The sequence below is a fragment of the Equus caballus genome, chromosome 1, assembly GCF_041296265.1.
Source record: "Equus caballus isolate H_3958 breed thoroughbred chromosome 1, TB-T2T, whole genome shotgun sequence".
NCBI lineage: Eukaryota > Metazoa > Chordata > Mammalia > Perissodactyla > Equidae > Equus > Equus caballus.
The window spans coordinates 51629188-51773366 of NC_091684.1; the positions used below are offsets into that span (position 1 = coordinate 51629188).

The 144179-nt window shown below is 38.0% G+C and overlaps 1 protein-coding gene and 1 long non-coding RNA gene across 2 annotated transcripts; both read right to left on the reverse strand.

Moving 5' to 3' along the window:
* Positions 1 to 26961: 26961 nt before the first annotated feature.
* On the reverse strand, positions 26962 to 45909 carry LOC102150395 (uncharacterized). Its single transcript, XR_001378918.3, has 4 exons — positions 45622 to 45909; positions 29297 to 29430; positions 28712 to 28845; positions 26962 to 27794 (listed from the first exon to the last, which is right to left on the reverse strand). It is a non-coding gene; the product is annotated as an uncharacterized lncRNA (long non-coding RNA).
* A 16068-nt stretch (positions 45910 to 61977) lies between these two features.
* TMEM26 (transmembrane protein 26) lies at positions 61978 to 101515 on the reverse strand. The gene is made up of 6 exons (XM_001503481.5): positions 100791 to 101515; positions 84965 to 85043; positions 80771 to 80881; positions 78547 to 78767; positions 69065 to 69141; positions 61978 to 66080 (listed from the first exon to the last, which is right to left on the reverse strand). The coding sequence occupies exons 1-6, from the start codon at positions 100979 to 100981 to the stop codon at positions 65656 to 65658; spliced, it is 1104 nt and encodes a 367-aa protein (XP_001503531.3). The 5' UTR covers positions 100982 to 101515; the 3' UTR covers positions 61978 to 65655.
* Positions 101516 to 144179: the final 42664 nt, after the last annotated feature.

Below are 144179 nucleotides of genomic sequence, written 5' to 3' on the forward strand. Positions count from 1 at the left end.
TAACAAAAGACGTGCAAGAATGTTCATAGCAGCATTATTTATAATTGCCCCAAACTGGAAGCAACCAAAGTGTCCGTCAACAGAATGGATAAAACAATTGTGTTATATTCATCCAGTGAAGTGCCCCACAGCTGTAAGAATGAACGAACAACTACAGTCAACCATATGGATGAATCTCATGGATTCTGGAATGACAGAAGCCATATTTAAAGAAGCACATTTTACAGGAGTCCATTTATATAAAATTCAAACAGGAGAAAAAGTCATCTATCATATTAGATGGAAGGATAATAGCTACCCCTGGGGACCAGATACTGATTGGAAGGAGGCATGGATTGTGCTTCTGGTGTAACTAGAACTAGAAATGTTTTGGTTTTTCATATGAGTGCTAGTTGTATGGGTGTGTTCACTTTGTAAAATGTATTGAGCTGTACTTATGATTTCTCCACTCTGCTATACAAAGTTTCCTTGCAAGATTTACTTTTCAAGGCAAAGTTTACTCTCAAAAATTTAAGGCATGACACCCTCAGGAAGAGAAGAATGAAGCTGGTGTATGATAGGGGAGAGATGTCCTATCACCCGAGTACTAGGCCCGAGCTGATCGCCCTGCAGCCAGTCTCCAGCTATGAATGCATGAATTCTTTCAAATGAGCCCAGGCTTGGGATAATTATCTTCGGGGCAGAGAGGTCTAGGCAACCTGTGTGTCACCCAGGCAAGGGAGAGAAGAACACAGAACCTTCCTCCCACTCATAAACATCACCCATAGAAGAACACAGCTCCAGTCATCCACATGTGAAAACATTTTCCAGATACTGAGCTCACAAAAATTCTGGTGGGTTCACTAAGTTTACTCCCACTCTACTGACATGGATGAGCATTGTGAAGCATGCCTAGCCACCCAGGCTATTTTCCTGGCCAAGGAAACACATGCATCTAGTCAATGCAATTTGAATTGAGTGTTTACTTTCAAAACTCCTCAATCTCCAAGCCTAATAAAAACTTTTCCAGCACGGGGAGGCAGCCTTCGATGCATTTTGTTGCTAGACTTGCTGCCTGATTTCTTTTCGGCGGTGCTGAGCATGTGGCCGTAGCCTAATTTGCATGGTTTATATGCAGACCTGAGTTTAATTTGGAATCACAAGACCCCAGGGTCCCTGATGCTAAATAACCTGGGACTTCCATCTGTAGCACAGCATATGTTTGTCTGATGTAGTAAAAGTGGGCAAGAAATCCAAATCTAATTATAAATGTACAGTCAGACTGTCAGGTAAATTACACTGCTTGCGAGTAAATTATGACCTCAGGACACAGTGTACTTGGGCATGCTGCGCCATCTTCCCAACAGCGCCCTCTGCCTGTAAGTGCCCACAGTGGGGCATTGCCAACTGAATGTCCATTTAAGGAGTTTTGGAGCCCCTGACAAGTATTCTCCTGCACCTACAAAGAATATTTTGTCTAAATTCTGTGAAATATAGACAGAGAAATGAATGAAGACAAAGTTTAAACACATTTAATATTCAATTGCATCTTATGATTATGAAGTGCCCTAGGGCAGGGTTTTTCAAATTGTAGGTTACAATTTATAAGTAGGTCACGACCAGCGCTTTTGAAAACTAAAACAGAAGAGATTAGAAAATTTTAGAGTGAATTGCGTGTGATGATTGTCAGTATTGTTTACTGAAACGTTTTTTTGTTTAATTTTGTGCTCATGTGTGTATGTATCATGTCAGGATGTATAATGTATTTCTTACTGGATGGCAGTTTTTAAAAGTTTGAAAAAACTGTTCAAAGGTACTTTGTAAACAGATGTAACGTTGTAATGATGGTAATGTTATCATTGCAGCAGTTTTATAGTTCTTTCATTTAACGAAAACAACTCTATGCCCGGTGAGTGCTAGGCACTGGAAATAGAGCAGTGAACAAGGCAGACAGGTGTCCCTGCCCATGGAACTTGCATTTAGAAAGCAGATGTGCCTTAAATATGAAGTGCATATTAATTAATTATGCAATTATAATGGTCACAAGTGACACTAAGGCAACAAATTCAGGGGTTATAAGAGTGAATATCAGGAGGATCAGACAGAGTTTTTGGGGGTGTCAGGAAACACTTTCTTTCTTTCTTTTTTTTTTTTTTGAGGAAGATTATCCCTGAGCTAACATCTGCTGCCAATCCTCCTCTTTTTGCTGAGGAAGACTGGCCCTGAGCTAACATCTGTACCCATCTTCCTCTACTTTATATGTGGGATGCCTGCCACAGCATGGCTTGCCAAGTGGTGCCATGTCTGCACCCGGGATCCGAACCGGTAAGCCCCGGGCCGCCAAAGCGAAATGTTCAAACTTAACTGCTGTGCCACCTGGCCAGCCCCTGGAAGCCCTTTCTTAAAGAAGTGATATTTGAGCTAAGATCTGAAGGGTGAGGCAGAATGAAGTAAGCTCACTATCAGAAACTTTAAATATTTTAACATAGTCCTCGATTTTAACAGATTCCCCATTGGTATTTCAAAGTATTTCATGCCTCACTTGGACTCCAGAAAAGCCCCTCTTGACACTGACAGTGCTTTCTGTTAATAATATGTTCTCAGAACTTCTCCTTCAGTCCCTCATTCTCCATCCAAACTGACCGATTCCTGCTTTGCACTGCTTATTGGTAGACATCGACCTACAAAGTCATCATGAGTGATGCACTTTCCAATGAGTATCTGGAAATAGTAGAGAAAATGTTCTGGAACTGATGTGAGGGAAGGCTTCTGAACCAGAGACTGTGTGTTGACCAGCTCTGCTCCAACTTGCTGATTCTCTGAGAGTCCTTCCTCTGTTCATGGGAGAGAGACACCATGTAATATCCTCTTTGCCTCACAGTAAACTGTCCTCCACCTATTCACATGATCCCTTTTCCAGCTTTGGTAATTGAATGAGAAAATTCACATAACAGATTTCTTCTTGGGGGATGCGGCATTTGTTTGGAGAAATGCCTTGAAACCACTGCTTCGGATGGTATTGGGGAGATGGCAGGATGTCAATCTGGGGGCCAAGTCACAGAACTACCTTCTGAAGAAGGTGGGCTCTTCTTAGAGAGCTAGTTCTCCTTTCTGAGGAATATTTGTGTAGAATCCTGATGGTAAGGACTGGGTCAGGGCTGAAGGGCTCTGCCCATTCGCTGGGAGAGATCCAGGAAGCTGCGTGCTGCATAGAAGGAAGATAAGACTCTTGGGGCATCTTTCTTAGCTTCTGGCCCTTGTGGATTTCCTTCACTCCTGAGCTCAGGTTTGTGTTTAAAGAGATGTTTGTATCTTATCCATTCTTTCCAAGTGCTGGACCAGGAGGATTTTTCATGATACCTACTTGGACATAAAGCCAGCAACACAAGTCCCTGGTATATTTAAATTGTGAGCAAAAGTCGCTCACTATACCATATATACAAATTAGATTTAGCAACAATAGGTTCTTCTTCCACCATCCAAAATGGAATTTCTAGGATAAGTGTTATAGTTGTAAATCTCAGCAGCACAGGTAATATTATTACTTTTCTAGAATATATGCAAAATATATTATTAAGGGTACCAGGAGATATCACCTTGGTGAACGAGATCAGTTCTCTAAACCAGTGATCTTCACATTTTAACTAGAGATTATGAACAGACTCTAATCTGCAATGATGTGGTCCTCTAGTCTTTTCCAGAAGAAATGGAAAACTAAAATGAAGGCAATTCTGGTAGAAAATAACCTTCCTGTTTTGCTCCCTCTCACTTATCATGGGGATAATCAAACTTGGTAAGAAACTTTCATTCACTAAGTTTTTAACAAATTTCGGGCAGAAAGAACTCTGGAGAAAGTTTTAAGAGGGATTTTAAAATTGTTTGCCATGGGGAATGTAACGCCCCTCTTCTACCTGCCCCTTTCCCCTAAACACTTGAGGGTAAGTCTGCATCGCTCACTGATCTTCTGCCTGAGTGAATTCTTTGTGAGAAACCAAAAAAGATATTGAGTTTTGTGTCTCAGTAGGTGCAAGGTGAAAACAAAGACATAGCAGAGGTTGAAAGAAAAGCTGTCTTTTGTTTACCATCAAAGCAGGAGATTTTGGCATTTTCTTCTGTAGCAGCATCACTTGGCTTTTTGACATACTGACAAAAAATAGTGATATAAATAGTATAAGCTAGGTAGTCTACATCAGAGGGTCAGCAACCTTTTTCTGTTAAGGGCCAGATAGCAAATAGTTTGGGCTGTAGGTCAGACTGTGTGTTGGAATTGCTCAACTGTCATTGTAGCACAAAAGTGGTTATAGACAATATGTAAATGAATGAGTGTGGCTTGTTCTAGTAAAACTTTATTTACAAAGACGGAGTGTGGGCTGGATTAGTTTGTCAATGCCTGATCTGTGTAAAAAGGCAAAACCTTAACAGAGAAAAGCCTGGAACCTATTGATGCCCACACCAATCTTAGGCTTTCCCAGTAACTGTTCCTTTGCAAAGCAATTGCAAATATTTTCAGTGGTTTGTAATGACTTTAGGGGCATTATATATTCTTTCTTTAATCCCTTCAGCTAATAAAAACTTGAGTGATTTTCAAAACTATTGTGCTTTTTTTTTCCTTGACAGTGGTACTGATGTTAGTGTTTTGAAAATAATCAATGTTCTCTCCCAGAAGAAAAACTGTACATCTGATTGCCATGTGTTATTAGAAAGGAAATCAAATGCCCTATGACTAGAGAGCAACCCTCTGAAATAAATCCAATCAGGGCGCAGCGCGTGAGTCAGAAGGAGAATGTTGGCATTCACTAAGCCTTATCCCAGAGAGTCCAAATATGTCAAAGACCTATAGGGTCATATAATGTTTTAAAATTCAAACTTGTTTTCCAATGAGCGGAGTCCTCACTTTACAGCTCCAAAGAGGATGATTTTAAAAAGCCAATTTCACAGATACACGGGGCTGGAGGCAGACTTGGAGACTACTCGTCAACTCAGCAGGCAATGCTTCCATTGGCCGTCCCACCACACCCAAACCTGCTTGCTCACTTCCAGTAACAGGAGTCTTTTTTGGCCACAGGGCAGCTCACTTCTTTTCTGGATGGCTGGCTGTCAGCTAGTTGTCATTCAAGATGTTATCGCTACATTTAGGCAACATTTGCCTTCCTCTAGATTTTTTCTGCCTACTGAGGCAACAGTACTTTAACAATCTGATCACTGCCCCCCAGGAGCCATCCTTCATCTATCTGAGGATAGCGTCTTGTTATTTACTTCTCAAAGTCACACACCACCAATTCTGTCCAAAGTCCCTCTATAACATAGTTGAGAAAGGCGTCTCAAACTCAGATGTCAACAGGGATGAGAGATCGCACGTAAACAAGTGAAAGCATGTTGGCTGGGCCTGAGGTGAACCACAGAGAGAACACCCAAGGGAAGAGGCAGATGCTCCCCAGGATCCACCAGTTGTTGCTGTGTGTGTCAAAGTGTGGGCCAGGGCTGATGGTGGGATTTCAAAGAACCTGAGGATCAAGATTTCTGTTTGAAAATTTCCCAAGTTTTAAATGTTGGCAAGTAATTTAAAAAAAATGTTTCAACACTCTGTAAGCCAAACAAAACACATCTGTGGTCCAGATTCGGCGCGTGGGACACTAATGTGCAACCTCAAGTTTAGAGTCATCTTACCATCCTGGTGGCCGCATTTTGTACACATTTCAGTTTAGTCAGTTGTAACTTGAGGAACATTAACCATTAAAAAGAGGCAGAGAATTCCTTAATTGAAAGGAAAACAGAGAAAGAGTAACTTCAAATCAGATGAGCGCCAGAGATCAACTTTATTGCATAATCAAAATTTAGGTCCCGTGTAACCTAGGTTCAAGTTTTAACTTTTTGACCATTGTGAACTCTCAAAGTAGAGACATGTGTTAACAGTTGCTGTGATAGGTCGACAAGAAAACATATTGCTCTTGTCTAGAAGAGGTCTCCTAGAAATGGGAATAAAACGCTAAAGGAATATAATATAAAACCATTACCAGACCATATGTTCATGATATAAAATGAGGTATTTTCTTGCCAGGATATCACATAACCATGGCAAACTGCCATTAGCCTCACTCTCCCCACCATGAAAGAGAGAGAGAGAAAAAAGATTCAAGGGACATTCTTGGGATACATTAGGTTGATGTTTCATTATAAGTATTTAATTTATAAAATATATTCCTGGAGTTCAATGCTACTCACCAAAGTACATAATTATATCACTGGGCTGAGAGGATGTTGTTTTGTCATTCCTAAGTCTACCTTTTCCATGACATGTTGGTTTGCTGATTTTAGAAAGACTTATCTGGAATACATTTTTGTTCCTGTGTTTCTTGCCCCCTCTGTTATACGTTCTGATTTTCAAGCCAGTTTGCCCTTTCTCCCTTATTTCCTCAAGAATCTGTTAGGAACATAATTGAAAGGACAGGATGAACACTAAGCCCCAGCTGGACAGCCCCTGGTGTTAAGGTCAATCCACCAGCACCTTATCTAATTGCTGACCTCTTCCTCAAGGAAAGGGTGGTCTTGCATGATTCTGAAAGTCGGGCGCAGCCATAAAAGTTTCTTTGTCCAAAGCTGGCAGCTCACAGAGAGGGAAAGAAAGCAGAGTAGCTTTGTAAGATATTTTATATACTACAAATCCATTAATTTCAAAATTGCCTCTTTTTTACAGTTCAAACAAGCATCTTGTAAAAAGAAATTGGCAAGAGAGCCCTGAATACTTTAGGACATATTATTAAATTAAAAACTTGGACACCTCTGCGAAATGTATTGAAGTTATATTGTAGAGACAAACTGATTTTAGAATTTAGAGTATTTTATTACTCCTAGAATTAGTCTTTGTGATTATTAAAAAAAATGCTGGGGAAAACTATTCCCCTTCAGCTAATAGAGATTAAGAGATTAGACATTTATAGACTTAAATTATCTGATTCTCCAGCCAAACAGGAATTAAAGCAATACCATATATAGTTACAATATATAGTTAATCCATCAGTTGAAACCTAGAATTAATAACAGTGAATGGAACACTTTGAAGGAAAAATACTCATTCTCTTGTTTTTATGTTAACATTTCTAAAGAGATTTAAATCAATCAAGAAAAATAAATAAAATCTAGACAACTTAAAAAGCTAGACAATTGTCTTCACTTTCACTTTACTACTACAATAAACTGAGTCACCCCATAGAGTTACCCTTTCCAAGGATATTTCTCAAATGCACATTATAGAGTACAGTCTTTGAAAGTTTAGATTTTGCTTTCTGAAGTGTGTATTTAGATTTATGGACTATGAAATGTAATACAGCTATTTCCTACAAACTTGGATACCTAAAGAAATTGTATTGTATAATTTCTATCTCCCTGAATGGTGCCGTCCAATTTTCTTAGTCTCATACTCTGACAATCCCTCTCATGCTGCTTATGAAACTGTTACTATCCTGAATGGAAGTATTTCAGAAATCTTATAACGTATAGGCCATCTTAATGTACAATTTACACGGATTAGTAGCAACTGGCCCATATGATTTTCTGCATTTTTGCTGCATATTATTCTAAAGGGCCTGATATAGAATAAGCCATGACATTTGCTGCTTCTCATGCCATTGCCAAGACACGACTTGTAAACACCAGCAGAATTTCTGATCCAGATGACAATGTCGCTGAGAAAGACTTCCAAGATGAGGTCTCTACAACTTTACAGATAAAAAATTCTATGCATACATACAAATCAGATACTATATATATAATATATACATATATTTGTGCATATGTATGTAATTAATTAAAAGACTTTTGCTTTGTGAAGGACCCTATTAGGAGAATGAAAAGACAAGCTACAGACTGGGAGAAAATATTTGTAAATCACACATCTGAGAAAGGACTTGTATCTAGAATATGTAAAGAACTCTCAAAACTCCACAGTAAAAAAACAAGCAATCCAATTAGAAAATGGGCAAAAGATATGAGGATACATTTTACCAAAAAAGATACACAGATGGCATGGCAACTAAGCACGTGAAAAGATATTCAACATCACTAACTATTAGGGAAATGTAAATTAAATCCATAGTGCAATATCATTCTATACCTATTGGAACAGCTGAAATAAGAAATAGTGGGACTACCAAAGGCCACTGAAGGGGCTGAGAAGCTGGGTTTCTCATACATTGTTGATGGGAATGTAGGATCGTACAACCACTTTGGGAAATAGCTTGGCAGTTTCCTAAAAAACTAAACATATACTTACCATACAAGCCAGCCTTTGCTCTTCTGGGCATTTATGTTAGAGAAATGAGAACTTAAGTTACACAAAAACCTGTACATAAACGTTCATAGTTGCTTTATTTGTAATAGCCCCAAACTGGAAGCAACGAAAGTGTCCTTCAGTAAGTGAGTAGTTAAACAAACTGTGGTTCGTCCATAACATGGAATACTACTCAGCAATAAAGAGGGATGGACTGTCGATATGTGAAACAACTGGGATGGATCTCAAGGGCTTTATGCCCAACGAAAAAAGGTCCCATGGTATATGATTCTGTTTATATAAAACTTTCAAAATGACAAAATTATAGAGATGGATAACAGCTTAGTGGTTGCTGAGGGTTAGGGATGATGGGAACATGGGGGATGCATGTGACCATAAAGGTATGGCATGAGGGAAATCTTTGTGGTGATGGAATAGTTCTGTATTGGTTGTCATGATGGTTACGCCAATCTACAGACGTGGTAAGATGATGTAGAATTTATACACATGTGTATCAGTATAAGCTTCCTGTTTTTGATATTGTACTATAGCTATGTAAGAGGTACACATTGGAGGAAACTGGGTGAAGAGTACCTGGGATCTTTCTGTACTTTTACAACTTCCTGTAAATATAAAATTATTTCAGTATAAAAAGTATTTTTAGGGGATGGCCCAGTGGTGTAGTGTCTAAGTTAGTGTGCTCAGCTTTGGTGACCCAGGGTTTGCAAGTTCAGATCCTGGGCATGGACCTACACACTGCTCATCAAGCCATGCTGTGGCGGCATCCCACATACGAAATAGAGGAAGATTGGCACAGACGTTAGCTCAGGGCCAGTCTTCCTCAAGAAAAAGAGGAAGATTGGCAATGGATGTTAACTCATGGCTAATTTTCCTTACCAAAAAAAAAAGCTGTTTTTAAAATCCTCCAAGAGTTATATAGAATCCACAGACGATGTATTAATTATTCTTAATAGGGTGAAAAACAGTGTTACTTCAATGAATTTATACCCTAAAATGCATGTTAAGAGCCTGGGTTTTGGTGTCAAACTCAACTCTTTCACTTACTAGCCATAGGTCATAGAAAATTACTTATTGTCTCCAAGTCTCAATTTCCTTTCCTATTAAAATGTAATCATGGGAATAATAATACCTACCTGTAGCATTTTTGCAAAGATTAGCATGAGATAATATATGTATTGCTCTTAGCACAGTGTCTGACATCTAAATATACCTCAAGAAATGAAAGTTGAAACTATTTTCTTTCTTTCAGACCTTCATAGAGCTCTGTACTAACTCTTCATTTTACTGCTATATTTAAATTGATATATATTTATGACTTGACTCTGCAGCTGGATGGGAAACTTCATGAGCTCAAGGACTAAGTTAGACTTTAGATGCCATTAGCACCAGTAAATTACTACATAAAGTTAAGTTATTAATAGATACTTGTGAAATGTGTAATCTGCTTTGTACAATCCAATGATCACTTTTCAGTGTCCCCTGGAGCTTACTTCTCAGCAGCATTTGACACAGTTGACCATGCCCCCATTTTAAATCCCACTATGGACTGAGTTGTGTTACCCAATATCCATATACTGAAGTCGTAACCCCAAGGTGGTGTTTGGAAATGGGACTTTTGTGAGGTAATTAGGTTTAGAGGAGGTTATGAGGGTGGGGCCCTCAGGATGGGATTAGCGTCCTTATAAGAAGAGATACCAGAGAGCTCTCTCTCTATATCTCTCTCTCCACCATGTGAGGACATTGTGAGAGGCAGCCACCTGTAAGCCAGAAAGAGAGTTCTCGCCAGAAACTGACCGTGCTGGCACCTTAACCTTGGACTTGCCATGTTCTGGAACTGTGAAAAATGAATTTCTGTTGTTTAAGCCAACTATTCTGTGGTATCTTGTTACGACAGCCAAGCAGACTCATACCAATCCTTTTGGTCCTTTCTGACGACATCCTTTTCTCTTGGTTTCTTTGTTATCTCACTGGCTAGTTCTACTCAGTATTCTTTCTTTTCCACCAACCTTTAAACATCAGAACTCTTCTGTTCTCTCTCCTAAGCTTTTTTCTCTTTTAACTCTAGGCGTCCTTCTTAAAAGATCTGATGAGTTGCCAAAGTTCCAGTTATTATCTCTACACTGGTAACATCCACGTTGATATCTCCAATTCACACCTTGCTTTGGAGCTCCGGACTCACGTGTAAGTTTCCACTAGGATGTCTTACAGTCATCAATATATCTAGAACTGAGTATGTATCAGTCAGGCTTCTGGCAGGAAACAGAAGAAATTTTAATAAAGGATCTATTTGCAAAATTGTGGACAAGGTTTAGAAAAACAACAAGGGTTGATGCATTACAGTAGGCCTGCTAACAGCAGGAAGCCATTAGCACTCCCGATCTGTGGGCGAGGGAAAGAAGTGGTTACAAGAAGGAAGAGTTTGAGAGAGTTCAAGAGAGCTGTTTGGAAAGGGATGTCTGATAGATGGGGAAACAAAACCAACCCACGAAAATCCTGCAGGAGGACACCCAGTGGAATAAATATCCAGTCCTCACTCTCCTCTCTCCTTTGACATCTTCCCTTTGCGCCGTTCACCGAACCCAATTGGAAGTAAGAGGGAAAGTCACCTATTGTCTGGTACAGAAAGCATGTGAAGCACAAACCAGCACCATCTTCACTATCTCCTAGCTCAGTGAATGTCCCACCATCCACACAGATCTTGAAGCCAAAATCCTGAAAGTCATTTTTGATTCCTCCTTATTTCTGCTCCTATATCCACATCAAGTACAAATATAACCCAAATATCTTACAAGCTGATGAGGTCTCTCCATTCCTACTACCACTACTCTGGTTGGAACTCCCACAGCATCTCTCCTGGACCACTGGAATAGCCTCCTATGCTGTCTCCCCCACCCAGCTCTTCCCTCTTTCTACTTCATTTTCCACAGGCAATAAGCATGGTTGTGGTAGACAGAATAAAGGCTCCCCCCGCCCCCCCAATTCTATGTTCTGATCCCTGGAACCTGTGAATATGCAAAAGGGACATCTCGAAGGTAATTACATTAGGGGCCTTGAGGTAAGAGATTATGCTGGACTATCTGGGTGGACTCAATCTAGTCAGGAGTTTTTAAACTGGATAACTTCTCCTGGCTGTAGTCAGAGGGAAATGTGACGACAGAAGAATGGTCAGAGACATGTGACCTTACTGGCTTTATACATGGCGGAAGGAAGTCATAAGCCAAGGAATGCAGGTGGCCTCTGAAGCTCAAAAAAGCAAGGAAATAGATTCTTCCTTGAATCTCCAGAAAGGAATATGCCCTGCTATGACCTTGATTTTAGCCCACTGTGAACATGTCAGACTTCTAACCCACAGAACCATAAGAAAATAAATTTATGCTGTTTTAAGCCACTATTTGTGGTAATTTGTTACAGCAACATTAGCAAACTAATACAATGATCCTGCAAAATCTCAAGCTTGATCAAATTGCCCTACTGCTTTAAAACCCTCAAATGCTTGCCATTGCACAGAGTCTAACACCCTTCATCTGAATGCCAGAGCCCTGTCCGATCCACCTGTGCCTCCATCTTCAACCTCATTGCAGATACTATCTCCTCTGTCAGCATACCCCTGCCCTGCCAGACTTCTTTACATTCTCGGACCATGCCAAGCCATTTTTTGCATTAGATTCCTACACTCACAGCTGCTTTTGGCTGGAGCACTCTATCCAACCCAACACTCTTTCAATGGGTGTATTCGTTTTTTATTGCAATGTAACAAATTACTACAAACTTAGCAGCATGAAACAATACGCATCTATTATCTCACAGTTCCTGTGGGTTAGGACTCTGGGCGCACTCGGTTCTCTCCTCAGGGTCTCACTAGTCTGCAATCCAGGTGTCACGCGAGCTGCATGCTCATCTGGAGAACAGGGAAGAATCACCTTCCAAACTCACAGAGGCCCAGTTCAGTTCTTGGCAGTAGTGCAACTGAAGTCCATGTTTCCTTGCTAGTCGTTGGCTGGAGATTACTCTCAACAACTAGAGGCCAGCCTCAGGTCCTTGCCACCTGGTTATCTCACAGGACCTCTGAGAACAAGGCAGCTTAAGGCCAGCAGGAGAATCTTTCTCTATTCAGTTAAGACAGAGTTAAGACATAGTGTAAGATAATCACAGGAGAGACTATCCTATCACCTCTACCGTATAATCTGGTCAAAGGACGAACTATACCATCATAGTCACAGGTCTTTCCTTACACTCAAGGAAGTATTATACAAAGTGACGCAGCAGGGGTCAAGAAAATCTTGGGGCTCATTTTAGAATTCTGCCTGCCACATAGGCTAATAACTATGCATTCTCCATATCTCATCTTACACATAACTTCTTCAGTGAAAATTCTCACAGTACCCCTGTCTTAAGCTTGTTAGGTTTCAGATTGTCAAATCAGCATCACAGAAATCAGAGATCTTACTCAGTTTCAAGATTTACTAATAGATTCTAGAATGTAAGCAATCAAAAGTCACAGACACAAAAGAGGCGAGTCAGAGAGATCGCGTGTACCTCCCATGTTCTTTCTTCCTTCTTGCGTCAGGCATGCTCTCTTTAACTGAGAATATTAATTGTGGTCTACATGTGAGAGTCACATTTCAGTTATGAAACATATCCATTTTGTACCCGCGGAGAGGTGTACATTCTTTGGAGAGCCGTGCCTCATTGATTCATAGATTGTAGATTTGTTTACTGTAAGCAATCCTAAACCGGAGACATCCTTCAAAGAAGATTCCTTAGAAAGGACTGTTATACCAGCAAATACCATTGGTCTGTTTGCCTGGAGGTCTAGTTATCATATGTAATGGAGATTAAAAGGTTAGAAGGGTCACCTGTCTTTTTTTGTTCTCCCTCAGAAACGCAGCCCCTGGTGAGTGGAGGAGAAATAGATCACAGTCCAGTATTAGTGTCCTACGGCTGCTGGACCAAACCACCACAAACTGGAAGGATTAAGCCACAGAAATTTATTCTCTCATAGTTCTGGAGGCTAGAAGTCTAAAATCAAGGTATCAGTAGGACCACAATCCCTCTAGATGCTTTATGTAGAAGACTTTGTTCTTCGTGTCTTTCAGCTTCTGGTGGCTGAGAGCATTCCTTGACTTGTGGTCACATCACTCTAATATCTGCCTCCACGGGCACACATTGCCTCCTCCTCTTTTCTGTGTCTTCTCCTCTTTTGTCTGTCTCAAATCTCCCTCTGGATTTCTCTTATAAAGACATTTACTGGATCTGGGGCTCACCCAATAATCCGAAATCATCTCCTTATCTCAAGATTCTTACTACATTTGCAAATACCCTTTTTCTAAATAAGGTAACATTCTCAGGTTCTGGGGATAAGGATATGGATGTATCTTTTGGGATCCACAATCCTACCTACTACAAGTCAACTGTTTGAGTGCCTTTTACCTCATGGGTCCTACCCTTGCATGCCCCACAGCACCCTGCATTTCTGCATGATCAAAATTGTGATTCCTTGTTCAACATCTGTCTTGGTCCACCAGAGCACAACCTCTCCACAAGTAGGAATCTTGTTCACAACTGTGTGTCCAGCACCCAACATGATGATTTGCATATACTGGGCACAACGTAAGTGGACTTTTTTCCCCAGACCAACTGGATCATTGCTGTCTCTCTTGATTTGCAGGGTAGAAATAGCCTAAGTCATTGGTAATGAAAGTTCTTCCCACTAGTTGTGAACTTGTCATCTCTCAAGCTGTCTCATTAAAAAAGCATTCACACTTTGAATCTAAATGAAGATATTTCTCTTCTAATGCATTGCTTTACCTTAGGAACTTCAGACCAATCTCATTGTATAAGAGGAGCATTGATGTATAGATGGTCTAACTCAACTCCTTTGCTATAGTCCATGGCATGTAAACGTGGCACAAGACGTCGTATCTACTTTAACAGCTCCGTTCTGTTAGGCTGATAAAATTCTTTTTTACAATAAGAATACTTAATCCTTTCAAGTCTGAGCTTTGTCTCCTACGTGCTGTGCCTTATACACTGCAGAATGCAGAAGTGGTACTCAGTGAATAACAAATAACAACCACAATGATGATTGTAATGCATACCGTAATATTGTTACTAGAAATATAATTATGTGAACAGACAATTTACAGAAGAGAAGGGACCTCAGAGCCCTTGTGTTGTCAATCTGGCCTCTCTCTTAATCAGGGATAATAATAATAAAAATATCCCCCCTCATCTGCAGTCAGCTTGTCAACATAGCAATATTTATAGAATGCTGTATATAACAATGGCATCTCCATGCAGATGGATTAAGATCGAGGAGCAGCTGCAGATGGCTGTTCATTAACTGAAAGAAGAAAATGAATCTGAACAAAGGCACTTATGGAACCCCTAATTTATTAGTGCTGTAATAGGGAAGAGGAGCTCTCTGGAATGGTAACTGAGTAAGAATGCTTACAAAGATAATTGTGAAAACAAGACACAGGTTCAGTACAACATACAGGGATGTTTTATTGCCTGTAAGGTCTGTAGAATTACAAGGTCAACAGATATCAGATTCAACATCTAATCTTTCATATTTATTAATTACATTCAACAAAGCACTTGTTATCAATCTACAGACTGAAGCTAGATTAGCATTCTGTTAAAAAACCTGCTCAATTCATCCAGAGAGAGGTTAAGATTTCTTTTACTTTTTTGTTGCATTTAATACAGCACACACACACACACACACATACACACACACACACACATGCATCCTTCTGCCCAGATACTTTCTTACCATGGTCCTCAGAATGACTTCCTAACATTCCAGGATTAGGTGAGGTAGGGGCTGTTAAATGCCCAACAAAATGTCGGACATAAAGAAGGTGTTCCCCAGATGTTTTTTTCCTTCCGTGTCACAGCTGCTACATGACCAAGAGAATCATTGCCTACATGACATCTCTAGTTTCTACTTCTCCAAAAGAGTTCCTATGTCTCTAAGAATCTGATATTAGCCGGGATCCATGTCAGTGATTTCCAAAGTGGAAGATGCTCCACTGAAACAAAATGAACCAAAAATATTCATGAACAGGTGAATGGATAAATGCACGGTGACGGTTCCATACGATACAATAAAAGAAATTCAACAGTAAAAGGAACAGCCTACTGGTACAACATGCAGCAACATGGATGAATCTAAAATCATTATGCCACATGAAGGAAAACAGATGCCAAAGAGTACACACTATATGATTCCATATATGAAATTCTAGAAGAGATAAGTCTAATCTATAGTGACTGAAAATAGAGCAGTAGTTGTCTGAGGCCAGGGGTGGGGAAATCCTCTGGGAAGGAGGCCATGGAATGCTTCTCTACCTTGATTGTGGTGGTGGCTCCATTTGTCAAAACTCGTTGAACTGTTCACTGAAAATGAGTTTACTTACTGAATGTAAATTAAAACTCAGTTGTTGGTTTTTAAAACTCCTTTACTCAAATACATTTGAGAAGTATTATATTACATCCTATATTCTCCTCTCAGAAATTCATAGTTAATCAATTAAAGACTCTTAATCTACTAAAAGCAATTGGATCATTAAAAGCTCTGAGAAATCCTATAGTGTAGAACACTGATTAAATGTTGATTTCCACATTCCCTAAATTTGTTACTTCTAATCTCTCCCATTTTAAATTAAATTCTATTAACATCTTGGATTATTAATTTATTAGCTGTGTGATCATAGGTAAGTCACTTAAACTCTTTGTACTGCGATTTCCTCACCTGAAAAATGGATTATTCTTAATAAAGAACCTGCCCAAATGATCTGTATGTGAAGCAATGCACAATGATGCTCTAGAGAGGGCATCAGGATGATGCTCTGGAGAGTTGATACCCCAGCTCTGAGGTTTACTGGTTGTATAACATGGAAATTCATGTGATGTCTCTAGATCTCAGCTTCTCTTCATTTAAAAGTAAGGTGGTTGACAGAGGCAGAAAGCAGATGAGTGATTGCCAGGGGCTGAGAGGAGCGGGGAATGGGAAGTGACTGTTCAATGGGTGCAGGGTATTTTTGATGAAAATGATCTGAGATCAGATAGTGGTAGTGGTTGTGTAACATGGTGAATGTACCAAAAGTTATTGAATTGTACACTTTAAAATCATGAATTTCATATGAATTTTACTTTAATAAAAAATGTAAGGTGATTGTACTAAATGGTATTAAGATCCTTTGTAGTTTGCTCATTCATTCATTTATTCATAAATTTCTGTTAAGTCTCCACTGTGTAACAGGCAATGTGTTCTACTGTGAGGAAACAATAATGAACAAAAAAGAACCTAACCTCATGAAAATTATACCTTTGGAGCTTTCCTTCCTAACAGTGGTCCTGGTTGAGGGCGTTATGCTTTGTTCCCTTTAAGTCAATGGATAGTTTGAGAGGTTGGAAAGAATGCTAAGGGTTTGTGCTATGGTGTGAGTTATTATTTGATACTATAGACAGAAAGAATAAAGGAAAGGGAACTGCCATTTATTCAGCTCCTAGTAGCAGTCACTGTGCCCTTGACTGTGCTTATGCCATTTAATCCTCACCAGAATCATGTAAAATAACTGCTATCACGCACATTGTACTGATAAACTAAGCCTTAAGGAAGTTAAGTAAATCTTACTTAGATTACAGATTTTATAAGAAGTATAACAAGGAGTTGAAATACATAAACCTGTGCATTTCATAAAATATCACATTGCTCCCACAATGTAATTCTTATAAACCTAGCACTATTTATACAAAATGTAGAGTACATGTGACATTATGATTTACAATGTTTTCTGTGAAGTTTGGCCTCACTGTGACAGATGCCAGCGAACAGAGTTAACAAGGTGAAGAAAAGTAATTAGAGGCCAAAGAGCCAGTGATGTCTAGAGAAATATATTTTGTGGTATTTACATATTCAAGATAGTTGTTAATATTCAAAACTGTTGTTTAGGATGGATTTGTTTTTCATCTAAGGGAGGACATTGCTATAAAATTTCTTGTGCAACTCCTAAAAGACTCTTGAAATAAAATCTTTAAGTCATCATAGTTTTTAACCAGATACTGGGCACACTATACAAAAAATGACACTGACTGAGTGTGTTCCCACTGCCATGTACGGTTTGCATGCACACATCAAGTAATTACTGAAATGCAACTGGCAAGGAAATTGACGACACAGTGGATAGTAAAAGATACTGAGGAAAGACAAACATGGACCGGTTTGCTTTGGTTAGTAATTCACCGACACAAAGCTATTGTTGTATTTAAGTTATTTTATCAACTAGGGTGTTTGGTGGGTTGAAATATTTGCTTTAATCAGCATCTCAGTTGATGTAAAAGTTGGATTAGCCCTTCACAATCCAGTCATTTTGTTTATTAGCTGGAAAGGAAGTTTTCTAAGGAAAGCATGGCCCCTACTATTTTTCCAGTTCTTATGTCTTATTTCCTTTTTCTTTTCTGTTTTTAATTGCTTGGCTACAACTGCCATTATAATATGAAAGCAATTGAGGTTAGAATGCGCATTGTTTCTGACTTTAAAAGAGATGCTTCTTATGTTTTAGTATCAAATAGGATATTTCTTTAGGTTTATTGAGAGATATCAATTATAAAGTTAACAAACTGTCCTTCCCATCCCAGGTTGCTAAGAAATTTTGATAAATGAATGTTAACTTTTATATAATGCCTTTTCCTGCATCTGTTGATATGAACGTACCGAGTTGTCTCTATTATTCTATTGAAATTGTGTATTACATTAATATATTTTTGGAGATCAAACCATCCTCACATTCCTGGTATAATGCTGGCCCTCACTTATAGCTTCAGTCTCACTTCTTACCAGTTCCCCTGATGATCATAATAAACAGACTGATTCTGTTTGAACTTCTTTCTGTTCTTTGAATAAAATTACTTTCATATATCATACATGATGTTTCTTCTCTCTGGAACAGTATTCTGGGGTTTTCTCTCCTCCAACACACCAACTTTGTTAAATGTCTACTGTCCTTAGCTTAAACAACACCTTTTTTCAGACGTTTATCTTGATATCTTCCACTTCCTGACTCCCCATCATAGCACTCACTACTTGTCCTTTGTTAGTGCTTATATTAAGTTGTAATTATCTGTTTACTTTCTTGTTAAATATACTGTACATAGGAGAAGACACTGGAGGATTTCACTAAAATTTTCAGTATCTTCCACAGAGGACCTGGAACACTTTAAGAAGTCCATAAAAGCTGAAAGAAAGAAAGTGAGAGAGAAAGAGAGAGTGAGAGAGTTGGTGAGGAGCAAGAGAGTATCTTTAAATTTCTGAGGTGACCTTGAACATGAAAAAGCTTGTATTTCTTTTAATTAGTCTCAGAATTTTTGGTTTCATTCAAATTATGATATATATATAGAAAAGCCTCAGAAGAAATTCTATTTCTTGAGCCTATGGGCCACCATGACGAAGCAACATTGATGGAGAATGGAGAAACGCACTTCCATGAAACCTTTTCTTCCTACTAATGAAAACAAACCTGTATTGTTTTTTCTTTTTAAGGTCACCCCCTGTGAAGAATTGCAAGACATTGATTCACATTTTTAGAATCTTGAAAACTATCATTTTGTGATATAATTCTAGCACTTGTGATATACGGATGCTGCAACTTGGGTATTCTGATGTTAAAATTCCAGCAGCTCTGAGATTGTCACAGAAGGTCCTAAGCAACAACAGGACAAGATGACAAAGTGACAGAAGAGAAAGGAGCAGAACAATTACTTCTAGGACAACGCTAGTGAGAATAAAAGTCAGGGGTGCTGAAAGTAAGCAAAAGACAGAATAAAGAGGGAGCTAGCCCCATGGCATAGTGGTGAAGTTCAGTGTGCTCCACTTTGGCAGCCCAGGTTCACAGGTTCAGATCGTGGGCGGAGACCTACAACAATCATCAGCCACGCTGTGGCAGCAGCCCACATACAAAATAGGGGAAGATTGGCACCAATGTTAGCTCAGGGCTAATCTTCCTCAGCAAAAAAAAAAAAAAAAAAAAAAAAAGGGAATAAAAGTGATCCTACTTCTTGACCATTTCTAGATTAACAGAGTTAGATTTCGGTGCTAGTATCATGTTCTCATTTAGATTTCCTTTTCCCTTCCACTCCATTCTCACTGCTCAGCTCTTGGTTATACTCTTGTCAGTTCATGCCTGCATCCTTGCCTTCAATCTCCCTGTTCCCATCTAGTTTCTTCCTTGGAATACTCCTAATCATGTCCCTATTCTTCCCCACTTCATCCAGGTACATCTGTTTGTCTCCTCTGTAAGTCCCAACAGGCTTGGGGGTTTGTCCATGACATAACAGGGAGCATATCAAATATACTGGGTTTAGCCATTGCATTGCTTCAGCTTCAGATTTCTTTCTTGCCAAGAAGGGGCAAGTGAGAGTAGTCACAGTCTTGCAGCCCAGTCTTCTTTCTTATCACATTTGGGTCCAGCCTCCTTACATAGGTTTCTAAATGATAGATTAATCTCCCCAGTTTTTCTTGTCCATCTCTTTTCCTCACACTCTTACCATCTCCCTGGTTACCAATATCCTGATCAAATGATGAATTTCCCTGCCTATTCATCACCTTGAACCCAGAACTCAAATGTTCCCAGTCTTTTCTTTCATCTCTGCCTTAGAAACTGTCTTGACCTGTTGCTTTCTTAATTTCTTAAGGACCTTAATTTCTTTCAGGAGTCAGGCAGGTCCTAAGTAGATAAACAAATAAACAAAAGCCAATAAGGACAGAGAGTTGAAGCAGACTCTGTTCCTCCTGTGTGCATGCTGATTCAGAGTTAATCTACTTGTTGCTGACTCCTACTCTCCTGGCTGATTCTGCTTCAGACCTTGACCCACAGCTGACCTCCAAGCCACCTCTTTTCTCTAGTTACCACCCATGATTTGCAGTATTCACACCTGCTTGCTGCCAAAAAGATCTGCTTTAATCATTTTATCTCTTCTCCCCTTCAGAATCCACAAAATTCAACTGCTCAGCACAATGGCTCTTAGATTTTGTTTCTCTCTCACTGGCACCCAGGTGTTCCACTGCAAACTACAAACGTGGGAATCTTTTCTGTCGCACAGAAATTAAATGACTGGATTGAATTTTCTCATTTTAATGCCCTTCCATATTTCTATTACTCACAACACACAGCAAAAGCCTAAATACTCAATAGGCCAGTCAGTAAATATTCACTGATTTGACTTTACTAATGTTTGTGGTTTGGGATTTATATGAAATTAAAAACAGTTTTCCAAAAAGTAAAGAGTTTTGGGGATTTTTATGGTCATACTGTAGTCTCGATAATTGGGAAATAAGGTAAAGTAATAAAATAAAATGTCAAATAGCTATCTACTATATATATCTACTACATATATAATATGTTATATATGTATATATAAGATGTATATCTGCTATAAACATATATATACTTGTGGTCATGAATATATACAACGTATGAATAAATAAATATATCCTCTCACACACACAAAGTATTCCTCACGGTGTGGTTCCTTCTGCTAGGGAACATTTATAACTCTTAACATGTTTTACTTTATAAACAAGAGTGATAATATTCTCCACATCTCCCTAATCCTTTTCCCCTTTACCTCTTTCTGCTTTTTAGTTTTCAAAACATAAAGTCTGCATGCTTTTGATTAAAATAAAAAGTCTCTTTCTGTTAATAATCAGAACTAATTTCAGACAGGGCTAAGTCTAAAGTTCCTTTGGAAATATGCGTAGGAGACCCCTGAGTGTCTGGTAACACTTAAGCCTTCACTAAATATCCTATTATATATTTATCAAATAGCAGATCTGTTTATCCCAGGCTTTACAGTAACTCACTCTCGTGCGTTAGGCAGACACATGGATTGTTCAATGACGTCGGCATGCCTTCTGTCTCCAGAGCAGTTTCCTGCCATGGCATCTACACACTATAAGGAAATTATAGATGCATTTTTTGAGCAAGGAATGAATTTTGGAATGACAGCCTGGCTCTGCTTTGCAATCTAAAGATGAATGATAAAGCTTTTTCAAAAGACTTTGGTTAAAAAAAATGATTCTAAAATACCGATTTACAAAGATCCCTGAACTTGTTCTGGTTACTGGAAACTTAGTAGCCCCAGTAACTTATTCTGGTAAGCTGGGCAACACTCACTATTCTATTTGCTACTTTTCCAAACCAATAATCTGGGGAGATGTTTATAATAACTGTTTTCCTTAATCCCCAGCTGAACTGATAAAGGTGATCTGAAATCGGGAAAGTGATCACTGATGATAACAATTGCTGGGCAGACCCCATGTATCTAAAAATAGAGGGACGCTGCTTCCTACTTCCACAAAAAGAATCTGATGTCAGCAGTGTCAGGAAACGCAGCCTCGCCAGAGCGTAACCGCCCCATGGGGCTATATAACTCACTGGAGTCATTTTCAGGTTCTGCATATAAATTGTATAAAACTCCCAACAATATAATCCTTGGGATATGGGGATGATTGACAGGCTGCAAAGCTTTTTCTTTAGACTCAAACAGTTCTTTGATACAAACAATATTTTTCATTTCAAAGGTAATTGTTGGTAGCCAATAGGCACTGATAGTCCCATGTGGGTAGCACAATAAGTACATTGCCTTTCAAAAAACAGTATTGCTTTTCATGTGATAGAGACCATTTGTGCAATTGAAAACCTATTCAGAAAGCACACTGACAGACAGACCCTTTAAAATTCCAAGATGTAAACGTATTGAAGTGTACGATCAGACAGGCTCTCACACAAAAGCTCCTTGGAAAATAATTTAATATATATACTCAACCATCATTGTGTTTACTTTTTTGGCAATAATTCCTTTTCCCTTATTTTCCACCACACTTAACGGAAAACCTCAGCTGTGTCTCAGCTGAAACAAAGGCAAGCCACAGCCCCAACTTTCAGTTTGTATCATTGTCTCAATTACTGTTTCCCACTGTCCTGTTTTTGTTTCTTACCAGAAATTTGTAAGTAACCTATAGGACACCAATAAATGATCGCTTATCCCCAGCCAAAAGTGTCCAGGAAAGTAGATTTTTCAAGTAAATCTTGCAAATTGTCTCTTTTTATCTCCCAAGGTGAGTTTGTTTTACACCAAAGAGCAAATGGTTTTTTTCCTTCTCATTTTATTTTTAATAACTTTCAGGGAGAGAGCAGGCCAATAAGACAGATCTTCAGGCTGTTCAATATTTGCACTTACTGACAGAGCCAAAGAAAATATATAATAAGAGTCTAACAAAATGAGCTATTAAAAAACATAAAGCCAAGAATAAAGGATTCTGAGTTACTATTCATCAACAGATTAACCATAATCCTGTTAAGAAATCAAAGCACAGTTCTAAAAGAATTCCACACTCAGAATTCTGAATGATTCGCTGTCTGAAGGAAAATCAATTGTTACATTGCATCAAGAACAATCTTTTATGAATTTTTACATAACTATTGATAGCTATGCAATTAAAATAATAAAAGTTCAATGATAATCTTGAGCCATTATTTAATCAATTCTTGTAGAAAGAAAAATGAAAACCTTATTTAACTGGGTCATGGTACCTCGGAAGAATTAGGTCACAGCATAAAACTGGTACGGGAATCAAGAGACACAGTTCATTTTTTCTCTGTATTGAGTCACTGTGTGACCTTCAATCAGCTGCTTAATCTCTCTGTTTCATTTTTACCTTGTGTGAAAATGAGAGTCCATTTAAACTATCAAATTAACAGAGATGCCAGGAGGACTGAAGACATCATTTTTATTTTTTTTTTAATTTTACCATTATTTTTTTGGTGAGGAAGATTGTCCCTGAGCTAACATCTGTGCCAATCTTCCTCTTCTTTGCATGTGGGATGCTGCCACAACATGGCTTGATAAGCCATGCATAGGTCTGATCCCAGGATCTGAACCTGCGAACCCCAGGCCATGGAAGTGGAGCATGTGAACTTAACTACTATGCCACCTGGCCAACCCGTGAAGATGTCATTTTTCTAAAAGTGCCTGAAGCTACTGAGAAATGCAGATCCATGCACTAAAACCAAAAATCTATATTTCAAAGTGAATGCTTTTACTTATCTCTGTGCTATGTACCATGCTCTCTAATACTAATGTAGAGTTGTGAAATACTATTTTCTTATGAATGTCTTGAAGCTTTTTCAGTTTTTCCAGAGCTAAGCTAGGGTCTTGTGGGCTGTATCTGCTGTACCAAAGTTATCATCATCATCAAACGGTCTTCTAGATACCTTGGCCAAACTCCAAAACGCTGGTTCCTGACAAGCCTGTAAAAATGCCTTATATGTGTGCAGACCACTTGGCTCTTTACAGCCTGCTTTACATAATGCTCTCTCAGTTAGTGAACGATTCTGTTTTAAGGGTGATGGTACACTTACTATGACTTCAGTCTTTCTGAGCTAGGCAATTGGTGGAGTTTGCCATCCAGAGATGAGAAATTTCTGGGATTTTGCCACTTAAGCCAAACCACGTGGTTCACCAGTGTCACCAGTGTTGTCATCTTCATTGGACGTAGTCACACACATTTGGCTATAACAAGGAGTGTGAACGCCAATGCCCATAGGTCAAGATATCAAATGAGTGAAGTGAAATTGGTGTTCTTGAGACAATAAGAAGGGCTGAGGAATCTGTTAAGCTGGAGACTCAGTTCTGATTGTTGCCATACAGCAACTCAAGTCTAATTGCCAGCTCTGCAAAACTTTTAAGAAAAACATGAAATCTGTACACAGACATGTAAAATATCCCAATTTTTAAAAATAGTAATCAAAACCTATTTTGAGGGGCTGGCCCCGTGGCCGAGCGGTTAAGTTCGCGCGCTCCGCTGCAGGCGGCCCAGTGTTTCGTTGGTTCGAATCCTGGGCGCGGACATGACACCGCTCATCAAACCACGCTGAGGCAGCGTCCCACATGCCACAACTAGAAGGACCCACAACAAAGAATATACAACTATGTACTTGGAGGGCTTTGGGGAGAAAAAGGAAAAAATAAAATCTTTAAAAAAAAAAACAAAAAAAACCTATTTTGAGACCTCTGAGAGAGATTTCTGTCTATGACATGATAATTGTGCTAATGGAAGTTTCACACCATAGAAAATTTCATTATAGGGACCGGACTGGTGCTGCAGCGGTTAAGTTCGCACATTCTGCTTCTCGGTGGCCTGGGGTTCGCCAGTTGGGATCCCGGGAGTGGACATGGCACTGCTTGCCAGGCCATGCTGTGGCAGTCATCCTACGTATAAAGTAGAGGAAGATGGGCACGGATGTTAGCTCAGGGCCAGTCTTCCTCAGCAAAAAGAGGAGGATTGGCAGCAGTTAGCTCAGGGCTAATCTTCCTCAAAAAAAAAAAAAAAAGAAAAGTTCATTATAAAAACAATTGTTTCAATGGGAAAGTGGAGATTAAATGCTTGAGAGTTTCAGACTGTCTATAACACAAGTCTTTATCCTGTAGGAATTTCACACTAATGGTGGTTTTCAACATTGTACGAGCGTAGGGCTAAGATACCTAAACCTCACGGAGTGTTGACTTCACGAAGTTCATGGGCGACATCTTCTATCCCCACAAGCAGTCACTGATGTAGGATTTTTACATTTTTATCACTTTCCTCATCATTAAAATAAACAAACCATAAAGTTACCCAAACAAAAGAGATGGGTTATAAACACAACTGCATTGTACATTGGTTGTTTCCAAGGTGCAGCTCATTAAAACCTGAAATACACATACTATACTCAAATACGCACAAAAAGTCGTCTTTTTATTTTCTGTAACTATTTTCATCTCACTCTAAGACACCCATTCCTGTTGATGGCCCAAAAATAAATACTTCAAAACTTGCAAATTACAATATCTCAGGCCTTTCCAGTGTAAAATAATTTCTTTTGAATAGTCTCATTTCAGAAATTATTAAGGCAACTCAAAGTTCAACTCCTATCCAGTCTGCCTCTTTCTTCCCATTCCCCAAGGCAGCTTCTGATTTCAAGGGTTACTTTTCTATCCTGATGGTGGGGTAGTTGGGGCCCACAGTCCTCACACTCTTTTCCGGATTTCCATTGACCACCTTTGGGTATCCAGCTCTGGTGCCCAATAACGAAGAGCTCACTTAGCGAAATTCACATTCTGTTCCTCTGGCATGTACAAAGCTTGTTGAGTGTTCAACTGGGGAGCTAGCCATCACCCATTGCTGACAAGGCCCTACTGCTACTACTATTATTGTTATTGTGATTGTGATTGTGATTATTATGGTGAAATACACAATAATACACATCATAAAATTTACCATTTTAATCACTTAAAGTGTACAATTAAGTAGCATTAAGTACATTTACCACCTTGGGCAACCATCACCACTCTCTAGTTCCAGAAGTTTTTTTGTCACCCAAATGGAAACCATGTACTTAATAAGCAGTCACTCCCCATTTCCTACTGCCTCCAGTCCCCAGCAACCACCAACATATTTTCTGTCTCTCTGACTTTGTCTATTCTGGGTATTTCGCGTGAATGAAATCATACAATATGTGGCCTTTTGTCTATGGCTTATTTCACTTAGCATAATGTTTTCCAAGTTCATCCATGTTGTTATGTTAGGACTTCATTCGCTTTTATGGCTGTATTCAAGTTTTCCAAGTTACTTCTTTTCCCATGGCTTCGTTCTTGATGACTCCCTCAGGGTGCTGTCAGTAACTTTTACTATATCCATCCATTTGACTCCATTAACTCCTCAGCCCCCAAAGCTGTGTTTTAGCTCCTGTCTTGTCCAAGGTTTGCAGCCACAAGCCTGTCCTGCAATACTTGGCCTGGATCCGAAACCCCTTGTATTACTTTTTTGGAAGGTAGATGAAAGACCGCTACAAAAAGGGTCACGTTAAGGGAACAGCTTCAAGAAGGAAGAAACTGTTAGCAATGTCAAAGGCTGAAGAAAGTTCATGTAAAATTAGGAAAGAAATGTGTCTTAGTGACTTCAACGAGAGAAATTTCAGAAGAGCAGTAGAACAAGAAGTCCTAGATAGATAGCTGATACTTGCAAAATTTTTATATTATGCTGCACGTCTTTGTGGCACTCATTCCAGCTGTAATTAATTTTGTAAATAATGGTTTGATGTTGGTTTTCCTCGAAGACTCAATGAGTACAAAGACTGTATTTTTTGTATAATTCTTCTCTATCCTGAATCCTCAGGACCGAATATAATTCCTGGCATGTAGAAAATGCTGACTAAATAACTGTGGAAGAATGCAAATAAATGAACAATTTAAAGACACACATCCTTTTAGGTAGTGAGGGTGCTACTGGAAATTTCAGGAGATGCTGGCTCTAGTCCTAGCCCCATCATTAATAAGCATGTAAACTTGGACATGTCATTGAATTCCTCTGATCCCCAGTTCTCTCTTGTAATAAGGTGATTGGATTTGCTGAAGATCTTTCCATCATTGGTGCCTTTTTATTAAATTCAGCCTTGTTTTTCACTTGCGAAATGAAAAATTTTTAACTTTATCTTCCTTATAGCCACACATTTTATTCACAGCTCCAGGCAATTTAGTTCCTGAAGTTGGGCTTGCTAGAATGATGATATTGAGTAATTATCATATTTGCTTAACTTTTTGTCTCATTATTCAGTTTTGAGGATTCTCACTTTTTTCCTTTCTCTCAATTTTAGGTCCCTCAGCCTTATTTATTTCTCATTTGGTTTCTACTTGCTTTTTCCCCTTTACAGCAAGAGAAAAAACAAAAAAGGAAAATAGAGGCAGGCTAAATACTTTGGTCAACAGTGTGACTCTTTCATGATGATCTTTTTCCAGTAGTGGAGATTTTCCTCTAGGAAACACACTACCATTTTTTATTTCCAAACTGAATCATATTTATATCTTATTAAGAGCTCATTTGCACTAAATGGCTCTTTGTCGAACCTCTATTTAGATTTGCCTGTGTGTGAACCTGGATTTACGGCACAGCTTCCTTAAAGGGTGAGCCTGTTTTTCATTTTGAACCCTTTAAACAACATCTAAATTAACAGAACAATAAAATTTACAAAACAGAACTATGCTCCAGATATACAATTTTATTTCAGAGAGGAATGTTTTATAATGCCTAAGGATGGAGACACAAATCCTTTTTGATTATATCAAAGCATACTGTACTGTCGTCGCCATGGTTTCTTAGCTACTAAAGGAATCTAATATCCAATAGGAACCAAATTCAAGAAGCTTTAAAGTAGAATAAGTTTAATATGCAATCCAATTTTCTAGTCTCCAATGTTCTGACATAGATGAAATCAGGCTCTGAGAGGACTCAAATGGAAGATTCCAATGCCTATTAGAAAATTAGGCAATTAGGAAAAAGAAAGAGTGGTTTAAGGAAAAAAGAAACCTTGAGCTACTGTTAAATTAATTATGTGAGTTGGATCCAAGGAGTTTGAGTTGAAATTATTTTTAGAACTTCAGTCTCCTTTTCTTCAACAGAATTAGAAGGTCATACATTGGAGATCTGGAAATAAAGATAAGGGAAGAGGTTTTTCAAGGGAAGAAGTGGTCAGTTTCTCCTTGTAGTCCCATAACTCTTAATTCTTTTAAGTTTTCCTGCTGGGGAGCGTTATTTTTCATGGTAAAAATGCCCTAAGTTCTTGCCAATAAAAAAAACACCTATATTTTATAGTCTATTGAATCAAGACTGATATATGGTAGTAATTTACAGAGAGATGCACTGAGGCCAGTCCCCAAAAGGGATGCTATCATTTCATGCAAAAGTGACTCAAGAGTAAAATGAACTCTGAGAAATGTTATTCTTTCATTGGCCAACTCCTGTCATCCTCTAGTTGGGACCTAAAGTTGATGGGCTTAGTGGTGGGAGGTTGCTATCGTAGCTATGTTTCTAAGTCTAGGGAGTTACTTCTCTTATGTTTTAGATACTAAGAGAACGTTGCAACATTTAAATCTTTTCTTTGGGATTTTTGCCTGCATCAAACAATTGAAGCTACGACTTGATTTGAAATAAAACTGCTACCAGAGGGAATTCCTCCCCCTCAGACTTTTATTCATGAAGTATTAAGAATTCCTCTATTTTTCTAAAATTCAGTGATGAATGCATTTTGGCAAAGTGAAAATTGAATATAAAATGTTATGATGAATTATAAATACAGATATATTTCATTCTCTCATCTCAATACTTTGCATTAAATATGAGTGTTGTATTTCTTTCAAGTGACTGAGTTAATTTTATCTGAGAAAATAATAAAATGATCATTCATTTCAGAAAGGCCTTTTGGAAAAGTTTACACTCATTTCCTTTCTATTTTTACATACATATAAAACCCACTCTTGAAGAGCCAAGAAAATGTTTTACACATCTCATGAACTCCATCAAGTGGAAAAGAACTTAAAGCAAATATTGACATAGTGACTTACCATATTACCTAGCAGGGAGAAATTTAAATTAGCTTCTTGAAGGATGGATCAGCAAAACCCAACGGTAAGTGAAGTCTGCATTGATCTTTGAGAAAGCTTGAACTCCAGAGCTGACTTTGGAAATTTTAATGAGACTGAAATGGAAAACAGGGTGAGAAGTAGTTTACAAATCATCCATGGTTATTTGAAAGAGGTGTGTGTGTGTGTATACAGATGAAAGGAATATAGGGCGAACAGGAGAAACCACAGCATCTATCACTTATAACTGAACTGCAATAAATCAATGTAATAAAATAGTAATGAAATAAAAGAATTTTAACAAAATAAAATACAGTAACACAAATGTAACAAAACTGCAAACATGGCATCAATGCATGATATTCAGAAAAGAGAGTCAGAAAACTAGTTTTGCCTTCTATATCAACTATATATAAGTGTGTAAATTTTCTCCATGTAGAAGGGTTTGTGGGTCTCACGAAGAGTTCATAACAGTGCTTACCCTAAGACTCACCAAAATTTCCTATCACCCTACAGAGAACAGAAGAGCGTATCAGGATACCGAGTAGTATATCGTTTACTACTTACTCATTGCCTTAAGTTCTTTTCAGTTTTCCTGCTGGGGAGCATTCTTTTTCATTGTAAAACTGCCCTAAGTTCTTGCCCTAAGTGCCAACTCGTTGCTGCTTGCTCTTCAATCAGTTCTTCCATCATGCAAATCTCTTCATGGATACAAACACAGAAGATAAATGATTGAAAAGACATTTTTTTAAAAAAAATCATTGGATCAAATTCATCATATATTTAATAATTTTTAACCAGTCACATTCCAGGAGCCTTTAAGAAGTAATTCAGGGTGAAATAAGATTAAAAAGTAGATGGGGCAAATAATAATTAACTTTAAAGTAAGTAAAATTAAGCTAAGATTTAGATTAGTACTAAAAACTCATACTGTAGGGAAAGGACTGCAAATTTGACTCTGAGGTTTCTGATTAATAGTACAAAAGTCAAAATAGGACCAATTATATGATAATTCAAAATGTCTACTATTTTCCTCAGGAGAAGGGAAGCCCAAATACTCCCAGTTGTCAGGACAGGGACAAGTTTCTCCCAAGGCCTAATAAAGTGCACTCTGTGAAATGTAACGCACACAGTGGCCAACAACATCTTCAGATGCTACAATTCTAGTTTCAAGAGCAGTTTGGAGACCATGATGGCCTCATCCTGGAAGTGTCTCTTGTATTGGTGAACATACTACTTAGGATAACCTTACTTGTTTGTGTGGGAAGGATTTTGAATTTACAGAGTATCTATAGTATACAGTATACATTGGACATGACTGTGTATATATTGTATGTAGTAATATAACAAATACTGACGTAACAAATCTTACGTTAATCATGTTTTAATATTTTGCTTTATATTTTTTTAAAATGAAATAAGATATAGAGTTGAACTCTCCCCGCTCACCATCAGCCCCTCCCGAATCTCAGTTATCACCCTCTTTCTCCAGAAGTAACCACTGTTACGATTTTGATATGTTATTCCGATGTATTTAGAAAAGTTCACCTGTTAGATGAAACTTAAATACATGTCAAAGAAGTGTGTGAATGTTAAGTGTACAGCTCAATTAATTTTCACAGTATGAAGAGGTTCATGCAAACGGTATCCAGTTTAGAAAATTGACATTATTAGCTTCCAAGGAGTCCCCCCACCCAAACTTGTACCTCCTAACAACCGCTATCCCCTACCCTTCTCCTCAAAAAGTAAATAATATTCTGTCTTTTACCACTATAGATCAATTTTGCCTGTTTTTGAACTTGATGTATTAGGAGTCAAACTATATGTTTCATTGTGTTTGGTTTCTTTTTATCAAAATGATACTTATGAGAGTCACCTTGTTGTTTCACATGGCTTTAATTGTTCTTTTTCATTGCTGTATAGTATTCAATCATATCAATATGCCAGAATTGATTTAATCACTTGGGTATTTATCAAAGAAGGAAATTGTAGAATTAATTGGTAATGCCAAACAGTTTCCAAAGAGATTTTAGAAATCACACTCCTACCAGCACTGTATGAGCATTGCCATTGCTCTGCCAATACTTGGCATTATCAGCCTTTTAGTTTTAGCCATTTTGATGAATATAATGTGTTGTGATTTTTACTGGCATTTTCCTGATTACAAATGAGGTTGAGCACTTTTCTTATACGTTTGTTGGTCCATTCAGGTGAAATGTCTACTCAAGTGTCTTACCCAGTATTTGATCTGGTTGTCTGTTTTTTCTCTTGTTGATTTGCAGAAATTTTTTATCTATTATGTACCCAAGCCCTTTATCAAATTATGTATATTAGCAATATATATCCCAACTTGTCTTTTCACTCATAAAATTTTCTATTTGATAAATAGAGGTTTTTAATTTTAATATGTAAAATTTACAATATTTTCCTTTATGGATATAGCTTTCTTTAGCCTATTTAAGGAATATTCCCCACCCCAAGGTCCTGAAGATATTCTTCCATGTTCTCTGAACCAAAAAACCTGAACCATTATTGCTTTTCCTTTCACATCAAGATGTTCAAACTGAGAATCGCCTTTTGTTTATGGTGTGTGGTAGGGATACAGTTTTATTTTTCCCTGGTATGGATATTCAGTGGACTCAGCAACACTTCTTGAAAAGGCCATTATTTACCCTGTACTGTTCATTGCGTTTTTATCATAAATCAGAGATGAGAGGATTGGCTTTCTTTATTCCGAACCATTTGCCTTTCTTTGTGTTAATATCACACTGTTTAATTAGCTATTGTATCTTTATACCTTGTAATCTTGGGACTTTGTTACCTAATAGGGTAATTTCTGTCACATTGTTTTCTTCTTGTACAAGAGAAGAAGATGAGAGAATTAACTCTTCATGATTATTTTGGTTATTCTTGGCACTCGCATTTCTATATACATTTTTGACTATTACTATCAATTTCCACACAAAAAAAAATCTGTTAGAATTTGTTTGGAATTATATGGAACAAATTCTTATATTTGAGGATAATTTAAATTTTTAGGACATGGAGCATTCTAATTCATAAATATAGTGTACTTCTCCATTGATTTAGATCTTTAATTTTTCTAAATTTTCCATGTATGGATATTCCACATATTTTATTAAATTAGCACAAACAATTTCCATTTACTTTTCACTCAGACTTACCAGTTGTTAGCATTTCTCAGACACACACACACATACACACGCAGACATACGTATTTATGTATGGTCTGTCTATCCTTCTATCTTTGCATCTATCTAATCGCTCCTTCCAGTACATTAAATCAGAAGGCACACATTGTAAGTTTTTCCTGTTTTAGTGATGTCAACTTTGATCACTTGATTAAAGTGCCATCCACAAGATTTGTTCCACTTTACAATTACCACTTATTTCTCATTACTATTTATTTCTACTTTTATTAAGTAAACTAAGGAGAGATACTTTGAGATTAAGTAACATCCTGTTCCTCTTCAAACATTCACCCAATAATTTCAACATTCATTTGTGATTCTTGCCTGGATTAATTATATAATCACTATAATATAAATAAGAGCTTTCAATTCTCCCGCATATATTTGTTTATTCATTTACTTACATTCAGCATGGACTTATGGATTATCATTTTATTCAATGGTAATGACTGTCATTATTCATTTTGAGGCAAATTCACCTGTAGTATGGCCAATGGGGAACCTCTTCAAATTGGCTCTGCATAATTTTGACGTCCTCTTCATTTTTTGAGCACTTCTTTACTTTTTGACATAAAAAGATGTTCCAGGCTCATCTTTAACATTTACTTTAATGACTCTGGAATTAGCCAGACCTTCAGGGAGCCCTGTTTCCTTTTAATTTGCTAAATTCACTTTTTCGTTCTAACATTTATTATAGATTCTTTTGGATATTAATATACATCATCATGAAATCCTCAAAAAATGGTGGTTTCATTTTTCTTTACAATCCTTTTATCATTTATTTTTCTTGCCTTATGGCATTGGGTAGGATTTCTAATACATTGGTAAATAGAAAAAGTGATATTGGGCGTCTTTGTCTCATTTCCAATTTCAGAGAGAAAGCTTTCAACATTCCACCTTTAATGATAATGTTTGCACTATATTTTTTGTAGATGCCCTTGTAAGATTAAGGAAATTCTCTTCTTTTCCTGATTGCTAAGATTTTTTTCGTCATAAACAAAAATATATTAGTTTTCTATTGCTGCTGTAACAAATTGCCACAAACTTAGTGACTTAAGACAGTACAGATTTATTATCATACAATTCTGAAGGTCAGAAGCTGAAAATGGGTCAGCAGGCTGCATTTCTTTTCAAGGTTCTGTGAAAGAATATGTTTCCTTGCATGTTTTAGTTTCTAGAGGCTATCCATATTCCTTGGTTCACGGCCTTGCATCATGCCTACCTCTGTTTTTGTTGTCACATCTCCTTCTCTGACACTGACCTTCTGCCTTCCTCTCATAAGGACTCTTGTGATTACGTTGAACCAACCGGGATAATCCAGGATAATATGCCCACATCAAGATGTTAAGTTAATCACATCAAGGTCCCTTTAATAACACAAGCTCCCTTTACCAGGTGAGGTATCATATTCGTAGTTCTGGGGATTAAGACATGTACAGTCATACACTGCATAACAACATTTTGGTCAATGACAGACTAAATATATGACAACAGACCTATAAGATTATAATGGAGCTGAGAAATTCCTATTACCTAGTGACATTGTAGCTGTCATAACATTTAACGCAACTCTCTACTCACATGTTTGTGGTGATGCTGGTGTAAACAAACTTACTGTGCTGCCAGTCGTATGAAAGTATAGCACATATAGGCCAGCCCCAGTGGTCTAGTAGTTAAGATTGGCACACTCTGCTTCTGTGGCCCGGGTTTGACCTACACCACTTGTCTGTTAGCGATCACACTGTGGAGGCGGCTCATATGAAAAAAAAAATAAAAAAAGAGGAAGATTGGCAATGGATGCTAGCTCAGGGCAAATCTTCCTCAGTAAAAAAAGAAAAAGTATAACACATACAATTATGTGAGGTACATAATACTTGATAATTATAATAAATCACTATGTCACTGGTTTATGTATTTAATATACTATACTTTTATTGTTATTTTAAAGTGTACCCCTTATTAAAAAAAACAGTTTACTATAAAACAGTATGCTGCACTACGCTGGCGGCAGCTTCATACATCGCATGTTTACTGTGCCTCTTGATTAAATCATTTTCTCCTGTGCTTGATTTAATCTCATGTTGTTTTGTTCATCATGACCCCTAAGTGTACAAAATCCACCACTAATGTTGCCAGTAAGAGGCCACATTGAGTGACTGACCTGGAAACAAAATTAAAAGTGATTAAGGACTATGAAGGTGGAAAATCAGTGATGGGTTATTGCCTGCCAGTCAGGCATGTCTCATTTCACTATAGCCATGCTCTTGAAGAACAAGAACCAAGTGATGGAAGCTATTAAAGGATCTACTTCATTGAAGCCAACGGGACTAACAAAAATTTGAGTAGGACCTATGTCAGACATGGAGAAACTTCTAATAACCTGGATTAAAGATTAGACACAAAAGATATCCCTCTCAGCACCATGATGATCACGGCCAAAGCAAAAATTTGTGATGTTGAGAGAAAAGGCTGGACATGACTATGATGTTGAATTTACTGCTAGTTCTGGGTGGTTTAAATGATTCAAGAATTGTTATCTATTACATAATGCGAAAGTGAGCGGTGAGTCTGTGAGCGCTGATGTGAAGGCAGATGAAGAATTTTTGGAAACTCTAAATAAGCTGATTGTGGAGGGAAATTACTTGCCAGAGCAAATATTCAATATGAATGAAAGCTCCCTGTTTTGGAAATGGATGCATAAAAGGATTTTTATCCATAAGGAGGCCAAATCAATGCCAAGTTTCAAGGCTTTGAAGGAGAGGATAACAGTCTTTCTTGGGGGCAATATTGCTGGCTACAAATTGAAACCCTTTGTGATCCGGTACAGTGAGAACCCCAGGGCCTTCAAGCATATCGGTAAGCACACACTGCCAGTGTATTACAGGATAATAAGAAGTCATGGACGACCCCACTCCTCTTCCAAGATGCCCTCCTGAATTGCTAAGCCAGCAAAATGGAGAAGTACTGTTTGGAGAATAACATACCTTTCAAGATTTTGCTCATTGTTGGTAGTGTTCCCAGACATCCTCCTTATATTGGTGACCTTCATCCCAATATCAAAGCAGTGTATCTCCCTCTGAACACCACTTCTTTGATCCAACCAATGGATCAAGGAGTTACAGCAGCTTTTAAGGCCTACTACCTGAGGAGGACCTTTGCCCAGGCTATTGCTGCAACTGAGCAAGACACTGAGAAGACACTGCTGCAATTCTGGAAGGATTACAACATCTATGACTGCATTAAGAACCTTACTTGGGGGGCCGGTTCCGTGGCCGAGTGGTTAAGTTCGCATGCTCCGCTGCAGCGGCCCAGGGTTAGGATCCTGGGCGCGCACATGGCACCGCTAGTCAGGCCACGTTGAAGCGGTGTCCCACATCCCACAACTAGAAGGACCTGCAACTAGGATATACAACTATGTACCGGGAGGTTTGGGAAATAAAGCAGAAAAAAAAAAAAAAAAAGATTGGCAACAGTTGTTAGCTCAGGTGCCAATCCTTAAAAAAAAAAAAAAAAAGGAAGATTGGCAACAGCTGTTAGCCTAGGTGCCAACCTTTAAAAAAAAAAAAAAAGGGACCTTACTTGGGCTTGGGGCAATGTCATTAAGGAGCATACGAATGTCATCTGGAAGAAGACGCTCAAGAAATTCATGCAAAACTTCAAAGGATTTGCCAAGGATGAGGAGGTTGCAAAAATCAACAAGGCTATGCTTGAGGTGGCAAACAACCCTCCCTTGTGTGAGGGTGACATTGAGTTGCTCTCAGAGGTGGATCCTAAGGAATTAGCTAATAAGGAGTTGTTGGAAATGGAACAGGAATGCATAGTTGAAGAAGAGGCAAGAGAAAAGGAAACTGCAGGAGAAGAAAAAGAAGAACCCTCAGTGAAAGGTTTAGCAGAAGCTATTGCAGACCTCAACAAGCTCTTGAAAGAGTTTGAAAACATGGACCCCAAAACCTGAAAGTTTTCATTAATAGGGAGGAATGTTCATGGCGTTATCTGCTTACAAGCAAATCTATGATGAAAAAAAGAAACGAACCAAGCAAACCACCATGGATATATTTCTGAAAAGAGTGACACCTCCTCAAGAAGAGCCTCAAGGGTCCTTCAGGAGTTGTTCCAGAAGAAGGCATTGTTATCATGGGAGATGACAGTTCCATGAGTATTGCCCCAGAAGAAGACCTTCCAGTGGGACAAATGTGGAGGTAGAACACAGTGATGTTGGTGATCCTGACCCTGTGTAGGCTTAGGCTAATGTGTGTGTTTGTGTCTTAGTTTTTTAAAAAATTTTTCCCCTTTTTCTCCCCAAAGCCCCCCGGTACATAGCTGTATATTCTTCGTTGTGGGTCCTTCTAGTTGTGGCATGTGGGACGCTGCCTCAGCGTGGTTTGATGAGCCGTGCCATGTCCGCGCCCAGGATTCGAACCAACGAAACAGTGGGCCACCTGCAGCGGAGCGCGCGAACTTAACTACTCGGCCACGGGACGAGCCCCTGTGTCTTAGTTTTTAACAAAAAAGTTTAAAGAGTGAAAAAATAAAAAATAAAAAAATTTAAAAATAGAAAAAAGCATATAAAATAAGGATATAAAGAAAGAAAATGTTTTTGTACAGCTGTATAATATGTTTGTGTTTTAAGCTAAGTGTTATTACAAAAAAGTCAAAAAAGTTTAAGACAAATTAAAAAGTTTATAAGGTAAAAAAGTTACAGGAAGCTAAGGTGAATTTATTACCGAAGAAAGGAAAATATTTTTTTAAATAAATTTAGTGCAGCTTAAGCGTGGAGTCTAAAGTCTACAGGAGTGACAGTGATGTCCCAGGCCTTCACATTCACTCACCACTCACTCACTGACTCACTCAGAGCAACTTCAGTCCTGCAAGTCTCTTCATGGTAGGTGCCCTATACAGGTGTACTATTTGTTATCTTTTATGTGTATTTTTACTGTACCTTTTTTATGTTTAGATATGCTTAGATACTCAAATACTTACCATTGTTTTACAATTGCCTACAGTATCCAGTACGGTAACGTGCTGTATGGGTTTGTAGCCTAGGAGCAATAGGCTATACCACATAGCCCAGGTGTGTAGTAGGCTATACCATCTAGGTTTGTATAAGTACACACTAGGATGTTCCCACAACGACGAAATCACCTGATGACGCTCTTCTCAGAATGTGTCGCCATCTTTAAGCAACACATTACTGTGTATCTTTGGAGGGGCCATTATTCAACCTACCATAGACAATAAATGTTATCAAATTTTCTGCAGTTGAGATGATCATAATATCTTCTCCTTTATGCTGTATATGTGATGACTTCATTTCTAATGTTCTCATGTTAAACAGCCTTCATTCTGGAATAACTCAGCTTCTTGTGATGTGCTACTCCATTTACATTTTGCTAGATTTTATTTGCTGATATTTTACTAGGTATTTTTGTGTCTATCTTCTTAAGTAAAATTGGCCTGGAATTTTTCTCTCTTTTGATGTCTTAGACAGTGTTTTTTTTAATCACAGATATTTTGGCCTCAATGAGTTGAAATGTGACCTTGTCTTTTCTAGTCTCATTAAAGTTTTTGCTTTTGTCTTTGTTATTTTTTTTCTTGTGCTTTCTGTGAGTTTAATTTACTTCTAACTTCCTGAGAAGATTGCTTATCTCATGGATGTTCAGCTTTTCTTCTTTTCTGATAGACATATTAATGCTGAAAGTGTCCTTCTGACGTGATTTCAGTTACAGCAAACAAGTTTTGATATGTAGTCTTTTCATTATCGTTAATTTAAAATATATTAATATATCCTAATTTTCCTTTTGATTTTGTCTTTGACCCACAGCCTCTCAAATGCCTCTTCCAAATACATGAATCCAGACACATAGATTTTCTCTTTGGAGGTATTGGTTCAAATTGCTAGTCTGCCACTATCAGCAGCAGTGTCCCCCATGACTGTTTTGGATACTTTTTACATGTGTGTGGATCTGTAAACAGTACATGATATTTTTCTGTGTGCTTTCAAATTTATATTTTCATATATAAATTTATCTTTATATAAGATGCCATGTAAACATTAACCAAAAGAAAACTGGCAGGGAATTATTAATATCAGATAAAACAGAACTTCAGGCAAGAGGAACTGAATGGGAACCGAAAATAATAAAAAGAGAATGATTTACAAGGAATACATAAGAATTATGAGTTTGTGTGCAAATAAAAGTGTAGTCTTTCCCTGTATAAAGCAACAACTGACAGAATTTACAGTTAGATCTCACAAACTAACAGTCATGAAGGAATAGTTTAAGTCAAGTCTGTAAGAAATGCCATAGGCCAAGCAGCCAAAAGTAAAGTAGTTGGGAGAGAGACGTTTTGAGTGAAACAAATACAGAGAGGGAGAGAGAGAGAATTTTACACCAAAGAAATAGAAAGTATACTTTAATTTCAAGTATACAGGAAAGGTTTATTAAAATTGAGCTCATACATTCCGTGCTCTCTAAAATAAAATTAAATTAATAATTCAATAATGAATTGATAATTAAAATTAGAAAAGTTAGAAATTTGGGAGGGCACTCCTAAATTTCCAATAGACATTTTAAAATGTTTAGAGTTGAAAAATAAAAGAGTGTTAAATAATAAAAATTTATAGTAGCTCACTAAGATACTAATTAGAATAAATTTATAGTCTTAAATGGCTTTATTAAAAAAACAATATTTGAAAATAAATGAGCTTAGCTCTCTGCTCAAGAAGCTAGGAAGGTAACAAATAACAAACTCTTACTAAGGAGAAGAAAATTTCAAAGTAAGACTAAAAATAATGTAAAACAAGTCAAACAAATAAAATAAAACATCAACAAAACTAAATATAGTTATTTAACAAGTTAATAAAAGTCATACTTCCAAAAAGAGTGATTGAAAAAAATTTAAAATATTTTAAACTACAGGAACACAACCACAGATGTTCATCAATTTTTAAAATCACAACAGAATAGATTAAAGTAAAAAACATTTTGAAAACTTGCATTAAATATAAATATTTCTAGAAAAGCGTTATACAAATGTCAAAAAAACCCCAGAAAGGTGTAATAAACCAACAGCTTGTAAATACATTTGATTTATAGTCAAAATTATTACTGCCCATTTCTATTTCACTTTCTTCCAGCAAAGCACAAAATAACTCCAGAGCCTGACTATTCTCAGGTTGAATTTTGTCCAACCTTTAAAAAACTAACAAATGAAGAATATTTAACAGAATAGAAAGCGAATAATCTTGAAATCAAAACCAGATGAGGACAGAAGAAGAAAGTGAAAATTATGAACCTAACGTTCCTAAATAAAATACTAGAAAAAGGAATTAAATGATTTAATATACATGTCACAATCAAATAATATCCAGTCCAACAAATCAAGAACAGTTCAGCTTCAAAAGAATCCAATAGAAAAAATGGGAAAATAATATGAGCAGGCAATTCACATTAGAGAAAACCTATAAACATGTTAATAGATATTAACCTTCCCTAGCATTCAGGGGAAAATACACAATTATTACCAAAACCAAAATGGGGAATATTTTTACATATATGGGGTTGGTTAAGTTTAAGAAGTCTGACAATATCAAAATAATGACAAAAACAGAGAGAAGTTTGCAATTTTAGAATTTCCAACTTTGATGGGAGTCTAAATTGGTGCAACTACGCTTTGTTTAGCAATTGAGTACCACCCAATAATTGCAGAAGTGTACACCTAATGATGCCACAATTGCTCCTTTAGGTATATTATCTAGAAAAAAATCTTGCTAAAAATGCACACGGTGTATACAACATGCGAATTTTAGCATTGTTTATAGAGCAATAAAACTGGAAGTAACCTGAAAAGCTTTTAAAAAGAGAATCGGTAAATAAATTGTAGTTATTATAGTTATTATTAATATCAAACAATAGTTTACAAATACTAAGCACAGAACTTTAAATGAATGTACTAAAGCTTCATCTATCAAGACTAATAAATGCCCAAAACATAAGGTTAAGTAAAAAAAAGTAGTAGATCACACAATATGATAGATATATATGATTTATAATTTATGAAAAATTCATCCTCATATTTTTAATTTCTCATGGTAGTTTTGTCTTAGATGGATTTTGTTTTCTAAATCTAGTTTGTAAGTCAGTCTTTTTTTAATTGTTAGCTTTGTTAAGTGTTAAATCTTTTACATTTATTACACTTATTGATCTATTTAGTCTTATTTCTTTTACATTTATTACACTTATTGATCTAGTTAGTCTTATTTCTATCATCTTATTTTGTGTTTTCTGTTCACATCCTTTTCCTTTGTTCCTTTTTTCTCCTCCTCTTCTGAATTAATAAAATTTTTAATAGTCCTTTTTATTTTCCTCTGTAGGCGTAGAAGGTCTCATTGTATTATCATTTTATTAGGTATTCTGGAATTTTTAGAAACATAGAGTTAATTTTATTTTCTGACAAATTCTATAGCTATGCACCGTTTCTTTCCCTCTCTCATACATGACACAGAACCTATCATACTACAACTATGCATTATCATTTCAACCTACCAGCTCATTATTTTCAATTAGACTTATATTTTACATTTCCAAAAATACATAAAACAGTAAGTTGTTTTTTCAGGTAATAAATAATTAAATTTAGTGACATATTTTATCAATTTCTAAGTTCACTTCTCTGCTTGATGACAATGTTTAATTTTTTTTTAGCCGAGTATCTGTGGTAGTTAATAGTCTTAGTGTTTGTGTATTTGAAAGTGTGTTCATTTTGCTTTCACTCTTCTAGTTTAACTGGGTATAAAATTCTAGGTCACAGGTATTGTCCTCAGCACCTTAAGTATATAACTTCATTATCTTCTGGGGTCTCTTATTGTTAAAGAGAAATCTCCTGACAGTTTGCCACTTTTCTGCAGATAATGTTTTGTCTCCAGCTTTTAGGGTTATTTTTAATATCTTCAGTGTTTTCGTTCTAGCTTTATGTTTATCTTGCACATCTCAGAATTCAACAATTTGCTATGAGCATTTTTGTTTTTCTTCACTTTTAGAAAATTCACAGTTATGTCTGTTCAGATATTGTTTCTTCACCATTCCCTCTATTCTCTTATTCTGGAGACTCTCAAATCAGTCATCCATATTTCTTAGCTGCTTTTCCTTGTCCTTTTGAAGCTTATTTTGCTCTTTGTGATGTATTCTTTGTGAATTCCTTGGTATAATCATCTAATTCTTTAACTCTCTCTTTTTGTACAGTGCTACTCCATCTTTAGAAATGTTTCACCTAATGAGTTTTGTTTTATTCTTTAATTTCAATGACTCTATTTTTTCTTTCCAAAGTCTGTGGCTCAGTCTGTTTCATCTCCTCTTGGATTGTTTCATTTATATGTGTTTATGTTTTATAGATTCTTGCTCTTGGTAAATAGGAATTATTCTTTCATTTGAGATTGTGTCATTGCCTTGCCTCATCCCTATAATGCCATAGATCCAGGTAGCAAGTCAGCAGTAGTTGTCTTGTTTTGTTTTTCCCCAGCTGTATTATTCTGGAGCAGGAGAACTCCACTCCAGTCCCTGTTTTCAGGTAATGATCCTACTTTGGTCCTAGTATCATCTAGAACTCTCTTAATTTCCCATCAGTAGCTGCTACAACCTAAATCTGGATTCATGGATTCAGTGTTGCTTACCACTTTGCTTTTCTATTCTATTTCTCCTATCTATAAGGGTTTATCTTGGCGAGCCCCATTATGATCTTTATAATGCTTAATATTATATTTTACCTCATATTGCTATGATTTTGGAACTGTGCATGTGGTAAAAATGTAAACTCTGCTCCATTTTGCATGTGTTTGGAAATGTGTTTGTTCTTAGATGAAAAATTATAAATATGCTCCTACTTCAATCTAGTAGCAAGTATGTTATGCCTCCAGATAAAGTAGTGGAGAGTATCTTCAGGTAACTAACCAAAATTCTTTGGTAACAATGACATGATTTGGAATGGAAATAAGGAAATCATATTGCCATTTACAGTTCTGTAACTGGAGCAAGCTAACCTTAGAATGGTATCTATGACCCTCAAATTATTTGTCAAGTGGGATATGTGTAGATATATAAAATGGATAAATTTTGAATGCTGTGGACTCCAAAATTCTGATTTAATATCTCTTATTTCCAAAATTGTGAAATTCCGTGAAATAGTAACATATTTTATAAGAAAAAAACCAAACCTTCTTTGATCAGATAAGCTTGATAATTCTGGTTAAGTGAAGGGAAACAGGTTTGTTTACTGCCAGAAGACTCAGAACCTTTAATGTGCTAATGGTTGGAAGTCTTCTTGATGAGTCATCCATGCAACATTTCAAGTGCTGACCTTGAAAAGGTCAACTCAAGGAGCCTCCTCTCCTTTGCTTTTCAAAGAATATTCTTTTGAGAATTGGTGTTCTATGAAACAAATGTTTAAAAATTTTAAATGTTTAAATTTAAAATGTTTTTAAAAATTTTGTGTTTAAAATTGTATTCAATTTAGAATGTGCTTTCAAAAAGAGAACATATAAATATAAACTACAATTGATTGTCATCATAACTTTGATGGAATTAACTGAATCAAGGTATGAACTCAAAGAACAACAACAATAACAAAAAAATCTCATTATTTAACATCATTAGCAACCTACGCTAACCAGTTACAGAATTAAAGGTAAGAGGAAACTTGAATGGGATCTACCACATATTAGGGGCAAGATCCTTAGGCTTGGAAAGAGAGCAATCAGCCAGCTAAGGAGAGCAGCTTCATGGGGCGATGCTAATGGCTCCTGAAGTGCTAGCTTCTGTTTTTATGGATGGCTACTCTAACCAGCTAATTAGGTTAGATGAAGCCAGGAACTCTATTTCTTAAAAGGGAGCAGATGTCATTTGCCTATTTTTATCCGACATGATGATAAGTAACCTGGACTACAAAGAGTTTTCAAATAGCACTGGTCAGCAATCTCAGTAATTATAGGATTTGGGGAATGATTTTTTAAATGAAAATGTACCAGATCAAACTGTGTGTATTACCAGATATATTTTTAGTCATAGAATCAGACACACATCATAAAAAGCACTAATGAGGTATGGTTTATATCTTTCCATATATATATATACAGCTTGTTGTATTACTTAAATTCATATTTTTCACATCATTTGCATGTTTCTCATAAGCTTCTGTCTGGCTAATCTCCTGAGTTTCTATAATGTACTTTCTGGAAATTTGAAATCATTTCCGAGAAACCCTTGGTAAATATCCTCATTGTTTCCTATGAAGTGAACTCTAAGAGCAGAGATGTTGCAACACAAGCTGAGCCTGAGTTCTTAATTCCTTCTTTAGAGATACTTCCCCTCTGGCAACTCCTCAGACATGAGAAAAAAAGCAAGGTCATAATTATGGAATTTTACAATAGTTATAAGGGACCCCAGAGGTCATTGACTTAATATTTATGCTTTCTGATTATAATCTCTAATAATCATTTAAAAGATGCTTCCAGCATGTATCATTATTTCTGATGACTTTTAAATACTACAAGTAATACGCTAATTAATTAATTTCCGTAATATTTATTTCTTGCATCATTTCTCCCCAGGCATCAGCAAAACATAAAAGAAGAAACCTCTGCACTTGTATAAAGTCATTTATTTAGTTCTTAGTTGTTCAAAGTACTCTGCCCACACTTTAAAAAAAGAAGGATTTGAGTTGGCTTAGGGAAGAATGGCTCCCCAGCAAGAGCATAATTAAGTTCAGAGTTCAGATCCCCCCATGATCTGAGTCTAACTCATCTCTTCTGTTGCAACTCTCATGATTCCCTATCTTGAAATTTATATTCTAACACTTAATCTCATGCAGCTGACTCATTGTTGTTTCTTATTGCTCCATCTAACAGGAATGATCTTTCTTCCTACCCATGACCTCCTTATGGTTTAGTGGTGAACTCCCACTTATTCTCTAAGACTCCCTAACAAGCCTTCTCTGACCCTCTTAGGTTGATCCATGCCTTTTTCTGGGCTCTCATAGTGTCTCATGCAAACATCCACCTTTGCAATTTTTGTAAGGATTTATGTTTATGAGAGTTCTCCTCCCTGCTTGAAAAGAAGAGCTGTGTCTCATTCTTTGTCACCAGCGGGTAGCACAGTAGGTGCCCAATTAATGTTTACTGGACTCATCAGTGCCACATGTGATAATTACACATTAAAATATTTTGGAGTTGGGTAAGTCAACGCCACTAAAATAAGGATTAAAAAACAAAATTATGTAAAACAATGAAGGTTTGAAGGATCAGAAATAGAAATTTCTGAAGTCTTTGGTGCAGGATAATTGTTCTCTTGCATCAATGAGGCATTGAATTGTTCCATATAAATAAATTTATCATATATAACACAGTCGATAAGTGACATGCTAAGTAGGATTAAGAAGTTGGCTCCCTTCTGGTGCTCTTTACACCAAACTGCGCTGTCTTCATGGTTCTCAGTTCCATACATTTTCAGGCTATGCCCTGCTACACCATCTCTCTTGTTTATGGATTGGTTTCAAAAGTGGATGTGCTGTAGGATAAGTTAACTTTTAAATATGGTGGTAGAAGAGAACTAAAGACAGATTTCGCAAACATACCATTTGCTGTGAGCTGACCTTGGGAATATGCCAGATTTCAGGCTCTCTGTGTTAAGCCCCTTGAAGGCAGGGACTGAGTTTTACTAGTCCTAGCCCTGTTGGGCTGTTGTCAGCGGTGCAAAATCAGTGCTTAATAAATGTTCAATGACTGATACTCTCATCCAACAATTTGTGCATCAAAGAATAATTTGTTAATTATTAGCACAGTGATCTCTACATTTGTCTCCTGACTCAGAAGTCTCGAGTGTTTCCAATAAATATATTTATAGGTATATGATGTTTTGCTACTGATAGTATTTTGCTCAAAGATAAAAGATATGTTGACCCAAATTAATTACAGAAAGCTAAGAAAGTGAATCGGGGCTTTAAAAAATTCTCTTGCTTCCCTTCCAAACAGTTTGATCTTAAAGTATCATGCCATCTGTAATCTCCTTAGTTCTTAATCCCACTGAAAATATCAATTTTCTAGCAAGTCCAAGTGGGATGCTCATCTGGAGGTGAAAAGAAGATTGGGGGGGTGTGGGGAGGCAGGAATATAAACTAGATCTCCAGGCTAGAGCTCTCTCCCAACCTCCAAACTCATGTCCAAATTCTTACTTGACTTTTCTACTTGGATATCTAACAGTTGTTTGAAATTTACCATATCCAAAATTAAACTCTTAATTTTCCCCAATCAATTAACTTCTGCTCCTGTAATCTTCCCCATTTCATCAAGAACACCTCCATCTTTCTATTTGGCCAACATTCTTACTCTTTCTTTACCCCCGTGTTGTCTCAAACCCATCTCTAAACCATCGGCAAACCCTATAGCTTCCATCTTCAAATTAAATCAGAATCTGGTGCTTCTTTATCTTTCTATAGCTGCCAAAATCTTTCACTGGGACCACTGCAGTGGCTTCTGAGCAGGTTTCCTTGCTTCACTTTTCCCCTCTATGTCTATTCTTAACACAGAGTCCGAATAATCCTTCTAAAATGGATGTCAAATCATGCCATGTCTCTACTCAAAAGCCTCTAATGGCTTCCCATCTCACCCAGAGTAAAATTAGAAGTCCTTACCATAGCACACCAGCCACTACAGGAACTCATTTTCTACCGTGTCTCTCTGGTCTTCTTTCTGGTTCTCAAACACAAGACATCTACTCCTTCCTCAGGGCTTTTGCATTTCCCTTCCCTCTGCGGGAGCAGTGTTCTCCAGATGTCCCCCATCTCATTCCCTAATTCCCTTCAGGTTTCAGGTTTATTGCATTATTGAGGCTTTCTCTAACCAATCTACCTAAAACAACAACCCCCTCAGCTCCATCACTCCCTGTCACCTTTACACTACTTTTTTAACTTCCTTTTATTATCTGCCATACAATATATTTACTTCCTTTTTAAGATTTTACTTTCTGTTTCCCTTCCCCAGAATATAAATTCCATTTGGTAATGTTTTGTTTTGTTTTGTGTGTTTTCTTTTTGCACAGTGCTCTGTTCTCACGTCTACAGCAGCATAAGCCACATAGTGGAGGTCCAGTAAACGTTTGAATAAGCTTGTAAATGACCAACAAGAAAGAATGTCATTGTCCATCAACTCACTTTCCCCTCACAACAAGCCCACAGTGATACTGGGTCAGGAATTCTTAGTCCCGTGGTAGAAAAGAAAAACCAAGAATGCCTTAGAACTCTTGTGGTTGCAGGTAACAAAGACCCACAAATTCTAGAAAAACAATAGAAAGAACTCCAGCACTAAGACATAGGGTGTCTCACAGAACCAGAAGGTAGATGTGCAGCCAAATGTCAGGTGGGATCTAAATGGAGGCTGCGGGATGGGAATGCTGCCAAGACCACTCTCCCCGCTTCCCTCGGATGGCTTAAGGGTACATTAAGATTCAGTTTCTCTTTCCTGTATTTGTGCTTCTCTTTCTTTCTACCAAATTATTTTCCACCTGCAAGTTAGCTTTATCTGCTCCTTTGTCTACGTGGCAGAAAGAAGTTTTCCACAGTTTATCTTTTTGTTTTTTTTTACTGTGGTCATAATAGCTTATAATGTAGTGAAATTTCAGTTGTACATTATTATTTTTCATACACCATATAAGTATGGTATGCCTCTTCACCCCTTGGGCACACTGTCCACCCCCCTTCCCCCCATAACCACGAATTTGTTCTCTTTGTCCACAAGCTTGTTTATATTTCACATATGAGAGAAATCATACAGTGTTTGGCTTATTTCGCTTAACATGATGCCCTCAAGGCCCATCCATGTGGTTGAAAATGGGGCGATTTTGTCTTTTTTATGGCTGAGTAGTATTCCATTGTTTGCATGTATACACCACGTCTTCTTTATCCATTCATCAATTGATGGGCACTTGGGTTGCTTCCACATCTTGGCTATTGTGAATAATGCTGCAATGAACATAGGGGTGCACAAGTCTCTTTGAATTGTTGATTTCAAGTTCTTTGGGTAAATACCCAGTAGTGGGACAGCTGGGTCATATAATATTTCTATTTTTAATTTTTTCAGAAATCTCCACACTGTTTTCCACAGTGGCTGCACCAGTCACAGCTTATCTTTTATCAAGACCGCTGGGGAAGAAAATCCAATCAACTATGGCTAAGGAGTATGCGGAGAAGGCAAACATGGCTTCCCAGAGAAGTGGAATCATTTTGAGCTGGTCATATACCCTTAAAACTATATATTAAAAAGTGGGATGGGGGGCTGGCCCCGTGGCCGAGTGGTTAAGTTCGCACACTCTGCTGCAGGTGGCCCAGTGTTTCATTGGTTCGAATCCTGGGCGTGGACATGGCACAGCTCATCAAACCACGCTGAGGCAGCCTCCCACATGCCACAACTAGAAGGACCCACAGCAAAGAATATACAACTATGTACTTGGAGGGCTTTGGGGAGAAAAAGGAAAACAATAAAATCTTTGGAAAAAAAAAAAAAGTGGGATGGGGCTGGCCCGGTGGTGCAGTGGTTAAGTTTGCACATTCTGTTTTGGTGGCCCAGGGTTTATCACTTTCGATCCTGGGTGCAGACATGGCACCGCTTGTCAAGCCATTCTGTGGTAGGTGTCCCACATATAAAGTAGAGGAAGATGGACACGAATGTTAGCTCAGGGCCAGTCTTCCTCAGCAAAAAGAGGAGGATTGGCAGCAGATGTTAGCTCAGGGCTAATCTTCCTCAAAAAAAAAAAAAAAAGACTATAAAAAAAAGTGAGAAAGACATTTTCCCAAAGTAACACATCTAAGGAGAGGTAGAGGCTGGACTTGAACTGGGATGTTCTGTTCCAAATCTTCAGCTTCTCGAACTTCCCTACATATACTCTTTAGTGAGCTTCCCATGAAACTTCCATAGCCCTTTAATGACCATAAGCAAGAGTAGTTAGGTTTTTTTTTTTTTTTTTTAAAGGACAAAATAAGATAAAAAGAGCTTAAGGGAAGAAAAAAATCAGCATATCAAGATGGGGACTTTGGTTTTCTGAGAACCCACCCCTAACTGCCATGCTGCTGGAAAGATGGCTGCAGCAGCCAGACACTTTGCTTGGACTGCTCATTCACATCCATGGTGCTGGAGAGCTTGGGGGCAGAGAAGTATCTGCTTCTTTTGTGGTTGCAGAGAGTGTGCCCAGTGGAGCATCAAGGGCATTGGCCTGGCATAATTCCACCACTGGTGAGCACAAGACTGCTCTCTAAAATATTTATTTTATCAAATTTATTTCAACTTCATCCCTTTCTGATAAAGGAATGGGGGCAGCTCAGTGCTGCTATTGGCTTATAAAAAATGTAATTTACTTTACTTTCTGCCCACAGTTAATTTAGCCCTATTGTGTCCTTGTCCCAAGTTCGTGGAAATGTGACTTCACTAGGGAAGAATTCATGTAAGGATTGTACATTATACTTTAATGTCGAAAAGGTGGATGAGTTGACATCGTATAATGGAGAGTGTATCACCCTTTTACTAAGAGATGTAAGAGCAGAAACGGACTTGACTGTGGAAACTGCCATAATAACTGCTGTGCTCATTTTTTATTGATGATGGATAAAAATTCTCATAATACTGAAGCACAATAACTTGCTGGAATATAGCTCCAGGCTGCCCCGAGGGCAGACTTTATTTATGCATCCCTACTTTCACCATTTGTAATGATAATGATAATAATAATATTAATAATAATAACAAATATCAGTACTTCCTGGATTACAACAAGAACTAGAAGTTTCAGCTATGTTTACCTGGACCTGCCCTCCTGAATCTTCTTGTAAAGATGGAGTGCAAGAAAAACCATTATAATCCTCGCCATTGTCCTAGTTGCTAATAGACCTGTGCTAGCAATTTGGAACAGAAATTGAAATCTGCCCACTGTGGGTTTTGCTGGTTTTGCAACTATTATTGTAGGCTTTTTAAAAATTATTAATTTATAAAGTGCCCTGAGCCTTACAGAATATAAGCAACTGAGCAGGCTGGGGAAATAAAGTTACATAAATCCCTATTAAGTTAGTAGCACAGACCGACCGCAGTGGCTCTGTGATGGCTCAATGCAGTGGTTTCAAGAGAACAGACACAATCAGGAGTTTTCAAAACTCTAAAAAGAATGTTTATTCAAAAATAAGTGAATTTGTCTAAAGGCTTATAAAGCGCATGTCAAATAGAGATTAGAGGAGATCCCAAAGAATCAGAAAAAAGCAAGGTCAGGATAACGTATGAAATTCTTGTATAATTTGATAATTCGATGACTTTAGATGTGTTCATGAGAGAACCAAATTAAAATCAGCATAAAAAAGACAACTCAGTTGAAAATCATGCTTTCCCCGAATTGGGCTTACAACCCACCCGGTCTTATGAAACTTGTCACTAGATTTATTGTTTGAATGCTATCGAGGATGCTGTTCAAACACTATGTACAGTGGAACTTTGTCAGGCGCAACAGGAGGGATCCCTGTCTGATCTTAGTACCAAGAACGGTGCTGCTTCTTCTGAGTAATGGATCTGTTTCTTTATTTAATGGGCCCTGGGAACTCATTTATAGCCTTGCCATAGCAGTGTATAGATCCCTTAGTAAGTGTCTTCTCGTCCTTTCTGAATCCATTTTATGTTCCTATACTGTGTTTTATTGTGTTTAGTTAGCTTTGTACATCTGTTTAGCGGCCTTACCTAAATCTTTGCTGGAAAAAATGTGGGGTTAGACAAGAAAGAGAAAGAGGAAGAAAGTTGAAAATTTTTTTTGAAAGTTGAAATTTCTAAGCTTAGACATAACTATAATATTCTATAACAAATTATAAAATCTAATTTTTCTATATTTACAAAAAGATAACTAAATTCTTCTTGAGGGATCCATATCCCATACACTAACAGCTTTGATAGGAGATATCAATTCTAATTTATATCATATATGTGGGTATAACCATATTAATGCACACTGAATATCACTTCACACTTTAATACTGTGGGACTCTTGTTAGGTTTCTTAATCTCTGTTTCAAGTTATTCATCTATAAAATGGTTGTTATCACGTGTACCTTGAAGGCTTGCTGTGACAAAGAGAATCTATAAGAAGAAGAAGTCTTAATCTTCTTGTATCTCAGTTTTCTCATCTGTAAAATGGGTATAAAATAGTACCTATATCACAAGTGCGTTGTGAGGATTAAACAAGCAGGCATATTTAACATATTTAGGAAAATTCCCAACACAGAATAAATGCAATTATTATTATCGTAATTATTATTTCTTATATTTTTATTTTACAAATGTTTTATAAATATTCTAAATTAATTTCCCTAACTCAAGGGTTGGAAATATAGGTTTACTGAAACTGGGTACTATAGCAGCCTTCTTAAATGGGCTTACAATGGCTATTTTTAAAAAAATTGCTTGATCTGCCATTGCCTCCGTGAGATTCTCTGCACATATTGGTCCTAAATACAAGATCAGCTACAGTAGATCAGTGGTTCTCAACTGGGTGATTTTGCATCACAAGGGACACTTAGCAAGGTCTGGAGTCATTTTTGGTTGTCACAGCTGGGGAGGGGTGTGCTAATGGTATCTAGTGGGTAAAGGCCAGAAAGGTTGCTAAACCTCCTGCAATGCACAGGACAGTCCCTCACAACAAAGAATGATCTGACCCCAAATATCAATAGTGCCAGGGTTGAAAAATCACGGTATACAATTTCATGGCCAAAAGGAGAGTAACAGAAGGAACTGTTGTAGAGCCGGTGGAAGTCAAAATATTTCTTACTCAGTTACTGATGATTCTGAACTTTTTTTCAGATTTTAGTTTTCACTTTTGCCTGAGGCTTAACAATTATGATAAGAAAACAAGGTATAGTTTAAAGAGTCCTGAAGGCTGTCATTACCCACCGGCCTCTAAAATCACAAACAATTCTATTCTCAAAAAGCTACTAGGACCCAAAATAAGTATCTCAAAAAGATGCATCGAATTCCACATCTAGCGTACATCCTAGAGAAACTCTTGTGCATGTGAGTCTATGGGATTATGCAGAACAGTGTCATTGGTAATGGTGAAAAGAAGACACAATCTAAATACCTATAAAAGAGAAATGGATGGAAAGAATAAATTCAAAAGTAAATGAACTAGATATGCATCAAAGTGGCTAGATGTCAAACATGACATTGAGTGAAAAAAGCACGTTGCAGAACAGCTTATTATGGTAATACTCTTTCTATAAAAATCTTAAAAGCAAGATAATATGTTATCAGTTAGGATTGTGTTTGGCTGCATCTAAAGAAATTTAACAACAATGGCTTAACCAAATAGGGGTTTACAATTTTGTCCTGTGAGTTCAGCTGAAGGTGATCCAGATGAAGGTGGCTCCAAGATGCCACCAGTCAAGTCCCACAATGCAAAGGAGGGGACATTCCTACAATTAACCAGATCTGGTTGTCCAGAAGAGGAACAGGATATAACCTGTGTAAATACGTCTAGTTAGCCCAGCTTTGCTGGAGGACTTGAAAAATTGCTTTTCAGGAGGGCTCAAACCTACAACTAGGGTCCCTTCCTCAAGGCTCATGACTTATTCTCTCTTCCTCTCTTTCATCCTCAAGATTACAAGATGGTAGCTTTCTCGTCACACATCGTGTCCGTACTTCAGATCCAAAGAGAGGGAAGGCAAAAGATGAATCTGAATCTGAATATGCCTTCTTTCCAAGAAAACAATGGTTTTCCTAGAAGCCCCACCTTTTAAACTTCTGCTTATAGCTCCTTGACCGAATCTGGGTCACATCTTTCTCTACCCATCCCTCTACTCTTCAGCTGCACCAGTGCCTGAGAGGGAGGATGAGTAGACTTCCTGGGTCTCTGCCTCCTGGACAAGACCAGGGTTCTGACAGAATGGAAGAGGGGAATGAAGATGATTAGATGGACAATTAGAATTGTCTGCCTCAAATATTGCATCATGTTTAAAGATAGGTAGTAAAGATGTAAAAACATGGCCTGGGAGAAGATATAACAAATTTATGAAAGAGTGTGCCTCTAGGGAAGGAGAAAGAGGAATACAATTGAAGAGGAGTACAAAGAGGATTTTCACTTAATCCCTATTTTATTGATATACTTAATATGAAAAAAACTGAAGCAAATGTGACAAAATATTAAAGTTTGTTGATCTGAGTATTAGATGCATGAATCTTCTACTTCATCCTTTTAGATAATTTTTCTAAAGTAAGGAAAAATCTTAAAACTTGTTAACCTTCAAAATACCGGAGCTAGTGGTAAGTATTGTTTTGCCCTGAAAGAAAGAGACTTGAAAGTATCTGCCCAAACAATGAGACAAGAGAGGAGTGAGATGAAAATTCCAGGGAGCTGCGTTCCCACTGGCCACTAAGCTGGACAGCTCTTGGAAACTCAAACTCCCCAATCCATATTGCATACGGCATCTCCCAGGTGCATACTCTGAAACAATTAAACTAGGATTTAGGCAGGACCATGGGGAAAAAATTTTAAGTATTCATGATTCATCTTGTTCTCACTGAAAGTCAGCATAAAAGCTTGCACGAACAATGTTTCTAAATAACTGACTGTCCTAACATTTTCTTTCATAAGAGAGAGGTCACACAGGATACTCACACAAGAGGTACTTTTACGAAAGGCACTTTATCCACCCACCACCAAAAAAAAGAGGGTAATGAATTATTTTCCAAAGCTGATGGTTTCAGAGTATTCATTTTCATGAAAGTCAAAGTCACCCCACTCAGTAATGAATTCCTGTTGGATGCAATTCAGACTTTCCAAGGTTACTAATTCAGGTTTTACAGAAAAAAATTATGCAAGTCTGACAAGTGATATCCATGGGAAGTTGAGGGACAAAAAGTTAAGGAAGCAGAAGACAGGATGAGGTAACTGGGCATTTAATGAGTACTTGAAGAACATATTTTCATGTGAAAGAAAGAAGCCAATTTAGAACAGGTTTTAATTTATGCAAATGAAGAAGTCAGAGAAAGAAAAGAAAGGAAGACTTACTGTTTTAGATTCATTTTTACCTGCTACAGACTCTTGTCGCCATGACCTAAAGGACTTGTATCAAAGACAGAGCTAGGAAGGGAAGGAAAGGGAGAAGTCTGTGTTAGGGAAACCCTACAGATCTTCAGTGAAGGACACCCACATCTTCCTTGTCATTGTGTCTTTATTCTATTATCTTAATTGTCTTAGAAAATGTGGTAAAAGTTTCAGTGTGGGAAGGAGAAAAAAATGAGTTTTATTTTTCCCAGCTCCAGTAAGTATACAAAAGGAGACCATCAAAAGAAAACTCTCTGGTATAATTAATCCCAGTACTGCAGAAACAACAGCAAGAAGAAGAAATGTGCACAATGCAAACCTCTCTTTGAGAAGAGGCAGTCAAATTACTCTAATATTCCTGAGGATGGAAGCTGTTGGGAGCAAACCAGTTCAGGGTGCAAAGAAATGGAGTGGTAATTTAATCACATTCTAATTTTGCTGACAGCTGTAGTTGTCATTGGACCCACTTCCAGCAAGAACAGGACAATTTTGCTAGTCAAAGCTAAGTTTGGAAAATTTCAGACTGATGAGGAAGACAAATCTATTTCAATGTTTAAGTGGGTTTGTGCTCACTGCTTCTCACTGATGGAGTGGAATCATTTCATGATGCGTTCCTACCTGGGGATCTAGACCTTCGGATCTGAGCTCCTGTTCAGAACCCAAAGACAAAGCATGGTCTTTCGGCCACTCTGAGTGTTCATTTTCTCATTTGTTTAAGAAAAAAAACTTGCCTCCAGGGTAATTATGAAGATTGAAACAACTGATGTGAAAGCATTGTATAAACCCTAAAATGTTGGGCAAATAAAATTATTTTAAGAGTATTACAGATATTATGTGTTATCAGCAGAAAACGAAACACGTTTAATTTTTTGGTTTTATTGTATGTTTTTCTTTGTACTTCGCATTTGTGTTCGGGTTGTTTTGGTCTTGAATTTGCCATTCACCAGAGTACACCGAGGACAACCTTCGCTTCTCCCCGCTTTCATTTCTTCACTTTCAAAGAGGTGAGGAGATCCAACATTCCTTCATGCTCAAATGCTCCAAAGCTATGTGACTCAAAGTGCAAACAAAGAGCAGAGTCGATCTCGAATAAAATCCTTGTGTGGACAACAAATAAAAGGAGGTCAGCAGCGTGACACTAAGTGAAAGAGCATTTTTGAGGCACTTGAAACTGAAAAACAGAAATTATGATAGTTGATGTTTGCTTTGGCTTCTCCAAGAAGTTGGAGAAATGAGGTCTGTATTCTTTGGAAGATTCGGCTTGAAAGAGGACTTTTATTAAGTTTTAGAAAAGCCATAAGGCAAGGATGAATTCCGTGATAGCTGATCAAATATTTCCTGAACGTTATCCCTTTCGAGGGACTGGAGCTTTGATGAATGTGGCTGTCACCCCCAGTGATGCCATGCACGGTATAATAAATGGATCAGCTCCTGGATGTTTAGTCTTCTATGGAAGAACACGGAACACAAAGATTCAAGGGTAAGCTTATTTTGCTTGGTGCTGATTTTACATCTGTGCAGGTAGGTGTGCAATTTTACAACACAAATTACCAGGATGCTATAGATCACCAGCACTCAGGCTGTGAAGAGGCACGTGTGTTCAGCAGAACCAGGGATGTCTGCAAATTCAGTCAGGTCCGACTCAACAGTCTTTAAAAAAGCAGCAGCAGCAGATCCAGAAATACCAGCCATTGCTACTCATGCTGCTGACTCTCAAGCCAAAATAAATCGGGCTGAATGAACTTTTTTGTCACATCTGATTCAACAGCATGAAGCTTAATGGGCTGCTTCCCCAAAGAGAGAAATGGTGGACATCTGCTCTTAAAAATGACCGACATGTTCTCCAAACTAGCATTTTATCTAAGGTTTTTATGCCAAATACCACTTAAGGAGAATCTTAAACTTTTTGAAAAGTATTTGCAAAGAGTTAATAAAAGAGATTGGAATCTTCAAGTATAGACCAAGTCTGACTTCTTTTCTAAGATTGTTTTACCATAATTGAGATTTCTAGAATGTGATGGCCCTAGGTATTCTTCCTTTCAGCCAAGTGAATTTGTAAAAATAAATTTCACTGCTCCCTTGAATGTGACGAATGAGCATCTTCTGCCCTGGACATCTACTAGGAATACACTTTAGACTATTCTGAAGGCCCATACAATGCTTGTAAGTCTTCCATGGTGCTTTCACATGAATGGTGTCCCACCACTTTGAGCATAGAAATACGGCTGAGTTCAGACAGAAGCCTCTCCGGAATAACTGCATCGTTTGAAAAGAAGACAGCAGATTATAGCCCAAATCATTATAAGTCCAAGATGAGCTCTTGCGATGTTTGAGGGATCCTACGGTGGCCATCCCACAGCGATCAAGAGCCATCAACCTACAAAATGTGTTTTCAAAAAACAAACAACTTTGGTTTCTTTTAAATTGGCCATCTCAGATCTCCTTTCTTTTTTGCATCCCCTCTCATATTTGAAAGTGCATGTTGGGAGAAAGGCTGGGGCCTTTAGCTTCTACAACAAAACCCCCAGAGAACCAAAATGAGCCCTTCACAGGCACAAAGATCAGTGGTAGGGAGCAAAGTTTATGGAGGTTACAGTAGCATTTTTTTTTTGAAAGACCATGGATATAAATTTCCTCAAAAGCAAGAGCAACATCTTATTCATTTGTGTATCCCTCACATAGTTAGCAGTGGCTTGTATGTAGTAGGCATTAAAAGATATTTGTTGATGCCATTGATCATTCATAGTGCAAAAAATTATTCCACATGCACCATGAGGATCTCCTTGGGGCATAGAAAGATGAATAAAACAAAGTCTCAGTTCCAGAGTTTACCACAGGGGTACCATTGGTCTAGGCTTCAAATTCACAAAAGGCCTAAAATACAGACATTTTTCATTTCTCCACATGAGGTTATGTATGCCTTCACAGAGATAACTCTGATAAGATTGAGAGCTGAAGTTTAAAAATACAAATTTGCATAGAAATTTAAATTGTCACAATTTTTGCAACTCTTGATTTTTTTAATCTGTAAAGATTTAATTAGCATATTGTCACATTTATGTAAACTTACCTATCTATCTACCTATCCATGGTTTTTCTATATAAAATAAAAGGTTCACAAAGGAATGACCTCCAAATTATTAATGACGAACAATGTAGTAAGATGGGACTCCACGTGATTTTTACTCTCTTATACATTTTTGTCTGTTTGAAATCATTACATTGAAGAAATATGGCTTAAATAATCAGAGAAAAGCAACAAAATTATATTCATTATGCAAAACAAGAAATAGGATTCAGCAAATGTGTGAAGAAAAGAGTCTGTCAAAGATGACAACTTAGTTTGAACCAAAATGACTGGAAGGATGGTGATTCTGTTAACAGAAATTGAGGGTTCAAGAAAAGAAACTGATTTAGGAGAGGACATGTTTTGAAGCCAATTGTGGACATGTTGAGCTGGAAGTGCCCGAAGAGCATCTACATGGAAATGTGGAAGAGAAGCTTGGGAAAAAGCTAGCGATGTAGACTGAAGGAGTGATGGATGGTAGTGAAATTGCAAAGGGAGACATTAGCCTGGATGGAAAAGGTAGGACTTGTACATTTAGAGAGCGAAGGAGTAAACAGACCCGTGGGTATAGAAAGAACCGATAATGAGGGAATATGAGAACCTCACATCACTATGGGAGTGGAGGAGGCCACCAAGAAAAGGCATTCCACCATACTGAAGGCAGAGTGTCAAGGAAGATGATGGCTGGGAAAGCCCATGGTATTTGATGATTAGGTCTTTTTCTACATTCACATAGAGGAGTCAGTAGGTGTTATGTTCTCAAAAAAATACTCAACATTAGGAAATGCTCAAGAAATGATAATGAGTGAGCAAAGCAGGTGTATACATAAATATGTAGCATGACTTTAGTTTTGTAAAAGTATTATAGGGATAAGTAAGCATAGAAAAAATAATGCACTCAACAGTAGTTTTTGGGCAGCTACTATGTGCTAGCCACTGGGGTCACAGAGATGAACAAGACAGATACCCTTGACCTTTACATTTTCATTGTAGGTAAGATAGAGAATAAATAAATAGATATATAAAGATAATTTCAACTGGTGATAAATGCTAGGAATAAAATAAAGATCGAGGTGATGGAGGTTATTGAGGAAGGGATAAAGTGATGGCCTCTCTGAGGATCTTGCATTTAATCTAGAATCCAAATGCAGACAAGGAGCCAGCACTGGGAAAATGGGAAGTGGGTTGGGGGTTGTCCCAGGAAGAAGCATCAGCAAGAAAAAAGTCCCCAAGACAGAAAGAAGCTTGGTGAATTCTGGGAACAGACAAAATTTCAGTGTGTCTGGAGCTGTATTGTTATTATATAGAGTACGAGAAATGGCCCATGCCCTCAGACAGCTCACAGACTTGGGAGAGACAGTCCCATAAACAAATCATTACATTTATTCTGATGAACACTGGGATGGAGACAAGTACAAAGTGTTATGAATATACAGTAAAGGAGAAGAGTGTCTCCATTCTGGAAGCAGTCAGAGGTGATCTTTGAACTAAGCCTTCTGAAGATTTTATGTGGATTTTTGTCAAGGTTGGTGACCGCTGAGTGGAAAATACTGCTAGAAGGGGGAATCTTCGTAAGGAGCCAGGGAAGACATTATTAAGGCAATATAAATAGAGGTGGTTTGATTAGAAAATATGGGAGAAATTGCATAATTCAGCTAGACCTGAGAAGAAGAGAGGAAAACTTCTGAGGACCACCATCCCATTGATACTCCTGCAAACTCTAGTCTGGGACCACTGTAAGTGACAAGTCACATAGCCTCACACCCACATTATCCTACCTGGTGTCCTCATCAGCATTGCTTCTTTGACATCAGGGACCCAGGGCTGGAGGATGTCTCTGCTCTCAGAGGATGTCTATGCTCACTCTCCTGGAGATCCCATAGGGTGCAGAGCAATCTTGGCTGATGCGATTATTCTTCCTCCCATAGCCATCAACTCTGGATGGAAATGGGCCACCCAGGAAAGGTGAGGGGTGAGTAGACAAAGAATCAGTAATGGAGTGGTGGCAACGGAGGGAGGATCATTGAAAAAAGAAACAGTGCATGCAAACATATAGTGAAGTAAGTGACAACGGCAAGTTAGAGGAGGACAAGGAGTATGTTACGGTGGCAGTTGGGTGTGTGTGTGTGTGTATGTGTGCAGCTATGGGAAACAAAGTTGAAAAGTCAGGGTAAGGCCAGATTATGAAAGGTCTTAAATGATTTCCAGCTTGCGAAAGGACTTTTGATCTTGCTGGCAGTGAGGCATCACCAAAGTGTTTTAAATAGAAGAGACACATGATGCAGTATTCGTTTTAGAACAGCTCTGAATGCAGTTTAGGATATTATTATGGGACATTCAACCAGGAGGTTGGACAACCAGTTGAGAAATGACCACAGTCAGTGAGGCAAGAAATGATGAGATGCTAAATTAAGATAGTAGCAGTTGGAATAGAAAGGGTAGGGCAAAGATTAAAAGGAATTATAAGCAGCACGACCAAAAGAATTTGTAGATTACTTAGTAAGGAGGGATAAGAAAGAAGAACCAAGGTCGAGGATATCTCCAGTTTTAGCATGAGTGCCTGGCAACACGGTTAGCCATGATTTGGAATGCAAGGAGGGGAGTATATAGGGAGTTGGGTGTGGTAAGATACGTATTCTATACATATTGTGTTGTGCTTGCAGAATATCCAGGGGGAGATGCAAATCCAGACATGGAGTCCAGGAAAGACATTGAGGTTAGAGACCAATGAAACCACTAGTTATAGAAGTTACTTGAAACCAAGAAAGCTGATGGAATAATTATAGCTTTTGACCCAGCTGTTAGCTGTCATTCAGGTCATATGGGAACTCTTGAATAATAGGGAAGAACATTCATTGCCAGAAGGTAGAAACAACCCCCAAGATCCCAGAACCACAACCATCTGAATTCTCTAGCTATGCACTTGGCAGAAGCTGAACAACAGCATCCGCAGAGAAAACATATTTTGTCTTGTAGATCCAATTTTCCTTGCCCAAAATTCTGTTTGGATACAAAGACTATATGATATCTGACATACGATTGGGTTAAGACATTTTGTTTTCTTCAATAATTTGATCAAATTTGCATACGATTCATTTGATCGCTTACCACAATCAATTGTAAATTTAGTAAATATTTGACAAAAATCAAAAAAGCTTACATACACAAGTCAGATGGGCTATGAACATGGACTTGGAAACAGATGCACAGATTTTTTCTGAAGTTTTCTCTTTCAGGGTTCCTTCAGTTCTCTCTATCTCCAGGGGAAATCAGCTTGACTATGTAATTCAATGTGAAATTCCTCTATGGTTTGTTTTGATGGTTCCATAAATGTCAGGGAGTGTGAAAGTGTCACACTGGCTGTTGCAAAGTAGTCTCCATGGTACTCATCAAGACCTGATGAATTGTTTTGGTCAGTTTGATTTTTCTGTGGTCTTATAGATCTATTCATTATTTCATTTCCCAAGGTTTGATGCTTCATAAGGCAAGCTGAATTTGACATGGTTTAAACCTTCGGTTTATCTAAAGTATCTAAAGATCATCCTTAGTTATAATGGCAAAGTCTTTATTTTCTTGTGATGGGTGTAGGTTTGCTTTATTTGGAAAACGACATCAGAGTATCTCTACATGGCAGCAGCCTCTCTAAGCTGGTGAGGCTTCTTTTTATTAGTAATTGTTTCTAAAATTACAGAAGTAACGCATGCTGATAACCTTCAAACTGTAAAAGGCATTAAAGTAAAGGAAAAGAAAAGGTGAGAATATCCATGATCATTGGAAACTTGAGACACATTTCATACATTTATTAGCCACCTGTAAAGGTCTGGATAACATTTACAAAAAGAGTGACATACTCATGGTGGCTCCCTTACTTTTGCCTAACTATGGTACTATGTAGTGTGGATGTTCCACAACTTAATAACCACCTTAATGATGGACACTATGCTGCTACTATAGAAAATACTGCCTGAACAGCTTTATACAAAACATTTTGCCCGCATTTATCTATAGGATACATTCTTAGAAGTTGAGTTGCTAGGTCAGATGATAAATATATTTTTAATTCTGACTGATATTGCCAAATTGTCTTCCAAAGGAATTGTACCAATTTACATCCTCACTGGCAATGAATAAGAATGTCTGCTTCCTTTGATCCCCTCTAATACAGCATTTTGAAAAATTTTTGAATCTTTGCCAACCCAATAATAGAAAGATGGTATCTTGTGGTTTAGTCTGCATTTGAAAAATAGTGTTTCATTGTGGTTTGATTCTCATTTCTTTAATTATTCTTTTTGCAGTGATTCATGTACTTCAATCTTTTGCTCATTTTTCCAATGGGTGTTTACTTTTTTTTTATTTGTAGGAACTGTTGGCTCATTAAAAAAACTAATGCTTTGTTATACACGTTGCAAAATATTTACCAATTTGTTGTTCAACTTTTGAATTTGCTTATAGTAATTTTACAATGTGAAATTTTTAATTTTATGAGTCGGTGTTTACAAATTGTTTATGGTTTATAATTTTGTATCCTACTTAGAAAACATTCTCACCATTGTAACTATAAAAGCAAAATTCACTGGTTTTTATTTTTAATGTTTAATTCTTTGATCCATCTGGAAATGTTTTGGACGTAAGGATTGCGGTAAGGATCCAAATTAATATTTTCCAAACCCTAAACCACTTATAATATTTTATCTCCTCCCAAGCCATAATTTATCACATATCAAAATCGTTATGTATTTTAGTCTATTTCTTGACCTTATTCTGTTTCATTTTTCCGCCTGACAGAATCAAATTATCTTGGCTTTTGGAGCTGTATAAAGTAAAGACACTGGAAATTCTCTCTCCCTTTTCTCTTCTTTTTAGTATTTTCTAGCTGTTCTTTCCTGCTTATTTTATCATAAATCTTTAGAATCAGCTCGTGTAGTCATTAAAAATTATTGATATCATCATGGAGCTTGTGTTAAACTTATAGATCACTTTAGGAGAAATTGATACTTTTTAAAATAGCAGGGTTTCTTCCCACTCCCGGATAGAATATATCTTTATATTTGTGAAATTATTCACTGACAGTCCTCAAAATCATTTTAGAGTTTTCTTTACATGGATCTTGTACATTTCCTGTTAAGTTTATTCCTATGTATTTTATGGTTCTAGTTTATCTTATAACAGAGATATCTTCTTCAAATATATATTCTGTGTGACGTTTGTTTATATATAGAAAAGCTATTGGTTTTTGCATGATTTCAGATTACTTTTAATAGCTTCTTAGGTTTTTTTAAATACTTCTCTTGGATGTTCCAGATTCAATCTTTTACAAATAAATAATAAATTTGAGTCCTCCTTTCTAATTTCCATACCTCTCATTTTTCATGTCCAAATGCACTGACATCTTTCTCCAGGAAAGAAAATAATAGGAATGTATCCATGATACCTTTGGCCATTCAGAAATTTTAAACTTTTTCAAGGAAAATCTGTCAATCTTGTTTTCATAGTTTCTGGGTTTCATGTCTTGCTTTGGAAAATCTTTCCCATTCCCCAAATGCTAAAGATATATTCCATGTTTTCTCCTAATATTTTATAGTTTTCACTTTTACATTTAGATCTTTAATCCATCTGGAATTTATTTCTATATATTGCGTGAGATAAAAATCTAACTTTATTTTTTCCAGATGGTTTGCAAAATTTCTCAACATCATTTATAAAGCTGGTCAGTCTTTCCTCACCAGTTTGAAATGCCACTTTAGTCATATTCTAAATAGATCAGTTTTTTTTTTAAACCAGAGCTTAAAAACTAAATGAGATGAATTACAGTAAAGAACAAAGATGAGAAATGCAGGCAAAAAAAAACAGGCATTAAGATAAAGTTGTACACAATTTAATGTTTATAATAAAATACAAAGGTCATTCACAGCAAAATAGTATAAATATAAATAGTTCAGAGAAAATATTCTTATAAAATCATCTAGAAAGAAAGATCCGGAGGATGGACACCCATGAAATATATGGCTGTAGCAGTTGATTATTCAAACATTGTTTAAAGTTACTCTCATGATATGGAAAGTTATTTGAAGCCTCAGAGTTATAAACATCCTCCAGCTGCCTGGTGTAACCCCAAATCAGATGTTTCTGAGAGTGGATCAGAATGTCCACCAAGTAAAAAGCAAAGTCCGAAATTAGAACAACAGTCTCTTCTTTTCTTATAATTCAAGACTGTTTGGTTTTTCACTTCCATCTCTGAGGGTCTGCAATATATTTCAGCAACCTCACTTTTCTGGCACTGGAGTACAATGAAGGTGGAGAGAGGCTTGGCCTTGCAATTCTTTTTCTCTTTTAGCAGGAAAGTTGATAAAGAATCATTGAGATTAAATGCCAAAGATAAACAGGGTCAGTGTTGAACTCTGAAACCTGGGTGGAAATCCTAAAGCATGTGCACCTACAATGCATGCCCTCCCAGGACTTTGAAGAGTTTCTATTAAATAATGATTTAACAATTAACATTACAATACTGAATCTTGATATTTCTCGGCCAAATCTTCCTGGTCTTAAAAGGCCTGAAGTGTTGCTACATGTTAGTAGAACCAAACAGAGCCAACCGATAAATTTATGAAAGAATCTTCTTCTTGTAAGATGAGAAAGAATGTTATTGGCCAACACAAATGTTTATTTTCTTATATGATCCTTTATAGCTTAAATAAAAATTAACAGAATAATCAAAGGCAAAGATAGTTTATTAATGTTGCACTGTCGTCATGTCCTCTGAGATTCGGTCAGTAAGAGTAAAGAAAACCCACAAGATGGTTCTCTGAGGTGTGTTTCTACACAGCATCGTTAAAACACGTATAAATACTGTGTTTTCTCACCAGTGGAATGATGTGATTTTAGGAAGGACATTTGATTGAGCTTTAACTAAGCAATTAAATAACAACAACAACAAATAACAACAGCACCAACAACCACCAATAAGCCCCATTCTTCACTGGTTGGGGATTGGCGTGTTGTGTGTCCGTGGAGGGTAGGAGAGAGGTATGGTTTACATCACATTACACAGATGATCTGGGTCAGTTATCTCATTACAAATAAAATGGAAGCAAATCCCAGGATGTCAGCATTTGGGAGGTAACTGCTGTTCTAGCCACCGTAGAGCGAACCCTTGGATGTTTTCAAACATTACAACGCGAACAATCGACAATAAAAACATACAATTAACTGAATACAGTTTGAACTTTTCATCGGGGGTCCTAGGGATGCCGCTTGGACTTGGGTTTTACTTTTAAATAAACTAAACGAATATAGATTTTTTTCTGCTCTAAAAACAGTGAGTCCCAGGGAGTGGGAGTAGGGGCAGTCAGGGTCGCAAATGCTGCGCTTAACGGACTTTCCTGGAAAACCTTGCAGAGCGTGTGTCTATTTTTGCCACAATTAGTTGCTGAGCTGGTCCTGGGCTCTCTTTGCCTTTCTGGCACTCGGAGGAAAGCTAGACTCTGGACTTTTTATTTCCCAAGCGGTTGGAGGAGTGCTAATTACAAAATACTTAAACACTAGAAGCTCATTCTCGAAGCCAAGCCAAGTCTCAGATTTGAAAGCATTTAAAAATATCCTTGCAACAGCCGTACTACTTTATACTTCCTCTATTTTTAGAGGCTCAATGTTTGTTTTCCTGGAAGAAAAAAATTAAAACATGAAAAGTATGCCATGAGCAAATCTGTAATAATAAGCGGCACATACATGTTGTGGGGGAAAACAGTCAACGTAAAACAGTCAACATAAAAACAGATTCTGCTGAGGCGGTTTTATAAATAGCAGTTATTACTTTGCTTTCAATTGCTAAGCATTTTAAATAACAAGCTTTTAAAAGTTGTCAAGTTCTTTATATAAATATAATGTTCTGATCTTAACTTTCATAAAATTATTATGGCAAATTATAAATGTATGCCATTAGTTTCACGTGTAATTTTACCATCATCATATTGTTAAAATTAGAAAGGCAAGGAAGACAAGAAAGAAATAGAAACATGATATCAGGCACTGAAGAAGCCATTAGTTGGAAAATAGTAATTTCTCTGTATAAAAACAGAATTTGCCCATGAAACTTCTTATCACATGTTTTGAACAGATATCATGTCGCACAGATTTATTGATAAAATTGTTCCAATTGGTTGTCTATAGGTCACATCCAATTTAAGGTCATACCCTGCCTTATTGTTAAAGTTCCCTTGAATTCTTGAGCATAATAACAAGGAGGAACTATGCTTTGAACTCTAAAAGAACAGTTTTGAAAGTGTTTGCCTCGTGTCATTACTGCTAGATGGCCGGGGAAATTTTCACATTGTATCTTTAAAAGCAAAAATCATTTTAAAAGGCTCTGAATCACCTCCATCTGGAAAGTACAGAGCTATATAAAGGGAAAAGATGGCTATTTCAATTCTGGGGAAATGAAATCTTAATGCAGGGAAGAAAAGCCAATTTCCTGATTTCCACAATGCTGCGGCATATTCTAACCGCCGTCACCAATCAAGGGCTGTTGGCCGTGGACAGGGCTGATGCGAGCCGCCATTACCAACATCGTCCCTGAGACCAAAGGCCATCTCCGGTAGTGGCAGTTCAGAGGAGCTCCAAGACCGCCAGCAGACCCCAGAAACTATGGTAACACTTAAAGGGCCTGAAACACCTTTATTCACTGCTTCAGCGCTTCCTTACATCAACCGACGGAGTTCAACTTGGCAATACAGAAGACGGCAAAGCGGAGTAGAGAAAAACACTGACGAATACCGCAAATCACGTTCGGAGTGGAAACTGTGACTTTCCTAGCATTACCAGTATTTCCTGCCTCACAACCAGTAGATCTGTAACCGAAATGGCTTGCTGTGAATTTTGCAGTACCCAAGCCAAAAGCAATAAAATTTCTGTAAGAGCATATGCGCCATGACAGCATACCACATCAGCCCAGAAAAATGATTTTCCTGGCAAGATCTGTGCAGCGAGGAACAAGGCTCGCCATGCTATGGAAGCTGAGCAGAGATTTTCACTGCTTCCAGCCCACAGTGAGGTAATTTTAAAGGCACTTTTCCCTTCATTTGTTCTGCATTCACGGAATGTACATTTTTTGATGTCAGAGGGACATTGCAGAAAAGATCAGATGAGAATAGTCTGACAATAGAGCCGAAGTTCAAAGCTTCTCCATTTTCAGGTAACGGCCGCGACGGTTTGTCTGCACTAAACCTTTGGAGGGCATGTCACCGTAACCCTGTCCACAGCTTTTCAAACAGTTCAAGACAAACAAATCACTTAGTCGTTGAACAACTATAACATCTGATAGCAACATACAGAAGTTGTAGCCATAGCCACTAATCAAAGTTCTTTACATTCAGTTGAAAAAAGAAAATTCCTTGGCTTTGGTTTAAGATCACCTTTTATGTTGTTCTTTTGAACATTATTATATGCCAAGGTTATAAAAAGAAAAGAGAGAGAGGGAGATTCTGTCTGTAGGAAGAACCAGAAAGTCGAATGTTCTAGTTGCATGCCGCTGTCAATAAATAACTACGGTGTGGGGTGAGAGTCGTCGGAGGTGTCTGGCAAGGCCCGCAAAGGCAAGGCCAAGCCCTCCTTAGAACCACTCTCCCAGTCTCCGGGTGAGGCCCCGCTCTCGGCTGGGCCACTTGGGCGACTGTGCTGTGCTTTCAGGCCTTCTCGCTGACTTCGAAAGGAAGCACGGACATCCATCGCCAGCACCACCAAGCGGTAGAGTTGTAACACCACGACAAGGAAATTCTTCGCCGCAAAGAACACCAGCATCTGGTTTATCACTTTGAAATAGATCATCAGTATGAGGCGCACGACAAGGAAGGGACCGTCTTGTATGAAGACGCTGATTCCAATGTTCCAGAGATCGGCACTGTATTGGCAAAAGAACAGGCTGGGGAATCCCCTCGATGTCACAGACAAGGGGCACATGACGTACTTTACTGAAAACACAAGACAGACCAGTTAACATATCTCTCTGAAATGAGGGAAAGTAAGACAGAATGAAATGACAAGTCATCAACAATGGCTGCTACACTAGTCAACGACTGGGAGTGATTCTGTAATGGAATTCTGGGTGGAACAGGCGAAGCCATCCTTAAGATTTCACATCACCCTTAACCACGCTTAACCATTTAACATAATTGGTCATTTTATATTCAAAATTGGTAATAATTTATAATTCCAATAAAACACATCAAAGAAAGCCAGTCCTCTAATTTATATCCACGTCAAAAAATTCACCTTCTAGTCCTCACACTGGGGAAAGCACAATTAATTAGACTAGAGAAAATAAAGAATAAAAGAAAGTAGCATGTCTGCCCTTGGGGTCTGCAGTGACGGCAGGCAGCACAGATGGACGCGCTAGGCCTCAAGTCAAGGAGCATGGCTGCCTCTCCTGGTTCCCTCATTTTCTAGCAGCAAGATGCTGGCCAACTTACTTAACCTGCCTGGGCTTCAGTTTCCTCATTTGAAAACTGAGATAACAATGATATCTGTGAGGAGAGAAGGCCATATTCACCGGCTCTCTTTGCTTCCTTCAGAGTAAGACGCCTGGCTCTTCTCTGCTTTCTCACTCCCTCTTTCCCTTGGAATAATAAATGACTTACCTGACTACTAATTTTGGGAGACAGAACAGAGTATACGTGGCCCAGATCCTTCTGGATCCTCTCTTTGGGATTTACCTATTTACTGGTTGACTCACTCAGCCACATGTGAAAACTGTGTTGCAAAAATTCAAGCGCTTATATTCAAATTCAAACTCATTTCATGTTAAACATATTTTTCTAATGGTGGGGGGAAAAAGGCCAAATAAATGCCATTGTTATTTTGTTTTGTGTAATTCCTTATGGTTTTGTTTCACAGTTTACAAGAAAGACTGGATATAATTACGGATTTTCCAGTTAAACAAAAGGCGATCCAATCAATAGATGAACCTTTCTGTTTTAATTTCTAAAACGTTAACTTAATTCAAGGTTAAGGGCAGAAAATAATCCTTTTATAATAATGAAGGCTTCCATTTGGAGTTTTCAAACAAAGAATGCCTTCGTCTACTGGAGTCTGCAAATATTATGAAGCTGCTTTAAAATGGGTGAACATAATGTACTGTTTGTTGGAAAATACAATAGTGATTTAGTCAGAAGTAACATTTGGTCTTTGTTTTACAAACAGCTGCATAATATTATCACCCCTGAAAGTTTATAGAATTTCTTTCTTAAATAAAAATTTTCTTAGCAAGGCTATAAACCACAAGATATGGAAGGCTGAGGACCAGCAGAGTGAATGACAAAAGAAAAACTAACATAAGATTGATAATAGCCTTTCCTAAGAAGTGAGGGTCAGGAAATGACTCCCAGGGGACTCTTATTTGACATCTAAAGGAATGGTGCTAATATTCTGTCAGAAGACATCAGCTGATCAATGGGTATAGAGTATATTCTAGGGCATATTATGACAAACTCTGTGTGTGTGTGTGTGTGTGTGTGTGTGTGTGTTATTGGCATATATTTGTTTGCAATTATTAACTAGTAATTGGGCTTTTGGTATTTCTGAAAAAGCCACAGCTACTCTTTCAATCTATTCTGGTGACAATTTTGTTTCAGAAAGTAGATGCTGAGGTCTAAAATGCCCTCTGAAACCTCTGGGCCTATGAAAGTGAGCCAAAAAGTGGCATAAAAACTTAAATATCCCTGTCCTAGGGTTAATTCTAATCCTGAGGCCATCAGGAAGGAAGTCATAAAAAAGAAGGCAGACTTAAGGAAAATGTAATGATTAAATCCTAGAATTTCTTCAGAGTAAAGTGGCATCCAGAAGAATTGCCAAATCAAAATTCCAGGGTATCTAGAAGGTATGGGATGACTCCAGATCAATGCTGTCCAGTAGAATCTTCTGTGATGGTAAAAATGTTCTCTATCTGTGCTGTCTAATATGGTAGCCATATGTAGCAATGGACACTTGAAATGTGGCTAGTGTGACTGAGAAACTGAACTTTTAATTTTATTTAATTCCTATTAATTTAAATTTAAATAGCCACATGTGGCCAGTGGGCACCATATTGGACAATGCAGCTCTAGATCATCACTAGCATGAAATTCCTGGAAAACAGTTTACTTCTCACAAAGTCCTACAGGTTTGTGTCTTTATTAAAGTAAGACCTGGGGCCAGCCCCATGGCCTAGTGGTTAAGTTCAGCGCACTCCACTTCGGCAACCCAGGTTCGGTTTCTGGGCACGGACCTACACCACTTGTTGGTGGCCATGCTGTGGCAGTGACCCACATACAAAATAGAGGAAGGTTGGCACAAATGTTATCTCAGAGGAAATCTTCCTAAGCAATAAATAAATAAATAAATAAATAAATAAGACCAATGGGATTTCAAGGGCCAGTATGAGGAAAACTTTAATTTTCCATGTGGCACTGAAACTGCTCTTACTCCCTCTGATGTTCTAATGCATGGGTCTGACAAAGAAATGAAAATGACTTCTTAAAAATATCAAGACATAACATTCATATGCCAGCAACTGTGCTGAGTACTTTCCAAACTATGTCTTATCTAGCTATCACAAGGGCCCTCTACCCTAGCTACTATGATTATCATTTCATTTCATGGATGAAAAACCGGGGTGCAGATGCATTATCTAATTTGCAAGAGGTTTTATAATTCATAAGTGATGGAAGCACTGTATGCTGCGAAAGTACAGCTGTGCTCTTATCCACCCAACTATCTCAGGCTCACCATGTACCAGAGTGGGGCTGCTCGTGGCTTTCCTAAGTTTCAACCTACTTTTCTTCTAAGCTGAACTGGAACTAACACCAAGAATTCAAAATGATGAAAATGATATCCTTTCAAATGCCTCCTTAACTTTAACACAGTTTATAATCAAGAGCTGTAATTTTCTGTTTCTTTGAGCAAACATCAACATCCTTACCTGCCAGGTCAAGTGGAAACTGCAGCATGCTCCAAGTCCAAATAACAAGGATGGCATAGACCAGTGCAGGGCTATTCCTAGAATGCAGACAACATTTTAAATTAGTAATAAAAAATACAATAACGTGCAGAAAAGAGAAATATTTTCTTTTGCTTATATTTGAGTATACCCTAATAAAACTCTTGAGAGTTGTCAAAATATCTTGGTGACAGAAGAGATCCATGAAAAATCCATGCATGATTACAATGGAAAAATGAAAAAGAAGTGAAAGACAAGAAATCTGAGACTTAAAACCCAACCGCACATGTGCCAACATCTGTGTGAATTATGGCAAAGCCCATTTTGCTGTTTTTAGTTTTATAAAATCATAGAAACATTGTAGGAGAGAAACGCTGGGAAATAAGTCAGACATTGACCTGGACATTCAGAGGGCTAGTTTCGAGAAATTTCAAGGAGAAAAAGTGAAAATTGTTCAAAGATCCTGAGACTCTTTAAAGAGCCATCTCAAAAGGGCTAGATGATGCTTAAAAATTAAAAGCCCAGCAAGTAAAAGAAAACTATCCTTGGTTGGAACAAAAATGGAGAGATAAATGCAAAACACAGATTTACACTAGATACTAGCATGTCAGGAAAGGAATATGTCTGTTTCATTCACGGCTGTATCCCAAGTGCCAAGAACAGTACCTGGCACTCCAAAAATATTTGTGGAAGGAACCGTTGAGTGTACAAAAGAAGGGCCCATACTTCGCAAATATACAAACATCATAGACCCAGGAGAATGGTCTCAAAGACTAAAGTGAGAAAGAATAGGGGTTACAAAAATACAGAGGATATTAAAAAAGCATCAAAGTCACTTTATTTTTTCTAGCAAAAATATAAAGGAAGTTATCAATTTGAGGTTAGTGGTGTAATAACAGGTTTTGTTGCCAACTTCTTTGTCAAGAGGGATTTTCAGATTGGGAAGGAATAGAAAAGCATCAGGGAAGAATAATTGAAACCAAACCAAATGGCGCGATTGTAAGGGATATCTTTAAGTGCTTCAAGTGTTGGGGCCCTGAAAAAATTGATCTGAAAACTCCAAGAGAATTTGTAAATGAGATTTCTAAGCCATCATTATCTGTCTTGGCAGTTACTGGTGGAGACAAGGCTGGTGAGAAAAAAAAGGAAGTCTTAACTTTCAAAAGGAGGCAGAAATATATCTTAAACTACAAAAGGCACATTAACTATTAATCCCTAGTTAGACTATATAAATGATTATTTAAAAGACTTCTGAGAACCCTTACAGAAGAAGACAGTAATTGCTAGGAATCAGCAGAAGTTCCCTAAGAACAATTGCATTCCACTAAGATTATTTTCTCTCTCTTTCCTTTTTTTTTTCAAAATAGAGCTTGGATTACCAGGCAGGTAATGATATATAAATTAGGAATAGACATTTGGATTTAAACAAGGCTTATGAAAAAGCCTCCCATAGTGTTCTTATTAACAAGATTAAGAAATGTTCTGAGTTTGAGTACTGTTAGATGAATTCCTAACTGCGAAATGACTCCCCAAAGGGTGCTTTCTAATGGGATGCTTCAGGCTCTGACTTTGATTCCGTTCTACTTCACATTTCATCAATGACTTGGTCGCCGACACTGATGGAAGACTTCTCATATGCACATATGACATGGAGCTGGGCTAGGAAACCAATACCCCCGAAGACACAATCAGGATCCCAAAAGATCTTGACAGGATGTAACTGGGTGGCTTAGAATAGGAGAGGTAGCATTTCGCAGCAGCAGCCATAAAAATGGCTCGGGATTTTCCCTTACTGTTATCTAATTATGAGTCCACAGTGTGACATGATTTATGAATTTCCAAAATCAAATGTAATCATGAGTTGCTTCACAAGAAGTATAAAGTCTAGAATTTTAAGTGGAAATGCCTAGGGAACGCAGTCTGTAACTTTCCCTCTTTGCAATATCAATGTCTATATATAGTAGATCTTAAATAAGTGCCTGAATTTTTAAATAATTTTACCTACGGTTTCTGAGCTCATACTATGTGCCAAGCGGTTTTCTGTGTTTAACTCCACGATCACACTTCATTCTCATACCGACTCTTCAAAGTAGGTGCACTTATCCCTATTTGGCCAGTGAAGAAACTGAAACTTAGAGAGTTGAAGATACTTGTCCAAAGCAATGTGATTATAAGTGTTGGGAGCAGAAATCAAAACGAGATAGCTGATTACAGTATCCACACTTTTGACCACGGCATTATACTATTTCCATAAAGGAAATGGAAAGTTTTAGCCCTGCTCTATTCTATGAAGTTCAGAAAATATCTGAAATATTATGTGTTGTGCTTCATGTTTTAGGAGAAACATTTATAAAGTTTTTGGTCCAAAAGAGAGAGACTAGGATGACGAGAGAACTCAGAGCCATGTTATATGTAGGACAGTCCAAGAAACTGAAAACTAGAGAAGATTCCTTAAAAGTCTTATTTCCTACATTTAAAGAGTTATCATGTAGAAAAGAAATTAAACTTATTTCTTGTGACTTCAGAGGACCAATTCAGGTTCAAAGGATTTTAGTTGCACCTATAAGAATCCAAATTTCATCACAATAGAGGAAAGTACTTTCTAATAACGTGAACTCAAAATAGAATGAGTTGCCCCTGGGGTTATTACATTCTCTATTAGTGAAAATTTTCAAAGAAAGTCAGGACAAAAACTTGGTAAGAAAATTTTGGATAGGATTTTGCAACAGATGTAAAATAGATTTTTCAATAGATGGTCACTTTTGAAGTTTCTTCTCATCTCAAACTTCAATAATTCTACCAAAAACTCATGTGCAATTTGTCTGCAAGGCAGCAGAAAGCAGTGGTAAAGCATGAATTCTGGTCCTAGGTTATTGGAGTTCAAATACCAGCTCCGGTCCTCTCCAGAGAGATAGGATGTGGGCCTCCAATCCCAAGTGGATCCTTTACTAGCTACACAAATATGAATAAGTAATTACGCTTTGTTTTACCCATCTTCAATATGAGGATGACAATAATAATAACTGTTGGATTTTATATAATTTTATTAAGTACGTTTAAATATATTAAACATACAAAGCTCTTAGAAAGGCACTTGATACAGACTAAGTACGGTAGATCACTATACGTTAGTTATTATTTTTATTACCATGTAACCTTGAGACTTTCTCAATTTCTCCTGACTGCCACTGTTCAGTATACAAAATGGTAATAATGTAAGTATCTACCTCATTGTGTTACTGTAAAGGCTAAATAACTTATCATAATTAAAACCCTTAGAACACTGCTTGGAATACAGCAAGTGATAAATAAATATTATCTACTAGTAGTATTTTTGTTATTATTATATGAACATACTTCTTAAATTCCTTGTTTTAATTTTATCATTGTATAAAATAGAGATAAATAATAAACTAACCCTAGCCCTAAATAAGCCAAATTGTAACCCTAGAATAATGAATGTATGTCTTTTGCATATCCAAGTATTATCTGGACACACACAAAATAGGGGAGAATGGGGCTGTTGAGAAACATATTAGTAGAGCTGTCAAAAATAACTTTGGAAAAAAGGGCAGAAAAATTTTGAAGCAGAAACAATTTGTATTATTAAATCAGATGGTAAAAGTTACTTAGGAAAGTTAAACGTTAGAATGTAAATCACTAAGCTTAAATGGCAAACCCTCAAAATTTGTGAAGGAATTTTGGAGTGAATTTATCCAACATTCTCTCCATTGTGTAACTATCTCCCCAATTGTCTCTCCCCATTTTCTCACGTGTAATCTGTCTTCATAAATGTCAACTGAGAAGCATGTAAGCAGACAATGGACTCTATTTATAAAGAGACAAAAGATCTTGAGGAGAATAATTATAGATGTGAGTAACACTTCTCTACTTGAAAAACTGGGAGGATAAAAGACTGGCATTTGGTAGCTCAGTGCACCAAATCTGTTGGGTGAAAAGTAAAAATAAAGTCATACATTGCTAATTTGCTTAACTATTTCTTTTTGGAAGTGTAAATGTTCCTGTAGATAAGAGATAATCAGTGGATAGAATTCATCTAGCTTTTAAAAGAGCATCCAACAAACCCCTTCAGAGAAGAGAAAAAAACAAAGGAGAGTGAGAAAAAGAAAGAAAGAAAATGAAGTATTAATCTAGCCTGGAAGAAACGTTCCACCAAGCAAAAAGAGCTAAGTAAAAAGAAAACACAGGCTAAACAGGAAAATTGTCCTTTGTGTGGTCAAATACTCAGAGTGGAGGATCAGTAACGCTACAGGAACAGAATTTTTTCCTTTTAATAAATGGTCTGTGTTCACAAAAAGACTGCATAGAGTGAGCTCCAAAGGTGTAAATAATCATTTAACTCTTCCTGGCACGGACACTGAAATTCAAATCTCTTAAAATGTTGGAGGGTAGCTGTCATCGAATGAAAAGATCAGCAAATTCCCTCCACAAAAAGCATACATAACACTGGACAAATTGTCCAAAACAACTACTTCAGGTCTCTGGAAATCAACCACAGGCAAATAACAAGTTGAGTAACAATTATTTATGAGAAGCTGATAGAACTTCAGTTATAAAGAGTGGGAGTCTGAGACATTCTTGCCCATGGGATGTTTGTTCTCATATCCAACCAGGCTGGCTATGTCAAAGAAAAATTGCACCAGTCAGAGCTAAACAGGCAAGGAAAGCTTTATATAAGACTATTGCAATAGACAGTGAGATTGAATTCATCCCCACTGTAACAAAAGGCAGGAGAATTAAGCACTGGGGTGAGCTAGTGGGAGAGTACTGGAGGACGTTAAGGAGAAAGGTTGGTCAATGTGATTAGGCCATCCGTGTTTGCTAATTGATATTGATCTACATTAGGCTCTTATCCTCCCGAAGAGACTGGGAGATAGGGGTGCCATCTTTCTTGATGATCACATTTCAAAGGGATGGCTCCTAGGTCCTTAAGAAAGACCTTCTTGGATGGTAAAACTGGAGAGAGTCTGTGAGAAGACTTACTTTTCAAAGGGGCAGAAAAGAATTTACATTTTCAAATTTTCTGAAGTAAATACTCTAAGGAAAAGCAGATCAGAGGCCATACTAGGGAGTAAACCTTTCTAAAGTTTACTTAAGCTAAGGGCAATGTTAAGGTCATCTTGGTCAGCCAGAGTGGTAGTTTTACTAGGAAGACATGGCTATGAAAACCAGAAACCCCTTAGCATACTGACTTGATTTGCAGTGGAGTGTGAAATCCCATGCTTAGGGGTATGGTCAGTAAAAGTAACGAGTTTGGCTGGAAACAAATGGGAAAGCCCACAGCTTTGTTACTTTGAGGTGGCAGTTCCAGTTGGGATGAGCGGTTGGACTAACTTGAAATTTAATGGAGAGAGTCCAAAACTAAGAGAACTGTAGAAGGGCTAGATAAGGTTTCGATGTATGTCAGACATGTGCAGGGAAGACCCAAGAAGGCCAAGTGGAAATTAAAAACTGAGGTATATATAAAAGCTTTATGAACTTTGAATATGCTATCCAACCCATACACATATCCATTAGCAGAGGGTGAAAGTGATCAAGGCTCAGAGTGTGTTTGATCACAAACACTGCCCAAATCATTGGCTGACCATGACCTATGCAGTTATAGGTATGACTCCAATCTAAAAACAAAAGTAGGAATTAAAAAACAAATACAAAAACAGAGCAGAGACATCAGTGGCTGCAATCCAAGGGGAGATAGATTACTCAGATTAAGTTCAAGCAATTTATTGAGACAAAAAAACAGCAAGAAGAAGCAGCTCGAGGGTTGGGGGGGAAGCCAGGAGACAATATATTGCTACAAATTGTAATCCAAATGTCCAGTTTTCCGCAAAATAGTATGAGACTTGCAAAGAAACAGGAATGTGTGACTCAGGAAAACAAAAATCAATAGAAACGGACTCCAAAGGGGTCCAGATGTTAGATTTAGCAAAGACATCAAAGCAACTATTAAAAATATGTTCAAAGAATGAAAGAAAACAATGTTTCATAAATTAAAAAAAATAAGATGACAATGACTCAACAAATAGATAATCTGAAGAAACAAATATAAACTACAAAAAAGAATTAAATAGAAATTCTAGAACTGAAACTATGGGAAATTTGACTCTACATATGGATTTGAGAGAGTAAAAGAAAAAAAAATCCATGACCTGAAAGACAGATCAATGGAAACGATTAAATTTGAACCACAGGGAGTAAAACAGACGGGAGAAAAATGAACAGAGCCTCAGACACTTACGGAACACAAATAAGCATACATATTTGTAATAGGAATCCCAGAAGGAGAAAGAGAGAATGGAAAAAGAGGAAAAAATGGTTGAAGAAATAGTGACTGAAAATTTATAAATCTGAGGAAAAACATCAATTCACAGACCAGGAAGGACAACAAAGTCCTAGTAAGATTAAAGACAAAGAGATCCCCACCTAGACACATCACAGTCAAACTACTGAAAGCCAAAGAGAAAGACAAAATCTTGAAAACAGCATGAGAAAAATGACTCCTTGTGTACAGGGTAACAACAAAACAATGGCTAATGTCTCCACAAATGGTGAAGGCCAGAAGGCAGTAAAATGAGATATATGTCTAATGCTGAAGTAAAAACTGTCAACCAAGAATTCTATATATAACAAAACTATTTTTCAAACATGAAAAACAAACGTGTGTTTAACATTTCTGGATAAAGACTAGGAGAATTTGTTGCTAGCAGATGTACCTTAGCAGAAATAAATTTCTAGAAAAGGAAAATCTATAGAGATAGAAAGGATATCAGTGGTTGCCTAGGGTTTGTAGTGTAAATGAGAATTGACTGCAAACAGCCACGGGTATCTGGATTCCGGTGATAGTTACACAAATCTATGAATTCACTAAATATAATTGAACCATGGAATCACAGCAGTTGAATTTTATGGTGTGTAAAGTCAAGGCATTAAGACAAATTTATAGCATCTCACAAGTCCATGTAAATTCCTAAGAATTAGGCAAATGAACTTCGATGTGAGCATAAGGAAGAAAATTTATTTAGGTTAAAAAAAAATAGATTTGAGATATTAGCCAGGATGCAAGAAGGAGAGGCAAACATCCTGTGATATAGCCATTATTGCAGGCTTTCTCCTAAATTTATCAGCCAAACTTATGGAATAAAATAAAACAGAAAATAAAATGTGGTAAAACTAGGCAATGCTAAGTGGGTTACAAGGAAGGAACTCTTTTTTCTATTAGATGTATACATCTTTTACATGTATATTAAATTCATTCTTCATGACTGATGGTCTCTTTGAAGTCAAAGGGGAGGTGAGTTTAAGTGTCACCTTTGAAAACAAGGACATTTGTAGTGTCGATTTTTGCAGTATAGACGGGAGATAGGAAAGGAAATGAGAGAGGAAAAGAGAAGACAGGAGATCAGAGCTTGGGAGGTGGGTTTTAGGAGAGAGAAAAATCTCTAAGTTCTTTCTGGGCCTTGATTTTGGGGTCTTTGAGAGAGATGGACACAAGCAGGAGTGGAGTAGAGATGACAGAAGGTCACTGGCACAGTGTAGTTATATTAAAAATAAAATGGCTTCAGTCTGAGATCATGGAACTTGAAAAGAAATTGAAAAACAAAAACCATGGCATAATTTATTCGATCTCATTCTTGGAACATGATATGTTAAATGAGAAATACTTTAAAATAAGAAAAAAAAAAAGATTTATGCAACATTTGGATTAATTTGTAGGTGGCAGGGGAAATTGCTGAATGGAAATCGCCTGGGCCGGGATAGGACTGTGTGTCCTTTTGCTCATCACTTGCTCACCATTTGCTCCCCAGTCTCTGACCAACACATTGCCTGGCACGTACTAGACAATCAATCAATAGTTGGTGAATGAATGAATACCTCGGTATTTACAAAGGCTTTTTTTTTGCTGGGCAATCAAGATTTTAGTCATTATCTTATTTAATATTCAATACCTATGGGCAAACAGGGATCTATAAAATGCCCCTTGGTGTCACTTGTGGATGGACCTAACAAGCATACAGTCAAATAGCTGAGTTTGGCATTTCTCACGTTTTATTACCAGGTCCACATGATATGTCCCTCCTGAATACCCCATTTCCTGCCCTATACCCCTCCCATCTCTCTAGATATTTAGCATGAAAGTGTTTATTTCTGTGTAAGTATAGTTAGTCATCTTTATATTCTCATGTCCCCATCACTGTGTCTGTAGTTGTTTATTGTTTTTATGTGCTTGGTTATGATTTCTTCATGTTTTTCTTGTAACTGCATCATATTATAAGTGTCCTAAAGTATCTGAACATTTGTTATACAGTGTAAAGCACTGACCAAATGTAAGGTATTAAAGCTACAAAACTAAAATCAATTATTTCGAGGACAATGAATCAACTTAGATTGGATTCTTTTAAAAATTCTATGTCTACTTAATAAGGTGTAAGAAAAGTGAGTATAAATGAGGCAGAAAATTATCATGTAAAGGTAACCTATGGTTACAGATATACTTTGTGCTATAATTGGGATGTTAAGTTTACTGAGTAAGCTAGTGTATTTGGTTCAGCTTTATGTTTCACTCTTTGAGAAACATAACACAAAGTAAATTGTAGCATTAAAAGCCAGCCTCATTGCAATTTATTTTTACAGCACAGCGCAAAACAAGCCAAGCTGAAAGTACATTCGGGCACTGAGACTTAAATCCCTAAAGGTAAGAAAGTAGTTCCATAAACAGATGGGATCATGGATTCTGAGCTTATTTGCTTGTGGCAAAAATAAAAGTACCAACTCAATAAGTTTTAATTTATAGGCATCTACACAGGAAAGCCTTTGGGCACTTTGAACAAAACTGACTAAAAAAATAAAGTTTAGTAAAATAAAACCTAATCTGCCCAATTTGCCATTCACACCAGGGAATGTAATTCCCCAGCTAGGTGGTGGAGAGATTTCTCCACGACTCCTCTAGGTGCTTTCCTGGAATTGTAGCCCTGCTCTGCTCTGGAAGAGAAATCATCTGACTGGCTACATTCCTCGACACTGGAGAATGTGAAAGAGGACCTAGGGATAGTCATTCCGCCTCTAGAAGGTTTTCAGATAACCATGGCCCCACCTAACCTGTGGTCACACAGACATGCAGAGCTTTTCCGTCCTGACCCATGAGAAATATTATTTGCCCCTTTTCTTTAGCAGAAATTTTCTTTGTGTGTGTGTGTGTGTGTGTGTATAAACTGGGCTGTTTATATATAAACTGTATATGTAAACTGTTACATAATATATATATATGTGTGTAAACTGGGCTTGTATGTAATGTATATCTGAACAGCGCAAATTCTATGATTCTACCACTGGACATATGATATACTGAAAATCCTTATTTATGCAGAACATAAATGATAGAATGAAGAGACGAGTGTGTGGGCCTGTCCTTGAAAAGAAGGCCTGTCATTGCAGGGCCTGCTTACCTCACATTTTGTTCTTCTAGGGTCTCACTTGTGAATTCCAGAATGTCCGCAGCTGTCCCCACAAACATAAGGAGAAGTTGAGAGAGTTGGTCCCGAGTGATCCCGCCTCCAATGGGTAGAAGCCATCTTCCAATTATTAGCATTAACAAGAATGTCTGATGGAGTCCCAAAGTCCAAACTTTCTCACATACGGTAGATAAGTTATTTACAAAAACTGTGGCCTGTTGAAGAGAAACGTCATACAGACAAAAGGATTGTGAGTTGCCACCTTGCAGAGAAAGGCCTTTCTTCACCATGCCTTTCAATCAAGAGTTAGATTTTGTGGAAGGTCATTTTCAGAAAATGATTCTTCACTTACTAAAGAAAGTAAAACTCTTTTCAACTGAACACTGAAGAAAACCAAAAAGCATAAAACAACTAACGTGGTCCTTAAAATGGGGAAGCTGTATAACTAGAAGTAATTTAAACCTTACATTTGCTGGCGGGATTGTGCCATATGATATTTAAAGAGTCAATTTTACAGTGTTTTAAAGATCATTTCTCATTTTATTATACTCTGTAACAAAGTATAACACATAGCAAATATTGTTAAATCCCATATCAAAATCACTAAAAATTCCCATATTTTTCTTTCAGAGATTTCAAGTCTGAACTTCCTCATCTGGGAATATTTTAGTGTGGTACAAATCTTCTCTTTTGTTTTTTATTGCTTTAAAACTCTACTATAGCAAACAAGAAAATATATAAAATGTTTCTTCATTACCTAAATGTAAAGAAAGAGAATAACTATAAAGTTATTATTTTTATTCTGAATATTAAACGTATTGTTCAAAAACCCATAAGCTAGGGGCTGGCCCAGTTGTGTAGTGGTTAAGTTTGTGTGCTCCGTCCCCAGTGGTCCAGGGTTCACTGGTTTGGTTCCTGGACACAGACCTACACGTCACTCATCAAGCCACGCTGTGGCAGCATCCCAAACAGAAGAGCTAGAAGGACTTACAACTATGATATACAACTATGTAGGGGGGATTTTGGAGGAAAAAAAAGAGGAAGATTGGCAACAGATGTTAGCTTAGGGTCAATCTTCCTCACCAAAAAAAGCATACCTTAAAAGAAGAAAATGCAAAAAAAAAAAAAAAAAAAAGCTAGAATCCAAATTTTATTCTGTCCTTATTCTTGGACTCTCAAAAAAATTTACATCCATTCGTGTATTCTGGATGATATCGCTTGACCACTTAACTTCTAAATAAATTTTAAAGTACATTATTGGGCCTTAAAGGTTGTGATCTTTTAAAGACTACAAGGGCATATGGCACAAGTGGATTGGATAATGATTCCAACTGATTTATACTCGTGATCTAACTACGTGTGTGCAAAATCTGTTGACTCCTCTTGATCACTTGCTAATGTCAAGTGTAAAGGTGAAGGGCAGATAAAAGGCTAGGCAGGATGCTGACTTGATTGGAGCCATGCATGAAGATCAATAAACTTTCATTTGCACACTTCTTTATATTTCTTCTAGGAGACTTTACATAGATCTTATTTAATTCTTACAGGAAGCATGCTAGCAGAGCAAATAATATTTTCAATTGTCAGATAACTAACTGAGAGACAGAGGGATTAAGTGATTTATTCAAAGCGGTATTCACAAACTGTGATTGGAAATTGAACTAGAACCCAAGGCTACTTCTATTAAACCTCATGGAATCAATAACCTATCTTACTGTCACAAACACGGTTCCATGGTGGGCGTCTTGGTCTTGAGTCTCTCTTGTGTATCATTTTCTGAGAGGCCATGGTGAGTTTGCCAAATATCAGGCATGTGAAGAACAAAGAAGCGATTCTATTTTGGCTGGAAACCTTCTCTATTTTATTAATATAAACACCTAAAAATATATATAGGGCAGATCCCGATCTTTTAGTTATATTATTCCTTCACAAATCTTTCTCTCTCTTTATGCATATATTGTCTGTCCTAAGTGATCAAGGTTCCTTAAACCTGCAAGCTAAATATATCTATTAACATATACGAGATATATATGCCTATTAGGCATGTTAAATAAGTTTAATAAATATAAAAATACGATATTTTGCAAATTCTGAGCCAAACAAACAATTGGCAAATTTCCTTAGGAAAGAGTGAGCTGAAAGCTGTAGAGAACGTTGTCCTCACCACATGAAAAGGTGATTTGCTAGCTCCTCGAGTATACATGGGAAAAGCTCTTACCGTCCTAATGAGATCCGCTGCATTGGTTTGCTCGCTCGACATCAGAGTTTGATTGAAGTCTTCTTTGCTGCTGGTATTCTGTGACATTCCTTCAGATTGGCTACTGCAATACTAAGAATTTTGTAAAAAAGCAATATGTCAAAAAATACCATAATAGGAAGAGTTTAAAATGGCTTCAGCGTAGCTAAGAGATTATAAGCGGATATATGGAGTTTCAACAGGACGCATAAACATTTCCAAAAATCAGATTATAGGCATGAGATAGAAAAGCACTTTTCAATTAATAAGAGAAGAGAGTCAACTATACATATCTTATTTTTCCACAAGTCTATGAGGATGCAGACTCTCTGAGTTCATTGTGGAGAGCTGTAGAATTTATGGATTGATAATTGGGGCTCCTTTCTTGAACCCTGAAACAATTGTAAAACAAACCAACAACAGATGACAGTATTAAAACATGTATGATCCTGAGCAAAGCTTTCACTCTGTTTGTTTCTTGTCCTGAAGCCTCTTAATCTAAAATACCATCTTGCTTAAGTAGATAATCCAATTACTTTTAAATCTAGCCTGTTAAGCACTGTAACAACTAAATAAATTAACATGTTCATCCACCAAAAGATACATTTTATTGTCAGTTTAGAAGTCACTTCAAGTTATAGAAAATTTGACCATAGGCCTAATAAATGACGTTTTTTCCCTTCTTGTTCCTTCATTTTGCATGTACATTTCTGCAAGTAAACTGTGCAAGATTTTTATCCAGCCGGTTGCTGGGAATCTGAGGAAGAGAAAGAGAAGAAAAAAGTATATGAAAGAGAAAAGGGGCAGCACTTGAAAATGTAACTGTAGCCAATGATTATTGGCTACAATTGGGTAAAAAAAAAAATGTGTAAAAAAAATTTGAAGATTTTTTTAAACATCTGCAGGGCTAACATACCTTTGAAACACAAACACACACACATATACACACACACCCCACCACCACCACCACACATCCATGATCACACATTTGGATTTAGAGAGAAATGTTTTTTTAATGTCACAGCTGTAAGAAGTGTATTTTTCTTAATTATTCTAGATATTTCGTCGGTCATTCTATGAACTACTTGAAAAAGAAGAAAGAAAGTCTGTCAAGAAACTATTTTTTCTACCCTTCATCAAAACAACTAGTGTTATGGGTGGAATGACAAGAATAATTAAGAAAAATGGCCATGTGCCATATCTCTAAGAGCAAAAATACAGCTGTTTACACTTCTTTTTTTTTTTTGGTATGACTAAGGTTCCAAGAAAAGATAATGAAGATAAAAAATTAACTCTTTGAACCAAGCAACAAACCTCATTGCAGAGTAATTTTGTGACAATCTAAGAACCAAATGGTCAACAGGAAACAAACTTTGACCACTTTGTTTGCAGGCATGAAAGCAGATTGTCTATTAAAAGTGATGACCTTGATATGTTTTTTACATCGTTAACACTAAAAATCTGTAGCCATCTTGTTATTTAAAAACAAAGTTATCTGTACTGTAGTATGAGATAACTTGGTAGCAAACAGTTTTGTAGTCCACATTATGACATTACGACCTGAGTCCCTCTCCACTCTTGTAATTCTGTTTGTTATTAACTGATGAGACTTTCCTTCAAGTGGCAGCTGCATTAAGACCGCAAAGAACAACTGGTTTGACTCCTAAAACCTAACGCTTAACCTCACTTGTGTTGTTTTCATGGTAATACTGTTTACATTCAGCATTGTAAAGGTGAGTTCATCTAGACAATGCGGGTGCCAACAAGCCGCCTTTTCATGAGCTCTGTCTTAAAAACTCTTATTAGCTTTAAAAATATTCCTTTGAATCAAACCAGACTGTGACACCAACAAGACCAGAAAGTTTCCATTGCTTTAGTCACGCCACTCCATCAATGGACCTAAGAGTTAAGGTCCTAACTGTCGTCATATCCATTTGTTTCCATTCGTGTAGAGCTAGCCAGATTCAGGAATTGATCATCTAAGAGAAGTGTCTTCAGGATGTTTTCCTAATGCCAAGTCATAGGTTAGAACATTTAGGATGCAGAATAAATGGAAAATGTGAAAGGAAAATAAATTACTCTTTCCTGTCATGAAAAATTCAGATGATTTTGACGCAAACTCCTCTAAAACACAGAAGACATAATTGAGAAAGGCAGTGTGGCTTAACGGAGTAGAGATCAAGCCCTAGGTTCTAAGCTCCAGAACTGTTGCTGATCAGCTGTGTGGCCTTGAGAAAATTACTTAACCTTTCTGAGTCTCCAGCTCCTCTTCTATAAAATAGAAATATATAAACCATGGCTAATTTGTGGAGTCGTTGGGTTCAAAAATGAGAAAATGTTTCTGAAAATGCTTTGAAACAAAGGGACTATATGAAGAAAAGTGATTATTATCCCAACCAAAATTTCCCGAATGAATGGACTAAGAGAATTGCTAAACCTCCCTTTATTCTGCCATTTCTTATCTCTTTAAACACAATTCCAGTACGTTTTTGCCTCTCTTTCTCTCGTTTTTCTACTTCCGTCTCTGCCCACTCTGCCCAGTTCAGTCTCTGGGCATTCATTTTAATTCTCGGTGTCAAAACGAGTCAAATCCATTACTACTAAAAGTCCAATTTCTTTTGTAGTATGAAAATTAGGGAGGTACTGCCCGGGGCTCAAAAATCTTTTTTTATTAAAAAGAGAGCTTTTGGTTGCATGCTATTTGTTGTAATGGGATTTGACCTGTATATCAATTAACTGTGCAACACATTTGTATTATAAAGGCATTTGCGGAAATGAATTGTTATTGTGGAGGATAGCCATGTCATAGAATTGTATCAGGAGGAAAAAAAGGTTTCACATCACCAGAGCTGATTTCCATACCGCTGAAAGGAGGAAGCAGTAAGGAAATTGAAACAGTTCCCTAATTCCTTATGGTACAGTTTTTAAAAGCCCTGATAACTTGAACCAACCAACCTGCTGTTAAAAAAATACTTTTGCCACAGGCATAGATATAGCCTATATGGCCTTAATATTGTTTAAGCAGGAGATTTAAGGCAGACAAATGTTTTCTTCATGCCTATCTTACTGGTACATATTTGTGGAATTCTTCAAAGATAGTGCACAGAGCGAAATTCCCCTCTGTGTGCCTAAAATTTGGAGCAAGTACTTTCCAGATAAGTTTTGAATATCTGAAACATATCAGAAGCTTCACTTTGCTACAGAATGACTAACTGTAGCAAAGAAACCTGTATAGGGGCATATTCTCACAGATCTTGCCAAAGCGTTTTATCAATGAAGGTAATAAGATAATATGATATCATAGCCACAATTTATCCATAAAACATGGTCCTGTATCTGAACCCTGAAGAGGTGAAGTCCAGGCTGGAGTTGGATGGACTTTACGAACCGCCTTCCCGGGGTTGTTCAGGAGCATTAATCCAGCCCAGAACCTGCTACCTAGGGTTGCCCATGTAAGAGGCAACTCACTTAAAAGTCAGTACCTCTCTCTATACATAGATTAGAGACTTTTACTGGAAGCCACGGTTTAGTTTCTAGGTCAATGTGGTCCTAATACATAGATCTCACCTTTCCCAATGGTGGGTCCCATTGGGACGCTTTACCCTTATTTTTGGGCTCTAGAGTAGAATTCTTCTTTCATTAAGTCAGCTCATGGGACCCTCAAAAGTGAATCTCCTGTAATCTGCAAAGCCTGTATTTTAAGACAGACCATTTCAAATAGCCCCTCCAAGTTTGATTCTATTTATATAGCAGAACACAGATGATGGGGCTTCCTTTTGTTGTTCCTAAAAATGTCTTTTTATGGGATGTTAGATTATTGAAGCCTGCCCATTCTTAGCACAATATAGAAACTTATTGAAGCCGCAAGAATTAAAACCAAATTTTTAGCCCCCTCATGTAAATAAACTCTAGTATATTGGAGAGGGGTCTTAGGAACAAGCTCTCTAAGGCAAATTGTTAATTAATTATATAATCTTAAGTCTTAAACAAATATAATATTTTTATTGGTTTTGACAGATCATGGATTCACTTCCTTTTGCTGATGGACACTTATTTATTCAATGCTTGATAACTCCAGTCCCTTAGAAAAGTAGATTTCTGACACAAATTGGATTTTAATAGGAAAGTAGTTTATTGCTGGAATATTCCACTTTCCTGCTTTCCAAAAGGACGTACCTGGGTCTCATGGTGCATTTCAAGAAGCCATAATGATGGAACGATGCTAATCAGATATAAAAATATGGCTGGTGAGAACCTGTGAAAGAGGACGGAAAAAAGATAATTTAGCTTTTACAAAAAATTTTTTAAAAGGAAGAAAGAGAAACAAATGCACGTGCCCTGACCACATTGTGTCAAGCCTTTTTATCTCAAGTGTTTATTTCAATGGAGAGAAAAGCACTATGTGATTTCTGCCATATGGATTATAGAGAAACAAAGTAACTGTAAAAGGCACTAGCAGCTGTCATTCTCACTGAATTTCTAATCCAATTAATAGATGTTAATTTTAATATGGTTTAATGGGACACTGCCAATTAGTTTCAGGCACAAAACTGGATATTTTGTATTTAATATGTTTTACAAAAAGCAAATACAGCAACAGTAAATCTTGGACTTTCAACATTGCAATTTCAGAAAGATTGGCTACATTTTTTAATATTAACCTGGAATTCTGAGAGCTCAAATAATGACTCCTGCTAGGGCAACAAAAATCGGATCATAATGAATAGGAATAAGCAAAATCAACTGGCTTTATGTGTATCTGCTAAAGCCACTAAAAATAAAAATACCAACAAACAACAACAGAAGACAGGTTTGGTATTTCTTTAAAAAGCTACCTATATTCATTATTTTCTGACTCAAAATTCAGAGGGCAATCCAAACAGTGGGCCTTTGTTGTCAGACACACTCAGTTTCAAATGCCAGTTTTGCCATTGACCTTTCTTTGCTCCCTAATCCAAAAAACGGGGACAGTCACAGTATGAGTTGGCTTGGGCTGCCATAACGAAACACTGCAGATTGGGTGACTTAAACAACAGAAATTAGTTTTCTCACAGTTGTAGAAGTTGGAAGTCCAAGATCAGGATTCCAGTATGGTATGGTTGGAGTTTGGCGAGGGCTCTCTTCCTGGTTTGTAGACAACCACCTTCTCACTGCATCCTTCCTCACTGTATTCACATCACAAGGAGAAAGAGAGATCTCTCTCTTCTCTTCTTATAAGGCCACCAATCTTATTGGATTAGGACACCCACCTTATGACCTCATTTACCCTTAATAACTTCCTACAAGCTCTATCTCTGAATACAGTCACATTGGGGGTTACAGCTTCACCATATGAGTTTGGGGGGAGCACTGTTCAGTCCACAGCGGTCAACATTTACCTCACAGGGGTTTTTATTACACTTTCTATAAAGCAGTGCCTTGCAGAGGTGGGCATTCCATAACAGATCACTATTATTAGTATTATTATGGGACATAGTGAAATGAAAACATGTCCTTACAAATTTGAAATAAGATAAAAATAATATAATTTCCAAATTTATCTCTTTAAATTTTATTTTATTTTAGGCTGGACTCCTGCTTTATAGACCATGGCAAAATCAAAATTGTAAGTCAATCTAATCTTATTAAAATACTTTTAGTATACACATGATGGTTTAAAATGGCCTGAAAAATAGAAATGCTAATTGTTCAACATATAGAGTTATTTGAGATGAAATAGTACTAAACCATATTATTATAAGCAAGGAGAGAAAAGTGAACCAACCTAAATGGAAGAGAACATTTAGAATGGACTTTTTAAAGGCTATTAACCCTTTCACTCATGTCTCCTTTCAACTTCTGGGGGAGAGGGAGAGAGAAAGGGCAGGAAAAAGAGAGGTCTTCTAAAAAAATGAATATTTAATATAGACACCACCCCACCTTTAATTTCCTGCAAAAATAAATTTTGAAAGAAAAGGTTACGGGTTGTGATATTATTAAAATCTGACTTGGAAGATGGCTGGGCTGCAGAGAGATATCGAAAGCCCCCATGTTGAACATGTTCTTAAAAAGAAAAGGAACAATTAATTCTTTGAACTTACATGTCAAGGGAAATATCAGGAGAGAATATTTGCTTTATGAAATCGGGAAAGGAAATGAATTCTAGTCAGAGGAACAGTTGGAATACGTAAATGTCTGTTTGGATATGGCAAATATTGGCTGGACTCAATTTTGTTGACTCTTTTGGGATTAATTTTGGGATTAACTCCCCTAACAGTACTGATAGAATAATAATCTAGGGAAATCATAGGCTGAACATACACTAGCTCTTGAAAGAGGTTAAAAATAAAACAAACAATAACCGTTAACATCTTCTATGCATAAGATTTATTTCTATAGTTGGAAAACAAATTACCATTCTATTTCAACGTATCTGATTATATCAAAAACAAAAACAAAAAAACTTCAAGAGTCAAGATTTTCTGGGTTGCCTATTACAGAAAATTTAAATTCCATAATCTGATACTCGAAGCCTCCATTGTGTAGTCTTATCACCACTTCCCCTTCCACTTCCCTTAGCACGTCCTACAAGCTGAGCAACTCAGTAGTTCCAATCTACTGTGTATTCAAAAAACAAAAAGAAATGAAATGTTTTGGAAAGTTTCCCTCACTTCAATCTCTCTTTATTAAATTTATTTGATCTAAATGAAAAGAAAGTAGAAAGAAAGAATCACATTGAAGGCCCAAGAATTAATCCATAGCCTTTCTCCCCACATTTCCCACCTCTTAACTCTACACCTAAGAGGATTTGCTGGAATTGCAAATGGCCTCCAGCGAGAGTTAGCATGAAATGCATAGTACCACAAGGTGACGAGAACCAGGCCCTTCCATCTCTCCTTCCTCTCTCTCTAATGCCCAGTAGCAGGGTGTGGTAGTTGTGCAACTGAAATTTTTAAAAAGCTTATGGAGAAAGTAAAATCTCCATTATTTAGGCAAGCATTGAAACATGTATGAATAGATTTTATTTTGGACATGATGAATAAATTTCAGTCATATATAGCACATATGTTGTTTAACTAACCACAGATTCCTGTTAAGAATGAAGTGTCCCATGTTCCTTCAGCCTGGTTAATCTGAGAAAAGAGGTTCTGAAATGGCTTCAGAGCAAATGTCCCCCCAAATTATGACTGCTTGTTTTGGAATGCCCTCCTCTTACATCTCTAACCATGAAAATCCTGCCTGTATTTGAATGGCACAGCAGGAATTAATCTTAACTTGTGTTTACCTATGACCTGGCACATCCTCCACTGTTTTATAGTTATATGTATATAAGACCTAGCTTTCCTAACGTAAGTTCTTTGAAGGCAGATCCTGAGTCTTGCGTCTCTTCCCTTTCCTTCATCTTTTCTCTCCTCAGTGATATCAGCTGTCTTACTAAGTCTTTAATTGATGCTTACTAAGCAAATGCTTAAATGCTTGAATGCCTGAATTTATGAATAAAGGAAGGACTGAGCAAAGGAGTGAATGGAGGCTACTGGCCTCTGCAAGGCCGTTTTATTCTCATTTCAGGAGCAAGTATGCTCCTTGTGTCCCTGAGGAATTGTTACACTGCAGCAGAAATTTCACAAACCTACGAGAGCCAAATTTGATTCTTTCCTCTTCCAGGGTTGTGGAAATTCACTACCTTCCCTGAGACTCAATGTTCTTATCTATAAAATGGACATACTGATATCTACCTCATACGGTGGTTGTGAAGATTAAATGAGGCAGTGTGTGCCACGGGCCTGATAGTTTACACGCTCAGTGCCTGTGAGTAGCTGCCTTTTCTAGGCTCAGCTCTGCAAATAAACTCACAGCCACATAGTCGGTACCTACACTTAAGGAGGACTCAGAGGATACCAGTTTAGAAGACTGTTTCTTCAAATAACTTACAATCAATCCTATTTTTAAACTGTGATTCTCAAAACTAAACCTATTTAAGACTTCTCCAATCAAGGGAAGTTGTTTATACCTCTGAGGATGTCAGTACAGCTAAGTTCTCATTCAATGTTAAAGCAATTGCTGTCATGCAGTCACGGTTTGCAAGGACCGTTTGCCCATCATGACCTATAAAATGCTGCACAATCAGGGCCTTGCCTATCTCGTGGGCTCTGTTGCTTGCCATTCTTCCTCACTGTGCTCCTGGAACAGTGTTTTTCTTTCAGTTCTGGAAAAAAGCTAAGTGCCTTCCTAACTCTGGACTTCACCCATGTGTTTCTCTCCCTCGAAATACCGCTCTCCCTCACTTTTCACTTATCTCCTTCTCATTGTTCACATCAGCTGCAGGGGGCTCCACAGAAAAGCTTTTCTTGTCTCTCCAGCCTAAATTAGATCTCTTTATTATGCTTGTCACATAGCACTCTTCACTTTTACCCAATACCATAGATTTTCAAAATTTGTAATAGCATATGTGCAAATGCTTGTGTGTTTGTGTCTATTGTCGCTTAATTGCCTCCCAGCAACTCTAGGTAGTACAGCACAAGAACTGTGTCTGTCTGCTCATCATTATGCCTTCAACAACTTCCGCAGTGCCTGGCACATGGTGGGCTCCCGTAAATATTCAGTGATTTGATAAGGCCTTAGTTGATTCATGGTTCCTTCTTTCTTGACGCTCTGTGGCTGGTTTGACTAGAAATCTCTTCTGAAATATCTTTATAAATTGATTCTTATCAGAAGTTTTACTGAAGGAAACTAACTATTCTGTTCTTGTATGAATTTAATATTGTTTTACTACTATGAAAGATTTAATATTTCAAGGTGACATTTTAGCCACTACTTATTATTTTGAAAGTCTGCCGTATTCTTGACCGTGCATTGTCAGTGCAATTCATTTTTGGAACCAAGGAGAACATGAATTTTAAAAATTAAAAAGTAGGCGTGATCCCACCCTTTTCTGTGTAATTAATCAAATTGTGTGTCCTTTCCTAGGAGCTAGCCAGCAAATCATTTTATTCCAGTCTTCATGTCTTAATGGCATCAGAAGTAAATAGATGCCAAGTAACTCGTAGGAAGACTAATACCATGGAGGGGTCTAGCCAACTCAGAAATAGCTTAAATCAGCTTTCTGGATACTTGTTTGTAAAAATAAGATATACTATTCATAGACTAACAAAAAGTGATTGACTTTTTGATTAAAATATATGATTAAATATATATGAAAAAATATATGATTAAATAAGTAAGACATTTCTAGGTGGGAAATTTTTACAAAATTGATAACACTCTATTGCTAATGAACTATCTGCCTTTAGAGACTCAGATTTATTACAGTACCAATTACCACCATCGCACCAGAATACAGAAGGGGCTCAACATTAGTGCCAAATTACTTTGCCTTTGTTTATCTATTTTTTCTAAATTAAAACCTTCCTAAAGATATTCTTTCTCTCCACAGAAAGTTTTGTTCGTTTGTTTTTTATTTCACAGCCTTTAGAGACCATACCAATTCTCTCTCAAGTACACAGCAGGAGCACCATCTTAAAGGATGTTTTTCTTTCTTTGTTTCTGTACTTATTTGTTTACTAATCAAATATGCTTATAGGTCTTGCTACCTGCTAGATACCACACTGACTTTTAAAGAGCTCTACTCATTGTGCTTTTTTTTAGTTCATTTCATGCAAAAATAAAATATTATTTATCATACAAAGTTGTCATTTCAACAAATTATGATGTTTTCCACAAAATGATTATGTCATGACATTTAGCAATTTAGCCTTGCAAAGCATTATATTTACTTCATCTCACCATTAGTCTAGCATTAGATTCCATTTTTCTCTTTCTAAAAATGACAGTTATTGTTGTTTTCTTATTGAAAAAGTAATGTACATTCATTTTAGAAACATATAACAGTATAAATAAGCAATAGAAGAAAAATTAACCATAATATCACCCACTACCCTGCTTAGCTTTGCTCTCTACAAACAATGAGGATTCTAGTCTTCTAATCATATGCATAAATCTAAAAGTAGATAATATTTAGGTGAACCAAAAATAATGTTCCAAAATTACTTCAATGTGAATCGCAATTTAAGTTGTATTTCATGTCTCAATATTTCCTTTGGTGAGGAAGATTGGCCCTGAGCTAACATCTATTGCCAATCTGTGCCAATTTTCTTCTATTTCACATGTGAGACACCACCACAGCATGGCTTGATGAGCAGTGTGTAGGTCTGAGCCTGGGATTTGGGCCCACAAACCTGAGAACCCCAGGCCGCCAAAGCGGCGCATGCGAACTTAACCACTACGCCACCAGGCTGGTCCCCCTCTACAGACGTGGAGTGGAACTGTAAGGATACTAAACTGGAGTTTCAAAATCTCACATGAAATCAAATTTCTGGAGCACTTTATAATAATAGGCCTACTTTCATGGAAATCAAGAAACTAGGTCAAGACACCCTTTTGTGAGGCTCTAAACCTTGTCTAATGATTTAAAGATTGTCTGTCCTCCTTACACGTAGACTGCTTTCTCTAAATGGGCCTTAACACCCATGGTTTCCACCTGGCTGCCCTGCAAGGGCTTTCTATTAGTGCACAGGCAAAAAGAGTGGCCAAAACGACAGCCTCAATATATCAGCCACCACTTTGCAGCCCCTCAAAATCCACCCAATTCTTTTGCAGAACACACAACCCCTGAATGCCTGAGAAGTCAGTAATCTGACCCCAGCCATCACCCATTTGTCTTCTTAACTAGCATTCCCTTCCCAACCACCTCCCTCCCAGAGCCCTTTGTGTGTATCTGCCCAGCAGGGGTAGAGGAAACCCACAACTAAATGGTCATAAGTGCATGAGAACTTCCCCCCAAATGGAAAATTGAATATGGAGTGTGTATATTTTCATAGGTGCTAAGAGGAAACGATAGGTTTTGTCCTTGATCTTATGGGAGAGCAGACTAGTAACAAGAACAGGAGAGACAGAGAGAAATTTCAAATGGGTTGGGACTATCCATTGCAATGGAATCATTCTTTATACTTCCAAAGCCTTTGAGGAATGCCCACATTTAGGTTTTGCAAAGAGGAGAACACTTGTGAGGGTGAATATTAGGGGTCTTAATTATAATTTGTATTGCATGTTGCCAGTTGTTTTTTTAATAAAGTCATATTCCCAAATTATGATATAAACCAGTAGGAATATTAGTATTATATATCTCACTTAACTTACAATTTTCCAAGAGTATATCTAAAGCAAGAACAAGCTTTATTAAAATTCAAGTTGTTCATATTCAAACCTCAGCAGTATGCTTCAGGATGACTAAACTAATTCTAGGAATAAAATATGCATCAATTTTAGGATCTACATCCTATTTTTCTCATAAAATTTCTGAGGCAAAGAAAATCACGACATCTTCCTAAAAGAATTGGTTCTGAGAGAAATCCTAACTCTTGCCGTCACGATATTCCCTTGACCTGAGACGCGTCCCTCTCTTTTCCCCACTCTGGTAAAACCATCAGCTACCTCAAAGGGCAGTACATAAACCACTTACCTGAGAAATTTTCCTTGTCTAACAAGCCTACCGTACTGATTCTATCTTTATCCTGCAGCCTTTCTGCACTCTTGGGCCTAATTTGTGGAACATTATTTGCTTCTCAGAATGTTGTTTTGTACTGTTCTCATATAATTGCATATATTTTATATTCCTTCAAGAACACCATCATAGTACCTAGTACAATAAATGATTGTTTAATGAATAAGTGGACTCAAGCACTAATGACTACAGGAATTTTAATGGTCTCAGACAGGATAAATGCATTGTGGAATTATTTATGTAATGTTTTAATTTATTTCATTCTATAAAAGACAATGGTATTTATTTCTGTTCTTAGAAGAGATTGTTCTTCACTTTAGGACCAAAAATAAAGATGATCTAGAATTTTTCCCTTCTGTTTTCTTTTATATCCTGTTTGGTTTTACAAGGATGTTGGCTTGTACAAGAGTGTCTCTGAGCCATGTCCACGTGTAGTCTGAATTTTTCTACATTCTGTTCTATGCAAAACCATCTCAGTGCTCGTTAACAGGTTCCCTGGGATTTACTTACTCAATTTTAAAAAAGAAAAAACATTTTGAACCTTTCTCCACTATAAGGAATTCTTGACCCTAAAAGTTGATATCATTGTACCGTTCACAGGCAAAACCCAATTTGTTTATTGAATGCAGAGCACAACAAATAGGCTGATGGAGTTCAATCCTTGGCTGGGAAATCCTTGTCTAAACTTTGGCTTCCTCATTTTTAAGTAGGAGCAAGAATAGGACCACCAGGGCTATTGTGAGGGGTGAATGAGGTAAAGCATGCAATGCAAACGCCTGGCTCAGTAGCTGTGGGTGTTCACCAGATGCTGGGAATTGTTTTTGCAATTTATTATTAGTTGTGACCTTAGATAATTGATCTAGCCTTACTGTGCAGCAGTGTCTTCATCATAAGATGGTGATAAAGATGAAAATGAATTCATAGGGTCATTGTGAGGATTACATGAGACAATGGATGTACAGCAGGCTTGGAGCATTGTCAGCGCTCAAGAATTGATAACTCTTGCCACCTCCATTATCACCATCACCTTCATCATCATTCTCATTACTATTAGCAAAAGACTGTCAGAAAATGGCACAGCCAACTTAGGAAGCTATGCCAGGTGGATCAAAGCAGGTGTGTGGGACAGGAGGCTCAATCAGGGAAATAAGAAAGCAAAGAAATCCTTCCGAGGACATGCCCAGGGCTGGCAGCAGCACTGATGGTAGAGAGGACTTCTTTTTTCCTAAGAATTAGTAGTTTTTATTCTAGTAAGATTACAACATTAAGTCAGTTGTACCCCAGCTACCTCCCAGAGGTCAGCCAGACAAGCTAAAGATAAAGCATAACCCCCCTCCCTGAACAACTGTGGGTGGTAGGTTTATATGCAGAGAAAGCAAACAAAATCAGTCCCGAGCCTGGCATTTTATATTAATGACCCATATGCCCTTGATGTTATTTCAGTGTGACTTTCAAAGAAAGTTCATTTTCTGATACCTGCATATAAAAAAATTATTTTATTAAAAAAACCCACCGGTTTTCTTTAATAAAATGATTTCTACACCCAGGGTCTAGCTCTCCTGATAGCAAAGCCTCAGAGGAACTTCTGGCGTAGTAAGGGACAGGCCCATGGGGAGAATGAACCTGGACATAAAGGTGAATTCTCCATTGTTGGAAAAGAAGTTAAACTATTCAGATTTGTCCTGTTGCCGTATGCATAATAATGCCACTGCCATGAGAAGGAGAAGTGCATGAAATTTAGAAGTAGGGATATATTTAAACTGACTCATGGCAGCTGTCCACACGAACTGTTTTTTCTCCCAATCAAGTACAAGAAGTTACAAAATATTTTAACCTTAATTTTCAGCTCTAAATGTCTCAATTGAACATATTCATGGAGAAACCATGGACAGCATTCAATGGTTTGGTTTCCTGGGGGTCCCATTCTAACTGCAAACATAATTATTGCTTTGATCCCAAGTCCGTTGTAAAATAAAAGAACATATGACTTTTTTGTGGGGGTGAAGCATAGTACTAATTCAAGATAGGATAAGACTCTTCTTCCTAAACGTGACTCAGATCAACTAAAGCAGTCATTTGCTGATAACATTCAGTGTGCCTTTCCAAAAAGGATGCAAATTTAAGTCACCCTTTGCACTGATCCCAAGGCTGAGGATATAAAATGCATGCACGGGGCCCACCTGGTGGTGTAGTGGTTAAGTTCACCAGCTCTGCTTCGGCAGCCCAGGGCTCATGTGTTCAGAGCCTGGGCGCAGACCTACGCTTTTCTCATCAAGCCATGCTGTGGCAGAGTCCCACATACAAAATAGAAAAAGATTGGCACAGATGTTAGCTCAGGGACAATCTTCCTCAAGCAAAAAAAGAGGAAGTTTGGCAACAGATGTTTGCTCAGGGCCAATCTTCCTCACCAAAAAAATAAATAAATATAGAAAACATGCACACATGTGAAGATAATGAACATAATAAAACTGTATACACACTGCAGACAGGGCTGATAAATCCATTGCACAGTGTAAAGTGCTATTGGAATAACTAAAAAGCTAAGGAGAGATTTTGGGAAATCTGGACAGCAAGTGTGAACAGCAAGAGAAGTAATCTATCTGCTGGGAGAATTTCTAGTGCCCAGGTTGGCCATATGGAAATCACAGGCTCTGCTTCCAAATCCCTCCATTTCATCCTCTCTGATATCTAAAGAGATCCGCAGGAGAAGAGCGCTTTTATTCCCCAACTTTCTCTCTGGCATTTTTGTAAACAGTTTGGTGGAGGAAGATACATATTATCAAATCCTACAGAATTACATCATACAAAGAAGTTCTTCTACACTGCTCGAAACTTGTTCTGGGTCGGAGTTCATAAGTTATCTGTCAAGTCTAGGTCTTTCATTTCTACTGTTGAGGCTTCTAAATACAACTGACCACTCAAAACAAATTTCATCAACTTTTTTACAAAGTTGGTTTGAATTTGAAATTAATTTAGCATAGAATCTCTTGTGAGTTTTTATTTATTTATTTATTTATTGTTTTTGAGGAAGATTAGCCCTGAGCTAACATCTGCCGCCAATCCGTCTCTTTTTGCTGAGGAAGACTGGCCCTGAGCTAACATTCATGCCCATTTCCTCTACTTTACATATGGTACGCCTGCCACAGCATGGCTTGATAAGTGGTGTGTAGGACCACACCAGGGATCCAAGCCATCCAACCCCAGGCCGCCAAAGTGGAACGTGTGAACTTAACTGCTGAGCTACCGGGCTGGCACCTCTTGTGATTTCTAATTTAACTTTCTTGTTTTCAGTTGGGAGCAACCCAGACATTTTCTAACATACAGTGTTTCAAGTGAGATATGGTAAAGATACAAAATTTACATGGCATTTTTCACTTGGAGGCAGGAGAGATGGGGAGGAGAAGAGACAAGGAGAGTAGAAAAGAAAGTCAGTATTCGTCTGTCTTCTCGGAGTATGTCAGAATGTCCCAAGGCACACTTGGCTCTTCCCATGCCTGGCTCCTTTTCTTCTCTAATAGACCCAATTCAGATGTCACCTCCCCGGTGAGGCCGCCCTGACCACCCAGTGGAAACTTCCCCTGGTACTCCATCCTTCTATAACCCACACCACCACGTAGACCTCCACAGCTCTGACCGCTCATTTGTTTACTTGCTTATTGTTACTTATTAGCTCCCTTGTTTGTTATTTGCTTCTTTATTTTCTGAGTGCCCTAACTAAAGCATGAGTTTTTTCAGGGCACGATCTTACCTGTTCTATTCGCGTCCATATTCTTGGCACTCAAACAAGGTCTAACACATATCATATGTTCCAGATATTTTTGTTGAATGAAGAATGATAAGGCTCTGTGCTCCTGCTTCCCCACACTCTCTGCCCTCAGGATGCCCCTTACCTACACAGCCTTTGCACTCCTCTCTCCAGATGTGCATCTTACCCATTTTTCCTGCAACAGTTTGGATGCTGTAAGGTCCTCTCTCCCTCTCCCCCCAAAGTACTCCTCTTTGTATCCTTTCTCCAAATTGTTAAAGACAGCAGTGGTCAGAGCATGAGCTTGGAGTCTTAACATCCCTGCTCTCTCAATTGCCAGCTAAGTGATCATAGGTAAAATGACTTAACAGCTCTGTGCCTCAGTTTCCTCAGCTAAAAATGGGAGGAAACAGAGAAACAGAAAATAATTACAACTGCTGTCACAATCGAATGGGATCTTCTGTGTAGAACACGTGAAAGAGCCTGAACACAGTAAATGCTAAATGTTCATAATTATTCTTATTCCCACACATGTGAGCACTTAACCAAAATGCTATCTTTTATTTTAAATTTTCAAGTATGCTTGTTTTCTGTTTCTTCTGCCTTGTCAGGCAGTGTCTAGCACAGTGTCATGCTTACTTAGTAGGCAATTCAACAAATAGATGTCTGACTGAACAAAGGAAAGGGGAAGGAGAGAGAGAGAAAGGTGACCACATAGGTGAGGTATTTCTATTAACTCCATTATATTTCCCTCGTATTCTTGCAATTCTGATGAAGAAATCTCAGTGCTTAAAATTCTGTCCTTTTGCCAATAAATTCAACTTAGATTTCTACTTATTCTCGGATACCTCCTGCTTTCAAGTGAACACGCTTCAAACTTGTCACATTCTTGGCAATTTTTCTATCCCCTAAGGAATATTTTATCAGTATTGGTTGGAAAGCAACTAAAATATTGTCTTCTATTTGACTTTACCTAAATGATGATTCACAGACCCATCGGATCGTTGCCCAGTCAATAGAAAATAAAATCATGAAAAAATAAAGCAAAGTGATACTAATTTCCATCTTCTAGAAATGTAAGTGAAAATGCAGGTGAAATAAATAGATACTAAGTGAAAAGGAGCAAATTCCTCTAGCACACGGTTATTGGGCTTAACAAGGGATGTGTCATTGGCTCACTCTCTGTATCCTATAGGATTTCAACAAATTAAACTTCTCCAACTGGCAAGTTATTAGTGTTGACGTAATGTTGCCTGTCCCTGGACAGCTGAGTTCAGCAGCTTCAGTTCCATTTTTCCTTTCCAAAGGATAGCTAAAGAAGCATTCTTTGGACAAGTGTAATATGTTTGCTACGTTTCAAGAAATTTTGTTCACATTTTCCTCTATAGCTCTGTTTATTGTTCCATGATTTCTGTAGATTTTATTTCTTTGGGCCAGGTGCAAATTTTAGTAAAAAGAACAAATGTTCAAACTAGCCCAGAATAGTCTAAAGGAGGTTCATGGGTCTGATGTTCCAGAAAAGAAATTTTCACTTCATTTGTGTACGGAGTTTTGTCCACCCTTCAAGCATTACTTGATTGATTGATTGGTTCGTTGATTTTCAGTATGGGAGGATTTCTCCTTCTTCTTTTTCTTCATTTAATAGATAATGTACTCAGCTGATACAAAGGGAATTCTTTGACAAGTCCTTCTTTTAAAAAAACATGAGACTGTAATATACATCATTGTAACTTTCATCTCCTGACAGCACATCATGGACATCCCTCTAAGTCAGTAGCTAAGAATCTAGTTCATTATTTTTAATACCAGCAAAATATTCTATAGTGTGGGTATGATACAACTTTTCAACCATTCTATTGATGGATAATCAGGTTACTTTTGGCTTAGTTTCCACTAACAAGATGGACCTCAATATATTTGTACATATGTCTTGACACATCAGTACTTTGGGTTCTATAAGGTAGATTCCAAAATGTAAGACCAATGGATCAAGAGGTATATCTATATAGATCTATACATATTAATATTTTCCTATGTAAAGTATAGATACTTCCATAATATTTACTTTGTTTTGTTTTTACTCCATCAGCCTAGATTTTCTGATGGAAACATTTTTTAACACTCAAAAACAACAAAAAATTATGCCTTGCTTTACTCAGAAAACTTTGACCCAGAAATGAAATATGCCCCAAATCAAACCCTTTTTAACTGCCACCACGTTATTTCAAGGAGAATTTTCTATTTTTTTTTTTTTTAGCACTCCATCTTCTAATGTGTTTTCAAACTTATGACACAGTGGTGTGTGGGCTTTGTCCACCATAAAAATGGTCATATCTGCAGACTTAGTTGTATTTGGTAACATCAGTAGAACACAGCACTGCATCACATTTCTATTTAGATCAGTTACAAAGACTCATTTGTTCCTGAAATTTTGTAACAAGCCAAATCTATCCACTTTGTTTCTTTGCTTATTTTCAGATATTAGTCTAGATACTGAACTAGCAAGACTTTTTTTAAATTAGTGCTATAATGTACATCATGGGTCTGTTCTGAAACAATGATGAGGATTGTTTTTTCTACTTTTTGGCTCTGAACTAAAGGTTTATTGGCCAGTCTCTCAAGTGAATTTGTTTGACTTGTACAGACAGAAAATACGTCCAGTTGACACAGACTATTTTTTTAATAAGAAGAAAAGAAAGAAAAATCTTAAGATCTAGAAAAGACTACTCCTTTTTTATTTGTTGGCCATCAACATATATTATTTCATTGTAATAACCTATGAGATAAGTATTTATAGATGAGGAACGTGAGGCTCAAAAATGTTAAGTAACTTGCTCAGTGCCTCACAGGAAGTAAGTAGGAAAGCCCAGATTTTACCCCATTTTATGTCTGATTTTGAGGCCACACTCTAAACATGAAGACCTCCCCAGTACCTAATTTAACTCCATGCACTGACCATCACCTATTTTGCCCCAATCTTTTTCCCTCTCTTGTTTGTAAATTGCATGTCAGTCTGAACCAGCTGTCAGTGATGATACAGACGTGGAGGTAAAGTTCCATTGGCTATAGTATTTCTTCACAACTGCAGTGGAATTTTGACTTAACCTAAACTAAGGCCTGTGGTCTACTCTTGGAGCAGGAGATGGAATATTTTAGGTCCTGTTGAGCTAGTCCCTCTTATGAGGTTGACATTTCTCCCAGAAGCTCTGATGTTGGTAGCCAGACTGCTTTACATGGAACATTTTTCACCTTCAGACTGCATCCTCCTGTTACTGAAGATATTTCTACCCTAGCATATTAAAGCTACTTGGTAAAAACTAAATCAATGTCATACAACATGCTGGGTGAACACTTTTCTCCCATTTTGTTTCTTTAACCCTAAGGCTTACTTAGGAAGCTAATACCATTTTTCTTTGACATTTCCAGAAGACACACTGGAAAGTACCTCGATTCTCTGTTGCTTAGTAAGCTGTTCTGGGGAGGCTGAGGGTGGAGAGCAGTAACATTCCAGTCCTCATTGTATTAAATTAGGATTCTACTTGAACAATTTTTTTCCTTGATAATTCTAGAAATTTCTCAATTTAAACAAGATTCACATCATTTTAAGAGATAACACATTCTCTTCCTTGGACTGTCATGAAATGCACCACCTCTTGTAGTTTAATATGTAAAACAGTAGAGAGGGTTTGGGTTTTTTTTTTTCCCCCTGAATATGGTGGCCAGCTATAATGCCATAGTATATGTAATTCTTGAATTGGCTAATACGATTTTCTTCTTTCTCGTAGCATTAGGTATTTTTAAAAGTATCGACATATAAGAAATATAAGACATAGCCTCACTGTTTTAAAAAATTGATACAGGAAGAGGCCTAACTTGGAGAAGTTTGGGATGAAAATCTGGGAGTGGACGGATGGAGGTGGAGGCTCTTGGTAAACGGCAAGAGACTCTTTTTCTCGAGTCTTCTATTGCCATGCAAGTCTTTGGGGAAGAAATACAGCACCACGCAGAGCCTCTAGTTCTTGCACGTTGAGGTTAAGTCTGAAGCACTACCTACTGGTCCCTCCACCAGAGTGGCAACCCGTCTTTGACAAGACAGGCTGCCCATTAACTAAGCTCCGAAGCTGCTAACCCGGGACACCTGAGGCCAGTGTCACGCCAGGGCGCCCGAGGCTCCAAGGAAGCGAAGAGTCCGAAACCACAGACGTGCTGCGAGGGGCTTCTCGCCCTCAGAGGCTGCCGGAAGCCCACAAGCTCAAGCAGAAGACACTGAAGCCCAGTGAAGGGCATTCCCACACTTGCACGCACGCAGACTAACCCATGCACACCCGCACACCCCAAATTCAGAAAACAAGGCACATGCCGCCCTCCTTGCCCCGCCACTCCCCCACTTTGGAGCACTTTCTGTACAGCAGGTAAGCGCTTTCTTTCTTTTTCCGCATCTTCCAAGTTCCCAAACCTGGGACTGGGTGACGCGTGGCCGCATTCACGGCTTGAGCCGTCCCAGTGTTGCCCTGGGACCCTGAGGTACCCCCGGCTGCCAGAGAGACGCGCAAGCATCTCGCGCTCCTTCGAAGCTCGCAGCGAGGACAAAGGGGGTCCGAATCCGAGTAAAGAATCGGCGGGCAGCGGGGAGCTGGGCTCTTGGGCTGCCCGTGAGTGCTGTGGGGGACAGTACCCGAGGACCCCGCGCGCCTCCCCTTTTCCCGGGGTGCACTCACCATTTGTAGCCTCTGCCGTGCTTGAACTTGAGGGTGAGCACAGTCTCCAGAAAGAGCAGGAGGTTGAGCAGCGCCAGCAGCCAGTACCACGGCTCCTTCTTCACCTCGGTCACTCGCCAGACCCCAACCAGCGAGTGCAGCACGAACAGCAGCCGGGTGACCAGGGCGTTGAGCAGCACCAGTCCCTCCATGCCGGCCGGCGCGCGCTGCCTGCGGCCCCCCCGCCTGCGCCCCGCAGACCCCGCCGGGAGCACCCCAGCCCGCCCGTGGGCGGGAATGTGACAGCTCCGAGACCAGCTGCTGCAAGCGTCCCTCTGCACTCTCCCGCGCCTGTAGATAGGAGAGAGCGGCTCGCCCCTCCCCCAAACTTCCTGAGAACTCTTGGGGGAGAATCTAAACCCCGCTTTTCTAGACTGCTGAGCTTTCCAGGGAGTCTGGGGCTGTGCTGCCCGCACTCCTGCGCGTTATTCTCCAGCGCTGCCCATCCCCCTCCCAATCCCGGGAGCCAATCTCCCTCCCTGCCCTCTATCCTCACTGCACCCCGTGCCTCCAGTGGGGTCCCCAAGAACTTCCCCACTCCGAGGGATTGAAAGAGGAGGGAGATGGACGGAAGGTCAAGGTGCTGCATAATCAGCAAGGGGGAGGGGCACGAATCTGTGGCACCTCCTCCTTGCTTTCCCATTAAAGGACTTTCATTCATTCACACTTCTTACTGAGACAGCCTCTGAGAGCGACTCGAAACTGGGACCGAGGACGACCAAAGAATCTGCTGTCCAAGCAGTTTTAGAAGCGCAGTTCCTGCCCAGTTTGAAGAACTGAAACTTCCCAGGACTAGAGGAAACCAGACGTGCTGGGCTTTCTGAGAGCTCCCAGCACTTTACATAGCGAACAGGTAGCCCCTGTCACTTCTACTCTCTGGACAAGGTGTTGTTAACGCAAAGAGATGTTCTTTATCATGGCATCCTCCTCCCCCCACCCCCCGCCCCCGGTTTTTTTCTGAAAGGATATAGGGTAGCAAGACAAGAAGGCAGACAGGAGAGTGTGGGAAGACAGAAGATAAAGCCAGGAGTTAGATTAGAAGGTGGAATCATGGAGGCTGGAACTGCACCCTGGAAATCAATGACCAGTGAACCACTCTCTAGTCTTTCTGGCATCCGAGGCAAAGACGAAACTGAATTCAGGCTTTCCCAAAACACCCTCATGATTTTCGTTTCCTTGTTAGGTTTCCTACCAGCTGTACCACTATTTACTTAACATTTTTCTTTAGACGAACTCAAATTTTTCCTGAAATAATTTTTAAAAGGAAACTTTAGGTCACTTATAAATGGAAAATCAGTATAGTTGCCTATAGATGGAAGGTAATTACAAAAATAAATAAAATAAAATGAAGTTACTGAAATCTCGCTAGTTATTAATTGTCGCCTTCCAAGACTCTGTGCCTCAGCCTCCCTCTTTCTGGAGAGAAAAAGAAATGCTAGTCATACCCCTATCAAGCAAGAATGCTCTTTTGATCACTTTAATAAAACTGAAAGAAACACGCAAAGGGAATATCTTTCTTGGTTAGCTTTATTCAACTTAAAATCATCCCATATCTTTGTTAAATTAGGTTGAAAAACTCTGATTACATCATTGTCTTAATTAGTTGAAAAAAATCCAACTGCCAAGAAGCAGCTCAGTTATTTCTGGTACTGTGATTAGGGAGAAGTCTTGTTTTTGCTGTGGGTCTGCGTTCTCCCATGTCTTGCAGGAAACTCAGCAGTGATTTCCTGGGACTGTTTATCGTAGTGCCCTTCAATGTGGGCTGATGGCATAGCCACCTGGGGCAGCCCACTATCCGGTGATGCATGAGAGCACCGTAGACCAAAGCAGCAGGAGGCCGTGTGGCATGTACATTGGAGCCATAGGGCCGGGCCAGCCGGCTGCCTTGGACTCCTCGCTCAGCCATTTAATAGTGTTGTAACCTTTGTACCTCAGTTTTTTCATCTGTAAATGGGGTAGTAAGTCTATGTACTCATAGGGCCATTGTGGGGATCAAATGAGATTGTCCATACAAAGCACCTGACAGGTAACCAGTGCTTCGAAAAAGTTGGCAATTATTGCCTGGACCAAGAAAGTTTGGCCAGGGGAAGCACTCTGCTGATCTGAGGCAAGTAATAATAAGAGAGGAGCAGAGAAACATGACGTTCCTTAGGCTGGTCAAAGCCCTCCGGCCAAACACCACCAGGAACTCATCTGTTGCTGAGCAAGTTGAGTTTATTACTTTCTAAGGGAGAGAGAACATACCTCATGGGGAACTGTGGGGCGTCCCAGTAAGAAGGTGTTAGAAAGTTAGAAAGGTTCTGGGCTTGTGGTAGGTGATTTTAGGGTGGGATGAAGAAATTTAGGGAGGGATGAATAAAGTGGGGCTTTACTCTAAATTGGATCCTATCAGGAACTGGGGCTAATTCTATGACTGGGTGTCTTAATAAAGCCTATTTAGATAGGGGAATGTTTGGTCATTTTTGTGGTTTGGACAATGTTGATGTTTTGTTTGTGTTCAGATATGATTGCAGAGTGGTCCTATTTTTCCCTTGATCCATCACCCTCACAGAGTGGCCTTGCTTGATCTTGATGTCCTTTGAAATTGTTGTGTTCAACAGGAAGGTACTGAGGCCTGGTTGATGGTGTCAGGCCAGCTGCCTGCTGCCAAGGGTTGCTTTTCTCTTTCTTAGGCTTCCTAGGAAGGGCTCCCCAGGAGAAGAGTTTAACCAAAAAGGAGGGTGGTCAGTCTGACATCTTCCAAACGTCTTTGTTGTTCTCTATTTTGAATGTTTCAACTCAGAGATTCTGTTGTCTCTGGATCTGAAAAACAAAACTCATTAAAAAGAACTCTAAGATTATGTCTTTTTAATTTCCTCCTAAGCTCATTTCAGAAGACTGGAGGCTTTGAGAAATGTCTTGAGACCTCCAATCCAATAGCCTAATAATCTTTAAAAAAAGAGAAAAGAATTAAGTAATTAAAAAAAAATCTACTCTTCCTGAAAAAGCAATCTCAGCCTCATGCACCCAGTTCTTGTGCAGGCTGGGGTTGCAATAAAGCAATACCAGCACATCCTATCATCCCAGGGGACAGCAGTCACCAGGCCTCTCTTCCCTTCGGAATGTAAAGCGAACACAGTTGTCAGGTTTCTCTCTCAATTAGAGTGATTTTGGTTGCATAAAAGAGTGTCTCAGGCCATCTCAAGTAAAGGAGTAGTTATTGGAAGGGTACGTAGTCTAACAAGGGAGATAGAATCCCTTGGAATTCAAGTACAGGAGGTACAATAGAACCTTGGGCAACTGGAGCTGGAGGACAGCTGTGGAGTCGAGTGGCTCCAGAGATCTCAAGGTTACAGTCTGTGGACCTTTTCAAAGCAACTCTCTGACACTGTTGGCTTCCAGCCAAATCACTCCAAATTCTCAGTTAAAATTCCTGAAAAAAGAAATTCGATTGAATTCTTTCAACTCTAGGTACCAGGTCACACCATGGACCAGTGAGTACGCTACTGATTGACTGTAGAACAGTCATTGGCCAACCCTATGCAAAGACCAATTTAGTACTGTTTTTTTCATCCTTCCAGGTAGAGTTCTGGGCAGGGCAGTTTGAGCAGGGGAGAAAGAGGGCAAGGGAAGCACATTGGCTGACATACCTAGTACCATCCAGCCCTGGGCTGACATGAACACATTCTACACTTACAATGTTTGAGATGTCCCTGCCTGGTCCTATCTAAACATTGTGCATGCAATTATAGGCTCATCTATGGCCTCACAACAGCGATGCAATCCCAAATCATCTGCATACAGAGGCCACCAATGCTGCAGGTTGGTCTCAAAGGTCACAGCCTCCTAGTAGTGTTCATTCTCCCCTTGGCTCCATTTTGATCATATTCAGACGTCACTCTTATACATGCACACATTATATACATGTGTGCCTATGTGTATACTATATGGCACGAAAAAATCATATACTATAGGAAAATACAATTCTATTCCCCAGAGGAATTATTCACAATTGACACTTTCCATTTTTACAATTACATCTTACAGTTACAAATATATACTTTATATTCCTCCATTTCTCAATTTACCAAGTTATAAAACGGTTGAGTTCTCGGTTTGAATGTTGGAGAGTCCAATAGTCTCTCAATACTTTTTTTCTTCCTCACTCCACCTCTATTACCCAAATTCTGTTAATGATTTTGTCTATAACAACAACATTCTGTTCTCTGGTTATAATTAAGTCTACTGTGCCTTGTCAATGGGTTGATCCTAAAAATTGGAAATAGACAAAATTTTTAAAATATGTAATTATTATTCAATGTATTTTTCAGACGTAATGTTTGTTTCCCCTGAACTTTGAAGACATTCATTATTTTCTAGAGTCCACTGTTACTGATAAGAAGTCTCATGTACATTTCATTGCCTTCTCTTTGTAGATAAGTATTTTTTTAGTCTCTGGAATTTTTTAGGTCTTTTTTTTAATCCCTGGAATGCTTTATCATTTGAATGTGTCTAGATATTGGACTTTTTTTCATGTACTCTACCCCACACAGTAATTGTGTATCTTTATTTAGGTAAGTGAAATCTTTTTCTGTTATTTTTTTTTTTTTTGATAATTTCTTTTCTATTGTTTCTGTTTTCTCTTTCTAGAATGACTTATATTTTCTATCTTTTTCCTTTTGATCTAAGTTCTGGTGGAATTTCGTAACTTCATCTTCTAGATGTCTAGCTTAATCTTCAGATGATTTCATTTTATTTTTCCACTCTAGCAATGGTTCTTTTGGCCAACTAGTTTTGCAACAAGCTTTATTAATTGATACCTTGTCTTTTCACAGCAGCTTGTTCTTGTTTGATAGATGCAATATCTTTTTAAATTTCTTTAAGAATATTACTTATAACTTTTTAATTATTTTGCCTTCCCTGAATTATTTCTGTTTTTACCTTGTCGATTGTTCAATTTATTCCATTCCTTCCATCACTTTCAGGGTTTTTTTAATCTGATGATCCTCAAATAATCTAATAATCCTTTGTTTTCCATTCATCTTTACAAATAAAGAACTGGGCTGGCTAGGAGACGTATTTGGTATAGATGTTCTGAGTTGCTGTTTGTCCGTTGAATGGGAGAGCTGGCTATGGTCCTAGGTACTTGGGAGGAGACACTGTCAGGTCAGCTTCCCTGTGGGGTGCAGTGGGGGGAGGCAGGCAGTGGTTTCCAGGTGAGGAGGGTTCCTCTGAGAGCTGGTGCTTAGCGCATCTCATTCAGTCCTGGTAGGGCTGCCTTGACTTCTCTCCTCTACCCCATTCCCCAGCTCTGACTGCTTTGAAGATCCATATCCACCCCTAAGGATGCTCTGATTCTCTTCACACCCTTACTAGGAGTCTCACCCCCATCTCATCTTTCTTTGAAGAACATTTCTCAGATTTTAGCTTGAGATCATTGATGACTAGATAAGGAAGCAGAGATGAACTCCAACCATTTCTACTGTTGTGAATATAGTTATTGAACAAATATCTTGAACACAACTGTGCTTTGTACTTGGTGGTATGACTTCAGGTTCTTCAGGGCTCTCATAGAAAGAACTGTGTCCACCTCTGCTGTCTTAGCCTGTTTTCTTCTGCTCTGGTTTCTCCATTGACCCAATCCTGTCTGTATTCTACCTTCCTGAAATTCCTCAAAAATTCTGGTCCACCCCCTCAAACTTTCTGGCATTGTTTTTACTGCATTCTTTTGGCTTTAAGAACCATTTCTATCATTTCAAAGGTAAAGGCTTAATTCCTAGTTCACAAATTCGAACTAAAAAACTCACAGATGTATTTACTGTCCTGAAATGTGTGGATTAAATGAGAACTGTAACTGCAACTATTTCATATTATATACACTAGTGGAGGAAAATCAGAACTTCGTTAAGTTAGCAATAGCTGCAATAATTGCTCTTCTTTTAAAAAACAAAGTAAAGGCCAGTGGTAATTATCAATCTTCAGACACTTCAACAGCCAGTGAGAAGAGAAATCTGAAGTGCAGGTGAAGGATCTAGAGTAGGCTGCCTTCAAGTTGCCTTCTTCAAGCCTTGGCTCTATCTTTTCAGTGATGCGATTGTTGGCAAGTTACTTAATCTCTTTAAGCCTTGGTTTCTCATCCATAAAACAAGAATAAGAATAATGATAGTACCTTCATGTATTGTAAGAATTAAATTGCTTGATATTTCAAAAGTGCTTAGAAAATGCCTGGAATACAGCAGGCACTCAGTAAATATTTGTGGAATGAATAAATTAAGACATGAATGAGGATTGAATAAACAACACCCCAAAACAGCAGTGTGTTATTCCCCAGCTGGTCGCATAGCTGAGTCTTCTTCTAAGGCCAGCTGCTTGTAAATGATGGGGTAAATAATAAAGCTACTAAATGTCTTTGGTATGAGCTCAATGCCTCATTCTGTCATGTGAAAGGAGATCACAGATCAGTGGGAACACTGCTTGATTGGCTGTGATGATAAGCAAGTCTGAAAATGCTGATGGTTTTACTACCCTGAATATTGTGAGACTTATCTCCCAGGATGGCCACGTAGTTAAGATTTTGGCTTTGTAGTCATACAGCTTGGGTTTGAATCACAGCTTCTGTTATGGGCTGAATTGTGTTCTCTCCAATTCCATATGTTTTGTCCTAACCCCCAGTACCTCAGAATGTAGCCAGATTTCAAGGTAAGGTCTTTAAAGAGGTGATTACGTTAAAACACAGCCATTAGCATGGGTCCTAATCTAATTTGACTTGTGTCTTTATAAAGGAAGGAAATGTAGGCACACAAAGAGACTCCAGGGATGCACATGCATGGAGGAAAGACCATGTGAGGGCACAGTGAGAAGGTGGCCATCTCCAAGCCAAGGAGAGAGGCCTCAGAAGAAACCAAACCTGCCAACACTTTGATCTTGGACTTTCTGTGATCTAGGACGGTGAGAAAGTAAATTTCTGTTGTTTAAGCCTCTAAGTCTGTGATGTTTCGTTATGGCAGCCCTAGCAAATTAAATGCTTTCAGCATATGAGCTGTGTAAACTTGGGTGAGTTTCTTTGTCTCTCTGAGCCTCAGTTTCCTCATTTGCAGAATGAGGACATTAGTAGGACTTAACCCGTAGGTTTTGAGGGTGAAATGAGATTATCACTTAGCACAGAGCCAGCCTCATAGAAGACTTAAATATGTTGGCTATTATTAGTAGTACTATAATTATAATAATGGTAACTATTATTGTTATTATTACTATCTCCAGAGGGACAGTGTCAGAGCCCCTCCCTAACTGATTGAAAAGTGAGCAACATTGTTATACACCAAAATGTTGCATCTTTTTCTAATCACAATCTTGTTTCACAGATGAGGAAACAATCTTCTTTTAAATGATTTTTGGGGTCTGATAAGGCTTGAATCTTTAAGAAAATAGAATATGACTATAAAACACAAAAGAATCAGTTTGGAAAAAGAAAGTTTATTCAAAATGTGAATTTAAATCATGATGTTTAGTTCATGTAGTTCATTGGTTGTTACTAGATTAGTTGATTGGACATTTTGATCCATTTAGAGTTTGTTCAAATGAGCCTAGGGTTAGAGCTATAGGATGAAGATACCATTTATCATTTAATCATGAACATTCTTAACCACAGAAGCACTAAAATGAATTTACACTGGAAAGCATTGTACGATGTTGATTCTTATAAATGCTTGTTGTAGGTGCGATTTAGAGGAGGTGATAAGGGTGTTATGCTGGGGTGGCAGTCATAATGCCTTAGTTCCAGCTCCCGTCTCAGGATCTTCCTTTGTAACATGGAGCTGAGGATGCCAACCTTGTACACCCCATGATCATTCAAAGAATCTCATGAGGTAATGAATATGAAAATGCTCTGTAAATGTACGTTGAGGTCAAGGTTAACATTATAGTGATGTTATGTTGGTAATATGTACCCTCGGTACGATGTGATGAGAATGGTACTTTATCTCTGTGGTCTTCCTCCCCGAAACCCATAACTCCAGTCTGACCATGAGAAAAATATCAGACAAACCCAAACTGAGGAACATTTTGCAGTATACCCTAGCAGCACTCCTCAAAACTGTCAAGGTTATAAAGAACAAGCAAAGACTGAGAAACTCACAGCCCAGAAGAAATGAAGGAGGCAGGAGGACTAAATGCAATGTGGTATCTTGGATGGGATCCTGGAACACAAAAAGGGCGTCAGTGGACAAAGTAGTGAAATCCAAGTAAAGTCTAGAGTTTGGTTGGCGGTAATACAGCAATGGTGGTTCTGCAGTTGTGACAAATGTAACAAGGTAACGGAAGATGTTAACAAGAATGAAACTGGATGAGGGGTGTGCAGGAACTCTCTGCACTATCTTTGCAAATTTTACGTAAATCTAAAACTATTATAAAATAAACAGTTTTTAAAAAAATTAAATTGATATAAAAATATGAGGCTTTTATTTGGTTATTCCAATTTATTTGAAAGCAGTTTGTAAATTCAAAACTCATTTTAGAAATGTCGGATAAAGGAATTATTGTATGTTATTTTGAGAATACTTTTAGAATAGCTGAGTCAATAAGCTTTTTGCTGTCTCCCAGAATAGAGTCTCTGTTTTATTATCATTGTCATCAGCAAAATCATCTTAATGCTAAGGGGTCCGTGGAGTTTACCTGGTCCAGCCTCCTCTCTTTGCAAACTGAGGCCCAAAATGGGCAAGTGACTTGTCCAGAGTCACAACTTATTTAGTTTTTGGTGGTGTTAAAACTGTGAAATGAAAGATATTTTTTATTGCACATAAAGTACTAGAAAAAATATGAATATATGGGTGTGTATATGTTTGTGTATAAAATGTACATACACACATAGTATATATTATATATTTCATTACATATATAATCTTTCTTTTAATAGAAATAAGATGTAAAGGCATAGGACAGTGTCTTAGTGGGTCTGTTAGTCTGGTGGAGTTTTTTGTCTACACTGCTAAGGAAACACAGCTAGCTTAGTTAAGGAAGGAAGCTTGATATCAAAAACAAATAAATAAAGCTGTGTCCCTTTTCTGTGACAGGCATGCACAAGGTATTGAGGATTTAAAGGTGAGCCAGATCTGGTCCCTGACCTTGAGGACCTCACAGGACCGTCTAGGAAGCAAACTAAAACAGCTTTATAATAAAACCCATAAGCACAAGGATAGATGTATGTGCTGGAAAGCTCTGAGGAGAATCACCTGACCCAAATATGGCACCAGCTTTAAGAAAAACTTCTTGGAAGAGTAACCAACTGAGATGCCTTAAAAGATGAGTGAGGAGTTGGCCAAATGGAGAAGAAAGGGGGAAGGGATTCCAGGCAGGAGAAAGGACTTTTTGTCTTCTGAGATTGCAAGGAAGGAAGGAAGGGAGGGTGTGGGTTTAGATAAGGCCAGGGCTGAAGGGAGACAGGAAGTCGACAGAGATCAGGGCTGAGGACCTCAATCATCACAGTGAAGCAGGATGTGAAGCCGTGTGCTGACAGTGAGGGATGGGTGCTGAGTGGGGAATGTGAGGAGAGTGGTAAAGATTTGGGCCTGTATCTGAGGGAAAAGAGAGTAGACTCTAAGCAAGGTAAATAAAGGGTTAATGAACAATTCTGGGCTGGTATTAGCACCAACAAATAGGAGTATGCAATTTCCTCTGGCAGCCTTCAGCTGTCCAAGATCAGAGAAAGTACAGAGAAAGTGGGTTGTAGCATTCATCCTGGGTTCAGTTTTCCCAGGCAGGGATACACAGGAACCAACGATGGCTAGTATCAACTGCTCAGATATCAGCTGTAAAGTCCAGTATGGGTAGGGCACAAAAGGAAACAGAGAAAGTCAACAGACTGGAAGAAAATAAAGGCAGTGCAAAATTTGATGTCTCTAGAAGGAAAAGGGAAAGTAAAAATCTCTCAAAAATTGATTTGGTAGAAAAGAAAACTAATCCATGTGATAAGCTTCTGATTAAAAAAAAGAAGATGCCAAGAGGATTAAGAGACAGAGGACATTAAACTCAGATGACATTGACTTCAACAGAGGGTGACACAAGAGGGTAGAAGCTCAATGGTGCTTCAGGAGAGTGCATCCTGGGGTGGTGGAGTTGTCGGGGGTGCAGAATTGCAAAGCATTAAGGGATGAAAACACACCAAAGAGAGGAGATGGGGTAGAGATGACCAAGGATGCAAAAATGGCAAGAATGGTTGGAATAGACTGCTTCTAATATGGTCAGGAGAGAAGCAGCTCATGGTGAAGGCATAGGCTTTGGTATCAGGCCAACCTAACTATGTAACTACAGCCAAGTACATTAATCTCTCTAAGCCTGCCTTTCCTCATTTGTAAGAATACTGCTCTAACAAGCTGTAAAGAAGGTAATGCACCTGTGGCATGGTAAGTGGTACATAATACATGAGAGCCGGTGGATTTTTTCTCAACCTTGGCTGTGGCTGAGAGTTCTGGGTCATCTGGCCAGTCTATGCAAGGCCCGCACACAGTGGACAGGGCAGCGGCGATGCCCTAGTGCAGGCAGGCAGAGTCGCACTGGGAGTCTGATATGACTAAGAGCTTCCAGTAGCAAGAGTTTAATATTGACGCCTACCCTGAGATACAAAAATTGGTGGAGGTCAACATCCCAAATCACTCCCGCAGATATGTCTTCTAAAAACAATTCCCTTTTTGGCTCCAGGCGCTCCCCAAAGGGCTAATCTGTCACCTGTAGCTAGACAGGAGGCATACGCATGGCAGAAAATAAGGAGAGGGGGAAGCAGTTGAGTTGAGTAGAGGACAGGAACAAAGAGATGAGGAAAACCTGCATAGAGGCGACGTTGTTGAGTGAACTCAGTTGAATTCCATGGCTCTGGGCTTGGGTTGTGTTTATGACGAAAGGGCCATTCATGAGATCCATGGGGTCTTTAATTTTCATTATATCTAACATGTTGGTTATATTTATAAAATAGAATCGTAACTACATCTGGAAGTTTTACACAGAAATTAAGGTTGACGTATGTGCCAGATTGATTTATATTCCCTGATAAGATGGTAAAGATTTATTTTACTTTGCACTCTTACAGCTTGGATTATTATTCATACTTTATTTTGCAAATTGGTGGTAACCCAACTGCAGCCAAATCAAGAGTTCACATGCCAAGTTTTGGTCTGAAAAAGTTTTTGCATCCAATATATACTTGGCCACAAAAATAAGGAGATCGAATAATAGAAGAGAAAAGAAAGTGTTTTACGTACTTTAGAGGTCAAAAACAGATGTGAGCAGAGTTCTCATGGAGTGTGGCTAGCTAACATCTGGTAATCCCTAATGCATTTCACTGTCCATTTGTAAGTTTCCCCCAATGTTTAATATCAACAGCTATTCAGGAACATAGTGACTTGCACAAAGAATAAAATTTATAGATAGCAGAGACAAAGCCAGAAAATTACTCTGTTCTTGGCATCCATCCTTCCTGGGCAAGGACTTCATATTTTCTTTCTGTCGATGCTATGTTTAATAAAGCTATGTGATTGGTTAGATTTCGATTGAGCTGAATGTGTTTTGTTTTGTTTCTCTTCTATGACTCAGTGACAAAAGAAACATAAAACCTTCTGCATACTTTAATCACAGAACTCTGGTTTCTTCTATGTAATCTCGAGAAGAATTGAGAAAATATCCCCAGAAGGACTAGCTGTTCCTATAGTGGGGGAAGAAGGCGAGAAAGGAAGATGGATAATATAGCCTATTTTCTTCCCTTGGCACACAGTCTGTCTGATTTCTTACTCCCTTTCCAACAACTCCCTTCTGCAAAGACAACTCCCACGTATTGCAGAATTTGTAAGGACATTTGCAGAGAGCAGACTTGTCTGTCTTTCTGACCACAAAAGGTTAAAAATGCTGAGGGACACGCTGCAAAGCTGATGAAGAAGTTATGATTCCCATTGTTAATCAACAATTAAGATTAGACATATGTTCTCCACCCCATCTGTGGATCCAAGTTGCATTATATAAATTAGCAGTTATCTAAACATTCCTTTGACAGAACAGTCTGGCCCACAGAATTGATCAATTAGTGACTAATTCAGAGATGACAACAAGGTATCCACTGGTGTGCCTACTCCGGTCCACTGGCAGTGGCTGCCAGGAATACCAGGCATTAGAATTCTAAAGCTCTTCACAAGCTCAGTGGGAAAGTGCCTTCTTGGTAGATTCTGGGTGTCTGCCAGGGCGCTGGGCAGGCAGAGTAACACCACTTGAGCTACTTAGTTACCATCCCTGATTTGACCAAAGGAGTTTGCCATGATAGGATCTGTTTCCTAAGGTTTGGGAATTTTTAATTCCGGATAAACCCACAGTAACAAATGCATATGTATATTATGCAGTAATAGTAATAAGTCCAATCATATGAGGATGCTTTTCATCTTTAAAAGAACTTTTACATGTATCATCTCATGAGATTCTAAAATGATCACATGAGGGAAAGGGGGCATATTTTTGTCCCCACTTCCAAATGAGGAAGTGGATTTCAGAACAGACAAGTGATTCATCCTAGGTCACGCAGCTAGTAAGTCAGAACATTTAGGAGACATTTTGTAGTCATTTGAATATTTTGTAATCACTCAAATTTTTGACTCAAATTGGGAGTCAGAAAACTGTGGCTAGGAACTATGGCTAAGCTTTTCTGATTCCTGAATTTTCTAACAACAAATATAAACATAACTACACAGGAAACAGTTACAATAAACGTGTACACATGATTAAGTGACATGTGGGAAATAGCTGGGCTTTGAAATGCGTGAATAACTGTATTAGTCAGAGTTCTCCAAAAGAACATAATATTTTTATAGGCATATAAAGAGTTCTATTATGAAGAATTGGTTCATGTGATTGTGGAGGCTGGCAAGTTCAAAATCTGCAGAGTCCGTGTCCCAGTTGAAGTGTGAAGAATGACAAGTTGTTGTAGAACCAGAAAGAGCAGATATCCCAGTTTAAAGGCCATCAGGCAGGAGAATTCTCTCGTACTCAGGGGAGGGTCAGCTTTTTGTTCTAGTCAGGCCTTCAACTGATTGGACAAGGCTCACCCACATTATGGAGGGCAATCTGCTATACTCAGTCTACCAATTTAAATGTTAATCTTATATAAAAACACCCTTACAGAAAAATCTAGAATGATGTTTGACCAAATATCTGAGCACCCTGTGGCCCAGCCAAGTTGACACATAGAATTAATCATCACAAATTCACCCCTTGTCAACTTGTTACCCATACACTTCTCCTTAAGCCATACTTAATCTCCAAGTAAGGCAAATAAGGTTATCCTTCTACCTAATATGATAGAACTATCCTGTGTACAATCAAAAACACACTAACTCTTTTCCCAGAAGAGAATGGGAAGTCCTTGAGCGATATTTATTCTCCTTGATATCTCATAACTTAAATACTATGAGGAGGGAATGTAAGGGACTGAATTGTGTCCCTTCAAAATTCATATATTGAAGCCCTAAGCCCCAATGTGACTGTGCTTGGAGACAGGGCTTTTAAAGAGGTAATTAGGGTTAAATGAGGTCATAAGAGTGGGGCCCGAATCAGACAGGACTGGTGTCCTTGTACGAAGAGGAAGACACCAGAGATCTCTCTCTCTCTCAATCTGTGCAAGCACAGAGGAAAGGCCATGTGAGGACACAGCGAGAAGGTGGCCGTCCACAAGCCAAAAAGAGAGATCTCACCAGAAGCCAACGCTGGGGCTCCTTCATCTTGGACTTTCAGTCTCCAGAACTGTGAGAAAATAAATGTCTGTGGTTTAAGCCATGCAGTGTGTGGTATCTTGTCATGGCAGCCCAAGCTAATACGATGATCAAAGCCTTACCTTAGGTATTTGTTACCATCACAGAAGAGAGAACTTATCTAAAGTATATCAGTCCAATAATTGTCTGCATGTGCTAAACCATTCTGTCAGACTTCCAGGCCGGGCATAGACCCTAAATGAGTCTCCTTTTTAAAGGAAATCAGAAGACATACTTTCCTGGTATTTTGAGGGCTGGATTATAAATTATAAACTGCTAATCTTTCCACGCTGTTTCAAAAGCATTATGGAGAAGTTGCCAATAGTAGGGAGAAAGAGAGGAGACGGTCAATCAATTTTATTGAGTCCTTACCATAGGCTGAGCCTTGGAGAAACTATGGGGAAAAGACATACACAGCCCCCACCCTCAGTCGGTATCTTACCTAAGCCATAGGACGGGGTAGAGAATTTCTTCCTCTGAATCTTTAAGGTTGTAATGATAAAAAATTGGTTTTAAAAAATGTCTTTGGAGGTTCTAGTAGAAAGCCCAGCTGTGCATCTAGACTCAAACTGGAGGTCACTCCTCCCTGACTGGGGAAAGTCTTCGCTTTTTTACTTATCATCTTTGGCTATCAGCAGGGGTAGTGGATTCCAGGGCCTGGTGATCCTGACATTGTGCCAGCAGCTGGGTCTAGAAGATTTCATTTAGGTCTGATGAGTTTGCAATCAAAGCATGCCTAGAAGATAAACTAGACTAACAAAGGCAGTGTCCGGGGTGTATGTGTGTATGTGTATGTGTGTATGGTGCGTTTTAAATCATACTGCACAACCAACTGCTAGGCCTCTAACTTGTTGCAAGGCTCCTATGTTTGTAAGGGAGCAGTTTTCATTCTTTGAGCAGGACTATTTTTTGACAAAGTTGGACAGAGCTCTTGAAATATTTTCAAGGTTAATATACCACCTTTATGCTATAAGTCCTAAAGAAAAGCCTGACAAAGGGTGGTCTGTAGCAACACCAGGTATTTCAGTTTTTTACCGTACTGCATTTGTAGATTTGGGAGATGACCTATGAAGCTGTAAATAAAAGCAATACACTTTTTCTGTGAAACAATTTATGAACTCTCCAATAGGTGCAAAGTTCAATTCATTTAATAGATTGGTACAGACTTTCCTTGGGGAAACTACAGGTTTTTTTCCCCCTCTTCCTGAATCAAAAGTTGATACTGCAGAAATATTGCACAAACACCATGACCACAGCATCTTTTCTTTTTATTGAACAGCAGTTGCGGTTTGAAGAGTAACTTTCTTCAAAGAATTGTGGAGACTTCACAGCAATGGCTGAAGCTATTTCAACTCTCCAAACGTTACCTAATGGAACAAGTAAGCTTTATGTCTTTAAAATGAACCATATATATATATATATATTTTTTTTTTCTTTGAAGCCTCTGGTACAGAACTTTTCAGCTCATAATATTTTGTATTCAGCATGAAATTGACTGTAATTCTTAACTGCTTCATCTTTTCAAAACCCCCAAAGTAGGAAAAAAAAATTGAAATTTTTTAACAAGCTCAAGACCCAAGAATTACACCAACGCTGCCTTTGTTTCTCATAGAGCCTTAAGAAAAATCGTGTATCAACATAGCTTCTGCTAAGTTACAAGCTTCCATCAGGTTGATGCCCTTCTAACAGCAGCAAACTCCTAAAGCTGTGGTGGTAAAAGGAGTGATGAACGATGAATGGAAGCAGGAGGGAATAGGTTAATAGACAGTGCTACTTTTTACCAGAAATTCAAGAAACTTCAAAAATACTGTGATGAATCAACTCAATCCAATTTTGAGTCAAGGGCATTCAAGACAATTTTTATCATTTTCTAAAACTACTAAGAGTTGAAAATTTAATCACAGATGAAAATATCATTAACACAATTAGCTAAAAATTGATTAAAATAAATGAAAGTCTTGGTATGACTGACCACATCAACCTATCAAGGAATTTTGAGGTCAGAGATGAGGCTTGTACTTGATCGCATTGAATGCAGATGACAGTTCCTTTTTCCCCACCCTTCAAACTCCCTTTCTATACCTTTGCCTCCCACACACACACTTCCAGTCCACCCTGAATGGAGCTACTGAAACTTGTTCTCCTGCCTACAGAGAGAAAGAGGCTGTTTATTCTTCCCTTACTACTCACCCCCCACACTCTTCACATTCACTTTCCAAACTAGCAGACCCAGCCATGCCCCAGGCTTCTGTGGGGCCCATAGGTCTCAAAGATCTTGAATTCCATCCACAGCAAGGATGTAGACTGATGGGGGCGTGAGTGTAAAATGGGAGACCAATTGCAGGAGGGCCACTGCAAGGAGGGCCCCTGGGGGACACCACTTACCAAAATTGAAGGATTCTGGCTCTGTGACTCAAACTCAGGTGAGCAGCCTGAGTAAGTGAGGAAAGAGCCATGGTGTAACTCCTCTAGCCCTGAATCACCTATATGCTTAGGTGAGTATGACAACCAGCTCTCACCAGGGACCCAGGCCACTCACCATGGGACATCCTCTGTAAGCGGAAGGTGTGAGAAGGGAAAGGTTTCTGTCTTACAGAAGAGAACCAAAGAGCCAAAGGCAATGGCGATGGAGCGCTAAGTGCAGTGTGGACGTGATGATGCTCCAGAGGGGAGTGTCAATGGTGGATCAACCCCACCATGGGAGTAGCTAGAGCAAGAGCCCCCAAAGTACAATCCTGGCACTTCCAGAGATGATCATCCGAAGCAAGAGCACTGACCCTCAAAAAGGGCAGAGGGAGTATCAGTTATATGCGAGACAAACATCTGCCCTCAGAGACTTGAGGAAGACCCTTTTGGTGACTTCATCTACAAGCTGGAGAGACCTGGGAACGTTTGAGTTACTTACGTCTTAAACCACATTAGATCAAGACTTGTTTATGATTACAGAGCAAATCAAGTACTAGGAATGTAATTTAGACCTTTACTGCTAGCTTGATGGACCACATGCTCCCTTTATCTTTTTCATTTGTCTTGTTTGAGTTGCTTCATTTTTAACCAAGAAAGTGCAAAAGTGAGTCTATTTAATTTTTAATTCCGCACCTTTTCATAGCAAAAAGGAGACCTCGTTTTAAATCCTGCACTCCTAATCAGATACTGTCCCTGTGAATTATGACTTGTGCCTTGAGGTCAGAACCCACAGTAGCATAAAGGCCACAGTTGAATTCTGGGAATAGACTGCAAGAAGAAAGAGTAGAGCATTGAGGACTCAGCCTTTGGGGATGCCAGCTGTTAGGCAGTGGAGGGATCCTAGGAGAAGCTAGAGTTCAAAGCCAGTTGCCTCTTTCAAAGATCAACCAGTCTAGATGTCTATAGTAACTAGTAAAAACATTGATTCCTATGTTTACTTTAAATGCAGAACAAAGTTGACTTATACATGCATATATACATGCTTATATAAATATATATGAATGAGGAATTTTTCTCTCTCTATAGAGAGAGAGATAAATAGATGGATAGTTAATAGATGTGTGTGCATATATAGATGTACGTGTATCGTAGATGTACATATGTGAGGCAACAGCAGGAGGCAGGAGAAGAAAACGTGGAAGAATTTATTCCTTCTGATCCCTTCTTGTCACACCTCATTTCTGTCATGGTTGCATTCTGGGATAGTTGCTTTAATGGGATCACTCTCTTCCATGGCTCATAGCTTTCTTGGTGCTCCTTGCCCTTGTCCCTGCATGTTGGCTGTAGAAGCTACCAGCTTCCCAATGTTACCAATCCCTGGGTGCTTCAGCACCTGTACTGGCTCCTTTAATTCTACCTCTACCTTTGTGAACTGTTTCTCATTAAACTGGTCTCAGTTAACTTTTTTTTCAAAGATTATCACCTGAGCTAACATCTGTTGCCAATCGTCTTCCTTTACTTTTTTTCTTCTTCTTCTCACAAAAGCCCCCCAGTACGTAGTTGCATATTTCTAGTTGTGAGTGCCTCTGGCTGTGCTGTGTGGGACGCCACCTCAGCATAGCCTGATGAGCGGTGCCATGTCCGTGCCCAGGATCCGAACTGGCGAAACCCTGGGCCACTGAAGCAGAGCACGTGAACTTAACCACTCGCCATGGTGCTGACCCCTCGGTTAACATTTTAAGGGTGCCAGCTGTCCCATGATGAGACCCTGACTGTGATAGAGGCGACTCCATGTTGATCTTCCTATCAGACATCCAAGTGAAGATATACATAGGCAAGCAAAAATGAGTCTGGAGAAACCCTGAGGCTGGGAAAGTCTGGGCTGGAGAGAATAACATTGAAGAGTCTTCAGCATGTAGATGTGAAGGGAATAGTTATGACCTCCTCTTGCTGACCTGCGCGTCATTTTGAATTGCCATCTTGCTGGATTCAAGGCAGTCCTGGACTGCCCCATCCTCACACTCAGGAAGCCTGACATCTAGGATTACACCATGAACTAATTACGCTCCTTCTTCTAAATGTCCATCAAGACCAATCTCCCCATGCCTCACATCACTGTTTACCTGGGTGATGAACAGAAACCCAGACTTCCCAGGCATCCATTTTCACCAGGACTCTCATCTCCTTACTGCTGTATACATCCCCATAATATGAATTAATTCTTCTCTCTGTTTCAAACTCTTATACTTTAAACAATTTTAAATTCTTAATCATATGTTATTTAGTCTGTGCCCATAATGGACTATTCAAAAAGTGGCTAACATTTGTCCAACAATAGCACAAAGTAAATTCACTTAAGCCATTTGTTCATAATTACAATAGACATAATACACTTCATCATTGAACAAACTCCATGATAAACATTTGGCTATGGGGAGAATGGGCCAAATTATACTGATCATTTCTTTTTTACTATTTTGAGTTTGCCCTGACAGTCACGGCTGTAGACAGTTAATTGGATCTATAAATACTCCCAGTTAAGTTTAATTAGTTCTCTGTGCAGAATCTCAGGTTATGATATCTCTGGTTATAACTTCAGGTATATATTTTTAATTCCACAGGAGGTTTATTTTTAAAAATTGACCTAGAATATGCTCTGAGAAAAAAAAAAGAGAGAGAGAGAGAAAAGAAATTGGATAAAGGAGTGAGAAGAGTATGAAAAGATTAGTTACTCTGTAAAAAGCCAATATGATTGTAGAAGTATTAAAACCCCTGTAGGAGATTTACAGAGAAGGCTGTCCTGGATTAGAATTTGATATCAAATAACTTAACTGAAGTCATACAATTTCTGTGCCATTTGTAGTTGAGTTAATAGCATATGTTCCTGGAGGATTACAGCCAATGATTAAGGAAATTAGGTTTTGTTTGAATTTAATTTAGTTATATAAAGCTGCTACTATAATTTACAGCTTTGATATTTAATATTTAATAACCTAGATCTTAGAAGAATACTAGATATAGCTGTGTCATTATGCCTTGAAATATTATTCTCATAAGTCATTTATATTTGCTGGCTGATAAGGATGTTCATCAACTAGACGGACTCAACATGAGTCCGCTGATAAACTCAATGCAGTTTTACAGTTTGCTGAGTCCCTTGTATGTTTCCACTCCATTTCCCACACCTGTAACTTACTGAATCATAATTTATCTGGCCGGTCAGTTGTCATAATAAAGAAACATTGCAGCCTTTACTGCAGCAGCCAGCTGTGGGAATGACTCAGCTCTGCCTTTCTCTCATATTTTATGTATCTGTGGCTTTTCGTCATTAAAAATCATGGGAATTTCTGAAAATATTGCCCCCTCAATAATTTAACTCCTGTTTTTCTTTAGCTGCCTTGCCACGTTTTTTTCCCTATCCATCTCCTTGACTTTTTCTTTCTTTTTTTCCTTCATTTTTCTGAGGCTCTGTAGTACTGATTCCAGTTTCTTTCCTGATGTATCTCTATCTCTTTGCAGAAATTTAATTTTTCTTTTTCTTTGATTTACAAAAATTAATCCTAAATTTCTGATCCTATAGACTAGCTTTTATTCCCAAACATTCCTAATTTTTTCTCCCTGTATAAAAATATTTATACTACTTAAACTATGTTTTTCTTCTAGTACTTGTGATTTAATATCTCCTTTAGTCACATGTCTTTTATTGTCCTTACAGCTACTGAGAATCCTTCCCATCACTACCCTGTTAGTTTTGTTTCTCTCACTCTCTGCTTTCACTTCCTAGTTTGGGCTTCCTTCAAAGACAGGTCAAGTCAGCCCTTCAGAAAATGCACGTGGAATAATCTCTAACCTCAAAGAGTTTTAGAGATATGGACAGATGACTTAAGGAATACCTACTTTAACAATTTATTTTATATGTGCATATTCTGTAGGTAGGTAGCAAAGAGTAGAAATTTAAAGTTGGCCAGCACTTAAACATGCAAGTTGAAACACCACGGGGTTGTTTAAAGGGAGTAAAGAAATACATTAATACATTCTAAGAAATGAATTTCTTATGTGCTTCCCTGCCAGCCCTCTAAAAATTCCAACTTGGTGAACAAATTTAGTAATAATAATAATAAAGCATAGTGATTAAGGGTATGGGTTCTGGAGCTAGATGGACTGGCTGGCAATCTTGGCTTCACTACTTTATAGCTGTGTGACTTTGAACAACTTACTTAACCTCTCTGTGTGTCAGTTTTTAAATATGTAAAATGAAGATAACAATAGTACTAGTACCCTGTTGGCACATTTGTTGTGCTAATACATGAAAAATGCTTAGAATCATGCCTCGGACAGAGTGAACTCTCAATAACTGTTAGATATTGTTGCTTACTACTATTTTGTTATTGCTACTGTAAAATAAACCACCAATTAGTAGGAAATAGCAGATCAAAGTGAACATTAAGAAACAAACCAGCATCACTGTAGTGATTGTAAAGTCATTTATCTAATCTATATCTTTTGATATGTCTTTTGCTATTTTTCTGGAGTTAAAAATTCTTGGGTAGTCTTTGGAGCAGCCCCCAAATAACACAGATTGAAGTCACCAGTACAGTATCAACAATCACTCTGCCAAGCTCAAAAGTAACTCATACGAGGAGTGGAAGGAAAATCTTGCATCAAGCGTATTTGAGAAGCAAAGTCTTGTTTTTGGACCTGAAGATAGTGAGCTGCTTCAAATCCTGCAAAGCTTGAAGCTCTGGTGGTTGTTAAAAATTCCAACTCAAGGACTAGAGAAATAGCATGGTTGCACAAATGCAAAAACCAGAACCATAAAGCCGCAGCCAGAACTAGATCAAAAGAGCCCGCCAGTTAGATTAGAATTCCCTAGTTGATTTGAATAGAATCCACTGAGTGCTGGCTGTGTGGAAGGTAGCGACCTCCTCCCAGTAAGGGAGTTAGGAACAGAATAGCAGGTAACTGGAACAACAATTCTAATCCTCCCAGTACCTAATACAAAGGAAAGGAGAGAGATTCTGTCCCAGTGATCGTGAAATAAACCAAAATGCTCAATGAAAGAAAGAAAGAAAATTCAGACTGACCAAGGAGAGAAACAAGATGGACTTTCTGTAGCTATGTTTTCATTTATTCACAAACTGGACCCAACAGAATACTGAGAAAGAGTGAAAATCTACATAATGACTAATACCAACCAAGGCATCTTCAGCTAAAGGAGAACACAGGCAGAATCGGCAAGACATGGAAATACAGCAGTGGGGGCTAGAAGAAATGTAGCTTTAAGTTATCAAGGGGAGAAGGGAATAAAGTGGCTAATGATGGGCATTCCTGGGAACAAGATTGCCAGTAATAAGAAATAAAGCAGTAGAACCAGAATCAAATCTAAGTCTGTTACAAAATTATTTTCAATTATATAAAACATTTTAAATGGCTTAACAGTTATAAAGTTTTAGGGATTGCCAATATTTTTGAGTCAGAAAATTTGGGTATGAGTCAAATCTATACCATTTATTAGCTGTATGATCTTGAGCAATCATTAAGCTTGCCAAGCTTCATTCTTTCCCTAAGGGAAATAGAAATAATAGTATCTACACGCTACCACTTTATAGGGTTTTAAGAACAGTCAAATGAAATTGACTTTGAAACATAAAGCACTATTGGAATGTAAATTGTTAATATCATTCAGCTTTTGCTTGATTTCCATTAGTGAGGATATCACTACTTTATCATATTATTTATGAACAGCTCTAATTGCTAAAAAGAAATGTCTGTCCAATATATGAAAATAAAAAATCAAACTCCCACACTAGTCCTAGCTATATGCCCTGGTACATCAGAATTAAGCTTAATCTACTATCCAATGGTATTTCTTCAAATATTTAATGATAGCTATCATGATACCCTTTAAGTTTTTTATTCCGTGTATTAGAGAGAAAAATTCAAGGGATGGTTAATTCAGTCATTTAATGACATCAGAGCTATGGGTTATACCTGGTTCTATTATCTGTTCAAAATACAATACTATTTCCAGGCCCTGGAAATCCCAGAAATTTGCTTCTGATCCCCTGCAGTTTGTTAATATCCTTCCTGAAAGTTGGAGCCTATACTTATGACAGACTCTTGCTTGCCTGGCCCATACATATCCTCACTCCAGTTGCTCCTTCTCCTTGCCAGCAGAGGCCCATTTTGTTCAGATATTGCAAGGTAGTGTGCTCAAGAAAGGCAGGCCCCCTCTCGACCCAAGAGGAGAATATTGATTAGTTTAAGCCAGTCATGGGAATCTTATTATCCTGCCGCCTTCAAGGGAATAGATGCCGTCGTGGCCACTGAGATACAAAAGGAAGCCTTCAGGGGCCTTCTAGAAAAGTTCTCCTCACTCTTTAGAAAAGACCAAGACCAGGATTTACCCTTTCCTGCCTATGGGATGCTCACTTCTGAAGCTGTGATGTTTGGATGTGCTGCAGACAACTTGAGATGATGCTTGGAGGAAAGCCAAGATTATTACAGAACCACCAACCCAGAGCTCCTTCATCATGAAGCCACTGAATTAGCAAATAGTAATTTTTCCCTTTATCAGACTTTTTCTACACAAGGAAATCAATTTTGGTTACTGCTTAAGCCCCATTTAGATGTGAAGCAGAGTCTGTTGATGCCCCAAACCATCCCTTTTGCCCACCTGAGGTGATCTGCTGCTGTAATAGCGCGTTGCCAGCACTCTGATAGTTTTCTACCTGAAGGGCCTGCTCCTCTTCTCTTCCTGAAGATGCGATGCTGAGGCGGGGGAGGAGGAGTTTGAGGCCCTGCTCACTAACCCTCAGTCAACAGAGTGGGATTTAGTGGAGTTGGAGGCTAAACCTCCCCACACCCTGCTGGAACATTCTGAAATGCGTTCCACACAGTTTCTCAGAGGACTCCACCAGAGTCCCATTTGCCCGTGACAGAAACCCACTTATTAACACACCCTTTGCTGGCTTGTTTCCCTTCCTTGTCTCACTTTTTTCCCCTCAGATTTGCTTTCCTTGACCTTAGGATCACATCAGATAAATTTCATGTGCCCAAGACTTTGTCTCGGAGTCTGTTCTTGAGGAATCTGAATCAAGACTAGTTGGGTATTCTGTTCCCTCCAGCTGAAAGCATTCTAATGGGAATGTGCTAGAGTAGTACTGTCCACAGAACTTTCTGCAATGGTAGAGTTGTTCCATATCTGTGTGGTCCAATATGGTAGCCGTTAGTCACCTGTGGCTATAGAGTATGTGAAATGTGGCCAATGTGAACAAAGAACGAAATTTTTTATTAACTTAATTTTAATTAATTTAAATTTACATAGCCACATGTTGCTGGTAGCTGCCATATTGGACAGTGCAGTTGTATATGTATTGCAATGAGGACTGAGTGAATGGAAGAATTGCATCCCTGTTTTTAAAACATCAGAATTATATTCCACAGCCATATATTTTGCACAATAAGTGGTACTAGGCCAGGCTTTGTGAAGAATGCAAAGACAAATAAAATAATAGCTTCTGCCTCCCAAAACTCAATCTAGTCAGAGAAACACGCATACACATAAATATATAATAGCAGGATGCATGTTGCAAGAACGGTATAAACAAAGCACTATGGGAAATAAAAGGACGCATGACTAATTTCAGCTGTGGGAATCCAAGAATACTTCACTGAGGGAGCATTTGAGCTGAGTCTTGAAGATGAATATAGTGTCTTTACAGAGGGACAGAGGGAAAATTCTATTTATGGATGGATAGAGAAAAGAGACGTAGGGAAGCAGTACAAACAAGGAGAATGAAAATGCAAGCTGTACAATAAAGCGGGGCTGTAGAACAAAATTCCAGGTGAGGTGGAGAATACAGAGAGCTTTGAGTTCCATATTCATCCAGAGTTTATTATTCTTTGAGGGATAGTGAGTCATCAAAGTGTTGGAGCTTGGATGGTGATGATGGTGACACAATTATGTCAGTGACATAATTGGTTAGGATGGGATAATTAGAGACATAGAAATCAGTTAGGAATTTACATTAGCCTGCGTAACAAACGATATTGATGTGAACTTTGTTCCCAGCATCGAGAATAAAAACAAGAGGCAGGTTCAAGCACATCTCACAGGTAGATGCAGTAGGTCCTGACCACAAACTGAAAGTAGGCTACGAGATAGAAGAGTTGGGGATGGTTCCAATGGAATAAAGGAGGATCGAGTTTGAGGAAGGAAGATATACTGACATGAAAGAGATGCTCAGCAGACATTTGGACATGCAAATGCCAGGTGTTGGTGGTCATCCAAGTCAGAAGAAGCAGGGTTTGAGCGGAAAGAAGAATGTGAGGAGGCTCGTGAATTTTACTGGTAGCTCAAGGAAGATGAAAGAGTTTGGGAAAACCAAAGTGAAACAAAGGAAAGAATTAGTCCTTTTTTTTTTTTTTTTTTGAGGAATATTAGCACTTGGCTAGCATCTGCCACCAATCCTCCTTTTTTTGCTGAGGAAGACTGGCCCTGAGCTAATGTCCGTGCCCGTCTTCTACTTTACGTGTGGGGGATGCCTGCCACAGCATGGCTTGACAAGCAGTATGTAGGTCCACGCCTGGGATCCAAACTGGTGAACCCCAGGCCGCTGAAGCAGAGCATGCAAACTTAACCATTGCACCACCATGCCAGCCCCAGGGTTAGTCTTTTTTTAAATCACATTATGCCTTTAGCTAATATTGAGTAAAAGATGGTCATTTATTTCTGCTCAGTTCACTTGTTAATTTGGGCTCGTTATTCCAGTCTACTGAGTTTATTTTTTCACTACTAGTCATTGCACAGAAAAGTTACTCAGTTTTTCCAATTGTCTTCTTTTGTATTTTTAGCCTGAGAAAGTTCAGATATAAAATAATTGAATAAGGAAAGGCTAATCAGTTTCCTGGAAGAGGCAGCAGTGCTGTAAAACTTGTGTATGCACTCTGTGGTGAACCGTCCATATCCCCACTCAGGATCAAAGTTCTCACTTCCAGAGGTTGAAAGTGTTGGCAACTGACAGCTCATAGCCGAGTCCTTTTCCAGAAACTGTCCTTTGCCTTGCCCATCACATCTCCTCGTTGTAGGCAGCCTGTATCCATTAACTAGTTGATGTGGCCCCTTTGTTCGAATTCTGGTCAATTCAAAAGAATCATCCCAACTCCCCAGCTCCCTGAGGATTCAGCTGAAGCCTCTGTTGCAACTTCATTGCAGTTCAACTTCTCGTTTGCATTTCTTACTCCCCTACAGGTGTTATTAACAAGCACTCCCAAATAACCTACCTGCCTGCAAATCTTCATCTCGATGTCCATTTCCTGAGGAGCCCAACCTAAGATGAGTTGCAAATCAAAATCTCAGCTGGTGTTTTTCGACTTAACAAAACCATTTTAGACATCATTTAAAGTATCAGGATTCTTTTTACATCTGGAAAAGAAGATTAATGAGGATGACTTTTTTTTAAGTTATGTTAATTTAATCAGCATGGCTCTGGTGTGACAATAAAGAGATAATGAATAGATGAGAATAGATATCTCAGAAATAGATCTTACTATACACAAGAATTTATTATATTATCAAGGCCATTGACATCACAAAAATATGATAAAGATTAATGGAGTAACAAATCAAAGAGGAAAGGAAAGATTATTCAATAAATGATGCTGGAACAATAGGATGGGAAAAATAAATTTAATTCTTATGTGATGTATTGAAATAAATCTCAGATGGATTAAAACTGCTAGTCCAATTTCACTAACAATCAAGGAAGCAAATTTAAACATCGATGATATAATATTTTTGCTTGTCATATTGGCGGAAAGAGTGTACTGAGGACATATAATGTTGGTGGAAATGTAAATTGTTACAGCTTTTGAAGGACAATCTGATATTTACTATGAAGAATTTTTTTAAATGTATATCTTTGATTTAATTTATTAAACTTTTAAATTGAACAATAATATAAAATATTAAAATAATATGTCTATATGATAAGCTTCATGAATCTTGAGTTTTTACAAATTTATACACTTGTGCACATGTAAAAATAAATATATACAATCAAATAACCACCACCCAAATCAAGATATGAAATACTTTGAGCAATTCAGAGGTTTCCTTGGTGTTCCATCCTGGATAGTATTCCCCTCCTGGTAAGTGCATCAGACAGACCATGTCCACTGATGGAGCTTACGGTCCTGGGGGAGACAAATATTAAGTAAATAATTGCACAAATGATTATTTATTAACAATTGATATCAATATTACAATGGAAAATTAAAAGTATGAAAAGAGAAACACTATTCAGATTAGGGAAACTGAGGGAAGACAAATCAGAAGAAGTTACATTTAACATGAAGAATGAGTAGGAGTTAGCCAGGGAAAGAGAGTGGAAGGGAAGAGCATCCCAAGGAGAGGGAATAGTATGCGGCTTGAGTTGGGGAGCAGCTGCAACAACCTGAAAACTAAAACCAGTGTTGGTAAGCAGAAAAGAGGCAATGCAGGAGCCTGGAGAAACAGGCAGCAGTCAACCCCTGGAGGGCATGATAAGCTGGTTAAAAATGTAGATTTTAATCTAACTGTGATGGAAAACCACTTAGTTGTAAAAGAAAGTACATTTTTAAATGATCCTCATGGGCCACTGTGAAGACAGTGGATTGTTGGGATGCTAGAGTAGAAGTTGGGACGCAACTTACTAAGCTATTGTAAGAGATGGGGATGACCTGGACCAAAAACGTGGGTTGGAAACAAAAAGAAATGGAGAGTTCAAAATGCACTTTGAAAGTTGCATCTACTGAGCTCAATGACTGATAGGAAGAGAAGGGTGAGGGGAAAGAGGATTGTAAACTCATGTAAATGCAAAACTTTGAAGGGTAGGCATCAAACTGCTGGCTCTTATCCCTGCTTTGTGTGTGGATGATGGGGGAGGATGAAGACAGATTCTCAATCTTTGTCCTGTATACTCCAAGGTAAAATGGTAGTGGCGGTGATGGCGATGGTAGTGGTAGTAGCTTAGAGTTATTTAAATGACCTTGCATTTTTACCTGTGATTAATTGCGCTCATAGATTGCATTAATATTAATTAATAGAAATAAATAATAAAGAAAATGGTAATTAACTTGATTTCATAAAATAATTTCTATTCTATAAATAGAAGATAATATAATCCAAATGAAAAGGCAAAAAATAAAACTGGAAGCAATATTACAACAAGTATGACAATGGGTTGAGATGATTTCTACGTAAAAAGCTCAGAGAAATTATTAAGGTTTGTATGAGGTTTTCCGTACTAATCAGCAATTCACAAAAAATGGAATAGAAATTTTTCTCTAGCTTTATTCAGATATAGTGGACATATGACATTGCGTAAGTTTAAGATATACAATGTGTTGATTTGATACACTTATATAATGCAAAATGATTACTGCCATAGATCTAGCTAACACCTTCATCACATCACATAATTACTATTTCTTTTTTGTGGGAGAACATTTGAGATCTACTTTCTTAGCAACATTTAAGATCTATTCTCTTAGCAACTTTCAAGTATATAACACAGTATTATTAACTATAGTCACTATGCTGTACGTTAAATTCTCAGAGCTTATTCATGCTATAACTGGAAGTTTGTACCCTTTGACCAACCTGTCCCCTTTCCCCCATTCCCCAGTCCCTGGTAACTGCCATTCTAGCTTTTTTATAATCTGCATATAAGTGCTATCATACAGTATCTGTCTTTCCCCATCTGACTTCTTTCACTTAGCACAATGCCCTCAAGTTCCATCCATGTTGTAGCAAGTGGCAGAATTTCCTTCTTTCTCATGGCTAAATAATATTCCATTGTATACATACATACCACGACTTCTTTATTCATTCATCTGTTGACAGACTCGTAGGTTATTTCCATATCTTGGTAATTGTGAATAACACTGCAACGAACATGGGAGTGCAGATATCTCTTCGAGATCTTATTTTCGTTTCCTTTGGATATGTACTCAGAAGATGGATTGCTGAATCATATGGTAGTTATTTTTTTAATCTTTGAGGATCCTCCATACTGTTTTCCATAGTCGCTTTACCAATTTACATCCCCACCAACAACGCAAAATTGTTCCCTTTTCTCCACATCCTTGCCAACACTCATCTCGTGTTCTTTGATAACAGCCATTCTAACAGATGTGAGGTGATGTCTTGTTGGGGTTTGGGTTTGCATTTTCCTGATAATTAGTGATGTCAAGCACCTTTTCATGTACCCGACATTTGTATGTCTTCTTTGGGAAAAAGTCTATTCTCTTTCTCTGTCCATCTTTTAATAACTTTCTTTGCCTTTTTTTGCTATTGATTTGTAAGAGTTCTTTATATATTTTGGGTATTAACCGAACTGGGGGTGAGGGGTCAGAGGGGAGGTGGAGGAAGCAGTGAGATGGGGCATCTCAAGCATTAATGCTGTAAGTTAAATTCGTCTGAGTTAGTTAGGCAATGTTGTATATATGTCATTACAATTTTCATGTTCTTTGACTTGAACTTTTACCTTAGGGACTCTATTCTAACGAAATGAGCAAAAATATGAAGAGATCTTCATGCATCCCTGCAGCCATTAGTCATAATACAACACTGGAAATGATATAATGCACAATAATGGTAAATGATATATCCATGACTATCATATAGTCATTTAAATTTATATGGAAGCATACTTAAGCTATAATTTTGAGTGAAAGCATGTTTTTATGTTTGCTTGATGCACTACCCTTCTATGGCCCCTGCCTGTGCAGACCTTAGTCCTGCCAATATCAGCAACCAGATTTCACCTCAATGTAGCCACTCCATTTCAACCTTGGGTAATCCTTGGCAGACCTGTTTACATCCCTGTCTGCCTCATCTTGTCTCTCAGATCTCCAGCCACCCCATTTAAGATGGATGGCATTTGCCATCTTCAGGAACCCTGCAATAGGATTCAAGTAAACTCGACTGCTGTAATCAAATTGACTTTATATATGTAATAAAGAAAAGATTCCAGAGGAAATAAACTATAAAGTCAGAACTGTGAGATAATCTGAAAATCTATTAAAAATAAAAAGAGGGATGTTATAATGGGCAGCATAGATAGAAGAGAACGGCTTCTATGAAGGTTAGCAAAAGTAGAGCTGAGAATTCATACTTGTCAGGTATCCAGTACTCTGCCATGAGCCTAACAGGCACCAAAACCTATCTGTTAATGACAGTGATTTGAGTTAGTTTTGTTTTCCCACTAGAAGGTAAAATATTTGAAGGCCAAAGCCCTTACCTGCTAACTGACTTGTGTAGAAACTTGCAAAGTGTTGAACAGTTTATATTCACACCTATTTATTCTATTCCTAAAACAGATAGCTTTGAGAGCAGTAAAATAATTTCTATTATTCTAGAAAAAGCATAGGCTGAGTAATCTCTGGAGAAAGAGATTGGGAGAGGATTATAGAAGGCAGTCATTCTTTCACTTATTCAAATACCTCACTCTTTACATTACAATTTTGTATTATTTTTGATATTTTTTGTAATTGATACGTATTAATTTTATTAAAAATAAATACATAAAATATATTACTATTTTACCTAATCTTTCACTGTTTTTAATTATATAGGTGTGGGAGGAATGTATATATATATAGTTTATCTATATGTTAATCGTATTCAAATCCAAGATGAGAAATAGCTGCTTGAAGCAAACCAAGAAAAGAGTGATGCTGTCAGTGACGGTGGTTGCAGCTATAAGAGCAGTAGTCTTAGGAGAAGGAGCATCAGTAGCTAGTGTTCTAGCAGTAGAAGCTTGCATATGTTTGTTCAGCTCTTGTGGGTTTTAAATGACCTTCGTTATCATCTTTGTCCTATTAAACAGCATTGTGAAGTCATTGTGAAATCATCCCCATTTAACTAAAAGGAAAAATGAGGCTCAAAATTTTTGCCTAACAAATCGTGTACAGCAAACAAATGGTAGAACTAATACAAAATTCTGTCATTTGATTCCTAGACCTGTGTTAGTTTCACCATTTTTCCAGGCACTTTCATATTCACTCATCCCGTCAATACACACAACAAATTGGCACAAATAGTTGGGCGAGTAGTATATTATAATTTCAAGGATGTTGTATTTGTCAGTATAAAAAAATAATCTAATAATTTTTAACTATTTAATTGGTTTATTCCAATCAGTAAGCCTAATAGTAATAGTGATGACTATAGGATCTTCTGCTTTATTTATCTCATTTTCAATGAACTTTTTCCCAGAGAAGGTAGAACTGGACAGGTATAAAAATAAAGTTCAGCGTGTCCTTGGGACGCATTTTAATTTTGAAGTAGTTCTGAGTACGAAATGATGTGCTATAGTGGCTGAAAATGAAAATTACTTGCAAGGCCGTCTGATTTCATAAATTATTCTAATGAATTCTAAGCTTAATGTAAACTTTCTGTGAGTTATCACCTTATGGTACCTTGTGCTAACAGATGCCACTCCTAAGTACTATTGTATGATGACCATTAACAAGCGTTATAAAAGTTTTGTTCCTGTGCAGCTCACCTCCTGCTAAAGAAACTGTAAATCTTCACTTTCAACTACAATTTCTGCTGAGACACACGCTTCAGGACTTAACTTGGGGACCGTTTTAGAATTGTGAATTTTAGCACCCATGAAGTCTGCCAGTTTGTTATTTTCATGTTGCTGTGAATCACTTCTGAATTGTCATTTCCTCTTACTTTTCCTGTCATTCCTAAAGCTTTGCCATTGTCTGATACTCACTGGAATACTTCATACTCTGATGTTTCTCTAGTGGCCAAGCCGTCTTTTCTATGACATGGGAACTCGTCCAGACCACTGCCACCACCACCACCACCACCGTCACCACCACCGTCAATTAGGAGGCACTTGCCCAGCACCCCCTTTGGAGCACAGTCTGCGTAAGACCTGCTTCTTTCCTTGCAGAAGGACTATGCCTCTTCTTTGAATGCTCAAATATTTTCTTCTTCTTTAAAGTACTTCAGTAGAAGTTATATATTTCTTTTTTGCACCAGTGGGGTATATTTTCCATTTAGATTCTTATCTCATGAAGATATTAGAAAAGATGAAACTGATACTATTTTACCGGGACTAACCATTTATGCTGTGCATTTAATTTGAGCAGAAAGATGAGAAATACTACAAGCAAAAGAGAATAGTATGAACAAGAATTCTTAGAGTCCAAAATAGTTTCCAGGATAAGACTTTTTAAAAGGGAAAACATGATATGAGAGAATATCCCACTGTTTATTCAGATAGAGTGCTCTATGTTTTGGATATTATATTTTTTCCTAACCTATCATATTTGGGGGGGATTCATTATATATCAAGAATGTTTCCAAGCATTTAAATGCAATATCTCGTATGAATGTCACATTAACTTTAAAAATAAATATTATTATGTACATTTTATAGATTAAAAACAAAGGCTTAGAGAATTTAAATAACGCATGCAAATCAAATAGCTAATAAGCAGCAAGAGCCAAGTCTTAGACTCAAATCTTTCTCTAGATAGAATCTGAATCTTTAGTCAAGATTGGAAAAAGGTACCAGAAGCTTCTACTAGATTCAATAAAAATTTTTTGTGGGACACATTGCTTAAATCTTATTTGAGTTATTTCACCAGTAAACAAATCTTAAGCACCTATTGTGTATTGGGCACTATAGACAAATTGGGCATCAGCCAATTTCCAGCATTCTGGATATAGAAAAGAAAAGCAAAAGGGAAGGAAATTATGTAGGATGAAATATAAGGCACTGAAAGTCACAAATTACGGCACAAGAATAAGAAAGGACTGGCTATGCATAAATAGGGTGGAAATGATATGGGGCTTGTAGCAAATTACAAGTTAACATATCAGTCAGAAATGAATGCTGTTTGAAAACAACACAAAGACATAACGTGTAACAACCACAAATAATCTTCTACCTGTATTTTGTTTGGGCTGAACTTTTATGAGAACCAGGTGCTCCAGTGTGACCACATTACAAGCAAGATATGGGATACTCAGAGAGGGTCCAGAGGTCTATAATGAAAATAATTAAAATGTAAGAAGGAAAGAAATCCTTGAGGAAATATTTAAGGATTTAGAATTATTTTGTCTGAAGAAAGCAAAGACGTGAGCATAGAGAGCCTTAATGACTATTTCAAATTACAAAAAGAATTTTTCAGAGGATGGAAAATAGTTTTCCCCCTTGACACTAAAAAGAGAAAAAAAGAAATGTGTGTTCCTTAGAGGATAACAGCATAAAAGTGACAAAGAGATCATTCTTTATCCTATTTAAAAAGAGTCATCTTAATTCTCCCTCTTGGGATTTGTAGGTAGACAGAGACTAAAACTTTAAGATGGTCAGAGGACAAAAGTTTCTCTTCTCACTTCTTGCCTGACACACTCACAGCCAGAGAGTATTCATCCACCAGCCAAAGACATAAACAATTGTGAACATGAATGTCCCCTTTCCTGGAAGAATGCACAGCACAGGCCAGCGGTCTGAAACTCTTTTGGTTGGCCACATATTTTATAAAAATTGAATTACTTACCAAAATTCAAATATTTTTATTTTAGGTAATAATAGAAATCTCTTATTTCTGTACTTTTTAAAAAAATCAAAATACCTGGCAGGGCTGGCCCCACTCCACCTGGGCTGGAGATGTGTGGTGCAGCCCGTATTAAATAGCACATGTGCCTTCTGCTGTGCCCGATCACCAGCATTTCCTATGGTTGTCATTCCTGGTCTGTTTCACTCATTCTTGCTGCCTGCCGAGTCTCTTTAGACATTTGACTCTGTAACCCCAGGCATAAATTAAAAGGAGCAATGAAAGAGGACCATTCAGTGACTTTGCCAAACCTAGCTAGCTTAGAGAGTTGACTCCTGGCACCCTCTTGCTATCATTTTATTTAGAGCTATACAACCAGGTTCATACTACTATAGAGCCCCTGGGCTATGGTGCATGGAGAGGAGAGACAAAAAGGAGATAATTCTCCATGGTCTTCCAAAAGAATTCCACGGAGCCAACCTTCTCTAAGATTGGGACAGTGTGGTAGGAGCCACTTCAAGCCACAAAGAACTGTAGTAACTGGATCTTTTTGAAGCGTCATTTTTATTCAATGAGGAGTAATTTAAAATGTGATTTTTATATTAAAATATAGTATTATATTATGAAGAATTCAAGAACATTTACAAGATAAAGCATGAAATTTCAAAGACATTTGTCACTAGTAACGGAAAGCCAGGGTTCACACTACTGCCATTGGTGGGTATTTTGTTGGCAGAGTTTGAGAAGTATTATTACTAGATTTCTGTCAACTCCAAATCATTGCAACTTGTGTCCCTTGTGGCCTCAGCCTGTCCTGAATCTCTTCTCGGAAGTCTTACAAGCAAAGGTGAATGTGTCCAAAGCACAAGTAAATCCTAATTAAGATAATTCCCATCAAAATTAAGCAGCTCTTCTTTTGAAATGTTATTTTAAAAATTATCTCCAGTTAAAGCACCCTTTCAACACACGGCCTTGGTTAAGGACACATCTCTGGAGTCAATTGCGTGGGCTCATCTACCACACAGTAGATGTGTGATCTTGAAAGAGTGACTTAACCTCTATGGTCTTCAATTGCATCGGTCCTTCATAAGATTGTTACAAGATTTAAATGTGTCGATATTTGTAAAGCATCTACAAAAGTGCTTGGAATATAATAAGTAATACAAACCTTGTGGGGAGCGCTAAAGTTTTACGTTCAGGTAGAAGAAACATGGCTATTCATATAAGAAGTTTCATGACCTCATCTGAGGGGATAACCTTGGGTGCAATATATCTGTCAGTCAACTCTCTAGTGATCCAACCTTTAGCAGCAGTAGAAGGGAGGGCAAAGTGCCAACAAATGAGAACTTCTAACTCCAAACAGCTATTTAAGCGTGTTTTGACATCCCAAGAAGAAATAGAAAAACTAGGACAAATGGAAGCCTTGCCAAATAGCATTTATTTCAGAAATGTGAGAGACTTGATCTCTAAATTTTATTTTAAAGAATCACATTTTAAACACAGGGGTAAATATTTAATGCCCTATTCTACTCAATGACACCTAAGACCAACTATATTTACTAGGGGGTGTTGTTGGGGTATTTATTTTGGTTTTATGTCTGAAAGATTCTAAAAGCATAGATTCTATTCCAAATACTGTATCCAAAAGGTTAATTATACCCAACTAGATAACAGAAGCTTATTCTAAGAGTAAGAACTCATCTTTTTGCTCTATTGTAATATACTTCATAATTAAATGGCAATAAAAACCTGGGAATCTCAGTTTTTTTCTGATAAGGCTAGCCTAGTAATCCTCAAACTTTCTGGCTTCAGGATACTTTACACTCTTATAAACTATTAAGGACCCCAAAGAACTTCTGTTTATGCAGATTATATCAATAAAAATTTGCAGAATTAGAACATTTTAAACAGAAAAGTTTTATATATTTCTATTTTAATGCTATTAAAGATAACATTAAATTAAATGCACACTAAAATAAGTGAAATACGTTTATGAAAAAAATAACTATATTTTCCAAAGCCAAAAATAAATAAATAAAACCTTTAGTGACAAGAGTGGCATTGTTTCGCATTTTTACAAATCCCGTTATTGTCTGAGTTCAGAGAATACAGCTGAATTCTCACGTGACCTGCTACACTCAATCTGCTGCAATTTGCGTTTTGTTTGAAGGATACGAAGATGATCTGGCCCTCACAGATATGTATTTTGAAATGGGAAGATTATTTTAATAGCCTTTTTAGACAATTTTGGATATTCTTCTATGATACTACACTCAAACCTGACAAGTGGTAGTTTCTTAAAGGTTGCTTGCAATATGGCACCTGAAACCACATCAATGAGATTTTTGCACATGTTATACTTATATCTATAGGTCCATCTTGCACTTTCAGTGGATTTTTTACCCATGCATACTTTTGTAACATCATGCATTGGTCTTGTGGAAAATTCAACTCATTGAATTACGTAAATTGTCCAAATGATGACATAGCAATGTCAAAAATCACATTTATTAATATACCAGTAATCTTATCGGAAAAGCCTTTAAAAATGGAGATGCTATGAAGCTTATTTCCTGAAGTTCTAATTTTTGTTTGAGAGCTCAAATTTTATCATTAAGAATGAATGCTGTCATTTGTTTTCCTTGAAGTAGGAGGCTCGCTTGTTCATTTTTAAGAAAATGTTCAAATAGCCAAGTCAGAATAACTATAGTTTGTGCGTCAGCCATTCATTCAAGCAAGAACTGTGTTACATGAAAAAAGTGGCTACTTTACCTTGTAACTCAAACAATCACACAAGTGCTTTTCCTCCTGACAATCTCTAGACTGTGGGATACCACAGAAATGTCTTATGAATAATTCCTATTTCAATACACAGACTATTAAAAAGATCTAATGAAATCCATTGTTGGGATTTAATAAAATTAATAAATTTTACTGCTTTGTCAAAGTCATTCTTAAGTAAGACTGGCACTGTCTTTTCTTTTTTCTTTTTGTTTTTTTCCTGTGAGGGCTTACTCATGATGAGTACTATGACTACTGTACAATTTGAATCTTGTGTCTTGAATCATGCCAGGGTGCCAGCTGTTTGATTCATCATTGCTTTGGCACCATCACTACATGTAGACACAGGACAAAAAGTCAAGGAACATCTTAGTATTGTTATTAAAACAGTTTCAACCTCATGGACCCCTTGAAAAGCTCCCAGGTTAAACTGCAGACCGCAGTTTGGGAACTGCTGACCTCGCTTAAGGAAATTTTCTCTTCTTTGAATTCCTGTGGTACCTACCGCCTTTACAACTTGTTTGACATTCCCTCCTTTCACATCTCCTCTGTCATCATCTTCAATTACTGTTTCCACTATTCGTTAATACGGTTAGCTTTCTACATGCTCTGCTTGGCTCCCTCAATAGGTAGTATAGCACCTTGCTACTCAAAAGGTGATCCATGGACCAGCAGCACCTGCATTACCCAGCAGCTTGTTAAAAATGTGGAATTTCAGATCTTGCCCCAGTATTACGGAATCACAACCTGCATTTTAACAAGATCCTCAGGTGATTTGTATACACTGGCATCATGGAGATCAGGCATATTTGCCTATCATTCTCTATTTCAGAAAGTCTATCATTTCTGTATTTCAAAAACTACCCTAACTCCAACACATGAGGTTGACTCCACTTTTCCTACCACAGAGGTGGATGTATAACTCAGGTAGGCTATTTAGAGTATTCCATCCCTGTGAACATTGTGCTTGGTCCATGGGTGGGCATGTGTAAGCCAGACCAATCAGAGTCCTTTTTCGGAATCATATGGATTCTGGGAGAAAGGAAATGCTCTTTTCTCTGAGATTATTAGCTATAAAGTCAATGTAAACCTAGAATTGTTGCTGGCCATCTTTGGTGCAACGTGAAGGAAAGATCTCTGAAATGATTCCAAAAGAGGAAGTCAGAAGTCAGAGATGTAGAAAGATAGACGTTTGATGACATCATTTGAGCTCCTGGATCCAGCTTGACTTGAAATCATACATCCTCATGATTTTCAGTAGTATGAATCAATAGAGTATGTTTCTTTGGCCAAAGTTAGTTTCAGTTGGGTTTCTACTCCTTGCAACCGAGAATTCTGACATAAGATGAAAAAACCTGTAAGGATAAAATGTATAACTTATATTTTTGTAACCCTCAAAATATCTAGCAATGGGGCTGGCCCCCTGGCTGAGTGGTTAAATTCGTGCATGCCACTTTGGTGGACCAGGATTTCGCTGGTTTGGGTTCTGGGCACGGACATGGCACCACTCGCAAGGCCATGTTGAGGCGGCATCCCACACGCCACAACCAGAAGGACCCACAACTAAAATATACAGCCGTGTACTGGGGGGATTTGGGGAGAAAAAATCAGAAAAAAATAACATTGGCAACAGTTGTTAGCTCAGGTGCCAATCTTTAAAAAAAAAAATCTAGCAAGTGCCTTGAATACAATGGCCACTATTGTTCACCATCTCAGTCCCATTTAATTGACTCTCCTCATTTTACGTCTTTCTGAAATGTACATTAGATTATATCAAACTTGGCTCAAATGCTTCAACTGTTCCTTACCGTGGCGGGGGGCAGAGTATGTTTAAAAAGCTTTTCACAATATAGCTCTATCCACCCTTACAGTTTCATCTGTCAATTCTTCTCCATCAGAGCCCTTTATCCTATTTGCTGGTTCTTGAAGGAGTGCTACTCTTTCTTGCCACCAAGGCTCTGTACATGTTGTGCCCACCAGACCCTGGAGATCTAACTGATGATGTCCTACTTGTTCTCTAAAAGCCTTTTCAAAGATCACTTCTTTGAGAAGTCTTTTCTAATGCCCACTCATTTCTTTCCTTGAGATTGTATTCCTTCTGTGTTCCTTACCAAACTTCACAAGCCATATTAAAATTACTTGCAGATTTTGTCAATTTAGCCTGTAAGATTGTGAAGCTCTTGAATGCAGAATTTTATCCCTCTATTTCCAGGCTTGGTACAGAACCTGACCCTTGCTAAGCACTCTGTAAATGTCTATTAAAAGCAAAGAATAACTGAAAATAACAAAAGGATTTTAGTCATTACTCTTGGACTCTGCCGTTTATTTGCTCTGCGACCTGGGTTAAATCACTTATGCTACTGAGATTCTGTATTTCCTCATCTATAAAACTGGGGTGATAGTGTCCTCCTTGCCTATTAGGGTGGTTCCACAGAATAATAGACAGAAAAATGACCTCTCCCAAAAGATGCCTATGCCTTAATCCCTGGAATCTGCGAATATGTTATGTTACGTGGTAAAAGAGACTTTGCAGATATAATGAAAGTTATAGACCTTGATACAGTGAGATTCTGGTTTATCCAGCTGGGCCCAATTTAACCACATGAACTCTTAAAAAGGAGAATTTCCTCAGGTGGGAAGCAGAGAAGAGGCAGAAGGGGAAATCAGAAAGGTTCAAAGCTTGAAAAGGACTTGATCCACCATTTCTGGCTTTGTAGATGGAGAAAAGAAGTCATAATGAAGGAATGTGGGCAGCCTGTAGAAGTTGAAATAACCCCTGGCCAGCAGCCACAAAGCAATGGGGACTACAGTCCTACAACCACATGGAACTGAATTCTGTGAACAATATGAAAGAGCTTGGAAGTGAACACAGCCCCAGAGGCTTAAGGAAGAGCTACAGTCCTGCAGACATCTTCATTTTGGCCTGTGAAACCCAGAGCAGAGAACCAGCTGATCCAACCTGTGCCTATACTTTTGTCCTAGAGAGCTGTGAAATAACAAATAGCTACTAAGTCACGAAACATATGGTCATTTATTACGGCAGCAATAGAAAACTAACACACATGTAATATAGCATTTTATAAACTAAAATGTCCGGCAAATATGTGCTCTTATAATTTGATACTGTGGTCTATTAGAGATTTCGGGTTTTATCTGTTATTAGGAGGATACGGATTCGAGAAGAAAGGAAGTGATGTTAAAGTCATGAATTTAGTTTGCTCTTCCAATGTTTAACTTTGAGGTTGCCTCTTTCGAAATCCCTGGAGATTTGGCCTTCCTGCATACAGAGAGCTTTTATTAAAGCTCAAGTCCCTTGTAAAAGCTTTTAATAGCTTTCTCTAAAAAAAAATCATCCTTAACTCTCTCTTCTGTGCCATTCCCCTAAATGCAAGAAAGCACAAAGATACTAAAGAAACACAGGAGACAAAATTAAATCAGGGGCCCTCCTAGCTTCTCCATTATTCAAAGCACTTAGTGGACTATAAATGATTTAAGAGTAATGCAAGCAGATTTCCCAGAGCAAATAGTTTTTATTTTCCTGATTGATAAGAAGAAGCAAGAAGATTTCATATTCCCATTAGCAGAGATTTTGAATCATCTTTTGCCAAAAATAAGAGCGCATTTTTCTTCCTGTCTAGTCAACTTTTTAAAAAAAAATATGGAGGCAAATCAAGGGAAAAGGAAAGGAGATTACAACTTTATTACTGCTTTTATTGGATTGTTATGATATGTCAACAGGCTACTGGGCACGACACAGAACATAGAAATGAGACCCTGAGCGCTTGATCTGTGATGTAAATGAAGCCAATCAGAATGTGATATTACTACAAGGTTCAACCAAAGCTCTGGTCTTTCTCATAACTGTACTTGGCACTTGGAGTGGTTGAAACTCACAACACGCTTGGTAAACATTAATTAATTATACCAGGCTTAAATTTAATACCTCCAGTGGGTAGAATGTATATACAGAAGATGAAAGAGTCAGCTGTAAGCTGGTGCTCATTCTAATTCTGGATTGTAGGACCAACTCATAACAATCACAATAATAACTGATGCCTCTAATCTTCAAAACATCCTTTAAGCATTTTTTAATTTATTTTTGTTGAAGAAGATTGGCCCTGAGCTAACATCTGTTGCCAATTTTCCTCTTTTTGCTTGAGGAAGATTGTTACTAAGCTAACATCTGTGCCAATCTTCCTCTATTTTATGTGGGATGCCATCACAGCATGGCTTGATGAGCGGTGTGCAGGTCCATGCCCAGAATCTGAACCTGAGAACCCTGGGCCAGCTGAAGTGGAGTGCATGAACTTAACCACTATGCCACCAGGCTGGCCCCTTCCTTTAAGCATTTATTAATCAACCATCACACCACACTTTGGGAAGATAAATATTATTCTCTTCATTAATAGCCTAAGAAATTGTGGCTTCAAGTGGTATGGTTTTGCCCAGAACTTCCCCAAAGTATTCCAACTAGATGCTAGAGAATTAGAGTCCCTGTGCTGACTAGGAGCAGACCATAAAGGTTATGAGTACCACATTGTGTGAGGAGGTTCAAAGTGGAGAAACTTACAGAGGGCTTCTGTTACTAGAGAAAATGTCCTAGGTTACGTCTAGAAAAGAGGAAAAGGGGTAACGAATCAGAAATTTGGTGTGCTCCCAGAGAAAGTCTTCTGCTCAAGGAGTTTCCTAGGACCACAATGCATGTTTTCTTAATTCCTCCAGCACAGTCATTTCTGGAGTGTTCACTAAATGGGTTTATAATGGGAGCAAAAGCTTCCAGCCCAAAGGCCACATACAGCCCACAGATTCCAAACCTGTAGTATTTCATTTTTAATTAAACATATTTAGGGTGCAGGCACGCTTGTACTCTCTCCATTGGATACGAGACAATACATTCGACCCCCCTGGTTATTAACACGTGTAGAATACGCCATTTGCCTTCTTCACGCAGAACTACCAGCAGCTCCGGGCAGATGATGCTTTCTTCTTTGGGGCCATCCTTGGAAAGGATAGCTGCGTGAGGGCACTGGAGCATCTCCAATTTGCTGCCATCGTTACAATCTTTTCCCTCCATTCTATATCTCATCTCTTATTTTCCTTCCTTTTTAGCCTTGGCCCTTCTTTCCACCCCTGTGTCTGGTCTTCTGACTCTCAATTGAGAACTTTTACACCGACTTTTTCTCTGCTGGGAATGTTCTTATTCCTTGATCTCATCCCTGTATCTACTCAGACGTCATTCCCATCCCATCCCTTACTCTGCTTTATATTTCTTCACAGCAATGATCACTCCCGAAATTACATTATCTATTTATTTAGTTAAGTTTTAATTTTCTGACTTTCTTGCTAGAATGCAAACTTCATGAGGACAGGTCTGTTTTACTTACTGCTGAAGCACTTAGATCAGAGTCTGACAAATAACAGGCAGGCAACAATATTCAGTGAATCAGTGAATTAGTAAATTGTGAACATATTTCCATACTGATGTTTATATATACCTTCATTATTATATTCATAGTTGCAGAATATTTCACTAATGTCTGTATTTACTGAACAATCCTTTGGTTTTGGAAATTGAGGTTGTTTCCACATTTTTTCTTTTAAACTAGTATAGCATGAAGATCACGTTAGGAAGGGGAGAGTGTAATAAGGAGGAAGGGATCAGGGTGAAGAAACAAAGCCACTGTTTCTTGGTAGTCAGAGGATACTCTGCTTCCCGTGACCCAGCCAATTGCTAGTGACTTTCAACCCTGAGTTCCTGCAGCAACCCTTGCAGATCAGACGCCTTCCTGCTGCTACTTGGTTTCCAAGACTAGTTGTCTGGGCCCCAGTTCCTGCTTAAAGATGACGAGGTATGGAGGAGCTATATGCATGAAGCATGTTCTCTATAAATGTCAAGTTCCTTCCTAGCCCCACTGATCAAAGGGGAAGCCGCTAAGTTCAAGATTCCTTTACCCTGTGGTCTTACCTGTGTCTTATCCCTTTGATAAGACATCCCTTTGATATCCCTTTGGGAGCTAATTATGGACAGAGTAATCTAACTACACTAGTTCAGAATAATGCATTAATGCAAGAGGTTTTTGAATGGCCAAATAATTATCTGCTGAATTTTGAGCCTTTAGGAGAGATTATCAAGCTCTGTGATTTTCAAAAGCAGTTCCGGGAGGGGCAGAGAAGTCAGAGGGCAGAGTAAGGGTGTTCATGGATACTATCGAATGAGTCACATTAGCTGGAAAGAAGAGTGTTGAGTTCATGGAACAATCCAATCCAATATCCCATTTCTCCAGCTCCTCGTTTACAGTATGCAGACGAAGCCATAAGAACATTTTAGGCCTGTTCGCAATTCTGCCCCTGGTTTCTTGACTGCAACTCAGCATGGGAATAACCAATGGAAGGTTAGTGCTCAGACTGTGTAGGTACTTTGCTGGGAATAGAGTTTGATCGTACATTGCTAAGAGACCTCCCCATTCCACAATGCATTCTGAAACATAGCTTCTGCTCCTCTTATAATTATAAATTGTAAGATTGCTGGGTCTATTTCCTAGAGGCAAACAGTATTAATCTGCCTACCTGAGATGCTGTTTCAATGTTCATCTTTGCAAAATCATCTGTACTTTTTGTCATAAATGTATAGGAAACTAAATGAATTGCATGCACTTTAATATTGAAAATACAAAATAACAAACCTTACCTAGAATGCATATTTTATCTTCCCTGCTAAGAGGAAAGACAGATGAAAGAAAAATGTGTACTTAACTATTCATTTAATAGTGTGGATGGTAAGGGGCAAACGTGTGGTTGAAAAATGACAGCTAGAATGAGATATTTTTGAAATAAATGAAATACAAATATTCAGGGCTAAAATACAAGGATCATCTCAGGAAACACTGAAACAAATTTCATCCCTAATAAGAGATTTCTGGAGGCTCACAAAAATATAATCAATTTTTCAGTTCATAAAATTTCAAAAAATTGAATTTACATTTGCTAAACCAATTAACAAATTCTAATTTACGCAGTGTTGATGCTTCTAATTGGCAGCCGTGCATTTTTATGAGTCTTCTTGTTAATCTCTTATGGTAATCAAACTCACAAATTTAAAATTCATTGGTGTTCTTGATACATGTAACTAGTTAAAATCCTTAATTAAATTAGGATGACTAGAAGAAAAGTCATTTTAAAAGTAAAATCATAAAGTGTTATGACTAATGCTGTACAAATTAGCATAAAGTAGGTTTGGGGAGAATCATTCTGAAGACCGCAATTAGGAGCACCTGCTATTAGTGCACTTGTTAAACTTTTATCAATTAATCATTACTCTCAAATAGCAAGAAAAACTGAATGTTGTGAATATGAAGAGAGTGATTAATTGCAAGTGGTAAATTGCTGACTGGCTCCATTATTACCTGTGCTTTAAGGATTTTTAGAAATAAATGTCTATTATCAGTTTTATGAATACATAAATTATACTAATGTGTTCAGCATTGGTTGGTTTTCTGTCTTCCTTATTCAGTAATAATTGTTTTATCAAAGTTTTAAAGATGACTTGGAGAATGTGGATTCTGTAATAGGATATTATTACAGCTTCATCAAAAACATTTAATGATTGCATTACTTAATCTTATTCTCTAAATATACACCATCCATATTTTTTATTAAAAAATAGTATGAGAAGAGGGAAAAGTTGTTTTGCTATGGTGTAGAAATCAATCTCCACTTGAAGTACGATTTAGGATTAAGCAATATGGCACTATGGCTTTGAAATGTTAATTAATTCTCAATTTGGCCTGTTGTTCTCAACCTAACCATTTAGATTGCAAAGGGCATTTTTGTTAAGACTCATTTT

Coding starts and splice junctions, on each gene's coding strand:
- TMEM26 (XM_001503481.5), bottom strand. CDS start 100,981: ATGGAGGGACTGGTGCTGCTCAACGCCCTGGTCACCCGGCTGCTGTTC. Junction 85,044..100,790: donor CACGGCAGAGGCTACAAATG/GTGAGTGCACCC, acceptor CCTCTTTCACAG/GTTCTCACCAGCCATATTTT. Junction 78,768..80,770: donor CAGCGGATCTCATTAGGACG/GTAAGAGCTTTT, acceptor TCTCTTCAACAG/GCCACAGTTTTTGTAAATAA.